The sequence below is a fragment of the Chlorocebus sabaeus genome, chromosome 22, assembly GCF_047675955.1.
Source record: "Chlorocebus sabaeus isolate Y175 chromosome 22, mChlSab1.0.hap1, whole genome shotgun sequence".
NCBI lineage: Eukaryota > Metazoa > Chordata > Mammalia > Primates > Cercopithecidae > Chlorocebus > Chlorocebus sabaeus.
Genome location: NC_132925.1, coordinates 67,514,843 through 67,630,670, shown reverse-complemented (window position 1 = coordinate 67,630,670; position 115,828 = coordinate 67,514,843). Strand labels below are relative to the sequence as shown.

Here is a 115,828-nt window from a genome sequence, read left to right as displayed (position 1 = left end):
TGTGGCAGAAGTAATGTGTCAGGGCTTCTGAGGTTAGGTCATAGAAGCCTTGCAGCTTTATTCTAGCCTTCTTAGAACTTCTTAGAACACTTGTTCTTGAAGCCGTGAGCTGCCACATAAGTGAGAGGGGGATCCAGCTGACTCCAGTCTTCTGGTCTTCTGTGCCAAAGTGCCAGATATTTGAGTAGAGCCATCGTGAAGCCATCAAACTAACCTATCAGTTTAACACTACCAAACAACCTTGGTTGATCCCTTATAGAGCACAAGAATCACCCTGCTGAGCTCTGCCTGAATTCCTGGCTCACAAAATCATGAGATAGAATAAAATGGTTGTTTTAGCCACTAACTTTTTGGATAGTTTGCTGTTTAGCAATAGATAACCAAAACACATGCAAGCCCTTAGCAAAATATCTGACTCACAATTGCTTTGGAAATCAATTGCTAATATCATTGGGTCTTGGGTAGACTCACAACTTACCTTCCCCCATTTAGTTTGGAATGCCCGTGACTTAAAACTGAAGAAAGGATGGTAAAGACAAAACTTTAGTCAAATGTTTCAGTCTCCTTGACATTTTCCTAAATGTCCAAAAGGGAAGCCATAAACATGTAAGACAATGAGCCTCGGACTTTCAGGAATCCCCTGACTTCCCTTGGGTTCATTGGATACACATGTGCCTAAATCTTTCAAGAAAGCTAAAATTCAATATTTTAAAATTGCTGAAAATTTCAGGTAAAATTGATGCAACTACAAGGTGTCTTATGTTCACCTGGCGGTTCTATGTATCCTTCAGCTTTGTACTCATTTTAAGAAGTAAGGACCTAGATTCTAGAGTTGGAAAACTGCCATATTCAAGAATAGATGAGCATGTATGTCTGGGCTGGTGCCATCTCTTTTGTTGTTGTTATTATTGTCATTGACTTATTTTCTCAGCATAGGGACTTGGCCTTTTTAGGTAGAGGTTGAAACAGAGAGATACTATATGTTCCCCAAATTTCACTCTTTTTCCACCTGGGGACACAGCTAGACCATATTTCCCAGGATCCCCTGCAGTTAGATGGGACCATGTGACTGAGGTGTGGCCAGTGGAATGTGGACAGCAATGATGGACACCAGTTCAGGGCCTGGTCCCTGGAAAAACTCCTGTGTGATACTTCACTTTTTCTTCCTTCATCTGGAAGACAATCCAGGGAGGGATTCTGTGGCCCTAAAAGATGGTAGAACCCTAACGCAAAGGAGCCTGGGTCCCTGAGTAGCTGAGTGGAGCAGATCTCCATTTCCATCCCCACCAGGCTGACCAGCACTGGGCTGTGACCTTAGTGAGAAATAAGCCCTGATTACAGTAAGCCCCTGAAATGAGGGGTTGTTTTGTTCTAGCAGTGAGGCTGTCTTAAGGAATACAAAGATATGGGGCGGGGAACATGTTGTGGCTTTCCCCCTTCTCCAACATGTGCAAGCCGAGGAGCCGCAGTGCCTTTGTTGGAGAGTTTACTGACAATAGTTACGCTGCCTGTCACAACTCCCAGAAGAAAGGAAACAGTGGCTGAGAGGGCTGCCCCTGCCCTCCCCAGTCTCCTAAGGGTATAAAGCATGAATCTTTTCTTCGCTCTTTCTCTCTGCAGGGGAACAGCGGGAAGATATCTAGCACATCATGTTCTGCTGGCTCCAGTGACAAGTCGATGAAATTCTATCACTCGTCCGACAGGAGACCTCAGAAGTGACTAATTTAATCCCTGAGGCCTCTTTAGAAGGAGAATCCTCAACTTTCTGGGCAACTCCTCCCTTTACTCTGCCTGGTTTCCACGAAGCAAGATAGTCAGTCACACTCAAATCAGCTCAGCAGGGAGCAGATATTCTTAGAGTGATTCTTCCCTAATTTGGCTGACTGAATTGAATAGCTATTTATTAGAGTTCTAAAATGGTGCCTTTTGCGTAACATGGCCTTCGCGCCATTCCCTGGAAATCACTCTGTTGAGAATGTAGGAAGGGGAAGATGCATCTGCCTTGAGTGAGGTGGTTAAACCAGTTTCTGGGGCCAGGCCACACTGGGAGGCAAAGAAAGCAGCATCTATTACAACCTTCTTCAGCCTCAGGACTTGGATGTCCTTGGCTGCTATTCCCCAAGACCAGATTAATGTAGTGGTGGGTGACTCAGAAAGGAGACAGCCCAGATCTGGAGGTCACACAGACCTAGGCAGACTAGCACCTGCTACCAGCTGTGTGACCTAGGGATGTAAGTCAACCTTTCTGAGCTCCTGTTTCTATACCTAGAATATGGAGGTACATAAAATCTAACTCATAGAGTTCTTAAAAAGGGGTAAATGAGGGCTGAGCATGGTGGCTGGTGCTTATAATCCCAGCACTTTGGGTGGCCAAGATGGATAGATCACTTGAGGTCAGGAGTTCAAGACCAGCCTTGCCAACATGGTAAAACCCCACCTCTACAAAAAATACAAAAATTAGCCAGGCATGGTAGCATGCACCTGTAGTCCACAGCTACTCAGGAGGCTGAAGTGGGAGGATCGCTTAAGCCAAGAAGGTTGAGAGGTTGAAGCTGCAGTGAGCTGTGATGGCACCACTGCACTCTGGGTGACACAGGGAGACCGTGTCTCAATCAATCAGTCAATCAATGAAATAATTAGTGAAATGCCTGACTTCGTTGTAACTCTCCCTCACTCACCTTCTGGAATCTTCATAGTCACTAAATTCAAGTCCAAATTCTTGCAATTGACCTTGTCATCTGTATTAGTCAGTGTTATCTAGAGGGGCAGAACTAATGGAAAATATATATATATGGGTTTATTAAGTGTTAACTCACATAATCACAAGGTCCACAATAGTCATCTGCAGGCTGAGGAGCAAGGAGAGCCAGTCTGAGTCCCCAAACCGAAGAACTTGGAGTCTGATGTTCAGGGACAGGAAGCATCCAGCACGGAGAAAGATGTGGGCTGAGAGGCTAGGCCAGTCTAACCTTTTCACGTTTTTCTGCCTGCTTTATATTCCCTGGCAGCTGATTAGATGGTGCCCATCCAGATTAAGGGTGTGTCTGCCTTCCTCAGCCCATTGACTCAAATGTTAATCTCCTTTGGCAACACCCTCACAGACATACCCAGGATTAAGACTTTGCATCCTTCAATCCGATCAAGTTGACACTCAGTATTAACCATCACACCATCTTACTGCTCCTCGGTGGCCATTAGTGTGAAATTTGCAGGGGAAACAAGCTAGAAAAACAAGCTTGAGATTTCAGAGCAGTAGCCATAGTGGACCTGGTAGCTGAATCTCCACAGAACCTTAGAGGAGAATAGGGAATAGCACCTCTATCTAACACTTAAGTGGGCTCCCGTATGACCCCAAGTCCCCTAACCACCTGTGTCAATCTCTACCCTGCAGTACTGAACAGGAAGAAATTGGAGGCTGGTTGGCAGACCACACCACACTCTCCCGTCATACTTGAAACACATCATCAGATCATCCAGAAGCCAGGGATTAGAAATACATGGCATGCATCTCACTACTCTCCAGTCCTATATCTGTGGCAGACAGCATTAATCAATCACAGCCTTCTTCCCCACTGAGTCCACACAAGGCAGCAGAAGTCTTTCCCACTTAGCACTCCAGGCAGAGACCACCAATCGATCAGAGATGTCATGTAAGTGCAAAACCCTTTATGAAGCCATAGACATTTGCCCTTTGGAGTGGCCTAACCCCAGAGAACGAACAGGCAGCCAGAGGGATCCAGTAAGGAGTAAACCAAGACAGATCATTGAGCTTTCAAGTGCTTACAAGAACTCATTGCATGAGTGCTAACAAAATCTGGATGTGGTGATGCAGTTAGCCATGGAATCCAAGTTTGGAGGGCTAGTCCTCAAATCATGATTTCTGCACTTTCTAGGTATTGCTTTCCTGGGCATTTTCTTCCCTATGGCAATGAGGTTTCCTCAGGAGCATGAGCAAAACACACAGAGAGGGAGGCCATTTCCACACAGTTCTGGGCATCGTTAGCCAATCCTCTAACTAAACACTGGTGTCAGCAAGACCCGTTAACCCGAGCTCATCCCACCCCCAGAACTGTTAACAAGACAATGACATATAGTGCAGCATGTTAAATCTTCTAAGGTGGAATCCTTGTCTTCAGCGAATGGCCATGAATCAACTAAACAGGATATGCCAGGATGTTTAAGATGGCCATATATTTATTTATGAGTGAATGACCAGTTCAGTATTTCTGCCAGTTACCTTTACGGTTTTTATGAGATTTGGATAACGTTTATTTATTGCCCATACTGTTTTCCATTCACAATGGAGCTTTGTTCGACATTTAGAGACATTTTAAATGTTTTTTACTGGTTTCTCTGGCATGAATAAAGGGAGCTTTTTTTCTTTGGATTTCTGCAAGGAACTCATGCAAAGCTAATTTGGATGATAAAATGATACCATTTCAAACATCTTCATGCTCGGATTATATTATTTGAACCTTTTCATAGGAAGAGATTTATTATGTGGTTTGCATCACTAACCTTAGAATTTTAATAACAAGGCTGGTCAGATGAAGGGCCAAAATATGTCTTTTACAGCAAAATATGTTACGTCATGAAAATATCTTCCTTTCCTACTGTTGGACTGTGCTTATGTGCTTGTTGGCAAGCCAAGAGGTAAATTTGTTTAATTGTTTCCAGAATAGGCAATATATACCCAAGACAAAGCTATACTATTTATTGTTGTTGTTAACTACAATATGCATAGCTCCCATTTATTGAAAGTTTATTATTATGCCCAGATTGGATGCATAATCTCATTGCAACCCAGGGAAGTGAGAACCAGTGTTCCCTGCTTTCTGGGTGAGGAAACTGAGGCTTAATATTGGTAAGTAGCATGCCTCTATTCCCCCAGCAGGTACATCATAGAGGCAGGACTCACGGGCAAATTTGTCTAATGCCAAGGTGAGTCTGTCTCCAACTCTATTCTGCTGTCCTTGCGACTCAGGCTTTTGAGATCCTCCTCCCAAATTATGTTATATGGTCAAATTCATGAAAAAAAAATCCAATTGGCTGCCAAATTTAATGTAGACATAACAAAGAGCTAATTAACTGAAACTCTTATTTTCCAGGCTACTCTTGGGGTTTTAAGGATAAGTAATCTGAGCCCTGGAGCTGGTGACCTATTGGTTTGAAGGACCCCAGGGGCTGTGTTGTACACTCAGAGGAGCCGGGATACAGAGCCTCACCTCTTCCCTCCTTTTTGCCAAGTGCTCTAATCTCCTGTCATGACATCTTCTGTCTGGCTCTCTACCAAACCGTCAGGAGAGCATCACTCCCACCATCACAGTAATTATCACAGGCATCACAAACCCCTCCAGCAGCCACAGCAACAGCTTGCTTTATGGTGCACCTACTGCCTGCCAGCCAGGCCCTGAGTGTCACCTCATAGATGTGCCTGCTCTCATTTTATTCTCCCAACATCCCTGGAAGGTGGGAGAAATACACTACCCATTTTACTGGGTAAGTGGGTAAATGCTGGGACACTGCAGCTTAACTTGGATCTGTCCAAAGTCACACAATGTATATGAGCTGGGGACTAGAATGCAGGGTGCTAACTCCAGGGCCTAGGCACTTCGCTTCTCATTGTGAGAGGCTAAGAGACCCTTCACCAAAGGGGCAAAGGAATACACCCAGGACAAACTCACAGGTGGTCCCAGAGCTGCAACAAAAACCAGGGCTCTCTCTTCACCTAGAACTTTCTGCACCACACCATACTGCTTCCATTCTTCCTCTCCAGTTGTTCCCCAGCAAACAGGCATGGAAGGTTGGCCACTATATACCAGTAACTGTGCAATATGCTGATGGGAACCAACAATAAAACAAAAATTGGAAATAAGTCATAGTTCCTGTTCTGAGGGAATCCAATGTCAGACTTTCCTGTGTTAGATTCCTGCCATCCATGCCATTAGCTTTGTAAACTTGGGCAACTTATTTCATCTATCTGAGCCTCAGTTTCCTCAACTGCAAAATGTGATAATATTACTATATGGCTTTTTTTTTTCTTTTTCTTTTTTTTTTTTTGAGACAGGGTCTCACTCTGCCACATAGGCTGGAGTGCAGTGGCATGATCACTCAACCTCCAAGGCTCAAGTTATCCTCTGGCCTCGTCTCCCAAGTAGCTGGTACTACAGCTGCATGCCACCATGCCCAGTTGACTTTTATTGTTGAGTTTTAGTAGAGATGAGGTCTTGCTATGTTGCCCAAGCTGGTCTCGAACTCCTAAGCTCCAGAGATCCTCCCATCTCAGCCTCCCAAAGTGCTGTGATTGTAGGTGTGAGCTACTGTGCCTAGTGTTACCTGCTTTAAAAGGTTATTCTGAGGATAAAAAGAAAGATACCAGGGCTTGTATAAATGGGTTAAGATATGTAAAATACCTGGTACCTTCCCTGGATATTTTTAAGCTCTCAAAAAATGAGGGCAGCTATTTGTTCATGTCCCTTGAGTGTGAACCTAGGGACTTGCTTCTAACAAATAGAATGCAGCAAACACTATGGGACATATAATTACACTCATGAGTTGGCATCCAAGTGCCAATCTAGATTTATAAAAGACAAATTCCAAAGGAGGGAGTTGAGATGTGAATTGGAATGCTCTGGGATGCTTTCACAGAGGAAACATGGGTTGATATGGTTCTTGAAAGTTGGGCACCTCGAATTTAGATAATGAGTAGTAATTTAAAAAATGTATAGCTATCATTTCCTACCTACTACACACTTGACAGATGGTACTCTATTGCTTATAACTCTATATGTTTATAGACTGTATTTAACAGCTATGAAGAAATTGAAGCTCAGAGAGGTGAAGTGACTTGAACAAGATCAGACGATCACAAAATAGTTGGATCAAGAGTCAATCCCCACCTGTCTGACTCTTTGGCCTGCTCTTCTCTCTTCTGTAAAGGTCTTTGAGGATAGCCCAAATAGTGGTCAAGTGGGAAAAGCTGCCCCTGTGTCTGGTGGTAAGTGGGGTGCAGTTCTTACTACTGTGGTTGGTGCTGAAAACAAGGTCTTCACCTGTTGCACATGGTCCATGCACAGAATTCAGGAGGTCTGTGAACTTTGGTGGAAATACAAATTATATCTTCCTTTTCCTTAACATTTACCTGACATTTAGCACTGCCTTCCATTTTGAATCTAGGCAATAAACCACAGTACTGTTAGCAGTGCCTGTGACTTCTTCAGCAATAGATTACTTGGCCAACGCCCCACAGCAACAAGGGGAATAACCTGGCTCCAAAGTCAGAGTCTGCTCTGCTTTACTCAGATGCACACATTAATTCACAACACTACCACCCTGTGTCTTAATTGCTTGCTCACTTGATCAGCTTCTCGTCTAGATTGGATTACTTCTGAGGCCAGAAACTGCCTCTCATTCGTCTTTAAATTAGTATTTCAGCAAGAGCCTGGCACAGAGTAGGGACTGATACAACATTTGTTGCCTGTGGTAGCCAACCTTCTACAATGGTCCCTTGTGAGCCCTGAATGTCTGAGATGGGTCTCAGTCAAGTTAGGAAGTTTATTTTGCCAAAGTTAAGAACAGGCTCCTGTGACACAGCCTCAGGAGGTCCTGATGACATGTGTCCAAGGTGGTCCAAGCACAGTTTGGGTTTATAAATTTTAGGGAGACATGAGATATCAATCAATATATGTAAGAGAATGGCGGGACAACTCAAAGCAAAGGTGGGACATCTCAAAGTGGAGAGGGGCTTCCAGGTCATGGGTAAATAAGAGACAAATGGTTGCATTCTTTTGAGTTTCTGCTTAGCCTTTCCAAAGGAGACAATCAGATATGCATTTATCTACTGATAGAAGGATGACTTTGAATAAAATGGGAGGCAGGTTTACCCTAAGCAGATCCCAGCTTGACTTTTCCCTTTAGCTTTGTGACTTTAGGGCCCCAAGATTTATTTTCCTTTCACACCCTAATGACCCTACCTCCTGTTATTCATGTCCTTGGCAATGTTATTCATGTCAAGGGTAATCTTTGACCCTTGAGTGTGGACCAAGAGACTTGCTTCTAGCAAATAGAATGAAGCAAACATGATGAAATGCCATTTCCAAAATCAGATTGCAAAAGCTGGGACTTCTCTCTGACATTCTCTTTCGGACTTTTCTTGCTTTTTTGCCCTGATGGAGAGGACTCCCTGGCAATGAACCAAGAGAAGCCTCTGACTAACAGCCAGTGAGGAACTAAGGTGCTTAGTCCAGTAACCCAGGAGGGATTCTATCAAAAATCACTGAGTGACTTGGAGGTGGATCCTACCCCAGCTGTGCCATCAGATGAGACCACAGACTCTAAGCCAGCATCTTGATTACAATGTATAAGACACCCTGGGCTGGAGGACTCAACCAAACCATGACCAGATTCCTAGCCCACAGCAACTTTTACATAGTAAATCTGTGTTGTTTTTAAGTTGCCAAATTTGGGGATAGCTTGGCATACAGGATTAGATAACCAATATCTTGCTTACCAGAAGAAAGGAGAAAGGGGAGAAAAGGTGGGAGAGAGAGAAAGTGCAACAGAGCTCTCTGCTGTGACTTCCCCTGTGGCCGTAGTCTGGGGGTCATTTCATACTTCTTAACACCATAACCCCACACTCCAATCTCTCCCTGGTTGCCCTTAACACTAGTAACTGTAGCACAACCTTGTCTGTGGTGGCACATGACTTAGGTCTCTAAGGTGTAGTGAATTTCCTGCCATGGGCCATACCATGCTCAGTGACTCAATCCAAAATTTTATTGTAACCAATATACCTTTCTTCATCAGGACAGAGGCCAAAATTGATTAGTTTTCTTTTTTAAACCAATTTTTTTCCTTTTTTTTTTTTGAGATGAAATCTCAGTATGTTGCCCAGGCTGGTTTCAAACTCCTGGCCTCAAGTGATTCTCCTGCCTTCCAAAGTGCTGGAATTATAGACATGAGCCACCACACCTGGCCAAAACATTTTTATTTTTATTTTAGAGCTGGAGTCTCACTCTGTGAGACAAGGCTGGAGTACAGTCGTGTTATCATAGTTCACTCCACTTTTGAACTCCTGGGCTCAAGCAATCCTTCTTCCTCAGCCTCCTCCATAGCTAGGACTACAAGTCTGCACCACCATGCCTTACTAACTTTTAAAAAATCTTTCGTAGAGAGGGGGTCTTGCTATGTTGCTCAGGCTGGTCTAGGACTCCTGGCCTCAAGCAATCCTCCCACTTGACCTCTGGGATTATAGGCATGAACCACAGTGCCTGGTTAGTGTTCTTTTAATACTTAGGTAATGACTCCAAATCCATCCTGTGACATGCACAAAACCAATTTTGTTACTGTTCACTGGATTCCCAGTAATTTCTAAAATTCAGCAGTGGGGACAATTGGTCCACAAAATCACGTGAACGTGGTCAGTTGCGTCAGCGCCATCCTCACTCAATCTCTCAGGATCCTACACCTTCAGGGAAGGTGGATTTGCACCCACTCACCTTCCATCCATGCCCAGCTACTTACACAGCTCCACTTTAAGCCCATGGACCCTAAAGCCACTGCCAGAGCCCAGCTTTCAATGGGGTTTTTTAATTGGAGTAGAAGTGCCAGCTAAGAGACCCCCCAAAGAACTCCCAAAGAGTTCACCCTTTTCAGCCCAGACAAGTCTTCTTCTCATTGACCACAACACTCATTCTATGGGCTGTAGTGGCTTTATTTGCATAGCTTCATTTTCTCTGTTCTAATGCACCAATCATGGGAATGCATGCTGCAAATTTAGTAGTAGAATTTTGTGGAGGAAAAAAATCTATCATGTTGAATATATACATTGATTTTTTATGATATCAAATTTATTGAGGTGTTTATATGTAGTTTATATATAGTTCATAAACTATAAAATGTGCCCATTCTAACTGTACATTTCAATTAGTTTGGTTAATTTATACCCCTGTATAACCATGACCACAATTAAGACATGCAACACTTCCGTTACCCCAAAAAGTTCCCTTGTGTCTCATTCCAGATAATTCCCTCCACCCTTGTCCCTGGGAAACTCTTGATCTGCTTTCTGTCATTTTAGATTCAATTTGTGTTTTCTAGAGTCTTCTATATAGAATGCCATAATATGTCTGCCTTTGTGTCTAGATTCTTTCACTCAGCATAAGGTTTGAGATTCATCTGCAGGGTCAAATAGAAGGTATCAAGCATAACCATAGTTCATTCTTTTTTGTTGCTGAATAGTATTCCTGTCTCTTTGTTTTGATGTGTTGCTCTTTTTGCATTTTCCAACTTTATTAAAGAATAATTAACATATACTAAATTGCATATAAAATGTGTATAATCTAACCAGCTTTAACATATGTGTACATCCATGATGTACACAGAGACTTTTATGAATCAGAATTACAACAAAACAGTGCAGCTTAGATCATTGAAATATAAGGTTGAATAACTCTTTTATTCAAGTCCTTTCCAGAACTCTGGGTTAGTATTTGCCTTGCATTTGACAAACCAAAGAATTATTGATTATTTTCCTCCAAAACTCATCTCCTCTAAGGAGACTTGCTACCTCTGAGGAAGAACATTTTGGTCCTTCTGCTGAAAAAACAAACAAACAAAAAACATAAAACAAAAAGCAATGCTTACAGTGCATCTCACTGCATTTGGTATTTCTATGAAAGGACTCTGAACTGCAGTGACATGAATGCAACTCAAACCAGCTCAAGAAGAAAAAAGCAGGGAGATGGGTAGGATTTATTGACTAACATAGATGAAAGCCTGAGGGCTTCAGGCATAGCTGTATCCAGGAGTTAAAACATCATCAGGACTTGGTCTCCCTTCCTCTTTTTCCCTCTCTCTAGAGGCTGCTTTCCTCCCTGTTAGCTTCATTTTCCCCCCATGTGGTGGACTGTGGCAAAAGCCACTTTGGGTGTTGACCTTGGTGAAATTGAATGCAAGGAATTGGTTACAGAGGTGATGGAGTTGCTGAGAGGACAGCATGGCCATGTTGAACAACCCAGGGATTAGCGACAGGAGGAAGACACTGCCTCCTTTATGTCAGAGAGACAAAGAGGGAAGGATGGTGTAACTGGAACCCAGGGGCTTGGGGACACCTGACAGAAGCTGGAACCAGAGTAGGGCAGCCTTGGGGGGCGTTGGAGCCACAGAGGAACTGCAGCTGCTGCCGGAGATGCCTCCCAAGGCCAGCAGGGAGAGGGAGAAATACCCTGTCTCTTCTCTCTACTTTCACCCTCACCCTCCCCCAGTGCCTTTCTTGGCCCAACCCAGCTGGAAGCCAGCTGGCAAGAATGCCCAGGAAATGCAGCCTGCAAGGGTTAGTGCCAAGGGATACCGACAAGACAGAGGAAGAGGAAGGAAGTGGGAGGCACAGTCTGAGGGCAGGAGGCCCACCCCAGCACAATCCCCGTGGAAAGTGAGCTTGCAAATGGTTCCCACAGAAGTCAGGGAACAGAGCCTGAGGTGTCCAGGTGCGGGTATCAAGCCCCCCCCAGAGGTAGGAGGCTGGCAGAGGAAGGGGAACCAGCAACACAGACACCAAGCAGAGCCGGAGAGACCCAAAGCAAAGTCAAGTCAAGGTGCTCTTTCCTGACATGGATGTGGGGCTGGCAAACACCAGTGTCCACCACATGCTGCTCCAAGCTGGACACGTGCTAGAGTCCACACAATTGCAAATGGCCCAGCCCAGCTCGGGCTGTTTCCACAGAGGAGAACTTCAGGTTTGCTGTGATTCCAAATCATGGCCAAGGTTAAGACCTTACTGATACAATCCTGGTCCCTAGGAAAGTGAGAAGGGGAAGAAAGTGATGAAGCAGCACTATTTCTGCCCCTTCCAATGAGGCACCCTGATTCCCAAGTCTGGTATTTGCAGCATGAGGCCCAGGGCCCGAGTGGGAACAGTGGCTTAGCATCCAGGACCTGGGAAATGCAAAAAGCAAATGACTCACCAGTCTTCAGTGGCACATTACCTTCTAAAGGAGACACTTTGCAACCCAAATGCCGAGGCCAGAGGATTTCCTATGAGTCTTTTACGATCTCTATAAATTTCAAGAGAGAGAATTGGTGAGCAACTGGGCTCTGTCACTGTCAGGCTCGCTGACTGAACATGCCTTTAATGGAGTCTCCGGCAGCCATAAAAATGTATGAAAACAGCCTCCTGGCCACAAGCAAGCCTGATAGATGGGACAGTGACACTCAGGAAAAGCCAGATGGGCTAGGCTTGTCCTCATGCCTGTTGAAGAGGACACATCTTGGTCCCTTAAGATAGAACTTGTGTTTGGAGACACATTAGGCATTCTACATACAATTTCTCCCCAGGGGAAGATACACTCACACACACACACACACACACACACAATCAAAACATTGCATGAGGATAGCTTTATACGACAGTGTGCCCCAGTAGTTAAAGGCTTGGGCACTGTCGTGGGTTAAATAGTGTTCCCGTCCCAAAAAAATTTCTGTCCACCCAGGACCTCAGAATGTGACCTTATTTGGAAATAGAGTCTCTGTGGATGTTGTTTTCCATGTCATTTTAAAGTCTTTGTTTGTTCCACTGCACACTGAGGATATAGATAATGATACCCACATATAAAATGAGCAGAGGATAAAGAGCATGTATGATCACCTAATAAATGCACAAGCTATATGTCGACTGTTTTTACTACGTATGAGAAAAAAGAGAAAGAGGGAAGGAAGGAGGGAGGAAAGGGGGGAAAGGAAGGAAGCTATTAAAAGTTGGCTAATTCACATTGTAACCCTGAAATAATACAAGAGCATCCTAAAGGAGATCTCGCTTAGCAGACAAGTTGCCTTCCTTCTCCATAACCCTCTAATTATAGCACTTCAGAGGCCTCTTAAATCTCCTAGAGAAGGGTGCACACGCTCATGACATTCTTTCCTGCCTTCTGGCGTGATGAAGCCGCGCCGCTAGCTTAGCCCTAGACACCCCCTGTCCTAGTCAGGTGGTCACCTGATGGTGCAAGCCGGCCAGAAAGTTTAGGAGTCCAATTCAACACTCAGATATGAAAATGCACAGAACCCCTTTATTCCTGACATGAGCATATGGTACAAATCATTTGGCATGCACTAAATCATTAGATACTCGTTTATTTTGGAACGTATGTGAAGTGAGCAGAATAAGGCATGTACTGTTTTCAAGAGAACTCATTCCCTCTGCTGGGGGCAAAAGACCGCTCATGGCAAGGTATTCTTTGAAAGTAAATCATCTTCAGAGGAAAGCACGTGCTGTTCTAAAGGAGAACATAGCTCCCTACACATTCTCAAGTTCAAGGGGTGTCTGTGTATGCGCATGCACACATACATGTGTTACATGCAACAACAATTAATATATGTATTACATGTAACAATTCATGGTTGGAAAACCATTAATCATATTTATTAAAAATTGAAAAGACATATATATCCAAAATAACAGTTTAATGAGTTCAAAAGTTTTGCTCACACATAAATGAGAGAAATCCAGAGACAGACAGTTCAGTGATAGTATACTGGCTCCATGGTGTCATCAGATAATGCAGGCTCATGTCTTTGTGCTTTGTTAAACTCAGAGTGAGTGTCTTCCTTCTTTAGAGCAACCCTCTGGCCCAAGATGGCTGCTGGAGCCTCAGCTACTACATGTGCATTCCAGGCCAGAAGTAGAGGGAGGGGAAAACAAGGAGTGTACCTTCCAGGGATATCAGCTTTTCCATATCATCTTCCCGAGGTCGTACGCATTTCCATAGTCACATGTACACCCATAACTGTAAGTAAAACTGGAATGTTCTCTTTTTATTGGATGCTTTTCTATCTCAAATAAAATTAAGATTCTGTTACTCAGGAAGTTTGTGGCCTCTGCCATGAAAAACTTAAAAAAGTAAACTTGACCAAGTCATTTGTGTATGGGATAAGGTCTAGAACAGAGATTGGCTATCATTTGGAGGATAAAATTAATCACATTTCTTTGCTTCTATTTGTAAACTGATTAGACATATTCAAGCGTTTCAATGCAAATTTGAAAACAATTACACATCTGGAGAAATACATGCCTTTGTGGACTTTACCTTATAATAGAGTTTCTCAACTTTTGAAATAATGCTCTAATTATACCCCTATTTATTGACATTTAATTATTGGAGGGCAATGGGAGAAGAGAACACCATTTCTGTTAAAATCATGTCATTGGTGCCACACCTGTCCCTAGACAGTTTGCATGAAATAGACATAAAGCCATTGAGTCAGTGACAACAAGAAGTACTGGGAATCTTTCACAAAGGATTCAGGGATGGGCCCCCCTAATCTTTTCCTGCAGATATGAAGCTATTGAGTCAGTGATAACCAGAAGCACTGGAAATCTTTCATAAGGAATTCAGGAATGGGCCCCCCTAATCTTTTCCTGCTACTCCTGTGAGGCCACAAGCCAGATTTATTAAAGCCAATAAAAGCAGACCTGTGCATCCTTCTAGAGCAGAGACTAGCTTTGTATTTCACAAAATGCTCCACAAAGGATTCCAGAGGCAAGTTTATTTGGAATACACTTAGTCCAGATAACATGGCTTCTTGATATGTTTCATGTTTTGACTGCAGGTCTTCTCAGGGCCTTAAATGTTTGGGTGTGTTGTGAATCCCCAAGACTGAGCCACATGATGCAGCATCTTCCTAATGACCTCAGGCCCTTTTTGAGTGGGCACTTTTGAGAATCAGTATTCTGCAAAGCACACCTTGGGAAGCCACAAAAAGCTTTTCCCTGAAGCAGGGTTTCTCAACCTGGACGTTGTTGGCATTTGGGGCAGGATAATTCTCAGTTGTGGGTGGCTGTCCTGTGCATTGGAGGGTATTTACCAGCATCCCTGGCCTCTGCTCACCAGATACCGGTAGCAATCCCTACCCCACGCAGTTGTGACAATCAAAAGTATCCCCAGATATTGCTAAATGTTCCCTTTGGGCAAAATGGCCCTCAGATGAGAACCTTTACTCTAGGGAAAGTTCTGGAATCAAGAAAACTTATTGCAATGATACAAGAGACCACTCTCTCAGGTATGAATATTCAGCTCACTGTTAGAGTCCTTGGCAATAAGATTGTTATTTGTTAAAAGAGACAGTATTACTGGTGAAGACTCATTTCAAAAATGGAAGTGACAATGAAAGTTGCTGTTTCTATGATAACTAATTCGAAAGCTTATGGAAATTTATGGAACAAGTGCGTAAATTAAACTTGCTTTTAAAATGTGGAGGCTGGATGCAGTGGCTCATGCCTGTAATCCCAGCACTTTGGGAGGCCAAGGAGGGCAGATCACCTGAGGTCAAGAGTTCGAGACCAGCCTGGCCAACATGGTGAACTCTCGCCTCTACTAAAAAATACAAAAATCATCCAGCTGTGGTAGTGGGCGCCTGTAATCCCAGCTACTCGGGAGGCTGAGGCACAAGAATCACTTGAACTGGGGAGGTAGAAGTTGCAGTGAGACAAGATCATGCCACTGTACTCCAGCCTGGGCGACGGAGTAAGATTCTGTCTCAAAATAATAAATAAATAAATAAATAAATAAATAAATAAATAAATAAATAAATGTTGTGGAGTTAGGTATAGACAAGGTACTGTGTTCTTTAAACAAAATTTAATCCCCCCCTCCACCCCTACCAAACTCCACTTTTTACATTGTTTCAGGAAAATGTCTATTGTCGAAAGTCAAACATAGCATTTTTTGATGCTCTTAAAAATCCAGTGGGTAACATCCTACCAATGCCGTTCACTAAAATTCTCCTGGTCCAGTTACGTAAGTGTTAAACTGTGAAAACCCTTCTAGGAGGTGCCATCCCCAGGGTATTTCAGTGGACTTCAGAAAAATCTGAGCCTGGAATATCTTATCGCCCCAGAAAGTAAGGAAGTGCTCAAAGATTGATGGACACATGTCCAAAGAACCAAGAGCCAGGCTGATGGGGCCCCTACTGTCCAAATACGGGATACCTTGAACATGAAAATAAATAGCAAGCGAGTAAACGCATTGAACAAACTAAAACTTCATGAATTCATGGAAATAAAGAAAGGGAGGGAAGGAGGGAAGAAGGAAGTAGGGGAGAAGGGGAGGAAGGGAGAGAGAGAGAAAAAGAGAAAGCTCTTCCTTACAGTAAAAAGCCAACAATACCGTTAAAGGTATGATGAGATTAGAAAATCACCATTTGACCCATCGTAATAATAAACAATTCTGTCAAGAATCATGAACACATACTAAAACCAGTGGGTAAAAGTTTGAGGAATAAAAGGATATTTACATAGGCCCAAACTCTCTTCTTATAATATAATTGATTGACCAGGGGAAGAAGGAACTTTACAGCGGACAAACCTAACACCTCAGTCACAGGATGGACCAACATCAAGGGCGGCTTGATAGGACACACTGGGAAGGCCACACTCTGCACCGTGGTATTCCTTCCAGAAGTGCAGAAACTGAGTCCATTCATGAGGAGACATCAGACAAACCCAAATTGAGAAATACTTTATGAAATAGCTGGCTTATACGCTTCAAAAATGTCAGTGTCACAAAACACAAAGAAAGCCAGAGAAACTGTTCCAGATGAAAGAAGATCAAGGAGACATGAGAACCAAAGGCAACACATGATTGGGAGTTTCTTTTATTATAAAAGAACAGTATTGAGATAAGTGACAAAATCTGAATGAGGTCCATGGATTAAATAGTAGTATTGCATCAGTGTTGATTGCCTGATGATGATGATTGTACCACTGTGATTATGTTAAGAGAATGTCCTTGTTTTTAGAAAACACCTACTAAAGTAAAGGTATGTGTTTGCTATTACTCCGAATGGTTTGGGAGACAGGGAAAATATATATGCATGTATGTGTGCATGCGTATTATTATGTATAATTAATATATTTAGGGGGAGAGAGAATGAGAGGGGATGGGAGTAACCTGGAGAAAGCACGTGTGATAAAATGTTACCATTTGCAAAGTTGCAAAGTCTGGTGAAAAGTATAAGGGGGCTCTTTGTACTTTTCTTGCAATTTTCCTGTAAATCTGAAATGATGTCAAAATTGAAGGACTAAAAAGAAAAAACTCTCGTATCCAGGATCCTTCCTCCCACTGAATTATCCTTTCTGCTTCATGCCCCCTTCTCCTTCCACTACACCAAAAGTCTTCCAAATCTCCTTCCTCTCTCAAGGGGGTTCTGAGCAATTACCCACTAGCCTTGGTCTCAGTGGCTTATTACAAGTGGATTCCCAGATGCCACCCCCAGAAACCCTGGCTTGGGGCATCTAGAGCCGGTGGTTGTCTACAGATGCCTGAATCTGGACACCCAGAGGTTCTCATTACATTGGATTGCAGTGCACTCTGGGCCTCAGAGTGTTAGTTCCCTAGGTGATTGTTATGGGTAGCCAAGGGTGAACGTTCACAGGAGTCATCTGAGTATCTTGTTAAAATACAAATTCTGGTTCACTAGGTCTAGGGAAGCAGGAACCTAAGATTCTGCATCTCTGATCGTCTCTCTGCGTGGATGATACGCAGTCCAAACCTTGAACAGCAACGGTGTCATCGAGAGTAGACTCCAAGTGTTCTCCGCCAACAGATCTTCACCATCTCAAGTTCTGAAAACTCTAAGGGGGCAGACACAGCATCTGTTTTATTCTCTGCTGAATAACCCGCACTCAGTGCTCCATAAATAGTTGTTGAATGCGTGCGTGAGTGAGTGAGTGAAAGGCTCCTAGTACCATGCTAATCTCCACTAGTACCTCCCAGCCGCTTAATATTTCAAAATGGTCATGTTTTGCATTAGAATCACTCCCATCAGATTTCAAACAAAAATCAATGGCTTTTGAAACTGAAAACCACTTTGGGGTGAGAAGAGTTGGCAAGATCCCACTCCCCTTCAGGAATGGCCTGGTGCAGGTGCAGATGACGAAAGCAGCCTCTGAGTCAGCTGCTACCCTTCTTCTGCACTTCTCAAATCATTTTCGTATTAGCATATCTCTAAGTGCATATAATTTTCACATCAAAGAGTGTAATTTTTTGCAGAAGTGGAGTAGAGAATAATTTATCCACTGAAGTATCTCAAGCAGCAGTCTTGATAGCATGACATAAAAATTACACAGAAGACAGACATTTAGAAAAATTTGGTGGCAGAATTTGTATTATTTAAGTAGATGTGGAGAATATTCACCCATGGAAACCGAAAAAATATACATTTTTGGAGCTAAAACAGTTTCCTAGTTGAGGGAGGAGAGGGCAGTTTGAGCCAGTATCTCACTTCCTAGCTCACTGAACGAGGAGATAACCCATGGTCTGGCTTTCCTTCCTAATGGAGTGGTTCCCTAGGACCACAGAATTTACCAGCCCTGCTTGTCCCCAGGCCCTGGAATTCCAGCTTCCCCGGGATGCAGGAACCTCAACTTCATCTGAGGGAACCCTCCATTTTGAGAAACAGTCTGGTGAGGTGAAAGGCACATAAAGAGAACCCGGGCCCTAACTTCAACTCCTCAGTGTCACCTCCCTCGTGCAGCCAGCTTGGCTGGGCACATGCACCCACTTTCTAATAAAACAGGTCTCTGCGGTCCCCTCCTTTTGTCCCAATTTCCATGTCTTTGGACACCAGTCTCTCTTCCTGGTCCCCTGTGCCTGAAACCCTCTCAGGGAAACCTGAGTAGACCCTGTACACAGAGCCCTTGACTACACACACACACACACACACACACACACAACTCTAACGCACACACCCCTCTAATACACACACACACCTAACACACACATACACACCTTTAACACACACACCCCTAACACACACACCCCTAACACACACACCCCTAACACACATACCTCTAACACACACATACTCCTAACACACACCCCTAACACACACCCACTTCTAACACACACACACCTCTAACACACACACACACCTCTTACCCACACACACCTCTAACACACAGATGCATCCCTAACACACATACACACCTCTAACACACACAGATCCTTAACACACACCTCTAACACACACATACTCCTAACACACACACCCCTAACACACACACCTCTTACACACACACACCTCTAACACACAGACGCATCCCTAACACACATACACACCTCTAACACACACTCATCCTTAACACACACCTCTAACACACACATACTCCTAACACACACACAACCTGAATACACACACGACTCTAACACATATCCCTAACACACACCTCTAACACACACATACTCCTAACACACACCCCTAACACACACACCTCTTACACACACACACCTCTAACACACAGACGCATCCCTAACACACATACACACCTCTAACACACACTCATCCTTAACACACACCTCTAACACACACATACTCCTAACACACACACAACCTGAATACACACACGACTCTAACACATATCCCTAACACACACCTCTAACACACACTCATACTCCTAACACACACATATCCCAACACACACACCTCTAACACACACACATATGCCTAACACACACACCTTTAACACACATACACACACACCCTAATGCATACACACCTAATACACACACACACCTACTACACACACACCTCCAACATACACATACCTGCGCACCTAACACACATACCTAATACACACATGTAACATACATACGCCTCTAACACACACACACAGTGCACACATACCTACCATATACACCTAATACACACACACCCCTAATACATATATACACATACATATACACTTCATATTGGAGAGAAGGAGATGATGTTTGTGTCCCCGCCCCTAGAAAATGTATCAGGCAAATCTCATAGCTATTTTGGTCATTTTTCGGTGTAAAACACTTTAATTCTGATGTATGTAAAAAGTCCAGTTGAGGACACTGCCATGCAGTCGGGAGGAACTATCTTTTCAATGAATGCTGGTAGGTCTGTTGGCTATTTCTAGGGGGAAAAAAATGTATCTTACCCTTCCTTAATTCCAGATGGATGACAGTGCTAAACACAAAAGGTAAAACAATAAAGCTCTTAGAAAAGAAAGTAGGAAAACATCTTTGGGATCTGGGGTAGGCAAAGACTTCTTAAGCAGTACTCAGATAGGGACTAACAATAAAAATGGCAAGTAACACTATTTATAATAGTCCCAATATCGAAACTACCCAAATATCCATCAATGGCAGAAAAGTAAATAATTGTGGTATGTTCACACAATGGAATTTGATACAAAGGTGAGAATGATTATAATTGCACACACACACAAACAATAGGTAATCTCATAAACATCAAGTTATGCGAAAGAAGCAAAACACAAGAGGAAATACCAGCCAGGCACAGTGGTTCATGCCTGTAATCCCAGCACTTTGGGAGGCCAAGGTGGGTGAATCACTTGAGGTCAGGAGTTTAAGACCAGCCTGGCCAACATGGCGAAACTCTGTCTCTACGAAAACACAAAAATTAGCTGGGCATAGTGGCGGGCACCTATAATCCCAGCTACTCAGGAGGCTGAGGCAGGAGCATCGCTTAAACTCAGGAGGGGGAGGTTGCAGTGAGATGAGATCGTGCCACGGCACTCCAGCCCCGGCAACAGAGTGATTGAGACTCCATCTCAAAACAAAACAAAAGAGGAAATAGTGTATGAACCCATTTATGTGAAGTACAAAAACAAGCAAAACTAATCTGTGCTATTGTGTTTGGAGACAGTGGTTACTCTTGGGTCCTCTTGGGTTGATGTGGAGGTAAAAGGGCTTCTCAGAGGCTGGCATGTCCTATGTGTCCCTTGGAGTGCTGGGTACACAGATGTGTTCATTTTATGAAAATCCCCCAGTTTGGATACTTCGAATATATGTGAGTTTCTGCACATCTATTAGACTTCAATAAAAAGCTTTCTTAACTACTATCCAAGTTAAATGAAGATTGACATTTGGCACAATGCTTGTGTCGCTTTTGAATAGGGGCTTTGTTAACGTTTTTATTACTTAATAGAAAAAAAGCGCACGTACGTGGTTCAGACACAAAGATTCCCACCGCACAAAAAGTGTACAATGAAACATAAGCCCTTCCTCCATCCCAGACCCACAGTCCCCTTCTTCAGAAGAGCAACTGAATTATTTCTTGTGTATCCTTCAAGAAATTGTATATGCATGTGTATAGGAACTGTGTGTGAATCTGTATTAAGCTACATGTGTTTTTTGTACAAATAAGAATAAGCACTGTTTCCTGTACCTTTCTTTCCCCTTAACAATACCTTGAAGATAGGTCCATATTATTAATCTCACTATATGAGATTTACAAAAAGAGGTGAGTCTTTATGTATTAGTAAATATGTATTAATATTATTTATTAAATATGTATGGATTAATAAACACATTCTCACCACTTTTTGTAAATATTATATAGTGTTTTGTTGTAGAGATCCTATATTCCAGGGTGTATGAGTCTATTCTTGCACTGCTATAAAGAACTACCTGAGACTGGGTAATTTATAAAGAAAAGAGGTTCAATTGGCTCATGGTTCCACAGGCTGTACACTGGGGAGGCCTCAGGAATCTTTCAATCATGGTGGAAGGGGAAGGGGAAGGGGAAGCAGGCACATCTTACATGACTGTAGCTGGAGGAAGAGAGGGAGGCAGGTGCTACATACACTTCCAAATTTAAACAACCAGATTTCTTACTATCATAAGAACAGCAAGGGGCAAGTCACTCCCATGACCCAACCACCCCCAACTAGGCCCCTCCTCCAACACTGGGGATTACAATTTCACATGAGATAGATTTGGGTGGGGACACATGTCCAAACCATATCACTGGGGTTGGCAAATTATCAACAACATGCCGAATTTGGCCTGCTGCCTGTTTTTGTAAATAAAGTTTTATTGGAACATGGCCATGCCCACTCATTTACATATGGCCTATTGCTGCCTTCTTGCTACTGCAGCAGAGTTGGGCTGCAACAGAAACCGTATGCCTTCGTTTCCAATGGCCGCTGTAACACATTGCCACAAACTTAGTGGCTAAAAACAATGCATGGTTATCTTATTTCTGGGGGTCAGAGCCAAAATGGGTCTCGCTGGGTTTAAAGGAAGGTGTCAGAGGGCTGCAAGCCTTTTTGGAGGCTTTTGAGGAGAATCTGTCTTGGCTGCCCATGTTCCAAGGCTTGTGGCCTCCTTCTATCTTTCAAGCCAGCGATGGCTAGTCATGCCTTCCCCACATCACATCGCCCTACCTGGAATTTCCTGCTTCGCTCTTTCATGTTTAAGGACCCTCACGACTAACTTGGAGCCACCCCAATCATGGAAAATAAAACTTCCTATTTTAAGGCCAGTTGATTAGCAACCTTATTTTCCTCTGCTAACTTCATTCCCTTTTGTCATGTAACATGACATATTCACAAGTTTTGGGGATTAGGACGTGGACCTCTTTGGAGGAGGCATTATTCTGCCTATCACATATATCACCAGCAACACCTACAATATTTACTTTTTGGTCTTTTCCAGAAAAAGTTTGCAGACCTCTGTTCTATGCTGTCCTTAACCAGTAGCTGCAATTAGCTAAATTCTAGCCACCAGCTGCTCTGCTCCCAGCATGGTAATCTACAGCCTCTTGGTCAGTGAGGACTTCATTCTTGGCTCATGTTTCTTTCCACCAATCCCTCTCCACCAGATGTCCTGCTATAGTTCTTGATGACTTCAGTATCCATGTAAATGATTCTTTCAATATTCTGGCCTCTCCTTTCCCAGACTATCTCATCTCTAACAATCACAGATCACAGCCTCCACTCCCCTCAACCACCCACTCCCAGGGCACTAGGCCCTGGACCTCGTCAATACCACTCAGTGCACCTGTCCATCATCTAATTTTCAACGTTTCGTCTAACAATCACTTCCTGTTTTCCCAACTCACTCCTCTAATGTGCAACAGCCATAATCTTTCAGCTCCTCTGGGACCTGCCATCCCTGTAGCACCTTTTCCCTGTGCCTTCCTCCATGTCCCCACTTCCCTCCTTACCCAGCTCAACTGTAATCCCTCCTCTGCACCCTCCACACCCTCTCCCCGTCTTTTGTCATTTATCCTTGCTGGTGAATGTCCAGACCTCATGAAATCCAGTTCTCCACTCCCTATGTGCTGGAGCCACTGAAGCAACATGGAAAAAAAAAAAAACAAAAAAAAACAAAAACCTGTACAGCCTCAAAACCACAAGCCTCAGTGGGCCTCCAGGACTGCGGAACCATTTTCCATCCACTTTTTCTTCATCCCCACAAACCTTCCACCCCCACAACCCTGTCATAAACCTTGCCTTTATTTTTACTTTGAAAACTGAAGCAACCAAAAAATACATTCAGAAGCTCCCATTGTCCAGGGTTGCCAGATAAAATCCAGGGTGGCCAGTTAGATTCGAACTTCAGATAAATAGTGAATTATTGTTTAGCATAAGTACATCCCATGTAATGTTCTGCAAGAAATTATTTGTTATTTGCCTGAAATTCAAATTTTGCTGACCATCTTGTATTTTTATTTGCTAAATCTGGCAACCATACTGCCCAGCTTTAACCAACCTACCTGAATCTGTCCCCAAGACTGTGTTGCTAACCTAAGCTCAGCCTTGGTGATGGCCCCAAGGACTCTTGTAGTTGTTCTCTCTCATATGTCTTCAAGTTTTCCTTGTAACTGTATCACTAGCATCAGAACACAAGTGTAGCATCAATATCTTTATCTTTAAAATAAACTTCCTTGACCCTCTCCACCCTTTCCAGTGATCACCCCATCTCACTGATCGCTTCTAAGAGAGCAAAGCTCTTGTAAGGCATCATCTACATCTACCTTCTCCCCTTTTCTCCTCCCATTTCTCCTTTTCTCCTCCCATTTCTCTCCAGAAAGGCTTTGTTGCCTCCACTCACCAAAACTGCTCTTAACAAGGGGCAGTGATTGTCATACGGCTAAATCCAGTATCAGTACTCAGTTCTCATCTTACTCAAGCTACCAGCAGCTCTCATCCCAGTAGACTGCTCACCTTATTAAATTTACAGACTTTATTTTTTAGGGCAGTTTTAGCCTCGCAGCAAATCGAGTGGAAAGCAATGCAGAAAACTCCTTCCTATACAGCCCTTATCCTCCCCCAACATGCACAGCTTCCCCCACAACCAACATCACACACCAGAGCAGGACATTGACTCCAGCCAATGAAACTATATTGACACATCATTATCCCTCAAAGTCTATAGTTCACATTAGGCTTCATTTTTGTTGCTGTGCATTCTATGGGTTTGGACATCTGTGTAATGACAGCTGTCTACCATGGTAGTCTCATACACATTCACTCATTCTTGAAACATTTTCTTCACATGGCCTCTGGAGTACATGTTGGTGTTTCTCTCTCTCTCTCTCTCTCTCTCTCTCACACACACACACACACACACACACACACCTCCCTGGCCACTCCTCCTCAGGTTCCTTTATGGGACCCCCTTTGGCCTCCTGACTGCGGTGCCAGTCCTCATACATTTCATTTTTATCCTCACTCATGTTCTTGGAGATAGATGACCTCATTGCTTTAAATCCCAACTATATTCTGATAATCTCCAAATTTCTATTTCTAACCCTGGCCTTTCTTCTAAACTCTAAACTTAGATATCCAAGTGGAGATGTTGTGTCATTATTTAGAGCTTGGTATATAATAGGCATATCAGAATTAACATGTACAAAAATGAGCAGCCGATTCTATCACCACTCCAGCTTGTTCCTCTTAAAATCTTTCCCCTTTAAGCAAATGTCACCTCCATTCTGTCAAGCATTGTGAAGGGTTTGAGATTTTTACCTTACTTGCAAACTAACAAGTTAGCCTCCCACAGTTTCACAGATGCTAGTAAAACACAAAATTCCTGGGACAGAGACAAAGGACCTTATTATTCACAGACATAGTGGTTTCCAGGGCTTCATCCTTTTATTATACCAAATCCCCAGTTCCCATAGGGTAATATAAAGGAGGCCAAGTGTCACCTGCAGATTCAGTGGGTAGCATTACAGGACAGGGGCCCTGCTTAGAGAACCCAAATATTTTCTGATTTGTAGTCAGCAAGACTGTCCTTTAATTTGAGGGTGTCTCTGTCCATTTTCTGCTGCTATAACAGAATGCCATAGACTGGGTAATTTATAAAAAACAGAAGTTCTGCATGCTGGGAAGTCCAAGAGCATGGCACCAGCATCTGGTGAGGGTCATTCCAGGTGGAAGCACAGAAGGTGGAGGCAGGCAGATGAGACAGACAGAGACAATCTGGCCAAACTCATCCTTTTTGTCAGGAACCCACTCCTGTGATAACCAACATGCTCCCACAGTATCAGCTTTAGTCAATTCATGAGCAAGCTGTCCTCGTGACCTAATTACCTCTTAAAGTCTCCACTTCCCAATACTGTTACATTGGGGATGAAGTCGCAACACATAAAATGTTGGGGACACATTCAAACCACAGCAGAGAGAGACATTCTTTATCTTCCAAAGCTGTTCCCTATACAAACATCATTTAAAAGATTGTCTGAAACTAAGGCCTTCCGTGCTTCTGCTCACCAGATGTGTGGGAACATGAGAGTCCCTGGAGAATTGTCTCCTAACACATTCAGTCTTCCCATTACCCGGGCCAAAACCTCCCAGTTCAATCTTGGCTGCTTTCTGCTTCCCACCCCAGCAACAAATTCTGCTGTCTCCTCACCACCATCTATGCCACTCTACTTCATGCCTCCATCAGCTTTCTCCTGGAGGATTGGCCAATGGCAATGATTACTGCTTCTCTCTCACAACGCTTCAGTCTTCCCTCAATACAGCCATCAGAGCAATCCTCTTACACTCCAAGTCCAAGCCTGTCCCTCCTCTGCTCAATACCTCCAGTGGCTGCTGTCTCACTGAGGATAAAGCCAAAGTCCTTCCCTTCCAGGCTTATGACCACACTTCCCCAGCCCTCCCACTCTCTGCTCTCATTTCCTTCCATTCCTCCTCACTCACTCCTCACTCACTTCCAACCGCAGACCCACACCTTTTAAAAAAATTATTTATTTTGAGACAGGGTCTGGCTCTGTCACCCAGACTGTAGTGCAGTGACAAGATCTCAGCTCACTGCAACCTCCACCTCCTGGGCTCAAGCGAGGTCCCACCGGTCTCCTTGCTGTTCCTGAAGCTCATTCTCAGCCCATGGCGCTTTTCGTTTGCTACTCCCTATCCCTGTAACAGCCTCCTCCCAAGCATCTGCCTGGCTCAGTCCCTCAACTCTGTCAGAGTCATTGCTCAAATGTCACCTGACTGGAGGAGCCTCTGGATTTGGTTTGGGTTCTCCCAAAAGCAGACCTACAGACAAAGGCCTGGGTCCGTTAGCTTATCTGGGAGGTAGCTCAGGCCACAAAATCAGGAGGTGCAGGAAGTGAGATGGGGGAGGGATAAAAACTCATAACGTTTATGGAAAAATGGGGGCCACTGGGCCTAATCCCACTGGGAACCCTCTGAGAGACCATTTAGAACATACTTCAAAATCAATCCCACAGAGAATGGGAGAAGCTGAGAAGCTGGGCCATTCATTCACTGAGTCGCTCCCTGTATTTGTTTGCTAGGGCTGTCATTTAAAAAATATACCACGGACTGGGTGGTTTAAACAACAGAAATGTATATCCTCACAGTTCTGGAGGCTGCAAGTCAAAGACTAAGGTGTGAGTGGGGTTGGTTTCTCCTGAGGTCTCTCTCCCTGGCTCGCAGATGGCTATCTTCTCACTGTCTTCTCGCTGTGTCCTCACGTGCCCTTTGCACAGGCATCCTGGTGTCTCTTCCTTCTCTTATAAAGACACCAGTTGTACTAATTAGGGCCCCACCCTCCTAGCCTCATTTTAACTCAATCCCCTCTCAAAAGCTCCTGTCTCCAAATACAGTGACATTCTGATGTACTGGGGGTTAGGGCTTCAACATATGAAATTGGGGTGGACACAGTTCCACCCATAACACTCCATCATTGCTTGGTTGTTGCTATTGTACCTGCTCATGCAGGGCAAGTTTCATGACAAGGAAGAAAGCCCTTGTACATCAAATTAGAGGGATGCTGGAGCCGGGGAAGGGGGAGCTGCCAGCAGGGCCAGAATGACCCGTGGGCAGAGGGAAAATGAGAAGTGAGTCTGCAACATCATCCGTGTTTCCCTGACTACTCTGTCTAACAGAGCACCTCTCTGTTACTGTCTGGTTCTTCACCTTGCTTTATTTGTTTCTCCTTATCTCTTATTACTACTTGATATATTCTATGATGATATTTTTATTGAGATCTAATTTGCATACCACATAATTCACCCATTTAAAGTGTGCCATTTAATAGTATATTCACAAAGTTAGACAACCATCACTGCTATCTAATTCCAGGGCCCTTTGATCACCCCAAAAAGGAAGGCTGCGTTCATGCCCAGTCACAAATGTATTATATTTTACTATATTTGCTTAGCAACTCTGACTCTTGCCACCAGAACATGCTTCTTAAGTGCAAAGACTTTGCCTAACTTGCTCACTGTTCCGTCTCCACTCCCTAAAAAAGAGCTGGGTATATGGCAGTAACTCAAAAAAGTATCTCTTGATTTAACATATGAACCAGAAGCCACCTCCCTGAAATTGACTCTGGATTTTGAGACAAGGGAAAAGACCAGGAATGGCAGGTAACTGGTTCACTTCACCTCAGATGAATCTTGTCCTAACAATGCAGCCAGATGCTCAGGGGCTGGTATTCAGGCTCCAGCCTAGAATGGAATGGGGCCCCTTTTGAGGTTGCTGGCTCCATAACTGGGCTAATTTAAAATGTATGGGACTAGGGCCAGGTGTGGTGGCTCACGCCTGTAATCCCAGCACTTTGGGAGGTAGAGGAGAGCAGATCACTTGAGGTCAGGAGTTTGAGACCAGCCTGGCCAACATGATGAAACCGCATCTCTACTAAAAATACAAAAATTAGCTGAGCATGGTGGCTCACGCCTGTAATCCCAGCTACTTGAGAGGCTGAGGCAGGAGAATCGCTTGAGCCTAGGAGGTGGAGGTTGCAGTGACCGAGATTGTGCCACTGCACTCCAGCCTGGGCGGCAGAGCTAGACCCTGTCTCAAAAAAAAAAGAAATAAAATAAAATGTATGGATCTGTGGTTGGAAAGATTTCTTTTGATGTGTGTTACATCGACTGTGTCATAATTCTTTTCTTATGGCTTGAATTTTAACACTTGTAAGCTTTAGAGTGAGTTGAAGAGGTAGCGGGCATTCAGCTTGATACCAGAAAGAATAGGCTTCCATCTCAGCTGCTCACTTAGGAGTGGTGTGACCTCAAAGCAAGTAAAGTAACCGTTCTCAGCCTCAGTTTCCTCATCTGTAAAATGGGGCAGGGAATGAGGAGAACAAGCCCTAACTCATAGAGTAGTTTTGAGGATCATATAAGCAAAAACACATAGTTCACCCTTGATGCATAGTAAGTGCTCCTCAACCATTAGCTGTGAGCCCTGAATGAGGTCATGCTCATAATGCCCAGGATATGACACAAAATAAAGTACATGCAACAAATGACTTGGATGAATTGGTCTCCTGTCTGCTAGACATTCCAAATGATCACTGAATTCTGTGTCTCTGCTCAGGAAAGTGAAACCCTATAATAGTAACTTATCTTTCATATATATTTGTGTGTGTATATATATATGTGTGTATATATGTGTGTGTGTATATATATATACACATGCACACACAAAGTCTGTAGCTTCTTCTCTAAAACCCTGGGGCCCAGAAGCATTTAGGAAATCAGAACTTTCCAGATTTTAGAAAGGGGCATATACATATACTATGTGATTCCCCCAGTGGGATGAGGGCAGCAGTCAGTAATCAAATGCATTGATATTTTTGCCACGAGACTTATGAATGGCCGCAGAAGTGAACCACGTGGACTGACAAGCAGCACTGCATCAGCACAGGTCAGGGTTAGCAGGCAATGATTGGAAGTCAGAACAGGTTTTAACACCAACAAGTAATTTTATAAACTTTCAGTTTTCAGAACTTTTCAGACTTGCATAGAAGGGATAGTAGATTTGTACTTCCATTTTAGAGACCAAAATATTTTGTTTTCTACTCTCCCCTAAGAAGAGGCAAGGGAAACAAACATCTTTATTTCCCCAAGCATGACACTTTTATATATTTGCAAAGAGAAAAAGATGATTACAATGTTCCAATAAGAATGATATATGCAAAAGAAGGGGGAAAAAAGATCCAAACTTGAGACTAATTTCAGCAACAGCAATGTAGTTTTTTCAAAATTCCTTGCTCACAAATTCAAAAACAAAAACTGTCACACTGATGTGTCTTCCCAAATTTGGTTGAAACATCTCTCCTGGTTTTGGAGAGGTCTTCTTTTGAGCACCAGCCAAGAACACATTCTCATGGCCAAGTTAGAGACATAAAAATGCAAATGCAAACACAGAGAGGCCCTTCCAATAACAGCCTGAGTGTGACTCCGGTGGTCCAGACACCTTCTGAGCTACATCATTAGCCCACTGAGTGAGGCCCCCCTCCCTGGTGAGGCCAGTGTCTGTCAGACTCAGAAAACATTTCAATTGTGTGTAAACTCTACCCATTTTATCGAAGCATTCTCAGTCCCTTGTCAAAATAATTAATGTGCATCAAAAATAAAAACAAACAGTTTTTCCTCCATTGGGAGTTGAACATTCCCGGAGAGGAAAGCAGCTGAACTGCAGACAGCGACCAACACGCAGGGCACCTCTACAATCCTGGGCAGATAACAGGTGTCTTGGAAGATGCTGTTCCTGCTTACAGTTCTGTACAGCTGAATTCTGCAATATAAATTATTAAAGAATGTGCAGAACATTACACAGTTCATGTACTTAATGATTATAGTTCACAGTCTAGGTCAGATATAATTAGATGTTACATTAAAATAGCTTCACAGAGCCATTTATTCTGATTTAATTACTTAAAATGATAGCATAATGAGCAATGCTTTCAAGGAAAAAAGTACTCCTTTAAATGGGCTCATTTTAAGTTAATACAAAGAAAATTAATCATTTAACTAAATGTAGGAGGACAAGTCCATGTCTTAAGTGACATCATTTCCATGTCACAAAGGTTACTTCCCTTTGACAACATGTTGCAAGTAATAGGAAAATAAATTCCACCCCCTCCCCCCATGAAAATAGATTCCTGTTTTCACCATTCTCTCCAAGTCTTATTCTCTTTTACTTAAGCCTTGGTGCAAGCGAAGATGACTTAAAACACCAGCATTGTGACGCACACATCCAAATGAGATCACCTCCATGGAGAGTAAGGAGGTACAAGGAATCCACACCAGTGAGATGGTGGCATTAGGAAATAGAAGCAGCATCGTGGCACAGCAATTAAGAGAGCAGACCCTGGAATCTGACAGGAACAGGGTCAGATAGCAGCTTTGTCCCTTTACCTGTGAGACTGTGGGCAAGTTGTCTGGCCTCGCAGTCCCCAAACTTTTTGGCACCAAGGACCAGTTTTGTGGAAGACAGTTTTTCCATGGACCGCAGAGGGTTGGTGGATGGTTTGGAGATGACTCCAGTGCATTACATTTATTGTGTACTTTATTTCTATTATTATTAAATTGTATAATGAAATAATTCTACAACTTGCTATAATGTAGAATCAGTGGGAATCCTGAGCTTGTTTTCCTGCAACTAGTTGGTCCCCTCTGGGGGTGATGGGAGACAGTGACAGATCATTAGGCATTAGATTCTCATAAGGAGAAGGCAACCTAGATCCCCTCGCACGCACAGTTCACAAAAGGGTTTGCGCTCCTATTAGCATCTAATACTGCTGTTGATCTGACAGGAGGCGGAGCTCAGGCAGTAATACGAGCAATGGGAGCAGCTGAAAATACAGAGGAAGCTTTGCTCACTCGCACCGCTCACCTCCTGCTTTGTGGTCTGGTTCTATTCCGGTCCATGGTATGGGAGTTGGGGACCCCTTGTTTAGCCTGTCTGGACCTCCACTTCCTCATCTTGAAGCTGGGGATAAAAAGCACCTACCTCATTGGGTAGTTTTGAAAATCAAATGAGATTCAGTATGCAAAGCATTTAGCACATGCCTAGCATGGAGTAGCTGAGAATAATTAGTAGCTCTTGTTAGTGTAAATGGAGATAACCGAGATTTTGCTGACACCTGACCCCTTCCCTGCATGCACTCCTCAGAGTCTCTAGGCCCCTGTTGCATTTTTCCAGGATAAATTATAAACGTCTTGAATGGAAAGAATGGGGCCTCCCCAGTGCAATTTCTTTCTTCTGTTTTCAATAACTATAAACGATAAGAGATCCTCATATGAAGCTTTGAGAGGAGTATCAGTTCACTCAAAGAAAATATTCTACAAGGTTTAAAAACATATGGCAATGTTTATCTGCTTTTTTTCTGTCCTGAGTCAGGCTTTGTAGTAAAAACATTTGATGCCGGGCTCAGGGGAATGGGAAAAAAATGTTCAATCAGGAACCTTCCTGTGAATACCTTCTTAAGACAGCTGTAATACTACTCAGGGGATGCTGTATTTATTTGGATCCTGGGACGCTTAGCAAAGGTGATGACAGAAAACACTGGCTTATGGATGCAGGGGGCTGTGGCAGCCAAAATAATGTGTCAAACTTGGCCTTGCTTGAGCAAACACCATCCAAGAGAGAGCTGACACAATCTCCAAACGTATAACATTCTGGATGAGAAAACCAAAGCCACAGGGTTTGGAGAGCATGGGCTGTCATGGGAATTGCTTTTGTTCAAAATGAGTTTTGCCCCCACTGGGGGCAGCACCGCATGCTGTGCTGAGTTAAGGAGGAGAGTGAGGTAAGAGGGCTATCTTAGTTAGGGTTCCTCCAAAAGCTGACTCTAAAGCACAAATCTAGGCACAAGTAATTTACTTGGGAGGTGTGGTGGTTGGTTTTATGTGTCAACCTTGGCTAGGCTATGGTTCCCAGTTGGTAAATTAAGAACTAATCTAGGTGTTGCTGGAAAGGTATTCTGCAGATGTGATTACCATCTACATCAGTTGACTTAAAGGAAATTAGCTTCCATAATCTTGGTGGGCCTGATCCAATCAGTTGAAAAGTAATAAAAGCAGAGTTTCGGGTTTCCCTGAGGAAGAAGAAATTCCACTTGTGGACTCCAGTGCCAGCTTCTGCCCAAGAGTAGTTTCCTGCCCGCTCTGTCTGATGGCCTGACTTACAGATTTTTGGACCAACCTAGACAGCCCCCATAACTGCGTAAGCCAATTCCTTTCAATAAACCACACACACACACACACACACACACACACACACACACAGAACATTTTCATTTCTTTAATGAAATTTCTTTTTTCACTACTTTTTTTTAGCTGTTTGCTTAGTGGGTTCTCTAGGGCTTACTATATACATTTTTAACTTACCATAATCAGCTTCAGATTCATATTAACTTAATTCCAGTGAGATATAGAAAAGTTATTTATATGGACCTCTACTTTTTCCCCTTTCTGGGTTATTTATTTTTGTACACATTATAGCCATAAATGTCATAGGCCCAACAGTGTATTGTTACAGTTATTACTTTTTATGACATTATGGCTTTTTTAAAAGGTGAGAAAGGAGAGCAAGTATGTATTTATAACTTTTGTTACTTTAGCCTTCTTTTTTATCATTTCTGGTTCCCTTCATTTGTCCCTGTGGATTTGAGTTATCATCTGTGATTCTTTCATTAGTCCAATGTAGTTTTGCTCCAACCCAAGTACCTTTAGTGCTGTTATTGGCAAATACTTTACATTTTTGTAGGTTATGGTCTCAACAGCACATCACATGCATATCTTATGCAGTTACTTTTTAAGAGAAGGAAAAGAAAGATGCATTTATATTGTCTTTTATAATTACATGATTACATTTGCTGGAGCTCTTTGTTTCTTGTTTGAATTCAAAGTATTATCTGGAGTTATGTGCTTTCAGCTGAGGAATTTTCTTTAGTATACCTTATAAAGTGGGTTTGCTAGCAACAAATTCTCTCAATTTTTGTCTATCTGGGAATATCCTTATTTTATCTTCATTTTTAAAAGATAGCATTTCTGGATAAAAAATTCTTGATTGACAGATTATTTTTCTTTGAGCACTTTGAATTTGCTATCCCACTGCCTCTGACCCCCCATTGCTTCTGGTGGAAAGTCAGCTGTTAATCTTATTGGTGATCTTTTGTAAGTGACGAATCATTTTTATCTTCCTGCTTTCAAGATTTTCTCCTTGTCTTTGGTTTTCATCATTTTTACCATAATGTGTCTGGTTTTGGATCTCTTTGCATTTATCCTATATGGAGTTAGCTGAGCTTGTTGAATGTGCAATTAAGTTTTCTTTACATTTGGAAAGTTCTGGCCATTATCTCTTCAAATACTTTTTTTCCTGATGTTTTGCCTCATCTACTTTTGGTACTCTCATTATGCATACCATATATTGGTGTACTTAGTAGTGTTGCACATTTCTCTCTGTTATTTTTCTATTCTTTTTCCTTTGTTTTTGGATGGCTTAATTTCTATTAATCTATCTTCAAGTTCACCAATTCTTTCTTCTGTTGGTTTAAATCTACTGGTGACTCTCTCTAGTTAAATTTTTACTTCAGTTGTACTTTTCAAAACCAGAATTTCTATTTTGTTCTTTTTAATAATTTCTATCTCTTTATTGATAGTCTATTTGATGTTACATTGTCCTCATACCATCCTTTACTACTTTAATCATAGTTTCCTTTAATTCTCTGAACACATATAATGCCTGATTTAAAATTCTTGTTAAATGTAACATCTGCTTACTCTCAAAGGCAGTTTTTGTTGCCATCACCATCCTGCCCTCTTATACACACACACACACACACACACACACAGAGAGAGAGAGAGAGAAAGAGATAGAGGAATCATACTTTGTTTCTTTGCATGTCTTATAATTTTTTTGTTGGAAACTGGCATTTTAGATCAGGTACTGTAGCAACTCTGTGTACTCTCCACCCTCCCTTGGAGGTTGTAATTGTTATTTGCTTGTGTATTTGTTTAGTGACTGTCTGGATTATTTTAGTGAAGTCTATTTTGCTCTGTAAGTAAAACTTCTGATATTGCTCCTCAGGGATTGCAGCGTGGGGTATGCCTACAGTCACCTTGGGATGACAATAGTGTTGACAGACTCTTTGACTTTCTCTTTCCTTGACTACTCCTAATGTTAAGCTACACTACTGGCTCTAGTGTTTTCAACATGCCCTAGGGTATAAATTGCTTCACAGGCTGATCCAATCAAATTCCATTTTCAAGAAATAGTTGCTTAGGTCAATGTTTGATATTTTTTCTGACTCCAGGAAGGTTCTTCTTATTTATTTCTTTTCCCCGTTTCTCTCTGGCAAATAAATTGGCCTATAGTCTAGCCCATGTCAACAATGAATCTGTCAGTCTCCAAATTGTCTTTGAACACAACCTCCACTGTTTTTGAGAGGACTGTTAGGCTTGAACTTCTTCACACTTTGTGGCTAATCAAGTCAGTTCCTTTGTGGAGATATTTGGAGCTCTCTGTTCTATGGTCTTCTCACACCAGGCAAAATCTCTAAGCCCAGGTTCTAGTACTGACGGCAGGATCAATGGCACATTTTTATCTAAGTAATAATCCCACTTTGGGAGCTAAAGATTTGGTGAAGGGAGGGGCAGCATCCCCAAGTCACCTTGTCTTATTTCTCTCCGCAGCATGGAACCCCCACTCATGAGCTGGATCAAGAGTGATTAAGGCCCTGGTGTTTTCAGTGGGACTGTGCTTGAGGTAGAGCCTCTGTCCCATGAGTGAGGGCTAGGCAGAGGAAGAGAGCCTCCACCTCTCAGCCTCACTTGCCACCACTTAGCCTCAGAGACGAGGAGCTAGGACAGAATGGGAAACACTGACATCCTGCCCTTCCTGGGAAGATCACTCTCTGACTGGGAGCTAGGAGAAAAAGAAACCTTGTTTTCTTGTCTGTATCACTCTGGAGTGGGGTTTCTGTTTTGCTGGGCTGAGAGGAGGAAAGGTTTGATTCAAATATCATAGACTCTTGCTGTTCTTACTGAATATCAGTAGATTTTCTTCAATAAGGGTTTCTTCGTTTGCTATGTGCCTTTAGGAGCATTTCCAGAGGTTAAAAGGAAAAGAAACAGTTCTCACCAGTTTCACTGAGAACAGGTCAGCAGAGGTCTTCACACCATTATGCCAGAAGTGGAAGCCACCTGAGTATTTAAATATGAATCTGATCCATAATCCCCCTGGAAGAGTGGCAAGAAAAGGGGATTTATTTTGAGGCTTCATTTGAAAGTATATTGCATATCCTGCTTCCATTGCATTGCTAATTCTATGACTTCAGGCAAATTATTTTACCTCTCTTTGTCTTTGATTCCTCATCTATAGAATGGGAATAGTAATCCCTACATTGCAGAGCCATTGTAAGGAATTGAAATTATGTATCAAAGCGCTTGCCAAATATTAGGTTTTCAGGAAAATGAGGTGGTTTTTATTATCATTTATTATCATGCAGGAGAGCTGAGAGAGGAAATTGGCTCTGGAAGAAACGGAACTCAGGCTCAGGAACACCTAATAGTGGATCCATCCACCTCACAATTTCTCTTTGATCATGAAATTGACTCTCTTGAGATGTTAGGCTATTCTCCCTGCCTCTGTGTGCCCACCTCCACACATACACACACAGTACAATTCATTCAAGGGGGAAAAGAAAAACAACAGCTGATTTTCCTCTTTTTTACAGAATCTAGTTTATCAGTTTAACATACCACAGGAAATCCTCCCACACTTGAAGAAAACTTACAAAACAGAGAATGGCAATGACATAGCTCACCAACAAAATGGGAAATTTGGAGGAAAGAGGTCTCCAAAAACAGTGCTAACATGAGCAGGACCTTCCAGCAGTGGTTTTCCAATTGCAGAGTATAGAATTACTTCTGAGGAATTTTGTTGAAAGGCTGATTCCTGATCTCCTCTTCTTCCTCCCTCCGAGACTCCGATTCTAGAACTGGGGCTCTGGAATTCGCATGATGAACAGCCCCCGGCGGATTCTGATGCAGGTGATCTTGCTACTTTGAGAACTCTTCATTGGAAGCTGACTCAAGCATCTGTAATGCCTTCCAGGTTCTTTCTGAACAAAGACATACAAAAGGTTCATACTCTGGGTCCTCGCTGAGAAGACTTTGGGGACTCTTAGATCACTTCAGTTCTTAATTCAAGCTCCCTCTTTCCAGAAAGTCTAAAGGCAGCCCAGGGTCCCTATGCACAACCTGAATTCCTTCACTTCTTCCTTCTAGCAAGAGAAGTAAGTAGGCCAGTCCTGGGCCTGTTGTCCTCACATTCATTTCCCACCCTCCCCTAGCTCTGCTTTGTATATCAAGGAAGCTAACTCTGGGGGCTGCATCTCCCATGTTCCTGGGTGAGCTCCCTTCTAGCTGCTTTTGTTCAACTGGAGGTATTGGTGGGAAATCAGAGGCAGGACGAAGAGAGAAGCCAGAGGATTTCTCCCTGCACATCCATCCATTCTGCAGCAACATTTTCTCCATGCTCCAGTTGCCACTGCACAGCCCACTGTGGACCCTGAGTTCTAGGTGACCCTGGCCACTGGAATCTGGTGACATAACTCCACTTCCTTCCCTAGTCTCTATAGCCTAAGCATAGCATGGTCTATTCCTTGCCTTCTTACCTCCCCCAATTCTCCATATTCAATTTCCTGTGTTGTAAATACCTGAAGGGGTATTTCTACCTAGACTCTAATTGAGACAGCAAGTTTGGCAAATAGAGGTGAAGTTTCTGGTGAGGAGGGAAAGGTACCCTTTGTAGAGAACAGGGAAGAAGGAGGGAACAACTAGGGGTCCTTGCCCTGAAGAACCTTCACTGGTCAAGATCCCATACCTCCTACCTCCAAAAAGCAGGGAAGGAATATGATGCAGAGGAGCTAGAACCAAAGGAGAGGGGTGTTATGGTGGGCATGCATCCCCCAAATTTCACATGTTGAAACTAAATAATCAAGGTGATGCTATTAACTGATCTTATCCATCATGATCTAATCACTTCCTAAAGGTGGTAATACTGTTAAATCACCACCTTTAGGAAGTGATTAGGTCATGATGGATAAGATCAGTGCCTTGTGAAATAGTTGGAGAGGGCAAATCTGTTTCTTGCATCTCTTCCACCATGTGAGGACACAGCATTCTTCCTTCTGGAGGAAGCAGTACGCAGGGTGCCATCTTGGAAGCAGAGAGCTATCACCAGACACCAAGCCTGTTGGTGCCTTAATTTATACTTCCAAGACTCCAGAAGTGTGAGCAATAAATTTCTATCAGTAAATTACCTATCCTATATTACTTTGTTATAGCAGCACAAACGGACTAAGACAGGGAGCAAGTACATCCTAAGCAGAACCATTACATCAATGGCTTCACTGTAGACCAGGATTTCTCAACCTCAGCATTATTAACATCTTTGCCAAATAATTCCTTGTTATGCAGAGCTGTCCTGTGCATTGTAGGATGTTGAGTAGCACGTCTGGACTCTACTCATGGGATGCTAGTAGCATACTACCCTGAGCTGTGACAACCAAAAATGTCTCCAGACATTGCCAATGTCTCCTGGGGGGCAAGGTCACCCTCTCTCCCCCTAGTTGAAAACCACTGCCATTTAGCTTCAGAGTTCTTGAGCCCCTAGTAATTCTTCTGCTGTGTTAGCCTTGTTGGAGTCCACAAAGTCAGCTGAGAAAGATAATTATTGCCACATGCTCTACAAAGAAGTTGCAACTAGGCCAAGTGCTCAGAGCTGTCCCCAGGAAGTATGGAGTCCCCCTACATTCTCCTCATCCTCTGCCTCTCTTTCCCCATTAATCTAGGTGAAATCACATAGAAGCCTGGCTTCAGAGGCAGAAGAATCAGGGCAGAAGCAGGGAGGGTCTTTCCTTTCTATCTAAATTTCATGAGGTGGCTGGGAGTTTTGGCTATTTGTATAAGAGTCTCAAGTCGTTTAGGTGCAATCCACTGCTTGAGGCTGCAGAGTCAAATACACCTGTCGCCCATTCCAAACCTAGTTCTGCACTTGAATGTTATTGGGTAAGTTCCTTAATCCCTCTGAGCCTTGGTTTCCATATCTGTCAAGTGGGGATAACTCTTTCTTTATTGATGTTTTCTGGGTACTAGGGGAATAGTTGTAAATTGCAAAACAAAAAACAAACAAACAAAAAAAAAACACAGACACTCACTAGATGAAAAGCTGGAAAACCATGACCCACAGTCAGATCAGGCTCACCGAAGGTTGCCAGATTTACCAAATAAAATATTGGATTTGGCAACCCTACATGTTGGCCACCTGCTTTCATAAATGAAGTTTTATTGGATATTGCTATACCTGTTTACTTCTATGTTGCCCACGGCTGTTCTTGGTACACAAGGCAGAGTGCAGTAGAGGGTACAGCCCTCAAGTCTCAACTCTTTAATATCTGGCCCTTTACAGGAAATATTTGCTAACCCCAGCACCACAGGGTCAGTGATGTTTATAACAGCGGTGTGATAGTGCCAGCTTTTAATGAGGCAGCGCCTCCTCTAAATGAGTAGGCAGCGTGGATATGATGGGACTCTGCACCCAGTCAGGTGTCCTCACTTCAAACCCTGGTTGTCCTGTGGAGCATTGGACAAGGCATTTAAACTTGTAACACCTCAGTTTTCTCCTCTCTAAAATGCTGCACTATTGGAGCTGTCATAGGAAGGCAGAGTGCACTCGGGTTCATGGTTGTTCCGGGTTTATTTGAAAAACCCAGAGAATCCTCTCATGGGGTCCTGGGAAAAACTCATCAATTAAATGCACATCAAAGGAACACCACAGTGCTAGGAACATGGTAAATACTTATCACATCCTAGCTTACTAAGGAAATATGATAGCTATTTCTATTACTACCATTACTTCTATTACTGCTATTATTTTACTACCTCTGCTAATCCTTCACAGCATTGTTGTGAAGCTTAAATGAGATATGAATATAAATGGTCTGGCCCTAGTAAATGCTCAGTAAATGCCACTTTTGCTCCCTTCTCCTCTATCCATTTTCCTGGGTCACTGCCCATCTGTCCACAGCAGGGTCTTGCGTGCCAGCCAGCCCTGGCAGCTTTGCATGAAGAGTGCAATCCGGCAGGCTCTCCCATTCAGAACATAGCTCTGGTGCCAACTCCTTGGGCCTTGTCTGCCCCAGGAGTTTCCCATTACCTCACTCCCTGCACAACAGCACCACTTCCTTCAGTAGCCCTGTCTCCTTCCTTCACTCTCGCAATCACATCTCAGTTCCCCAACTCACACACTCACAGAAATCAGGGGAAGGGAAGAACTCGTTCCTGCATCTTGGCCCCTTTCCTGGGATCTGGCTGAGAATCTTGTGCATATGAGGTGCTGGCAGAACCCCATAGAAGATTAGTGTGCTAATGGCCTCATAAAAATGAAACATTTATGGAGAGGGCTTTATTTCACTTTACCTCAGTTCCCCTCTTTTAATGAGGCTGGCTGAACTGTGGGAAGCCTTGGGAGTCAGACAGACAACACAATTTCCAGTTCCACACTCTGGTTGTGAGGAGTGAGAAAGAAGTTGTGTTCCCCATCAGAGGGGTTGCAGGGCAAGGGACAGGAGCTGAGGAGTACCAGGGGACAGAGGGTTGGGGTCTCTGGGAGGACTTCATCCTTCACCAAGGACCCTTTATCTCCTCCCCAGAGTAGAAGGAGTTCTTTCAAGAGGAGAACAGCTAGAAGCATTGGCCAGTCTGCCAGGCTCATGACTCGTGTGCCCCTCACTAACAATAGGTCCTTTGACCCACAGTGGATTCATCTCAGTCAGTGACCAACATGGCCCTCACTGGCCTTGGCTTCTAATCTTCACATGATATGAGCTCACAGCTTGGCCAGAAACACTGGACTAAGTTCTGGCAACACAAGGCTCTTGAGAGAAGCACCTTGTTGTTCCCCAGCCCCCGTCTCCTCTCTTCATCCCTTGGCCCCAAACTTCTTCCTCATCTCCTATCTGCTTCCTCTCCAAAATATAGCCTGGGTGGCTGGATCCCTGGCTTTGACATCAGGTAGATCTGGGTTCAAATCCCACCTCTGCTGTCCAACCTTGGACAAGCTCATCCTCCTCCCTGGGCGCCATTTCCTCATCTTTCAAATGGCAATGCGGCTGCTGAAGACATAGAGCAACAGCACTGAGAGACACCCACAGCAAGCATTTGATAAACACAGGCTGTTTCACAATGGCAGGATGACAGGGCTTCAGTGTTGCCTCACCTCTGGGCTAGGACACTTACCAGGAGCTTAGCTTAAGGGGCTGGATGAAGGCTTGGTAACCAGTGATGCTTGAAGGACATAGTCTGGTTCCTCCCTACTGTATGCCCGTCTTCCCTCCTCTTGCCTCTTCTTTAGAATTTAACAGCCGCAGAAACTGATTGAACACGTGCTGTATGTGAGGAGCTGAGGCAGACCAAATGCCTGTCCTCCAGGTTCTCCTGTTCTTTCATCTGCCTGCTGAAATGCTGACTGGGATCAGGGATCTATCAGATGCAAAGATCGAGCTGGATATGACGCATTCTTAAATCCTGCCGATGCTGCTGACCCTCCACTTCGTGAGGCTCTGAGAAAGATGCCTTCTCAACAACAGCAGGAAAATGTTGGCTAAAGCAGGCAGGGGCTCCACCCCTCAAAGCAAAGAATGCTGGTAAACTAGGTCATTGCACATGAAGAACTGCTTCTTCCTAAGCGACTAGACCTAACTATTGTCAGGTCTGCAGCAGGGCCCCACCCCAGAGGCCCCCAGAGGCAGAAGCCCTAAGAGGCTTCCCCATCTCTGCCTAAGGCCAACTCTGGAACAGGGAGCGAGGTGGAGTTGGTGGATCTGTGCCTCAGCTTCCTCACTGCTCAGTGCTGTGTCCTATGCGGTGTCCCAGAGGTCCCCCATGGGATTGAGCCCATTGCTGCCAGCAGTCACCTGCTCATTAACTCACTCTGTATTGATTCCCTCCCTTCCCTCTTCACTTCCTCACTCCCTCACTCCCTCACTGTGCCTGTTAGTGAAGTGGGAGAAATTCCCTTATCCCCCTGGCAGGGCGTGTGTGCCACAGGGCTGTGGCTCCCTTCTTCTGTGCTCCGCTGTCCAAACCCCTAGGAGGAGCATGCAGATGGGCAGGTCATGGGGAGTGTTTTTGAGCTCCAACCCAACAGCAGTGTCTAGGGTTGTTTACAGCTCCCCAAGCCTCAATGGGTGGGTGTCACAGTGCATTCTTTCAGCTTTGCCATCCGCAGGTGGCTCACGTTAATCAACTCAGTTAGACCCTCTGCCTTATCACAAGGACAGAGGGCTTTCTGTATCCCAGGTCTTGGCCAAATGTACCAGAAAAATCAGATCACATGTGGGCTTGGAGGATGGGTGCAAGGTTTTATTGAGTGGTGGGAGTAGCTCTCAGCGGATGGATGGGGAGCCAGAAAGAGGATGGAGTGGGAAGGTGGTCTCCTGGAGCTGGACCTCCCAGCAGTCAGACTTTCCTCCGACCGCCCCCAGCTGAAATCCATGTTGCCCCGCCGTGGATGGCCTGCCAGCATCTGCTGGTGTCTGCCGGTGTGCTCTTCCGCTCCTCTGCTCCTCTTGTCATCCAGACACTTGTGTGTGTGTCCACTTAAGGTCTCTTGGGTTTATATGGGCACAGTATTGGGGGTGTGGCAGGCCAGAGTGGTCTTGGAAAATGCAACATTTGGGCACAAAAACAGGAGTGCTTGTCCTCACTTATGGCCATGGGCACAGGCTCTTGGGTGGAGCCTTCACCAGCACCCCACCCTTCTCTACCCAGCACTTTCCTGCCCCCTCCTGTATCATTAGGATCACCTCCCAAGTAAGCTACTTCTACCCAAGCCCTTGCTGCAGGTTCTGTGGTACATGCAGAGGCCACTCTTTAGAGAAGGGCCTTGTGGGGATGTGGACAGCTGCAGCCTCAACTGTCAGCTCCTTCAGAGGCAGCCTCAGCTGCAGAAGTCCTGACCTGAGGTCTTGCTTCACCCAGGCAGCTCACGCCTAGTCATTGTGTAAGGCAGGGTATAAAGACCAGGCCATTTCAGCCCAGCATGGGGACAGTGACAGGCGATGCCCACTCCCTGTTCCCTGCCCCTGCTGGCTGACTGAGCCTGGGGCTTTGTCAGGCCTGTGCTACACTCGGACTTCTCCCCTTGCCTGATCCTATTGCCTTTCCTTTCCCTTCAGAAGACTTGATCCCTAATAAACATCTTGCACCCCAAACTCCATCTCAGGGTCTGCATTTGGAGAACCCTGCCCTCAAGATTCCCTGAAGCAAATCTGCATCTCAGATCTTACCTCACAATGTGGGTGAGCAAGAGAGGAGAACAGAAGCCAGTGCAACTCCTTAGCTGGTGAAGTGCAGCCAGAGACAGAGAGAGAGAGAGAGAGGGAGGGAGAGAGCCCAATTCCTAGGTGAAAAAAGGAAGAAAGGGGATTGAGGAGAGAGAAAGAGATGACTGGGCCTCTTCCCATGGAACAACACTCTGGGCCTATGGGTCCACAGGAAAGAGAGAAGCAGGAGAGAGAAAACCATCGACTTGCCTAGGATTTTGAATGCAATGACCCTGCCACCTAAGGAATGGTGGCCCATGGAAATTCTTCCCTCACAGGTCCCCAGTTCCTCTGCCTTCCTCCCTTTGTCCAGGGAATGGTGTTCCTTCAGCCTGTGAGCAGCAGTTCTGCCAAACCTCATTAACCAGGTCCAGGGAACGAAATTCCACTCTGGCCTGTGCAGTGCAACACTCGGCCAAACTCCCTCCAGAAGCAACTGCATGGCCAACAGAGGAACCTGACTCACTGGAATTTGCTTTGTCAACAATCGTTGCGTTATGAAGAGAATGACAGGCTTAGTGGGGTAGCTATGGGAAAGACAGAACTAGAGGGTGTCTGCCCTTGAGGGGCTCTAGAACCTAGCTGCAAACTGACACAGACCCAAAAAAAACTACAGAGCAAAGCAAGAGATGCAAAGTGAAAATAGTTTTTGAAAAAGAAATGCCTATGGGAAACATCTTCAGCTGGAGTAGTCAAGAAGCTTTCAGAAGGAGGAGGTATTTGAGCCAATCAACTATCAGCCCTGTAAGCCAGCGCTGTCCAATGGACACATTATGTGAACTATAATGCGAGCCGCATACGTAACTTCAAATTTTTTAGTAGCCACATCAAAAAGAATAAAAAGAAACAGGTGAAATTAGTTTTAATCACATATTTTACCTGACCCCTGCATAGTTCAAAATAGTATTAATGCAGTAATTTTAAAAAAGAATTAATTTGATATTTTATGATGTTTTTTATGCTAAGTCTTTGAAACCTGGTATGTATTTTACACTTACAACACATCTTAATTTAGACCAGCCATATTTCAAATGCTTAACAGTCACGTGTGCTTACTGACTACCACACTGCTCAGTGAGACTTTGTGTTCTTGTTACTGAAAGGGCTCACGGACTGGGAGTATCAGCTTATTAGAAAGGCAGAACTTCAAGCCCTGGCCCAGACCTCCTGAATTGCAATCTGCACTTTAACAAAAATCCCTGTCAATCTGTTCAAGCTGCTGGAACAAAGTACCTTACACTGGGTAATTTATTAACAACAGAAATGTGTTGCTCACAGTTCTAGAAGCTGAAATGCCCAACATCAAAGCACCAGCAATTCGGTGTCTGATGAGGACCTGGTCTCTGCTTCATAGACAGTGCTTTGTTGCTGCACCCTCACATGGTGGAAGGGGCACAGAGCACACTTGAGTCTTTTTTTTTTTTTTTTTTTTTGAGATAGAGTCTTGCTCTGTCACCCAGGCTGGAGTGCAGTGGTGCAATCTCAGCTCACTGCAACCTCCACCTCCTGGGTTTAAGCAATTCTTGTGCCTCAGCCTCCTGAGTAGCTGGGATTGCAGGCACCTGCCACCGTGCCAGGCTAATTTTTGTATTTTTAATAGAGATGGGGTTTCACCACATTGGCCAGGTGGGTCTTGAACTCCTGACCTCAAGTGATCTGCCCATCTCGGCCTCCCAAAGTGCTGGGATTCACAGGCTTGAGCCACTGTGCCTGGCACTTGAGCTTTTTTTTTTTTTTTTTTTTTTAATAAGAGCACCAATCCCATTCATGAGAGTGGATCCCTCATGACTCAGTCACTTCCCAAAGGCCCACCATCTTAACACTATCACATTGGGTATTAGGTTCCAAGATGTGAATTTTAGGGGGACACTAGCATTCAGACCATAGCAATCCCCAAGTGAGCTCACACTAAAGTTTGGGAAGCATAGCTCTAAGACTTTTCTCTCCTCTCCACACAACCAGCCAGTCACCCAGTCCTGTTAAGTTCAACTTTAAAATATCTTTTGGATCCATCTCATTTGTTGTCTTACCTCTGCCACTAACTCGATGTAAGTAACTACTTTCTCTCCCTGTTATGGGTCAAAGTGCATCCTCCAAAAAGGTGTTGAAGTTCCAATCCCTAGGAACTGTGAATGTGCTCTTCTTTGGAGATAGGATCTTTCGTTACAGGTGATCAAGTAAAAATGAGGTCATTAGAGTGGGCCCCTAATTCAGCATGGCTGTGTTCTTATATAAAGGAAAAATTTTGGACACTGAGAGAGACACACACAGGAAGAAATGCCATGTGAAGATGATGGCAGAGATCAGAGCAATGCAGCAGAAGCCAAAGAACACCAAAGATTGCCAGCAAGCCACTCAGAGCTGGGAGAGAGCCGTGGAACCGATTCTCCCCCATGGCCCTCAGAAGGTATCAATCCTTCAGTCACCTTGATCTCAGACTTCTAGCCTCCAGAACTGTAAGGCAGTAAATTTGTGCTACTTTGAGCCACCCAGTGTATGGTACTTTATTCATGGCATGGCAGTCCCAGCAGACTACTATACACCCAAGTCTGTATAATAGCTCCCAACACCTCTTCCCTCTTCCACTAGTGCCAACCCTTACCCTGAAACACTGACCCACAAGGGTGCTCTGATCACAACCAGAGGAACTTTCTCAAAATGAAAATGGGAGCAGATCACTCTCCCCTGCCGCCATGCCCTTCCATCGCTCTGCATTTCCTTCCTTCCTTCCCTTCCTTCCTTCCTTCCTTCCTTCCTTCCTTCCTTCCTTCCTTCCTTCCTTCCTTCCTTCCTTCCTTCTTCCCTCCCTCCCTCCCTCCCTCTCTCTCTCTCTCTCTCTCTTTCTTTCTTTCTTTCTTTCTTTCTTTCTTTCTTTCTTTCTTTTTTTTGTCTTGCTCTGTCACCCAGGCTAGAGTGCAGTGGTGTGATCTTGGCTCACTGCATGCTCTGTCTCCCGGGTTCATGCCATTCTCCTGCCTCAGCCTCCTAAGTAGCTAGGACTACAGGCACCCACCACCACTCCTGGCTCATTTTTTGTATTTTTTTTTTGGTAGAGACGAGATGGTCTCTATCTCCTGACCTCGTGATCCGCCCGCCTCGGCCTCCCAAAGTGCTGGGATCACAGGAGTGAGCCACCACGCCCGGACTTGCATTACATTTCTAACCAACTCTCAGTTTTAATACACATTCCCCCACCTCTGGTGATCTTTCCATTCCTCAACAGGCCAAGCTGTGGCATATACTGTTCCTTTCCCAGGAATGCAGATCCCTCTACATCCCACCTTGGTTGCCTCTACTCATCTTTCAGGTGTCAGTTCCTCAAGCATCCTTCGTTGGTTGCCAGCCCCCAGTATTCTCTCTCCTAACACACTCTCCTGTCGTTGATAAAGTGCCACTCAAAGTGTGGACCAGTTGCTGGGCCACCAACAGATTATTATGTGTTCTTGTCAAGATGCGGAATTTGAGTACTTAGAAACTTTTGTTGCAGCTTGACATCACTGTGACATCTAAGCAAGTGATCAGGGGACTTCTGTCCTGGAACAGGATTTAGACCAGCTCAAATATTGCCCAACTCACATGGTAAAAACTCCAGTTGTCCCTCGGTATCTGTGGAAGATTGGTTCCAGAACCTCCACGTATACCAAAATCCATGCATACTTAAGTCCTGCAGTCAGCCCTAAGGAATCCAAGGATATGAAAACTTTGCCCTCCATATATGTGGGTTTCACATCCTGAAAATTCTGTATTTTCAATCCATGTTTGGTTGCAAATGTGGAAACTGCCCATATAGAGGGCCAACTGTTGTTACAAAAAAAAAAAATCTGGGTGTAAGTGGACCCACACGGTTCAAACTTGTGTTGTCCATGAGTGAAATGTACACACAAATCATGCACAACAGGACCATGTATCTATCTGTGGTCAACGAGAAATGGAAAATAACAGGTCCACAGACATTAGAGAATCTCTGCTTCCTAGGAAACATCACTAGTAATTCTTTTAATTGGTAAGAGGATCTGTGTCTATTATCCACCCCTCCCACGGGGTGAGTTTCACTATGGTGGTAACTGTTCTGCTCACCACAGATCCGTCCCCAGAATGTCTCCCTGAGTCTGACACAGAGAAGTGTAATAAATCCTTGATATGTGAATGAGTGGGCTGAATCATAGAAGGTAGGAATGGGGAGGGCATCCTAGGTGGACCAAGGGCCTGAAGCCAACATTTGAAGGTGAGAAACTGTACTGGAAAACCAAACAAAGACTCTGCCTGCAATATTTTTAAAGCCCAATGACTTCACATTGAGGAATTCCTCAAATCTTAACATGGGGTCCAACAGGACAGATGGAGAATTCCAGAGGAATGGATAGATTCTTTCGATCTTGGGCTGCATTCTGTTTTCACAATTGTTTCTGGCAGAACCCTAAAGAAAAACACAAACCAGATGTACAGAGAAATATTTTCTTTGTCAAGAAAAGAAAAAGTGGCTTATCCTGCTCTCACACTGCTGCCCTCAGCACAGGCCAGATCCACAACCTTTACTTTGAACGGCTTAAAGAGGCTCCAGAATTCTTCTCCAACCTCCCATGTTTGGAGTAACCAGGAGGCCAGCCCTGGAGTGGCCACTGTCCCCATGCTTGGGGCTCTCCAAGCTGGAGAAGCAGATGGAAATGTGATTTCTGCTTCTCCCTGAGGAAGGGTGAGCACTGTGGCTGCATAATGAGCCTGGAGCTTAATTGAAGTAAAGAAGAAAGCTTATGCAAGCAGTTTGGGCAGGCTACAGAGAATTGTTCATCCTGCCCTTAGTCTCCTGGGAAGAGACTGTCTCCCACTAGGGTCTTGCTGGTTCACCCTGGGGCCTTGGCTCCCTGCCCCAGTTGCTAGTGACGCTGACCCAGAAGAGCCAGCTTCTGCCAAAAACAAGAAAGCAAGCCAAGTTTGCCTTTAGCAGCCCTGACAAACCTTGAAGCACCCCCAGCGCTCAAATACCCCATGACTGATTAGATGTCCCCACATCTGAGCTGTCACTCTCCTCTCCCATCACCATCAAAATGCATCCATCTTGTAGGCCATTCCCAGCTCATGGAGGAACCTTGTCTGCAAGCATGTGATTAGGGGTGCCAATGGGAGAACATGCCTCTTCAGAGCTTCTCAAAGTGTGGGTCCTAGACAGCAGTATCAGTGTCACCTGGGAACTTGTAAGGATCAAAGTTTCTCAGGCATAACCTCAGACCTCTTGAATCACAAGCCCAGCAGCTGTTTTAGGCAGCCCTCTGGTGATGCTGATGCACACTTAAGTTTAAGAACCACTGTGCTATTTATTACCAATCCTTAAGTTCTCCCACCCAAACCCCTAAGGGGCCAGGCTGGAGAGTTAAAGGAAGAAACTGGAGAGCACCTGTCCATCTAGGGAGGAGCTCCAGCCCTCTCCAAGCCACCAGAGTCAGGCAGAAGATGAGCCCAGTTGTACCAGATCTTTCCATTGTTCAAGAGCGGCTGTAAATGTGAATTAAAATAAAAAAGTAGAATCTTCCAATTTTTAAACATCGTCTTACTGTTTTTTGTTTTGTTTTGGTTTGGTTTTTTTAGACACAGTGCAGGCCTAGCCATCTCCATGAATGACAATTCCATCCATCCGGTTCTATGCGCCAAGAGTTATTCTTGATTCCAACTTTCTCTCACTCCTCACATCCTATCTGTCTGAACATCCTGTTGGTTTCACCTTCAAAATACATGCAGCATACATCTACTGCTCCCCACACTCATACAAGGCCCTGGGTCAAGCCGTCATCTCTTTCTTGGAAAATTGCAAAGCTTGCTGCGTGGTCTTCCAGCTCTCACCCTTGGCCATTGCACTTGCATCTCAAAGCAGCCAGAGCCATCCTTTAAAAATCTAAGTCAAGTCCTCTTGTGCCTCTACTCAAACCCCGCAATGGCTCTACACACTGCTCAGCATGAAAATCAAAGTCCTGTGAGGTTCTCTGGGACCTAGCCTCACAGTTACCTTGCTGAACATCACTTCCTCTCTCCCTTGATCACTGGGTCCAGATGCACTGAAATTCTTGCTGTCCCTCCACCAGGCAGGCACTCCTTTGCTCCCATCTCCCACCCTCAGTAGGGCTCTCACTCTGGCATTCCCTTGCCTAGAACATTTCTCCTCAGATGGCCTCATAGTGCCTAGAACATCCCTTCTCAGATGGCCTCATGGCTCCCTCCTCCAAGGATTTGTTCCAATATCTCTTTCTCCATGAAGCTCACCGTGGGAGCCCTACTTAACATCCTTTCTCTGGCACTCCCAATCTCCCTGGCCAGGGCTACTGATCTTAGCACTTAATCACAGAGCGTACTATCTACATGAATACGTACTTTCCTAACTGCCTCCATCTGCTAGAGTTGAAGCTCCACAGGGGCAGGAACTTCTGTCTGATTGACTGATGGATCCTTACCACCTAGACCAGTACCTGGCATATAGCAGGTACTCAATAATTCAACTCAGTAGGTGTTGAATGAATACATGAATGAATGCAGACTAGATATTGCCACCAAGCAAGCAGCTCTGTGTTTGTACTTCAACAGAAATTTCTGGAAGCTGTTGCTCCAAGCCCAGATCTAGACTCTACTCAGAGGAATTTGCCAGCTGACCAGAGGAAGATTGAAGGACAGGAAGTATTTCTGGGGCCCTTGAATCAAGAGCCACCTTCCTTTCCTGAATGTCACTTCAATCTTGCCCATAGTTCTAGATCACTGCTCATGCCTTTGGGGAGTTTTTCAGCCAGGAAAGCGGCTCCTTTGCAGCCTGAACAGTAACTACTCTTTAAGCCAAAGTTTCTCAAAGTATATTCTTTGCAATGCTGGTCCCAGGAGATGATCCAAGAAAAATAAGCTCTAGAAACGTACACATTCTCTTTCTCCTTCTCGGAGCTCACAATACATCTTAGCATTGTAAAGGCTTCAAAAGGTCTGGTAGCAAATGCTTTATAGCTTTGTTTGTTCCCATGTTCCTCAAATTTGTTGGACCACACCACCCCTTCCCCAACAAAACACCAATTAATGCTCCAAGACACTAAGCCTCTGGCCAAACAGCATCATACTCTTCATCCTTTTGTGGGGCAAGGCTTTTCCTGTCTTACTATATTCCAAGACAATGTATTCTATTCATTTTTTTCTCCAGCTGGATACACATGGTGGGCTAGATGAGATACGAGACTTCCTCATGCTCACACTTCCCTGGTAACCATGTGCTTTTCTCTGTACTGCTGTCCCCAACTTACAATGTGCTGCCATTTCTTCCTTGTCTGTATCAACCAGAGGTCTTACCATTAAAAGTGACAGAAAAACCAACTCAAGCAGACTTAAGCAAGCAAAAAGAGAATTTATGGATTCACATAGCTGAAAAATTTAAAGGTAAGTCCAGCTTCAGGCATGGCTGGATCAAGGATAAAACTGTGACATTAGGACTAATTTTTATCCATCTTCCTGCTTGGCCTTCCACTCCAGAGTCTTCTCTTATGTTGAAAATATGGCTACCAAACTGCCAACCTCACATCTTCCCAAGTTTAGTTCCAGCTGGATAGAAATAAAACATTTTCTGGCAACTCCCTCAAAAGTCTTGAGTTTTGCTCTGATTGAACCTGCTTGGGATCTATCCCCATCCTTGAACCAATCACTATGGCCAGAGGGATGGGATGCACCGATTGACTTAGGCTCAGGCCCTATATGCCACCTGTGGAGCTGGGCTTAGAGCCTTACCCAGACAAGAAGGACTGAAAATGGGTGAAGGGTGCATCTACCCTGCCACCAACCAAATTAGGCCTTAATGCTGGAAGCAGGAGAGATGGATGCTGAGAAGATAAATTTCAAATAGGCACTACACAGCCTTTACACACATGCAAACACTGCACCTCCTCCAGGAAGCAGTCCTAGATCCACCAAGCCACATCTATCTAAACATCTCTTTTTAGGAATTAACATATATACACAAATACCTGTAGAGCATGGTGGAAAGTTTTCAGGTGCACAAGAGGAAGTGCTAGGCAGCAAGAAATATTTGAGATTTGGAGTCTGACAGACTTGAGTTCACTCTTCTGGATGTATGACCTTGAACAAGTTAAATCTCTCTCAGTTTCCTTTTTCTTATCTCCACAGATTTGAGATTTTTAATAATTCCGACTCATGGTAGAAAATGTCACCAATAAAGAAAAGTATAAAGAGTAAACTTGGCCGGGCACAGTGGCTCATGCCTGTAATCCCAGCACTTTGGGAGGCCGAGGCACCATGGTCTAGGTGGTAAAATCCCAGCATTTTGGGATCACCTGAGGTCAGGAGTTCGAGACCAGCCTCGCCAACACGGTGAAACAGTGTCTCCATCAAAACTACAAAAATTAGCCAGGTGTGGTGGTACACTCCTGTAGTCCCAGCTACTCGGGAACTGAGGCAGGAGAATCGCTTGAACCCAGGAGGCAGAGGTTGCAGTGAGCCAGTTCGCACCACTGCACTCCAACTCCAGCCTGGGCGAGAGAGCAAGACTCCATCTCAAAAAAAAAAAAAAAAAAAAAAAAGAGTAAACTCAAGTCAGCCATTACCCCAGCTCTTCGTGCCTGGATCTTGTCCACTCCCTGCCTCCAGCCCCACACAGCAGGGTCATGTCTCTCCCAAACCTCTCCAGGAACAACTGCTCCCTGGCAGCCTGGGGGAGCATCGTGCTCTCTCACCACTCCATCAGCAAGGAGGCGCTTCTTGCAGTCTAGCCTGCACTCTCAGCTGGTACAGTAGAAGTCAGCTCCTGTGTTCTCAGCCTGCACATCCCCCACCAAGATGGGAGACCAGAAACAGAGTATTTCTTCTGGCAGCTGCCAGTACTCACATGAACAAGACAAACTCCGGGAATAAAACAAAAGTAAATACCAGTATTCAGCTCCATCCCATACAAAAACCCTACTGACTCACAATTAAAATGGGAGAAAGGATGTCCAGGCACCAAGGATGCATCTTTTTTTTTTTTTCCTTTTAGGAGGCAACCAATCAAACGGAGAAGAGAGCAGCAAAGACCATGCTCCTTGTGGCAGAGATAAACAATGGAGATGGGGAGGAGACACAAAAAAGGTGGAGGGAAATGTTAGGGGAAGCAGGGACCGATTTTGTCAACGACAGGGCTCCTATTTTATGAGAAGGATAAGCAGTCTAGGAGACAGATCAGAAGTGGTCCAGAGGGAGGCTCAGAGCATCAAGGAAAGAAGACAAACTCTGGAATTCTCCTCATGAGGGCTTAGATATACATTCATTCATTCATTCATTCCCTGGTCAACAAATTTGTATTAAGCACATGACACGTGCTGAATGTGTCAGGCATGGGTGGACATAAAATGCTGAGGCCCTGCCCTCGTTGAGCTTAATCCAAAGGGATAGACAGGCCATGGGCAAAGCCCTCAAATAAATACACAGCCACAAACTGTAATAAATGCCACAAAGGACACTAACCCGGAACACTAAGAAAGAGTATCAGGTGAACCATTCTCTCTCAGGGTGGTCAGAGAAGGCCCCTCTGATAAGGCAGTTCTTAACCCAAGTCCAGAGAATGAAGAGGAGGCCCCTGAGTCTGTCAAAGCAGGAAGGAGCCATGTTCATGGATGGAAGAAGCCACTGGGACTGGAGCTTTGTGTGTGATTAAAGGAAAAGAGCAAGGTGGGCTGGGAGGAGGAGGGAGGGTCCCGATTACACAGGGACACCTGGGTGCTCACAGAACTTAGATTTCAGCCAAAGGACAGAGCCTTTTTCCTAAACCACCCCCCACCAGTAGGGTCCTATTCGTGGCACCTGCATTCATTTGAAACAAAGAAATGCATACATGAGATCTCATTTGTTTGGGTAACAGACAGTGCTCATCAGGAGAACAGAGGCCTTTACAGTAACTCCCCCAGCACACCCAGCCCACAAACCAGGAACTCCTGACCTGGAACATAGTAAGAAACAACCAAGAGACCTCAAATAATCTACGCAAGGGGAGGAACGAGGGGACAGAGACAAAACAGTGTCAAAAGCCAGCTTTCACGGAAGCCACTGAACAGCCTTCTCCCACATCCAGGTCCTCACCTGGCCTAGGAGGAAGCCCCACCCTCAAGAAGCCTGAAGCTTTGTTACTCACAGTGTGTCCTGGAAGCACCACCAGGAAGCTCGGCAGAAATGTGGACTGTAGGAGTTTCTCATTGTTGCTGTCACAAATTACCACCAACTTAGTCGCTCCAAACGACATGAATGTGTTCTTTTAAAGTTCTGTAGTTCAGAAGGCTGAAATGGGTCTCGGCAAAAATCCAGGTGTTGGCAGGATCTCAAATTTGCAATCCTGGAGGCTCTGGGGGAGAATCCACCTCCTCGCTCTCCCCGGCGCCTAGAGGCTGCCTGCATCCCTTGGCTCGTGACTTCCTTCCTCCACTTTCAAGGCCAGCAAGAGCAGGTTGAGTCCTTCTCACTCTGACCTCTCTTCCTGCCTCCCTCTCCTCCACGTAAGCACCCAGTGATTCCACCTGGCCCACCTGCATAATCCAGGATAATCTCCCTATCTCAAAGTCAGCCACTCAGCTACCTCAATTCCATCTGCAACCTTAACTTCCCTTTACCGTGTAAGCTAGCATATTCACAGGTCCTGGGGATTAGGAAGTGAAATCCTTGAGGGGCTGTTATTCTGCCCACCACATAAGACACAAGGGCCCCACCTGCACCGACTGAATCGTCTGCCTTGGAATGAGATGCACAGGGAGCTCAGATGCACATTCAAGTTTGAGAAGCCCTGGCCTCCTGGCCTATCCAGGACTGACATCTCCTGGGCCGTACCCAGCACTACCAGACTGGTGTGTTCAATTAGGCCTCAGAAACCCCTCCCTGAAGTCTGATTGTCTCAGCCGGGTTGCCACAGCTGCAAGCATTTCCCCTCTCTCCACATGCACTCCCATCCTTCATGGAGAAGGGGGTCTTTTGTCCGGAAGCCTGGACTTGGAGGCAGCCTCTTGTAGGGGGTCTGAGGTTTCTGAAATGTTTCCTTGGGGGAGGAAATGGGATTCGCATCTAGATATGGGACTTGAACACATCAGGACAGAAGAGCAGTTTGCTCGTCCCCCACGGCAGGTCTGAGGATGGCTGGTTTTGGGAAAACGTCAGCAAAGCTTGGCAACAACTGTGATTCCCTACAACTCACTGCAACAAAGACTTCCAGATCTGGCGGGAGGGGCTCTGGACATTTTACAGATGAGGAAACTGAGGTTCAGAGAGGATGTGACTTGCTCAAGGTCACACAGGAGTGGAGAAGTTAGGAAAACAGGGAGCTGGGCCAGCGGGGCCATGCTGCACACCCCTGCTTCTAACTATCATTTGGGGAGTATTTCTCAACGGAGGGTCACCCCCTACAGGAAGGAGAAAGCAGGCATTAGGATCGCCAGACCTCTGGCTCCATGTGCTCTGAGGGAAAATGATCACAGCAAATGCCTGGACTCAGCCTGATCCGGTCAGCTCCTCCGGTTCCTCCAGACCAGAGCCGCCAGCCAAACCTGGAATTTTCCAAGCAGCCAGTTCAGTCATGGAAGCCCTCCAGGTGTCACCATCTGGGTCCAGAGACTCCAGGGCCGCAGTGGGAGGAAGAAGCATGTGCACTCGCTGGGAACGCTGACCCAGAGCATTTCCTCCCTGTGGCAGACTCATCCCAGCCCAGCACGAGCTCAGAACCAGCAGCCAGTTCCTGGCACACTGCTGGAGCCCCAGACAGGTGCCAGGAATGACACTTCTTGGAGGTGTCCACTTCCAGGCAAAGCACTTCTTTTGCCCATCCCAGAGACACTTCCCCTCAGCCCCCACCAAGGAGCTGACATTTGGAAGCATCCCTCCACACCCTAGCAATGCTCAACCTCCTTTCGCTGCTGAGAAACATCTGGCTGGCTTGGCACCTAAGCTGAGTAAAAATAGCATGCCATCTTGTGAGCAGGCACCATGCCATCACAGCAGATGGAGACCTGCACTGCCAGCCAAGAGACTGCCGAATGGCAACAGACGCATTTGCAAGGGGCAGGATTCGCAGCTGGAAGGGTCAGAGGGCGGAAGTCAGGACCCTAGTGAGAGAGGCAGGAGGTGAAACGAGAGGGCCAGAGATTGGGGCAGGTCCCTCTGCCCTTCACAGGTGGAACCAGGCAGGGATGCTAGAAGGCTGCAGAGCACACCAGTGAAGTCCTGGTTTTGAGGCCAGATGAACACACATTTAAATCTTACCTCTACCTTTACCAGCTGTGTGACCCTGGGCCACCTGTTTAACCTCTCTGAGCCTCAGTGTAAAATGTACCCCGTAGGGTTCTGAGAAGGATAGTCCATCATTATTTCTTTCAATATGCGTTTTAGTGAGTGTCTCCCATGTGCCAGGCAGGCGCTGTGTTAGATGTGGGATGTGGTGGTGAGCATGGGCATGAATCAAAAAACGACACAAATAAAAGTGAAATGTCAACAGAGATAGACAGGTACCACAAATAGAAGGTTCGTGGTGCAATCAGAGCACATAATAAGGGGATGGGGGCAGCAGGGGTGAAACGAGTCAAGGAAGATATCCCCCAAGGAAGGGACAATTAAGATCCGAAGGATGAGTAGGGAATTATGTAGGGGAAAATGAGAGAAGGTATGTTAAGTCCTTAGCACAGTGCCTGGGATCTGATAAGTGTTGGTAAGTGGAATAGATCATTCATGAACACTTACTGAAAATAAAATCATAACCATAGCAATCTCTACCACTGAGGGGTTACAGTGCAAGTCTTGGGCCTTTGGGACTGTGAACAGTCATGTCACAAGAGAGTCTGACCTATGTCAACTGGCAAGGGAGCCAGAGGCAAATGGATGTTAAAAATAAAAACTTATAAAAATATCTCAGGCCTCTAGTGAGGCCCGTTTGCAGGCCTCAGATACTGCAATTCAAGCAACAAACATCCTGAGACTCCTCTCCTGCAAGCTTTGGACAGGTTGGCCAAGGCCCAGCCAGGTTCGCTGGCAAGCTTTCTCCCCCTTTCTACAGGCAGCCTGCACAAAAGCCAGGACCTCGCCTGCTCAAGCCTCCATTGCCCTGGCCCAAGCACGGCACAGGCTCCCTTTCTGTCCCCACTGACTGCAAGCCCTTGGCTGCAGCACACTAAACCTCACCTTTGGGGCAGAGCCAGCTTGTAGCGTAAGCAGGAGGCAGATTTCCCCCTTGGAATACAGACTGCCTTTGGATGAATGTACAGACTCGAAGGGAGAGACGCTGGGAAGCAGGGTGAAATCCCTGATGAAATGTCGGTCCCCAAACTCTGAGAGATGCCATGCTGTGCGCAGTCAAAGGTGACCCCTTCCTCACTGGCTGGAATGCCCGCCAGCCAACAAGCAAACTGTGCAGAAGCCCCCTGCGACCTGAATATCAGGCACAATGTGCCTGTGTCCCTCAAAGACGGATAAGGCAGAGGAAAGTAGCCAAGGGGTTGCTGCACTGAACACCGCTGGTGCCCTGCCCTCCACCCTCCCCACCCACGCTTTGCCTCCAGCCGATGCTGCAGCCATCACGTGTGCCCACATCTCTCACTTTTCACCCTGGGGATTCCCGGCTGCCATTTCATGCAGGAGCGCACTCTGCTGTTCTGCTGCCTACCCAAACCCAACACACCATGGGCAATCTTTGACTCATGGAGGGCAGGAGCCACTATACAATTCCTTCCCTCTCTGTTCTTCAGCTAGACAATTCTTAGGACTCTTCTACGTGGCTTCTCAGAGGGTCCTGGCGGCCCTGAGCTCCATGGTCCACAGTGATGATGTATCCTGCATTGCTCAATAACGTACCCTGCATTGCTCTCTTTCCTGCCCTGTCCCCACTCTGTGGGGACAACATAACTACCTGCATGCAAGCCTTTGTTCTGTAGCTCTGCTTTCTTGGGGGAACCCAAGCCAAGACAGTGGTCTTCCTGCTATCTCCCCACCAGCTGTCAGGAGAAGTGGGGCTTACAGTGGCACGTGGGGCAGTTCTGTGGTCAAGAAGCCAGAGAGTTCCTGTCCCCTCCTCTCCTGGCTGGAGGCTGAACAGCTGAATGGGATGAATTTCTCTAGTCGTCATGTGGGAAGGGCCCTTAGCCTGGTGCCTTCCAAATGAATGTACAATAGAACTCTTCTGCCAATCAAATCATATGCAGAGAGTGAATATTTGTTATTTGGGACTGTTGGTCATCTACTCCTTTTTCTTAGAGAACCTGGTTTACTTCTTAGAAAAACACCTCATGTCTCTGTGTGAGGTCTTGGTTGGAAGGATTTTTGGGTGACCACTGCCCACTTTGGAAGTCCAAGAGGTAATGGCTTCTCTTCCTGCCCCAGAGGCAGGCTCAGCCCACTGAAAGCCTTCTCCCTAGATTCAGTCTTAACAAGAAAGCCAAGACTAATGGCCTGGCTGGAAGACAGCCTGCGTGATGGCAGCATGCCCACCTGCTGGGGTTCCCAATCCAGCCTTTCAGAACTTTCTTGGCATTGTTTCCTCCAACCCCACGCCTGGTCCTCCAGCATCTTATTGAATCTTTGAATAACTCTCTCTACCTCTACTGTCCTTTTAATTAGTTTCCTTTCTCTGGCTAGGGAAGTCTGATTCTATAGTTTGCAACCAATAGTGCTTACTGATACTCACAGAACCCTAATATTTAAAATGGATAAAAATAGAGATACTCTGTTGAAATGAGGAAGAGTGGGCAGGAGCTCCTCCCTTGAATCATACCCCTAACCATAGCCTCCCTGTTATCTCCAGAGTGCCACCAAGGCCTCAAAGAGCTTAGTGTGAAACCCTTGGTCTCATCCCATCCTCTTTGTAGAAGTGAGGAAAGTGAAGCAAGAGAAGCCTGCTGATTCGCCAAGATCTCAGCACTGCTTAGTGATGGTCTTCTATTCCCAGAGCAACGGCCTTTCTACCACACCACAGTAGCTGCCTCAACAGAATATGGGAGACAAGGAGACACCACAGTGAAACTCAGGGGCCATGCAGAGATCAAGGGCATAAAGTGGTCTCTCCTGTACTTCTCCCAGGTCACAATAAACAGCAGCAGCAGGACAGACAGCCTTGGAGGGCTCCTTCACGGCATCAGACCCATTCCTCATCTCTGGTCTTCCAGTCCGCTGGCCTATGTAGGCCCACTGGTACCATGACACCTTCAGGTCATAGTGACAGATACACATCTCAAAGTACTCTGCCAGCATTTCCCAAGGCATAGCTCCCAGCATCCTACACCGACAAGATGTTCTGTAAAAAAAATGAGTCCCATTGCTTCACAGCCTTTTGGCTAAGATCAAGGGTAATATCTGTTCTTATCAATGTGGCCAACAAGCATATGAGAAAAAGCTCAATATCGCTGATCATTAAAGAAATGCAAATCAAAACCATAATGAGGTACCACCTCACACCAGTCAGAATGGTTACTTTTAAAAAGTCAAAAATAACAGATACCGGTGAGGTTGCGGAGAAAAGGGAATGCTTATATACGGCTGGTGGGAGTATCAATTAGTTCAACCATTGTAGAAAGTAGTGTGGCAATTCCATGAAGACCTAAAAACAGGACTACCATTCAACGCATCAATCCCACTGCTGGGTATATACCCAAAGGAATATAAATCATTCCATCATAAAGATATGTGCATGCATATGTTCATGGCAGTACTCATCACAATAGCAAAGACATGGAATCAACCTAAATGCCCATCAATGATAGACTGGATAAAGAGAATGTGATATATATACACTATGGGATACAATGCAACCATAAAAAGGAATGAAATCATGTCCTTTGCAGGGACATAGATGGAGCTGGAAGTCACTATCCTTAGCAGTACTAACGCAGGAACAGAAAACCAAATACTGCATGTTCTCACTTACAAGTGGGAGCAAAATGATGAGAATCAATAAGCACAAAGAGGGGAACAACAGACTCTGGGGCCTACTTGAGGGTGGAAGGTGGGAAGAAGGAGAGAATCAGAAAAAGTAACTATTGGCTTAGTACCTGGGTGATGAAATAATCTGTACATCAAACCCCTGTGACATGAGTTTACCTGTATCACAAAGCCTGCGCATGTATACCTTAGCCTAAAATAAAAGTTTTAAAAACAATGAGTCACTTAATAAAATCTCTAATTTCCTAGATCCCAGGATGCACTTTCTTGCTTTTTCATGTATTAATAGTAAGTGCAAGGTTGTGTCATGAAGTGAATAACAAGTCCCCTGAAATCTGACTACCTTGGTTTGATGATCAGCTCTGCCACTTACTAGCCATCTGATCTTGGGCAAGGTACTTAACCATTCTGGTCCTCAACTTTCCATCTATAAACTGGAAATGAAAGAAAAGATCCAACTGTGTTAGTTCAAGATGAGATTAGACGTGCCAGACATTTGTTTGGGGAAACACCTGTGAAAGAGTATGGGGAGAAGTCAGAGGAGGCTGGAAAAGTTGTGAAACCTCAATGTAGACCTAATTCCTACAAAAAAAAAAAAAAAAAGAAAGAAAAGGGAAGGAAGAAGATTGGGTAGAAATAGCCTTCCATTGCCGTGCAGTTCTAGGAAAGTTTTGGCAAAGTTTTGAGGAATTTTTGAGTCAAAGTCAACCATCAAAGGAGCCCTGCGTCTCCCTGGAAGGGATCTACATCAGTATCCCTGATGTGCTCAGTCATTGGCTGAGAGCAGCCTGTGAAAGCAAGGCCCCTGCCCAATGTGGAGGTGGATTTAGAATGCAGCAACCAGGGCCCTTGGTCAATTATGCTCTTACAGTAAGAGATCTGAGAAGTGCATTCTCAGGCCCCACATCCACCTCAAAAGACAGGATTAAGTGAGTCATTTTATTTAAAAGCTCTTAAAGTAGTGTCTGGCACATAGTAAGTATTCTGCATATGTTGTCTTAAAACAAACAAACAAAGTTATGAAATCAGGTTGCTTCTTAAAATCAATTTGCACACCTGATGTGATAGTGTTCCCTTTTGGTTTGAACCCTGGAAGGCTATTATAAAACTCTGGATACATCTTACGATCAGCACATCTTGGAATTGAGGTAATAAATTTGGAAAACTTTGCAAAAGATATTTCCCTCTTGGAGATTTGTATTAGCAGACTAAAGATCCTGAGAAGTCCCCCAGTAGTTAGACCTATGGACTTTGCTCAACTCCCTGTTTCTCGAACTTCTTTGGCCATAGACCTCTGGTTTGCATAACACTTCCGATAGATTTCTTTTCTTTTTAGTTAAAGAAGTTGGTTTCTGTTGCTTGCACCGAAATCCCAGCTGATACACATATGTAATCTCAGTATACAAAAGAGGCAAAAGTGCAATTGCTCTGGTTGATGAGAAGGAGGAGAACAGAACTGGAATTCCATGGAACACATTTTGCCAAATGCCGTGCTTTGCAAAGGCTGGTTGCTGCTATTTCAGATGATTCTCAGGTATTAGGTTCAGAGTAAATGGAGCACAGGGAACAAAGGAAGGATGGGAGATGGGAAAGGAAGAAGAAATGTCTCCTGATCCACCCAGGTCACCCTACCCACCTTGCAGCTTTTTCCATAAGGTGCCTGGAGTATACAACTGAAAAAGCCCTCACCTAAGCCAACCCCCTCACTGAGGTCAGCCTGACCAATGTCATTCCATAAGCAGAGCAGCTTCTCCTTCCAGTCCCCGAAGAGACATGAACACCATAGAATAAGAAAAGGCAGAAGATAAACATCTCCCCACTGTAACCAGTGGCTGAGGGCCATGAACAAATACAACAGGAACTTTTCCCTCCATTCGACCTTTACCATGTGGATTAATGCCCGCTCCATGCTAGGCACGGTGCTTAGAGGTCGGGATTCAGGGATGACAAATGTCGACTTCAGCGTTAGGTCCGACGTCTTTTATGCACCATTTCACGCTCTTACAGCCCACCTTTTTGTTCCCTCCAGAGCTGTGGCAACCCAACGGTGCTTCACTTGTTTGGGGAAAAATATTTAGGTCTTCTGTGTCTTGAGTAGAGTATGCTGAGGTGCATACTCTACTGCTCCTCAGAGGGACCCAGGCCCACATTGGTATCGCACTCATTAATGCACCTAAATTGGACTGCAAACCCTGTTGCCCTCTCTCCCAGCCCCCAACACCCTTTCCCAAAAATCACTTCTTCAAAATAAATTATCTGCATATAAACCCTTGTCTTATCCTCTGCTTTTCAAGGAAACACAAGGTAGGACTTTAAAAAAAAAAAACAAACAAACAACTGTTGTTTTGCATTAGTAGCAATTACAATGGCACATACTTCTATTAATGCAGTAACTGGAAATGAAACATGAGTCTAACGTCATTTTCATTTTAGAGAAGAGAAAAACTGTAGCACAGAGAGGTCACTTGCCCTGCTAAATGTCACACAGCTAGGATAAAGCAAGAACCAGGGTTCCCACATCTCCTCCAGAGCTGCTGTTACTAGATGAGTCAATTCAGAGACTGAGAGTCTCAACACAGCCTCATAGGTGAACGTTTGGAGTTCCTTTGGCTGGATTTTGAAGGATGCTTATTAATTAGCTAGATGAAGAATGGAAAAAAGAGAGGGTTGGAATAGGAATTCTGCCTGAGGGAACAGCAGAAGCAGAGGCACCAAGTGAAAACTATTCAACAGGGTTTCTTCTGGAAACTAGTGAGCAGGGGCTTGCAGCGTCATAGGTCTGAGAAGACAAAAGGGGCATGGTAAGAAATAAAGAAGAAATAAAGCAAAACATCATACAGGGCCATGTGGACTAAACAGTTTGTTGACTTGTGGACACTAGGAATCATGGGGTGGAACAGTGGGAAGAGTGGGTGTATTAGTCTGCTCTCACGTTGCTGATGACAATACCGGAGACTGGGTAATTTATGAAGGAAAGAGATTTAATTGACTCACAGTTCCACATGGCTGGGGAGGCCTCACAATCATTGCGGTAAGCAAACAAGGAGCAAAGTCATATCTTACATGGTGGCGGGCAAGAGAGGTTGTGTAGGGGAACTCCCCCTTATAAAACCATCAGATCTCATGTGACTTATTCACTAACATGAGAACAGCTAAGAAAGACCCCCACTGTGATTCAATTACCTCTCACCAGGTCCCTCCCATGACACATGGGGATTATGGGAGCTACAATTCAAGATGAGACTTGGGTGGGAACACAGCCAAACCATATGAGTGGGTAAGGCACACAGGGATAACTTCAGATTTGTGGATTTTGCCCTCAGTCAACTGACCCGTAGACAGAGCCTCACCATCACACGACCAAGGTCAAACTGTTTCCCCAAGGGAAACAGTTTTGTTTTTTTTTTTTTTTTTAAAAAAGATAGTTCTTGTTCTCTTGGGAAGAGATGCATCTTGAATCTCTAACAAATAGCTATTTAAGACCAGTGAGGGGCTAGAAAGGAAAGTGGTGCCCATAGATGGACTCAGAACCAGCAGTCTACCAACAAGCCTCCTCCCCAGCAGTCTCTTCAAGCTGTAGCCATTTCTGTGAAGGAGGCTGAAGAGTAGCTCTTCACTCCGCAGAATTAATTACTGAGGACCACAGGCCTTGTCTACACTTGGGTTAAAGAAGAGTTTTTAACAAGTGATTGATCTCGCACACACACACACTTGCAGCAATCAGTCTCTCAACAGGCAGTCTCCTCCTTTGCTGGTGAGAACATAAACTAGTGTGGGCTCTCTGGAGAGAGATTTGGCAGAATGGATGGAGAACCTTAACAGAGCTCGTACCTTTTGTTGCTACAGTTTCCCTTCTAGGAATTCATGCACAAGAATGCTCATTCTAGCCTCATTCGTATTAGGAGAAAATTAAAATCAACCTCGATGTCCAGCCACCAGGACTGAATAAATTATAGCATGTTCATTCAATGGAAACTAATGCAGCCATTAAGCAAACATAAGGTATGTGGTAGACTGCAAAAATAGCCACAATTATTCCCCTCCCCTTATCCATGCCCCTTGTAATGTGACTTGCCACGATTCCCAAAAAGAGGTAGAGTCTATTTTGCATCTCCTGGCCATGTGAGTCAGTTTGGTCAACAGAATAGAGATAAATTGACAGTGCTCCTGTCCTTAGACCTCAAGAAGCCATGAGCACTCCTGCACTCTCTCTGTCTCTCTCTTCCCCCTCCCCACCCTCCTTGCCTTCTTGCTCTCGCTCTTGTTCCAGCTCTCAAAATCTTGACACTGACGTGTGCACAAGCCCAGGCTAGCCCACTGGAGGATGAGAGACCCCATGGAGGAGAGCTTAGCAGTCTCAGCTGCGGCCATCTTCCATCTGACGCTAACCAGCTAACCCTCAAATACATAAGGGAGTCACCAAGTTCAGCAGAGCCACCCACCTGCCACACTTGATTATAGACACACCAGTGAGCTCAGTCAAGATCAAAATAGCCCTCCAGCTGACCAGAGGTCTCATAAGCAATAGTAAATTCTAAATTTTTTAAAACCAGCAGTTCTCAAAGCATGGTGTGGGGTCTGGGAACTCCTGGGGAGTCCCTAAGGCCCTAGTAGAGGGTCTGCAAAGTCCAAACTCTTTTGATAATACTACTAGCATGTTATTTGCCTTGTTCACTCTTATGAGTGTACAGTGGACTTTCCCATAGGTTATAGGATGTGTAATACCATTATTGCTTTGAAAGTTAATAGAATACATGTGTGTGCATTCTTCGTTTTAAAATTGTCTCAGCTTTAATTTCCTATACAGTAAATATTGATAGATATAGCTGACCTAACAAAAGCTCTTTGAGGTCCTTAATAACTGTATAAGTGTAAAAGGGTCCTGAGACCAAAAATTTCTGAGAACCACTGTAAAACCATTGAATTTGGGGGTAAATTGTATAAGACTTTTATACAAATATAAGCATGTAATCAAAATGTTAAGAGTGATTATCTCTGGATGATGGGATTATGGGAAATGTGTATAGGGATTTTTCCCTTTTTTATACTTTATCTGTATTTTCTAAATTTTTATAAGAAATGTTTTGCTTATATGAGAAATACAGCTTTAAGATAAAGTTGACTGATCTGTATAATCTTTAGAAAGAAAAGAGAAACCTCTCTTGCTCTGTGGGAAGATCGCTCCTGTGGGAAGGTCTTGGCAGAAGGAAATAAACATGTTGAAGGCCATTCTCTGTAGCCCTGGTCACCACCATCCAGAGAAAGTAGCAAAGGGATCCTGAATTTCCACCTCCTCCACTTCTAGAGGGCAATTTGCTCAGGTTTCTCTCTCTGTCCTCTTTTCAAATAAGAAAACAAGGACTCTAGTTCCCAGTGTAAGGATCCCACTCAGAGAAGCCCCCAAACAAGAAGTGAGCAAGAGCCATTTTCTATTCCTGCCTGTGAAGAACCTCTAGAAGTTGACTGCATTCCAGCAGCGGTTGCCTAGGGAACACCAGTGACAAAAAGGAGCCGTGAGGACACACTAAATAACTTTAGCAACTATTTGCATTTGACAGATGTAGCCAGGGGCAGGGCCCTGCCTGGCTCCCTGCGGAAGCTGCAGGAGCCCCACAAGGAAGAGGGGAGCCACTGGAACAGTCATAGGGGAGCAGGGAGGTAGGTGAAGAAGTGGGGGACTTAACTCTTTCATTGCCCCTCCCCAAGCCTGCTGGGGCAAGGGTTTGTCCCAGAAGAGATCCCCAGGGCTTTGTGGAAACCCCAGAGAATGTGCAGCCTCTTCCCGGAACTGGGTCCTCCCACACACCCCCTGCCTACAGCCCCCCACCCACCTGTCATGCCCCCCAGTCTTGCTTCTGCTTCCACCACCAGGGAAGGCAGGTGACAGGATGGGCTGTGAGCTCCAGGCTCAGCCTTGCTGTGGCAGCTAATTGGGACGGTTTTTACCAGCCAGGTGAAAAGTCTGCATGGAGAGGGGCAGTCAGCTCTCTGTCAACCCTGCTCCATCTCTGTCTGCCAGCTCTCATTAGGACTAAGCCAGTCCCACGGAGCCCCAAGAGGAGAAGAGGCCAATGAACCAAACCATTCCTGCCTGTGGCCTGGAAATCAGAGCTGCTTCGAGCAAGCTCTGCGGGGGCTCTTTAAGGTGAGCCCCAGTGCCTGGGCTTCCCACTCTTTGGCTGGGATGGGGACAAGACCGAAAACAGAAAGCTGCAGAGGCCCAGACCAAGCCTGGCTTTTCTCACTGCCCCCTTCAAAGAGTTCTGGTCAGATCAGATGATATCAGAAATGATTGGCGCCTTTATTTCCCCCCTTTGCTTCTAGTCCCCCACCCCCTTTCCAGTTTGACCACATCTGTAGGCTCTGTTGAAACAGAGCCAACATAAACAAAAACAAACTGAAACCCAGCAGCCAGCGAGGGCGGGATGTGCCACCCATCTGGGCAGGCCACGTGCAGGGCTGAGGACTGCCAAGGCACACCTCCTGCTGGTAAAAGGCACCGTGTGGAGTAATTAACCTCCAGGCCTTGGTGAGTGAAAAGCACCACGTAGCCATGCTGGGTAATTGAAGAGGAAGAGAGGAGCGCTCTCCCAAGTGAACATTAAAATGTGTGCAGCTTGCTTGACCCTCTCAAGCAGGATGGCAGTCGGTTGGCCACGCCCCATAATGTGACTGACATCATTTGTCTTCCACATTGTTGCCCAATCAGAATGGCTTCAGGACCCTTTGGCTTCTACGTATGCATGCATAAAGAGACTTCTTAAAACCATGCAGGAGGTGCTGTTTTATTTTTTAGTGAGAATGTCCAGAGCTGGCAAAAGCAGAAGAGAAATAAACACTGGTAGACTGCTAGTGAAGATGACAACTGGTCGACATTTCTGGAGGCCAGTTCTGGCTCCAAGACTGTTTGTGTGCATCTGTGAAAGAGACCCAGGTGCCATGAGGCTAGGAAGGCTGGAATTTTGCAGCTCTTTGCACTGAAACTGTGCTGCTTCCTTACTGATGCTGCTGGAGCTGAAAATCCACCATCTTCCAGAGCTCCAAATCTCTCCTGGCACCAGCTCCTGGTGGCCAGCAAGTCCTATCATCAACTAGAAGAAATGAATGACATGCTCTCTGCATCACACTCACTTAGAGGGGTCATACAGCAAAGCTGCTTAAGCCCCTAAAGCATTCGAGTTTAGAGATGTCTCCCCTTCAATTGACAGCTATGACTTTCCAGAAAACACATATAAAAAAAAAGCCCTACTGTGAGGTAGGGTAGGTTCTAGTATTCAATATACAGTACCCAGAGCTCCTTCTCCCTGTGATGTTGATGCTGTCAGACATCTGGTTTACCATGCAAGACACCATCCCCCATCATGGGGGTCCCCAAAACTGGACCACCATCCAAGCTATCAAAATTCATTAGTCCCATTAGCATATGTCCAAACTCAAATGTGGATGAGTCAGGAGACTTCACTTCTTAGAACCTGCAAATAGACAACCAGAAAAAGGATTCTCATCTAATTCTGTTCATCTGGTCATTCAAATTCTGGTTCCTACTCTACCCAAAACACCATCACATGAGCCTGGGAAATGACTGGATTACGCAGACAAATATATTCTCAATGTGTTCCTTGGGATTGTGGGATTAAGCTGATTTTCCGCCCTTTGCATCTCTCTTTGCACTAAAGACTTTCTGCTCTTCCAAGTGATCTTGAGCCTGTTATTTCGTAAGTGTAGCAGACTGTTTGCAAAAATGGCCAGAACTATTCTACCATCTGTATCTGCAGTAAGCCTTTGCAATGTGACTTTGCTGCTTTTCCCATCAAAAGGTAAAATTTGTTTCTCCACTCCTTGAGTCTGGGCTGGCCTTGTAACTTGCTTTGACCTACAGAATGATGCAGCAGTGGCACCATGACAGGCCTAGGTCTAGGTCTGAAAAGGTTTTGTGTCCTTCTATCCTGGACTCCAGAAACTACCTGGGGTAGCCTGTTAAAAGATGAAAAGCTCATGGAACAGACACTGTCTCAGCTGAGTCAGCCTGGACCAGCCAGCCCTCAGCAGCCCCAGCAGTTAACCAGAGATGCATGAGTGAGCCTAGTCAATGCTGAAGAACCACCCAGCAGAACCCAGCTCAAACTGTGAGTCACACACAGCATCATGAGCTAAATAAATGGTGGTTGTTACAAGCCACTAAGTTTGGGTGGTTCTTTTTATGCAGCAAGAGCTGATACCATGAACTCCCAAACTAAGTGGAAGGGGTGTCCACTTAGCCAATTGAGGACCCAGAAAGTGCTGGCACAGAAGGACTGAGCATTTTATTTATTTATTCATTTATTTACTCAAGGCCTAGTCAGGTAGTAACATATTCAGAACTTGAACCCAAGTGCTCCACTGGCCTGTTCCTCATTTGCATCTTCTCCTGAATGGCAGGTACTTGGGAAGCTTCCAGACAGCAGCTCCTGGAAATCCCTCCTGAGAGAGCCTGCTACATTTTCTTGGGGATCTGTCCAATTTCACTGGCTGCCACCCCACCCCGGCACCCTGCCTGTCTCCAACCCTCAGTCCACAGCAAACCCACATCCCCACCATCAGCTCCCTCATAACAACTCAGCCAGCACTGCCAGCTCTTTCCATCTGCATGGTTCCAGCAGCTCCATCACCAGCCAGCATCGCTCCCTTCTGCAGGCAGCAAGAACAACGAGCCCCAAGAACATGAAAACACTTCTTTTTAGTCACACTGAAAGAGATCAGTGGGTGGGCCCGTCCACTTGTCGGCATCCATTGGAGATCAAAGCAAACACAAGAGGGAACAGACCCAAAGGAAGGAGGGAAAAGCCCCCCTCAACACCCTGCAAACCCAGCCAGTGGTTCTGAGGGGAGAAGTGGGAATAATCCTGACCGAAACCCCACCCCTCCCCAAGGAGCCCAGAGGAGAAAGGATGACAAAGAAATAGGAAGGTGGGGGGTGTGGGGTGGGAAGAGGAAGTAGCAGAAGGTACACAGGAAGGGAGGAGGGCTTGGAGGAAGCACCCCACCCTCTGGCAGCTCCCAAAGAGGGCCTTGCTCTATTGGGGCCCTCGGGGAAACAACAGGAGGGCAGGCAGCCCAAGGAGGGGGCAGCTGCACACAGGTCCTGGCTGTGCACGCGGGCACCGGCTGCCAGCTGGAGGCTGCCCTGGCTGCGGAAGGGAGGGGGTGGTGCTTTTCTCTTTTCTCTAAAGAGTTGGAGAAAACAGAGCCCGGCCCATGAACACGGCCAGGCCCAATTTCCTCCCACCAGGCAAATTCTTTCCTGTGCTTGGGAAACACACCTGGCTAGAATTCTCATCCCATGGGCCAGGAGCTCAGAGCTTTCTGCCCAGTGGATGGTCACTAGGGAAAATAAAATGTGTGGCTAAAGCAAAAGACTCTGATGTCAAAAGTCATCAGCAGGAGACACATGGCAAGCACCAAATTGGCTGCTCAGTGTGCCCTGAGTTGGTAGCAGTCACAGGAATGGTAATGGCAATAATAATAAGAGTAATCTAAGGGCCTGGTGTAGTGAGCACTTATGAGGTGCCAGGCATTATTTTATGGCCCCCTCACAACTCTATGGGGCAGGTATCCGAGACACTAGCAGCGCCTGGCTCCTTAAACATGGTGCATTCTGGCCTGACTTTCACCTGCCAACATGTGCACTCTGGCCCAACTTCACTTGCTAACACCTGCATTGCTTTGCCAAAGGCTTTCTTCTCGCTGGCTCTGCTGCCTCACCTAGCAGGCCAGCGGTCCCCAAAAATTAATATCACCCCAGAGCAGCCCTCAGCCAATGGGTGATGCAAGATCAATACCCCAGCTCCTCTGCTTTTTGAGTGGGATAACTCTCTGTGGGATCTTCAGGGGCCCCCAGTATACCCAAGGGCATTAAGCTCCCATCACCCATTGTGGTGACTTGCTTGATAATATGCCTAGTATTGGCTACCTTCTCCTCCCCAACTCACTTCCCCATGCCCCTTCTAGTGTTCCTGAGGTCATCTTCCAAATAAACTACTCGCACTGGAATCCTTGTCCCAGGATCAGCTTCTGAGGAAATCCAACCTGAGAGAGGTATGGCTCCATTTTAGAGGCAAGAATGTCAAGGCTCAAAGGGTGTTAAGAACTCAGCCTGGTCTGCCTGACCCCAAGTGCTCTTAACGACTATTCTCTACCACAGTTACGATGATTTTTGTTGAGTCTGTTGAGTGCAAAGTAAACTTTCATTCAGGCCAGAAAAAGCCCGAAGCTCACACCCCCATTGAGAGGGGCTTCTGGCATGCTATTCTGGGGTCTCCTGAGCAAACTGGAGCTAGACACAACTGGTTAAGAAGACAAGCTTTGACATCAGAAGACCTGGGTTTTTCTTCTGAAGATGCTACTTAGGAGTCTATGGCCTTGGGTGAGTCACTTAACCTCTCTGCACCTGAGTTTCCTTCCCAGTAAAGTGAGGATACAGAGGCTCCCTGGTGAGGTAGAAAATCCAAGGAGTAAGTTCCCAATGGCATGAGCGCCTGTGAGAGAGAGGGAAGTAGTGCAGGCAGGACAGGGCCAGCCAGGGAGGTGTCCTTGGAACCAGCTTCAGTTAGGTTTGGGCAAGCTGCTTTCCCTTTCCCCTTTCCCCACATGGGTGAAATGGGTGTGTGCTGTGTCACTGATGACATGAGACCATGAAAGTGAGACTCTCGTACATAGGACAGAACTGCTCCTTCCTTTCTGGTCTTGTATCAAGGATTTGTGTTTAACAGGCTTGATCTAAGTCCCCAGAGATATTTAAATAGAATCAGAATTTTAAAAATCAACCTGATTCCAGAGCACTCCACGCAGCTGCCGGGTGCCCAATTAGCATCCTGAACTGTGCCAGGCAGCCAGCTCAGTGGGTCTCCAGTCATGAACAGCTTCGGCAAAAGCCTCCCTAGCCGCAGGCCAGGCAGAGCTGGAGGCGCAGTCATGGGGCACTGGCCAGAGGGTGGAGGCCACTTCTTGGAGAGAAGACACAGAGCAAAGAGCACTCCAAGTTCAAGGCGAAGCTTTTGGAGCTGGAGCAGCGGTTCTGAACTGGTGGAGCACAGCTCCCTGGAATGCCTGAGCCCCTTCATGAGTGGGCCTCAGACCCTTCATGAGACAGGAGTCTCCAGCGTGCCCCTCCAGATTCACCTGCCATTTTTCTCTACCCTGCTCTGTGTCCTGGGAGGCCGCCCTGTACGGAGTCCTCTGGCTTCTTCTAGTACAGTGGTCACCTCTTATCCATGATTTTAGTTACCCACAGTCAACCATGGTCCCAAAATATTGAATGGAAAAAAATCCCAGAAATAAAAAATTCATATGTTTTCCACTGTGCACCATTCCAAGCAGAAGGATGAAATTTTGTGCTCTCCCACTCCTGCCTACCTGGGACATGAATCCTTCCTTTGTCTGTTGGATCCACGCCATCTACAATCCCCACCCTCTAGTCACTTAGTAGCCCTCTTGGTGATCAGATTGAGTCTCACGCTATCCCAGTGCTTGTGTTCAAGGAATCCTTATTTTAGTTAATGATGACCCCAAAGTGCATGATGCTGGCAATTCAGGTATGCCAAAGAGAAACTGTAAAGTGCTTCCTTCAAGTGAAAAGATGAAAGTTCACGATTTAATAAGGAGAGAAAAAAAATGTATGGTGAGGCTGCTAAGATCTATGGTAAGAATGAATCTTGCATCTGTGAAACTGTGACGAATGAAAAAGAAATCATGCATTTTATATATATATATGTATATAGATGTGTGTATATATGTGTGTATTTATGTACATATATGTGTGTACATGTATGTGTATATATGTGTGTACATATATGTGTGTATATGTGTGTGTGTGTATATATATGTAGGGTTCAGTACTATTCTATGGTTTTAGGCATGCACTAGAGATCTGGGAACATACTCCCCATGGAGAAGAGGGGACTACTGGCAGGAGACTGGTGGGTGGAAAGAGAGAGGCCAGGGTGCTTATTGCATTGCAAGTTGGCAGCATCCCTCCACCCCAGGGCACACTCCTGTCAGGCAGCCTTCTCTCACTCCTCTTTCTGGCTCCTTTCCTTGCCCTGTTAGCCTAAGGGTGAGAACAGCTCCCAGCTGGTAGCCCCAGGGCAGTAACCAATCTCTTGTGGTTTCCCTAAATCTTCCAATACCCTTCCACTGGTGCCTTCATTAAACTTTCTTTAATTACACTATTTGAGTATATCGTCAATTCCCTGCTGAGACCCAGATACAGTCACCAAACTTGGAACAAAATATAAAGTATATTTTTGCCACAACTAAGCTTATAAACCATGATGGGCATCTGTCTCTGTGCCAAACTGAGCGGGTCATGTGGTGCATCTGCCAAGACGCCATTTGGTTGCAAATAACAGAAACCCTGATTCATGCTGCTTTAAATAGAAAATGGGGTATTTTCTCACCTAACAGAAGGTCTGAAGGAAGACAGTCGCTGACACTGATTTCATTGATTTCAGGATCAACCTCTGTGATTCTCTAGGCCTTTCTCTTGTGGACACAAGACAACTGCTTCAGCTCCAGGCAACTCATCCATGCTCAAGTTGGGAATAAGTTGGCCTCACGAAAATATTAGGTTAAAAACCGCAATTACTTTTGCACCAGCATAAAAGCATCATCACTTCTGTGCAGGAAAAAGGAAGATTTCCCAAATGCTGCACCAAGAAGACTCACAGGCTATACCTGGGTAGCCCAGCCACTCTGGCTGCAAGGAAAACAGGAAGAGAATTATATAGCATTCAATCCTCTGGAGGGGGAGGTATAAAGGGAAAGAGAGTCTGGAAACCGTTTGAGGGTAAGGTAACTCTTCAGCAGGGTCTTCCATTGCACCAAAATATAACAGAGGTACACCTTGCAATCGGTACAAATTAAGAGGCACAGGTGAGGGGCAAGTCAGCCTCCCCATCTCCCATTTCCTGTGTTTACCGGTAAGCACGAGTGGGACTTTTGCTAGTCAAGGCAGTAAATGATCCTATTCTACCAGCAGCCCTGTCCCTTCAATTGTGTTGCCAAAAAAACTAGTTTTTTCAAAGTCTAATCGGCCCACAAAAAGTTACAGTAATTCCGGTTTTCCTGGTGCAGAGAGACAAATTCCTGACTCGCCCCAGAGTTGCAAGGCACAGTGGCTTAGGGCAAAGGGCAGAATCCTCCAAATTACCAACCTGAAAGGCTGCAAACAGAATCCAAATCAGGGAATGATGCCTCCCACCCCCCTAGTTCCTCATCTCCGCCCTAAGAATGCGCTTATGTCCTCTCAGTCTCCAAAGGTACTTTGCACTTTAAGCAAGATCATTCTTATTCCCCAATTTTTTCCCCAGCTCTGCTCAAATATGTAAGCATACAATGACTGTTTGGCTGCCTCATCACTGTCAAATGACACCAGACCGGTTGTTATTTTCTTCTTTCTGCTCATCTGTCTCTTCTCATTTTCTTGACAATAAACATGGACGGTGTGTAATCAATTTTTTAAATTTAGTTTTCTTCTTTTAAACAACACTAGGCATCTATCAGAAAGGAAAAGAGAATACCCCTCCAGCAAATTATACCGTTGCCCCCATTTTGCCCGTCCATGGCGGACTAAAAAAATGTAATCCCTAAAGGACACAAGTAGCTACCAATCATTCGTTGAGTCAGATTCAAGAAGCTTTGGAAGGAGTAGTTCAATCTAGTGGCCTTCTCCCCACTCCCTCTGAGCTTCCTGCATAGTCTGGGGAGAGAAAGGTTAATTCCACACTGTGATTGAGGTTTATCAAACATATCAGACTTTCCTCAAACAGTTTTGGAAATGGTCAAGTAATGGAATGACCTTGCCAAGCTCTTTCCCATTTAATTTCGGGGCCTGTGTGTATTTCAATGGAAATATAATCCATATGTTTGCTTCATTTATACATCCTCATCCACACAGCTCTAAGAGCTAGCTGATTGATGTCCAAGGGTTCTTAGAGACTTTTTGGATATTTTTTTTACTCAAAAAGGAGGAAGCTGACTTCACTGGCAGCAGTAGGAGCTTGCCTGTCAAACATCTGGGAGTGAGTCAAGATACAGAAGCCAAAAGTCTGGAGAAGAAGATGAAAGATCAGGTATCACCCTTCTCCAGGAAGAAGGCTCATGGCGTTTTTCTATATCCAGTACCGATTGCTACGGTTCAAATGTCCCCTCCGAAACTCATGTCAAAATTGAATTGCCATTCCAACAGTATTAAGAGTTAGGACCTTTAAGAGGTGATAGGTCTTGAGGCCTCTGCCCTCATGGATGGATTAATGCTGTTAACACAGGAGTGGGTTAGTTATCACAGAAGCATTCTCCCAATAAAAAGATGAGTTTTCTCTCTATCACATGTGCACCCTTCCTCACCATGTGAGCTTTCTGCCACATTATGATGCCACAAGAAGGCCCTCATCAGATGGCCAAGCAGGGGACAGCACCATGACCTTTTACTTCCAGCCTCTAGAACCATGAGCCAAATAAATCTCTTTTCTTTATAAATTACGCAGTCTGTGGTATTCTGTTACAGCAGCAGAAAATGGACTGTGATACTTATTAAGCGCCTACTATTTACAGGCTGCAGTGTTGCTGCAGGGAGCAGAAAAACTACAAAAACGATTCTCATCTGTGGATTCTCTCCTCAAGGAGCTATCTACCAGTTACACTGGGGGCAGCAACTTTTCTGTAAAAGGGCAGATAGTAAATAATGTGGCTTTACTGACCTGGAGGTCTCTGTGGCAACTCCCCAACTCTGCCAGCAAAGCATGAAAGCAGTCATAGACAATACATGAACAAAAGAGGATGCCTATGTTTCAATCAAACTTAATTCACAAACACAGGGCTGGGGCAGACTGGCCCACAGACCATAGTGTGCCAAGCCCTAGTCTAGCTGGAATCATGTGAAACTGTTGACATTTGATTTTTCCCTACCTCCATAAACAGCAATTTCTTATGGTTTCACCTAATGGTTGGGGAGAATAAATAAAGTCAGACAGCTGTAACAGGAAGAAGAAAGTAACAAGGCTATGACCATGGTGGAGATGATGTTGTTTGTCTGATGCTTCCGAAATGCAGAAAGCTCATATTTCTAGCCAGGTGGCCTCAAACTCATCTCTCTTTACTACCCTACCCTTAGTGCACCACAGGGGCCTTCATTTCCAATGTGAAAGTACAACCATTTGTTCTGCTAAAGTTGCATTAAAACCTAAAATACTTTGTAGGTTTTAATGGTATTCATGGCAGGGAAGAGTGACATGGCTGAAGATGTTTGAGAAGCACAGGAGTAACTGATATCAACCAGGTTGGTTTCTTGCAGGTCTTACCAAAACCTTTGACAGGATCATCTTCAGAATCTAGGACATCTAAAGAAGGAGATGGAACAGAAGCATTTCCCCAACTGATTTGTTCATGAAGACCTTTGTTTATGAAAAGCATCCCTCCAGATTGTGGTTCTGTGAACTCTACCATAGGAAATTCTGAACTTCATGTTTCTAAAGAGGCCAGTCTTCTCTCATGGCAGATCCTGTCTCTAGGAACCACGTGATTCTCCCATGACTCTATTAACAAAGTCGGATTGGGAAAGGTGGTAAGACAAAGATTCTGCCATCAGCCTGACATCTGCCTTGGGCCTAGGGGAGGAAGGTTTGACCGAGGATGATCCCAGAAGCAGCACTGATTAGATAGCTGCCACTTTCCATTTTCTGCTTTAAGGGATGTAACTTGACACCCAGACTTGAACCTTTCTGGGAGAATTCATGTAATGACATTATGACATCTTGTGGCCACTTAGAGGAACCCACAATATTCCCGCTAGGTTTCAATCCTGAAGGACAAAATCCCCCATTAAAAGACCACCAGCCAATGGAGTCCCAGGAGGACATCTCCCCTTTTCCTGCTCCTTCTTGGCCAACTGGATAAGTTTCTACCAGTTAGTCCCTTGCTACTCGTAGTGTGGTCTGTGTACCAGCAGGACCAGAAGCATCAGTACCAGAAGCATCAGCCACCCCAAAGCAACAGAGTCAGAATCAGCATTTTAATAACACCCTGAGTGATTGGAATACACAGCAAAGTTTGAAGAGTGTTGCTTTGGTCTACCTTTTTTCGTGGGTAAATGCCAAGTTTTGCTTCTTTTTTTAGTATTGGGGGAAAGACAAGCATCAGAAGTGGGCAAGCAGAATGTTAAGCTAGAAGCTTTGCTCTGTGGTTTGAGCTATGTCACTGTTTCTGGGAATTTCCAAGGACCCAAGAGTAAGGCCAATAATTGTGTTTGGTTGTTTTTTCTAGTATTTATTGGATTTTTTTTTTTTTTTTTTTTTTTTTTTTTTTTTTTTTTTTTTTTGCCAGATCCCATGCTAAGCATTCTCCATGCACTCTCTCATTTAACTTCCACAGACTTTGAGGTGAAAATTATTACTAGCTCCATTTTCTAGAGGAGGAGACTAAGGCTAAGAGAGGAAGTGAACTTCCAGCTAACCACGTAGATGGTGATCTCTGCTCAGTCCTCAAAACTCACTAGAGTCAGGGGGAAGGAATAAAAAAGCTATAAACAAATAAGACATAAACAGGAGAGGGAACAACAGCAAATAGGAAATGTCAAGAAGTTTAGGGGGATGGAGAATGGACAGACAAGGACAGCCAATTTGGAGCTTCTCCTCTCTGATAAGTGCCTGCAAAGACAGGAGCAAATAAGCAGAGATCATGCACTACTGAATCTTGGAAGCTTCTGGAACTGGAGGTACCAGGTACCTCGGGAGGCAGGCTGGGGAGGGTGGTTGAAAGTCACTACAAGCTTAACCACTCCCTTTCCCTATCTTCTCCCCAGGCCCACATTACCAGGCAAGTGCCCCAGCTCTGCAGCTGCAAGTGGGTAGCTGACTCTCAGCAGATACTATGCCAAGGATGCTGGTTTAGGGGACACCAGACCCTACTAAGGGTAGGAATGAGGAACTGTACTGAAAACAGGGGAGTAAGTGAGTGTCTGTCCATTGAAGAGTGAGGCTCAGACCCTTGTCTCTATCTCAGCTCCAGAGTGCCATCATCTAGTTCCTCAGCATCCTGCAAATATGGCCCCCAATCCACAAACACACACACTCAACCCCCAAGAAGACCCTTAGGTGCTTCTTCCCCAGGGAGGCTGGCTTTCTTATGCTGCTGATAAAGGCATACCTGAGGCTGGGTAATTTATTAAGAAAAAAGAGGTTTCATGGACTCAGTTCCACATGGCTGGAGAGGCTTCACAATCATGGCGGAAGGTGAAAGCCACATCTTACATAGTGGCAGACAAAGAGGGAATGAGAATCAAGCAAAAGGGGTTTCCCCTTATAAAACCATCAGATCTTGTGAGACTTACTCACTACCATGAGAACACTATGGGGGAAACCGCCCCCACGATTCAATTACCTCCCACTAGGTTCCTCCCACAACACGTGGGAATTATGGGAGCTACGACTGAAGATGAGACTTGGGTAGGAAAATAGCCAAACCATATCAGGGACGCTTTGGAAAAAATGCCCACCCACAGGATTTTCAATTAGACAACTGCATCCCCCTAGACATATGAACAGTATTTCCAGTTTCACAGAACCCGAAACAGACTGAAAGGGAGAAACAGAGAAGCAGAAGAAGGTTTTCAAAAACATCCTCAGGCCAGGCAGGCATGGTGGCTCATGCCTGTAGTCCCAGCACTTTGGAAGGCTGAGGTAGGTGGATCATAAAGTCAAGAGATCGAGACCAGCCTGGCCAACATGGTGAAACCCCGTTTCTACTAAAAATACAAAACTTAGCCGGGCATGGTGGTGGGCACCTGTAGTCCCAGCTACTCAGGAGGCTGAGGCAGGAGAATCACTTGGACCCAGGAGGTGGAGGTTGCAGTGAGCCGAGATAGTGCCACTGCACTCCAACTTGATGTTAGAGCGAGACTCCATCCTAAAAAAAAAAAAAAAAAAAAAATCCTCAGAAAGAAAAGATAACATATCCTTTAAACAAGAGTAGGATACTCTTAGAGACTAATAGAACTGAGCAGGAGAGTCTAGAAATTAAAAACAAGTAGGTGCTGGGTGCGGTGGCTCATACCTGTAATCCCAGCACTTTGGGAGGCTAAGGCGGGCAGATCACCTGAGATCAGGAGTTCGAGATCAACCTGACCAACATGGTGAAATCCATCTCTACTAAAAATACAAAAATTAGCCAGGCATGGTGGCACAATCGTGTAATCCTAGCTACTCAGGAGACTGAGGCAAGAGAATCACTTGAACCTGGGAAGCGGAGGTTGTGGTGAGCCAAGATTGTGCCACTGCACTCCAGCCTGGGCAACAGAGCAAGACTCTATCGCAAAAAAAAAATAACAAAAATAAATAAACAAATAAAAACAAGTAGGTAACCAAAGCAAGACAGTGATGGGGTTGTGCATTCCAGCCCCCGTTTCTTTCTTTCTTCCCTGCTCCTGTTTAACAACTGCTCCTCCCAGGCTCCCTCTCAACGTTGCCATCAGTCACCCACTTACAAAGCCCTAGGAAAATGCTATGGGCCGAATTTTTCTCCAAAAATTCACATGGTGAAGTCCTAACTACCAGCACTTCAGAATGTTCCTGTATTTAGACATAGGGTCTTTAAAGAGGTCGTAAGATTAAATGAGGTCAAATAAGTAGGCCCTAAAGCACGTGACTGTCCACACTTGGAGACAGGGCGTTCAAAGTAGGGCAGGTCCTAATCCACCTAATCCAATCTGACCAGTGTCCTTATAAGAAAAGGAAAAATTGAATGCAGGATGAGAAGGCAGGGGTGCATGCGCACAGAGGGAAGACGATGTGAGGACACAGTGAGAAGGTGGCTGAATGCAAGCCAAGGTGAAAGGCCTCAAAATGAAACCAAACCTGCAGGCACCTTGCTTGGGCTTCCGGCCACCAGAATCATGAGAAATACATTTCTGTTGTGTCAGCCACCCAGTCGATGGCATTTTGTGATGGTAGCCCTAGAAAACTAATACAGAGGACTGTATTGTTTAATTGAGGGTGAATTTTCTTGTTGCAGTAGTTGAGAAACAAACCAACCAATCAGGGAACTGACCCTGAAAGAGTAAATCTTTTCCCGGAGAACAGGACTCTCTAGGCATGAGTGAGATACAAATAGTCTTTTCTGCCTCGTCTTCTTCCCAAGAACTGATAAGGTTGAAAGAAAAGAACCCATTCAGGGAGAGAGGGCGTAAAGGATTCTGCTACAACAGCCACATACCAGCGTCATCCTGGGAGACCACCTGCTGATGGCCCAGGCCCAGATGTGAGCTCTTCCCAGGCCTGGACCCCCCTACTCCCACCTGCTCACCCTCACTAAGCCTCTCAGGCTCTTTCCCATCTTAGAGTCTGCTCCCTGGAACATTCGGCAGCCAGAGTTAGCTAATCCAATCAGTATAAAGGCGTTTTGTATACGCCTGATCATAACCCTCACCTGAGCAGCGTTAAAATAAGTAAGCTCCCTGGATCCTCCCCTGGAGATTCTGATTCAGTGGGTTATTTTGAACACATTGTCCAGAAAATTCTAGTGGAAGTGTATTGGGAAGACACTAGACTAATGCCACTTAGTGGGATGGCCTCTTTTCTGGATCCAGGGCATTTGAATGGTGGGGCTCTTTGAAACCCAAGAGGCTGCCTCTGCAGCCCTGCTCTCTGAGTGACCCTGAGGTTTGACTCCTGACACAGCCATTCAGATGAGGGACAGTGCAGATATATGGTGACCTCCCTGGGCCAGCCTAAGCCACCCTCAGCATGAACCAAGGAATGGAAATTCCAGGATGCTGGCTGTAACCACGTGGAAAGCAGAACTTTCTGACCATCAGAGCCACTGTCCAACAACAGAATGTGGCCCTTGGGAGGAAGGGAGTTCCCCATCCTTGGAGAAATCCAATGACCAAAGGGTGAGTTTGTAAAAGGAAACTATACATTTTACTTGACTCAGATGTCTGATAGATGCTTCCTGGAAGGACAAAAGGGTTGTTTAGAGCCTCACTACTCGAAGTGTGGACCACAGGCCAGCAGCATGAGTCTCACTAGGAGCTTTTAAAGACCTCTGACATCAACGTCATGTCCTAAAATTCCAGCCATCTTGATTCAAGGTTGGGCCCTGGCATAAACACCCTTAAAATCTCCCCAGTTTATTCTAATGTAAAGCCAGGATTGAAAGCCGGTGAGAGCCAGAGACCCCAAGGGTTCCATCTAACTGAGATAACAAGAATCTCTGGCTAGGCTGGTGGGGAATAAACTTGTGAGAGAAGGGAAGAAACATTTGTGAAAAGCTTCAGTCTCTTTTTCACTTTCTTTTCTGCTTGCTTCAGCAGGAATTTGTCTCCCAGCTGCCAAAAGCAAAATGACTCAGAGAAGTGACATGACCAGCTCAAGGTCACTCCGTGGATGATGCGAGACTAGCAGGCAAGAATATCTTTGGATTCCTGCTCCAGGGCATGACGACATCCTGGGCCACGGGGGTGGGGCTGCAAAGAAGAGAAGTTTCCCACCCCTAGATATAGCCTGGCAGTTAAAGCAAGTCAAAATCAAAGTACAGCAGACACAGACGTCGTAATAAACTTGTCTCAAGTGCTTACGTGTGTATTCTAACCACTGCATTTTTTTTACGTGTGTCACATCATTTCATCTCTGGAACAGTCTCAAGAGAGATTGTTAGGTCCTATTATTAGCACCTATTTTACTCATAAGGACACTGAGGCTCAGAGTGGTGCAGTCATTTGCCCAAGGCAGCACGGCGTGTATGTATGATAGCAGAGCTGAGACACAAACTCAAATTCAAGAGCCCAAACACCTAAGCACTGTGCTCCACTGCTCTTGCCTAGAAACAGGAAGCACAGAGTGAGGGGGACCTCTGTGAAGGCCGACAGACTTAGGAAAGGCTTCCTGGGGGAAGATGCCTTTCTTTGAGCTTGGCCAGAATGGGTCAAAGAAGAGTAGATGTGCGGGGCAGAGGTGAGGCTGGGGATGGGGAGCAACAAGTATCAAAACTGAGGGCAATCTAGGATTTAAAATCCAGGTATTCGTAGCTGGGCATGGTGGCAGGTGCCTGTAATCTCAGCTACTCGGGAGGCTGAGACATGAGACCCACTTGAACCCAGAGGTTGCGGTGAGCCGAGATTACACCACTGCCCTCCAGCATGGGCAAAAAAAAAAAAAAAAAAAGTAAAAATTAAATAAAATCCAGCTATTGGAGGAAAGGGTGGGCTGGTGAGCCTTTTGGCAGAAAGAAGAGGAAGTTTTTGCTCTGAAGTCCTAGAGAAAATGAATTGCTGAAAGCAGGGATGGAATAAAGTGTGGCCCCTTTGGGACTGCTGGATGGGCTCTGAGGTCCTGTGAGAGAGGGAGGCAGGGAGACAAGGAGCTGAGGAAGTTGTAGAAGACCCTGGGAGATGCAGACTTGAGGGGCTTCTTCAAAGAGCCTAACCCCAGCCACCCATGTCTGGCCCAAGCTTGGCGCTGCCCACGAGTTCTGTGGTCTATTATCATTATCATCCCACTTTACTCTTCACTTTACTCTTCTTACTTTGAAGGGAGGCCAGGCTAGAAAGGAAACCAGGCTTAGATGGGGTCAATGTGCTTGTCCAAGGCCACTTAGCTGACAGGAGCCGAGCCAAGATGGGAACCCACGTCTGCCTGACCCAACTCCCATCTCACACGTTGAGGAAATGAGACTTCCTGCAAGGCATGGCAGAGAAAACATGTGCTGTTCTCTGCTCCTTCCTGACAATCACTCACATGCCAGCAAATAAATTTCTAAAAAGTCATCAATAAGCCTGCAAGGTAAAAAAGAGAAGGGAGAAATGCAAGAAGAGATGTCCAAATACATACGTGTGTGTGTATGTATGTATGTATGTATGTATTTGGAAACTGCAAAGCAGGTTGGATGAACTAATGTATCAGAGCTGAAAGCTGAACCAAGACAAAGGGGAAACAATGGGAAGCAAAGTGCACTGGGTCCCAGAACCCCAGGAAACATCAAGAATTCATCAGCTCTGAATAAAAAGTGTTGGGAGGGGCTGGAAGCAAGAGGATTGCTTCAAAAATCTTTAAAAATAGAATCTACATCTCCAAGTTCCTTCCTCAACCCCAGGCAGCAAGGTGACTACCCCTCCTCCAATCCCACAGAAGAAAAGAAGTTTAACTTCTAGCCAGCATCAGGAAAACAAGCTCTGGATTCGGGGCTTAGGGGCACAACAGAAGGTAAGGCTCAGCCATCTAATTCAAAGAAGGGGGATTAAGTGAACTCAACACATTGAATGATGAGATATCATCCCCCCTCCCAAAAAAGCAGGCTCTTATCTTGGATGACCAACTGTCCTGATTTTCCTGAGACTGATGCATTCCCAGGGTGATGGATTTTCAGTGCTAAAGCCAGGGACGTCCTAGGTAAATCAGAATGAATTGTCACCCTTCTTCTATCCCTCTGAGACTAGAAGACGTCTTTTTGGGGAACATGACCAGCCAAAGTGAAAAGATCTGCAGAGTAAGAGGCAAGAAGCAAAAGCCCTCATAAGACGACAAGGTCTTCATCCTATAACAAAACCACCCACGACCAGGTCCTGCCCCACACACAGGCCTTCCACTCAGTAGATCACAGCATGAGCCTGGTGGGTTGGGGCACAGGGCCCCTGGCAATGCCAGCTGGGTGTGGCAGAGCTGTCTGCCCACAGAGGGCATCAGCAGCAGAGGCTGCCTCCAGGCACCTGAGACAGAGCATCCATTGTGTGAAACATCCCCACGGATGCCCAGAAATAGAGGAGACTCTTTGGTGGGGGTGTCACTGTGTGAGTGCTCAGTGACAAGGCTGGCAAGAGAGCAAGGGCTTATGCGGGACAAGAACAAGCCGGCAGCACTCCTCACAGTAGCCGACATTTGGAATCAACCCAAATGCCCATCAACAAGGGAATGAATGAACAGGTTGCAGTCTATCCATGCAATGAAATATTATTCAGCCATGAAATGGAATGAAGTACTGATTCTGCTGCAACAAGGATGGATCTCAAAAACATGATGCTGAGGCATAAAAGGTTACATACTGTAGGGTTCAATTTACATGAAATATCCAGAATAGGAAAATCCATAGACCTGGAAAGCAGATTAGTTGCCAGGGTCCACGAGTAGAGGGATGGAGGAAGGGGGGTGACTGCTTCATAGAGACTGACTTTTAGGGTGATTGGAAATGTTCTGGAACTAGACAGAGGTGATGGTTTCTCAACAAGGTGAATGCACTCAATGCCACTGACCTATATGCTTTACAACAGTTAATTTTCTGTTATGTGAAACTAACATATATCAATTAAAAAGAAAAAAAGATCAATCTGTCAAGAATGGAGACGCCTATACCACAGACCCACCTAACCCAAGCAAATACCAGCAAGTGTGTCTCAGAATCTGAGAGCTGCTCCCCTGTCTCCCATCCATCCAGGCCCTGCTCTCAGGAGACCCCAGAGACCCAGGGGGTAGACAGGCTTGCTCCCAGCAAGGCAATAGCCAAACTGAGCCCTAAGACTCCCCACCACCAGAGTGCAACAGGTAGATCTCATGGTAAGTGTTCTCACCACAATAAAACAAAATCTTAAATAAATGGATAAGCCCAAAATTAAAGAGGGACACTCACACACACAGAGCTCTGAGTAGTTTCCTCTCTTCCTACTTCCACCTGACCTGCAGCAGACCCTCAGGGTCCCAGGCACCCTCCCAGCACCTGGTGAGTCCTGCAGTTCTCTGGCATGCATGAAGACCTGCCGGTTTCCGGAATGTTCTCATGAGAAATTGTCAACACTCGGATGCCACAGACCATGCTTCGTGCAACTGCACTCAGATTTGTTTAAGAAACACAATTAGGAAGGAAAAGCACACTTTTTTTTCCCTGTTAAGACCTGAGGGAATTGTTGGTATTCAAGCCGGCTCTCTGGAGGCCTCTTCCTCCTCTGAAGGAACATAAATATACTGCATTCCAGCCGGCCACAGACAGACCAGGGCCCTGTTACAGACCCGGCTCGGGAATGCACAGCCCCCAACAGCCAACAGAGCCGAGCACAGCCCTGCTGGCTCCACACGCAGTTCTCAGAAACTCCAAAACCTCCCGAGCACCTTGTCTGGTGGTGCAACATATTTTTCTTTGCAGCAAAATGCTTTTTCTTTTTTTTTTCAAGGAATTTTAAGTTTAAAACCACAAAATAGAAGGCAGGTTTGTAAGTGGAGCTTTTCTCGTTGATGGAGAAGTAAGGGACCCTAACTTCTCCTCTCCCTATCTCCTTATAGTTCACCTAAGGGACTTCGGGTTTCCCCAAGACACTCAGGGTTCCCCAGGGCACAGTTTGCTAACCCCTGATCTGCTCCCACGTCTTCATGTCAATGTATAATTCTCAAAAAAGTAAAAACGTGACTCTTACACAAATAGTAAATGAGCACATGTCAAGGATTTCTTTAACCTATGAGTGGGGGGACCAGCAGGACAAGAAAGCCAGTTCAAAGCCTTACAGGAAAGACCAAAGTAACTGCGTCAGAGGACAGAAAGACCACTGGACTAAGACGGCAAAGTCAGATTTAGAAATGATGAATGTCCTGCGGGTCAATAAAATCGTATTCTTCGAGGGTATCCTTCACACTGGACAGAAATCATTTTCATGACTACTGGACTGAAATCATTTGCAAGTTATCAATCTTCCAGAAATTAGCATCACACTTTCCAGAGTCTGGGCCCGAACCGGTAGTAAAGAGTAAATCACACAAAAGTACATTCCCCTCCCTTGAGCAGGGTCAGCAAAAGTGCTCGATAAAGGGGCAGACAGTAAATAATCTTCAGCTTTGTGGGCCATATGGTCTCTGTTGCAACCACTCAAATGCAGCCGTGGTTGCAAAATGAAAGCAGCACAGACAATCTGTACGCAAAGGGGTGTGGCTGTGTTCCAATAGAACTTTATTTACAAAAACAGGCAGCAGCCAGATTTGGCCTGTGCCCTGAAGAATTAGATTGCCATTGGGCAGGGCCTGTTTGACAGTGCTTTAATGTGGCGTTCAAAGGACACGCAGTCATCTTCTCCCTTATTTCAAAGTTTCAGATGCTTTTTCTTAACACACAGATATGGAAACCACAGAGGGGAAGCAACTTGGCCCAGGGGACATGACCATGCTGGGCTTCTGGCCACAAATTCCCTCTGTCTCCTGTTTCTTTGGAAGCCAAGGCACTGCTGGTCTCTCCTACCAGGAGGGCAGGTTAGGCTAAGGTTGAAGCAGCAGAGTTCTCACTTCCCCAAAGAACCAGCCTTTGGGAATTTCCAAAGGAAATTTCCTTCTCAGCATCTCCAAAGGGGGCCTTTGATTGAATGAAGAATCTTTGCTCTCTTCACCCACAACAGATGCACGAAGACAGAAACGCACAAACCCTCGGCAGATCAATGAGCTTCCTCTTGACGTGCTCCACGGTTTAAAATCAAGTCAAACAGGAGACGTCTCCACTAGAACAATTAGTCGGAGACAGCGGTTCATTGTCAGGGTTTCTGGCACATTGCTGCGGGAGAAAGTGAGGAAACGATTTGACATCAGAGCCTTGGAAGTATTTTTGCATTCAACGGGGAATAAAAGCACTTTGTTCCCTTTTCCTTTCAAAATCAGGGCTTCCCTGTCCAACCTACCACAAATGTCTCTCACTGCATTAGAGCTATGCAAAGAGATTTTTAATGGAATGCCGTCACGTGTGTGTGCACTCGGCAAGGCTCTTTCTGTAAGCAATTCATTGTCTTTGGGAGGAAAAAGAAATGAGTGGGTAAAGGAACACGGGGCTGCTTTGAAAAGGTGCTTACATAGGGTGTGAGGAGGAGACTATGTTGCTCCATTTTACCCAGCCCCTACTATGGGCAGGACGTGCTTCACACAGAACGTCATCTAATCCTTGCCACCATCTATGAGCTCAGAACCCAGGCACAGAAGCTTATATGAGGTCCCAGAATCTAACGTATGGCGTTCTAAGACCTGATATTTATTAGCTAACTTCATTCTCACAGCCACATTGTGAGACAGGCACTTTGATTACTATCCCCATTTTACAGAAGAGGGAATGAAGACACAAGCAGGTTGAGCAAACTGCCCAGGGGCCCACAGCTAGCAAGTGACAAGACCAGAATTTGAACCCAAGCAATTAGGCTCCAGGGACCATGTGTTTGACTGTTACACTCACCTGCCTCCAAGAGCTGAAGTCTAGCTTTGTCTCCAAACTAACAGGTGCTAGTGAGAAGAGTAAAACTGAAAGTTCCAATGCTTCTGAGGCCCAGGAAAGAATTCCTAAGTCAAACACCTCAAGCAGCAGGTTTTATTTTTATTTTTGGTTGATTTCCTCTTAGGAAAATCAACAGGTTCTATTTTTACTTTTGGTTGATTTGCTCTTAGAAAAATCTGTGACTTGCTATGGCACAAGGAGGGGCAGGAGATAAGGTGAAGTTTCTAGTCCAGGCCTCTGGCCCCTGACAAATGGACTTAAAAAGACATTCAGTCATCTCTTATTTATTGAGAAGTTGTGAAAGAGTCAGGAGGCTTCCAAGATGGCCGAATAGGAACAGCTTTGGTCTACAGCTCCCAGCGAGACTGATGCAGAAGACGGGTATTTCTGTATTTCCAACTGAGCCTCCACTGGTGATACCCAGACAAACAAGGTCTGGAGTAGACCTCCAGCAAACTCCAACAGACCTGCAGTTGAGGGGCCTGTCGGTTAGAAGGAAAACTAACAAACAGAAAAGAATAGCATCAACATCAACAAAAAGGACATCCACTCCAAAATCCCATCTGTAAGTCACCAACATCACCAACATCAAAGGCCAAAGGTTGACAAAACTACAAACATGGGGAGAAAACAGAGGAGAAAGGCTGAAAATTCCAAAAACCAGAACGCTTCTTCTCCTCCAAAGGAACACAACTCCTCGCCAGCAAGAGAGAAGTTGTTGTAGGGTCTGGCCAGGCTTCCAGGCCATCTTCACAAATCACAGTTTCTCATAATGAAGCTGTGTGACATTAGACTCAGGCTTTCCCTGTCAGGGTCGGGGCCCATGACTCAAGTTGGGCCAGTCAGAGCCTTCCCCGAAATCTTTGCTGGCCCTTTAAGGAAATAAGCACACTCTTTTGGCTAATGGGGTACTCTGACTGGCAATTCTGGGTCATTTCTGAGACTCTGTCACTGACAGCCCTGCCAAGTGGGAGAAGGACAGTTTCCAAAAGGGAGAGATGCAAAGCTGTTGGGCAAACAGAAATAACAGATGTGCTCTTGGCTCATCAACTCAACATCATTTAACATAAGAACATCCCCGTGCCGCCTTCAAAATGAGACAGTCAACCTGGCAAAGGCAATAAGATGCTTCTTCCAATTGCCTACAACATCCCTAGTGGAGAAGCCCTTCCTTTTCCTGTTCATGGAGCCCTGATGTTCTGGTGTCTACTTTCCTTCCAGAAGGCAGCTGCTCCCTAAGATTCATCCGGAACCCCAGCACCAGAGTGCACCATGATTTGTCTCGGCTACTCATGGTTGTTCCATCCGCTTGCTGGGGATCAGTCTAAGCATGGGCCTGTGACTCCATTCAGGCTGATGACATGTGACAGGGGATGTCTGCTGATGGGCAGCAGAAATGCACAGGAAGAATCCCTCTCTCTCCTTCCACTGGCTGTTATCATGTCTACATACGTTTCCTGGAGCTATGGCAGCCACACTGTGGCCGTGAGGAGGAGGCAGTCAACTCACTGAGGTTGGCGAAGTAGAAAGATGGCAAAACCATGGGTCTTGCTGTGTAGTAAGCTGCTAAATTAACCAATGCTGAAGCCCACCCTACCTCTAGACTTCTACTTCAGTGAAATAATGAATTCCTTATTGTTCATGGCACTTGACTCTAGTCAGGCTTTCTGCTTCTTGCAGCTCAAAACATTCTAAGAGAGTGCCATCCCATAGAAAACTAGCAAAAGCCACAAATGCAAGCCATGCATATAATGTTCAATTTTCTTTCTTTCTTTCTTTTTCTTTCTTTCTTTTTTTTTTTTTTTTTTTTTTTTTTTTTTTTTTTATGGGTTTCTCTCCTATCACCCCAGGCTGGAATGTAGTGGTGTGCTCTCGGCTCACTGCAACCTCCACCTCCCTGGCTCAAGCAATCCTCCTGTTTCAGCCTCCTGAGTAGCTGGAACTACAGGTACGTGCCACCGTACCTGGCTGATTTTTGTATTTTTAGTAGAGATGCGGTTTCACCAAGTTGGCCAGGCTGATCTCGAACTCCTGATCTCAAGTGATCTGCCCGCCTCAGCCTCCCAAAGTGCTGGGATCACAGGCATGAGCCACTGTGCCTGGCCTAATGTTCAATTTTCTAGCAGCCATAGAGGAAAAGAGTAGAATTCATTTTAATGTATTTTATTTAACCCAATGTATCCTATTATTATTATTTCAACATAAAATCAATACAAAAAGTATTAATGAGTTAGAATTTTTTACAGCATTCTTTTCTTTCCAACCAAGTCTTTGAAATCAGTGCATAGTTTATACTCACGGCACATCTCAGTTCCAACGGGCAACATTTCAAGAGCTTAATAGCCACGTGTGGTTCTTAGCTACCAGCCCAAACTGACATCCTGCACCATCTTTCTCCTGTCTTTTACTCCTCTCTTTAATCCCTCCATGGAGTGTCCCAGGATTTGAGACACTGACCTGAAAGCCATGGCAAGTACTCTTCACTGCAGCCTGAGTTCCCCTGTCTTCTTTCTATTTCCACATATGAGCCATGTGCTTTGCTCAGCCCACAGAGCTCATGCAGACAATTATGGCTTCTCTTGGCCCATAAGGGGCACCCAGTAAGACAGGGCAAAAAGGAGGTGAGGTCAGAAATCATTATACATGCAGATGCCCCAGGGAGACAACAAAGGGAAGGGGACAAGGAGTAGGAGAAAGCTAGAGGGCATACCCTGCCCTGGGATCATGGAGAAAAGGCAGCCATGAGGGCAGGGAGCAAAGTGACTTAAGTTCTGGTGCCTCAGTTTTCTCATCCATATGATGGGCATATTGATAGTATCCACATAATAGGATTCTGAAGAGGATTAGGTGTGTTAATGCATTCAAGGTGCTTAGCGCAGTGCATGTTACATAATGTTTGCTAGTATTTTGTTATTTTTTAAAAGAAGGGGAAGAAAGAAAGCTAAAAGGTAAACAAGTTGATATGCTGGGACACAGCAAGAAGAGAAAGGGAGGAGAGTGGAAAGGAGAGAAAAGGAAGGAGGAGGGAAGGAAGGAAGGAAGGAAGGAAGGAAGGAAGGAAGGAAGGAAGGAAGGAAGGAAGGAAGGAAGGAAAGAAGGAAGGAGGGAGGGAGGGAGGCAGGGAGGGAGGCAGGGAGGGAGGCAGGGAGGGAGGGAGGGAGGGAAAGTGAGGGGAGGGAGGGAGAAAGGATCTTCCCATTGAAACAGCTTCAACTTTGTCCAAAGAGGCAAAGCAAAATCCAAACAGGGTTTACAATGTTTACTCACTCAAAGAACATAAAGAAGATCCAGGATGGAGCCAAACCAGCTCTGTATTAAATTCCCCAGCTTTCCAGCATCCTGGATTCCCCTGCACAGAGCTTCTCATCTCCTGTAGTAACAGAAAGCATTTTCACCACCTCTATTTTCCCCCTTACTCACCAGAGGGCTTCTAAGAGAGAGGTGAAGGGTGGGCAGGGGTTAAAAAAAAAAAAGTGGGAGGGATCTGGGAGGGTGCTGAGGAATAGGAGGGGAAGGTGTGCAGAGAAGGGACCCATCAGAAACCTGCAGCCTGAGCCCTGTCAGTGGCCAGCAGGGCCTCCTTCCAGGATGCTGGGTAGGAGAGGCCGCCAGTGTTTGTCTACTTGCCAAAACTCCAAACGCTCCAAGAGCTGGGGCATAGGATTTATGGGGATCTTTTCACTCAAGGTGCTACACCTGAGGCTTTCCATCATGAGCCGTAGATAGAGGGAGGGACAGAAGGGCACATGGGGGAAGGGAAGGAGGAGCTAGCGGGAAGGAGGAGGCAGTAGTGGGGAAGGAAGAGGAGGAGGGAGAGGGTAGCAGGAGAGAAGGGTGGAGAGTGGGGAGGAAGGAGGAGAAGGGAAGGAGCAGGAGGGCGAGAAAGAAGGAAGGAGCAGGAGGGCAAGAAAGAAGAAAGGAGCAGGGAAGAAGGAGGCGAGGTACAACAGGGAGAGGGTGTGGAGGGGAGGGGAGGAAGAGCTACCTCTGAATGTAGCTGGAGCCCAGAAGTTTCCAAGTCTCTCTCCTGGCTCCTCCCTAGTCTGTCCCCATCCACCCACTCATTTCCCACATGAATCCTGAGCACCCTGTCCTTCAAGAAGGAGCTGCTGTAGAACAGGCATTCAGGAAAGTAGGTTTCCCATGGAACTGGGGCTCCAGTTTCCCCCATTCACTGTGTAATCTTGGGAAGCTCTGCTCCACTCTGAGGCCCAATTTCCTCGCGCTTCTTTCCTTCCTTCCCTCCCTCCCTTCTTTCCTTCCTTCCTTCCTTCCTTCCTTCCTTCCTTCCTCCCTCCCTCCCTCCCTCCCTTTCCTTCTGGGATGGAGTCTCACTCTGTTGCCCAGGCTTCAGTGCAGTGGCACAATCATAGCTCACTGAAGCCTCGACCTCCTGGGCTCAAGTGATCCTCCCACCCCAGCCTCTCCAGTAGCTGGGACCACCATCCCCAATTGCCTCATTTTTAAAGTGAGGGGTAGGGGCTGGGCTAGATGAGTTCCTAGCTTTCTCTCAGCTTGTGCTTCTGGAATTTGTTTGACATTTAATAACCAGAATCAACTTTTCCTAGTATGGTATGTAATAAGTTCTATGGCCATCCCCATTTTACAGATGAAGAGAGGAGGTTTGCAGCTAAATTAACTTGTCCGAGACTATTTGTCCAGGAGCTGGCAGAACTGAGGTTTGAATCCAATCTGTGCAGCCTTAAGGCTCACCTGTCTCCCTAACCACCTCTGGAAAGCCTCTCTAATACAGAAGCGTGGGCAGACCTATCTGTTTCTCCTTCTACCCTTCCAGAAGCCCAAACGTTAGCCAGGCACATGGCTGCCCAGAATCAAAACGACGTTTGCAACTCTCTGGCAGCTACATATGGCCGTTGACTGTTCTGGCCAATGGGATGTGTAGGGAAGTGAAATGTACAACCACGGGTCATGCCCCAAAAAGGAAGGTACACTCTTCCCCTACCCGCTCTCCCCTTCCTGCCCGCACAATGTGAGTCTGGTGATAAACTATCTTCGTAGGGCCAGGACCAGAGGGAGGTCAGGGAGGCACCTAAAGTACAGAATTTACGGAGGCGCTCACTCTTTGGGTTGCACAATGCAGACCAAGAAGGAAGGTCTGGGTGAATGTTGTTCCCTGTACCTTACTCACTTCATCCTCTTCCTGGCCTTGTATTTTGGAGCATATGGAAAGAGCAAGATGCTCAGAATGTGGGAGCCCCTGCATTGTGGAGCAGAGCCCCATCTCAACCACTAACAACTCAGTGGGGCAGAAGATGGGGTGGGTGGGCAGGAAGCATTATGGAGAGTGGAGAAGAGACTACTTTGGTCAGCATGTTTTGCACAATCTCCAGTTGCTTCCTCAGCAGGGACTGAGGGGCCCATGCTCCCCAAATGCATTTTTGTCCCTCCAATCCATTCTCCAAGCTACAGCTGGGAGAATCTTTCCAAAACAAGATGTTTTCCATTGTTCTCAAAATAACACACAAGAATAACAAGCAGAAGAGTGTCCCTCACTGGCCCACCAGGTCCTGCCCCATCTGGTCCCTTCCTTCCTCCACGGACCTCTTTCAACACTCTCTGTGATTAGCCACTAAACACACTGGAGCTCCCTGAAATCCCCACCAGGGCATATGGCGCCTCTCAGCCTGGAACATCCTCCCCAACCTCTCTCGCTTCACCTCCTTGTTTGTTCCCTGGCCTTCAGATCTTAGCTGAAGTGTCACTTCCTCGGGGACACCTCCCCCCACCCCTGACAGGCCAGCTCCCACAATATGCATGCCTGCAGCCCCCGTGTTCTCTCTCCTTATGGCTCTCCTCACAGATGTCGCTTCTCCCTGGTTTGTGCCATCAAGTCATTATTGTCTCCCTTCAAGACTATGGGGACATCAAAGCCATTTCCTTCTCATTCACCTCGCAATACCCCAGGTCTGACACAGTGTCTGGCACCTGATGGTACTTGATAAATATTTGGCAAATGAGTAAATGAAAGCGGCGGCTATGGTTTGAATGTTTGTCCCCTCCGAAATGCACGTTGAAATTTAATCTCCAGTGTGGCAGGATTGGGAGGTGGAGCCTTTAAGAGGTCATGCGAGCTCTGCCCTCAGGAATAGACGAATGGGTTAATGGATTACCATGGGAGTGGGACCAGTGGGTTTATAGGAAGAGGAAGAGAGATTTGGACTGGCAAGCTCAGTCCCCTCGCCCTGTGATGCTGAGCCATCCCAGGACTCTACAGAGTCCCCAACAGCAAGAAGATCCTCACCAGATGTGGCCCGCGGATCTTGGACTTCTCAGCCTACATATATATGAGAAATATTTTTTTCTTTACATACTACCCAGTTTCAGATAGTCTGTTAAAAGCAACAAAAGACAGACTAAAACAAAGACCCTGGGACTGTGGGGGGACCCGGGCACAGTTGATGAGGCTAAGGCAGCCAAGAGCAATGTCAGGGTTGAGCTACCAAGAAACAGATCCTCATACAAGTTACACCCTCTGTCTCTGTCTGACTTGGTCTGCACTACACTGGTTCTAAGGAAATCAGAAGAACGCCTCAGAGCCTGCCATGGCTCTCCCTTCCATTCCAAATTCATGGCCTATTAACTACCTATCTGCTGTAGGCAAGTCACACCTCAGAGACTCAGTTTTACTACCTATAAAGTGGGAGAATCCAAGGGATCTGCCAGTCTAGTTTTTTTGAGATTATCATGATTCTCAAAATGAGATAATATAAAGAAACATGAAACAAATTAAAATCATTTCTATCCCCCCACTGAGAAGTGGGGTCTATTTTCTTCATCCTCTGAACCTGGGCTACCCCTGTGACTGCTTTCACAAATGGAATATGGAAGAAATGACTACATGCCAGCTCCAGGCCTCACTTTTAAGAGAACAGCAGCTCCCACTTCCTCTTTGAAACCTAGCCACCTTGCTGTGAGGAAGCCCAAGCAGCCTTGTGGAGGAGCCCACATGAAGGAAAACTGAAGCAGCCCCCGCTGAGCTCACAGCTGGCAACCAGCACCAGTTTGCCTGCTATGTGAGTGAGCTCTCTTGGAAAAGCCTCTAGTGCCAGTTGAGCTGCCCATCAAGCCCTGCCAAAGTTGCAAAACTGTGAGCAGATAGATTAAAAAAAATTGTTGTTTTAAATCACCAAATTCTTTGGAGAGGAGGGAGAAAATGGGGTTTATTGTGCAGCAGTAGATAACCAAAGCAACATTCTTTGGACTTGTATAGTTCTTATTACTTGCCTTTATTTCCTACCCAGGGCAGTACTGTTCTCCTGGGGGTGTTTTGAAAATGAGAATAGGACAGGGTGGACATATTTTTGTTTTCTGTTTGTCAGAAAGACCACGTTTGGGGAATGGGAGAGATTGTGCTACTGGCATTTAGTGCCAACAGGACCAGGGATAGTGAATGTTCTACAATGCTTCAGATAGTCACCCACAATGAATTGCCCCACATAAAATGACAATAATCGTCCCATAGAAAAAAGTAAGGCCCTGAATGGAAAAAGGGTTTAAAGATAAAGATGAAATAAAACTATAATAATTCAAGCCAGGTGCAATGTCTCATGCATGTAATCTCGGTGCTTTGGGAGGCCAAGGTGGGATAATTGCTTAAGGGCATGAGTTCGAGACCATCCTGGGCAATATGCAAGACCCATTATTACAAAATTAAACATTAAAAAAGTATCCAGGTCTGATGGCACACAGCTGTAGTCCTAGCTACTCAGGAGGCTGAGGCAGGAGGATCTCTTGAGTCCAAGAATTCGAGGTTGCAGTGAGCTGTAACTGTGCCACTGCACTCCAGCCTGGGCAACAGAGTACAAACCTTGTGGCTAAATTTTTTTTAATTAAAAAAAATGGTGTAAACTGCTTTCTAAGGAAAGAAAAATGTGATTCATCTCAAAGCCAACTTTGATTGCTCAGAGTGACTGCCTAGAGCGTTGTATAGAGAATGTGTTGTGGGGCTGCACGTGGACAGAGCACAGAAATGGTGCTGTGATCAACTAGTGATGTCTGCCACTGGCAAGGAAAGAGAGAGTGATGGCCTTTAAGTAGTGTGACCATATGCTTTACCATTCAAACTGGAAGACTTTTAAGAGGAAAGGGGCACTATTAATAAGTACGCTGGGACAACAGGCATAAACTGGGACTGTCCCAATAAAATCAGGACACCTGCTCATCCTATGCCATGGATGTGGTCCCTGGTGCACCCTGATATGTAGCTTAGAGGCAACCCAAATAGGGGCTGTCTAGACCTACAAGCCCCTGAGATCTTAAACGTTAATTTTTCTTTTAAGTATTCTGTTTCGGTGTGTGGTTAGGTATGAAGAATTGTTCTAAAGAACACATTAAAAATTAATTAAAAGAGTTTCCTCTAATATTTAATCTTACCAGCCATGTACTCTGAGTGATGTATTCCCAGTCAGCGTGTCAGGTCCTGAATAATTAAAAGAGAAGGGGAGTGTGATTCAGCCCCTTGAGGAGGCTTTCCAGGGTTTTAGAATCAGCACAGACCCAGGATTGCATCAGCTAAGGAAAAGTTCTGCACTGACCAGCAGGGTCCAGGTCAGTCTCTACTCTAAGGCTGGCTTCACCACCAGGACAGGTACAGTCCAGGCTAATGGAAGCCTCAGAGAGAGATGGAGATGAATTCGGTTCTGCTGAGCCGTCAGTCCCCAAGACATCTCATCCTTACCTCCCTTCCCTCCCTGATAAGAAGGAGGGAGAGGCGGTGGTAAATTATGGAAGCCTTCCCAGGGCTCCCCCATGAGTTTAGAGCCTCCATATTTCCTCACCTCCAAGACACACACCCCTTCATTTTGTAACATTTCAGAAATCAAGACGTGAGTTAAAATCAATAGGTGGATTTAAGGCAGTACTTTTTGGGAGGTGTCACAGAACGATGGCTAAGAGACTTGCACCCAGCTGGACCCTGGCTCTGCCATTTCCCAACTGGGTGGCCCCAGGCAAACTGCACCTTCTCTGTAAATTGAGGCTATTAATAATAGCACCCAATCAATAACAAATAAAAGAAGGTTTGAGTGCAGTGTCTGACAGGTAGTAAGATCCCAACATACGTTAGCTATTGTTTCTTCTTGTTTATCTTCTGCACGCTGTTATTAAATTGCTGGTGGGTCTAAAACTCCTCTTCAGTGCGTCTGCAGTACTGTCAGCCTCAGAAAGAGCTCAAAAGCAATGACTATGGAACTCAATCTTTGGTGACCACCAGTGTGGATTATGGCCTATTTTTGGAGTAGTGGGTAGGAGCGATTCCTATTTGATAGCAGGACTTGACTTGATATCGTTACTACTCAGCTAAATGTGGGAAAGATAAAGATTCTCTTCCCAACTTCCAACCCTCCTTTTTACCGTAGTTTGATGCATTAAGCCTAAGACGTGAGCTTTCTTTTCTTTTAGCAATGGGCGTTCATCATTAGGGCAGTGGAACGGGATTAAAAGGAAGGAGGAGAATTTTTATCTGGGCACCAGTACACAGAAAAAGGCCGTCAGCCATCATGGCAAGTGAAGAAAGTTGTAGGCCCAATGGTTCCAAGAGATGGTGAAAAAAACAAGCTTTGGATCTATACAGCCCTGAGCCTGCCATTCAGTTCCCCACACAGGCTCCCCACTCTGTCATATGTGGTTGTTGGGATAATCTATTGAAATAATGCATGCGAGCTATGTAAAACACAGCCAGCCTCGTACTAAACCCTCAGTAAATGTTGACTGTTATTTTTGAGATCTAGAAGTCACTCAGACCCATATTGGGCAGGATTGTTAAGGACAAATAACAGAATCTACTCAGGCTTGCTTAACCAGGAAAAAAACAATGTATTAGAGGAGATAAGCTCACTCTCTGCACAGCACCCCGAGGAGGACTATGTATGGAAGGCCACTCTGAAGCTTCACAGCCAGGAGCCATGTTTGGCCACACCATGGGGACTTCTGAGAAAACACTAGTCTTCTGTCATTGCAGAAAGCTCCTCGGGCACACAGAACCACTATCCGGGGCCCCTCTCGACTGCCCCTGAAGGGCAGAATTCCTGGGCCGCTGTTCTTGCCAGATGATGGGGTTCCCTTTGTGTGGCCATGTCCTCGGAGTGCTTACTTCTGACCACTGGGCTCCTGTGGGGGCCTCCAATGTGCAGGCCCTTGCAGGTCATGTTGTGAAATGCCAGGGAGTCCAGCAATGTGTGTCTGCTTCCTTCCATCCTGTTAAGGCTGGACTCAAAACAAGGGAAATTGCCTAAAATAGAGGAAGAGGGTTTCTGAGTGATGGGCAGCCACAAATGACCAATGTCTGCTCCATGCTACTCTGTCCCTTGGGATTCAGGTAAACTCGGCTCAGACCCCTGCACCCCACCTGCGTGATGCGTGATCCCACAATTGCAACAGGTTGCCCACCTTACTTCTCCACCCTTGTGTCTGCTGTGCCTGCTCATTTTGGACTGTACCCTGGCCCTGTCACTTGCTTTACGAGAATCCCACCACCTGCATGAATTGCACAGCTTAGTAACTTTCCAGAAGGCTTGAGGAGTCACCAGGAGAGATTATCCTGCCCACATCTTCTCCCCTTGAATCTCCCATCATCTGTCCCCTGGCCTCTGCTCCATTCTAAAAGCCCAGGCTCCCCACCGGTGACCCTCTGCCTCAAATGGCCCCTAAGAAGGAACAACTTAGCCTTCCCTGTGATTCTGTGGGGAGTAGTCCCACCAAACAGCAGCCTCCCAAGGGCTGTGCCCAAGAATTCTGATTGTCATTTCCCCCACTCCTGTAAATTGCTGTCTCCATCATCGTTGATGTCATCTTCATCTCCCTAAGATGTTACAGCTGTTTGGCAGGGGGCCTTTATGGTCTTCAAAGTTTCCCAGTTGGTCAAAGACTAGCTACTGGTCCATTTAGCTCAAGGATGCCAGCCTCTGGCTTTAAATTGTAATCAGGAAGAGAAAGCAGGGGCTGTTTGACTGAGTATCATCCCATACCTGTCTTTCTCTTGGTTCTCCCCCAAAGCAGACCCCGAGACAAGGGTTGGAGTACAAACAGTTCGTTGGGAGGTGATATTAGGAAGCATCAGTAGGAGAGAAGGGAAGGGAAATAAGGATGGAAGGTGGCATTAATAAATGAGTTACCACTGTGAGCAACTGGGCAATCCCCCGGACACTCTCTGAGAGGCTGCAGAGATTATAACTCAGAATCATCCTGTCCAGAGATAGGGAGGCTGGGGATCCAACCACAGCTCCCAGTCCTCACTGACTGAGGGCTCTTCACAGGGCGTTCATTCTTGGCACCTGCAGCCTCCTCTGTGCCCTGCTGGGCTTGCTCTGCATTCAGAGAGAACCTTCGGGCAGGGAGACACCGGTGCTTGAGGTAAGAGCCATGGTGTGCACACCAAGCTTCCGGTGACTCCAGGGTGGCCTGGAGAAGAAGTGCAGGCATTGATGGCCTCTATGATCATCAGGCACCGTCTTTGTTTGCTCAGGCTGCCATAGCGAAGTACAGTCAGTCCTCTGCATCTGTGGGTTCCACATCCACGGAACCAAGAATATTCGGGAGGAAAAAATTATATCTGTACTGAACAGGCACAGACATTTTTTCCCCCGTCATTATTCCCTAAACAATATGATATAACAAGTACTTACATAGCATTTATATTGCATATATAGTTTATATGCAAATACTATGCCATTGTATATCAGGGACTTGAGTATCCTTGGATTTTGGGTGCACAGAGGTCCTGAAACCAATCTCCCGTGGATACCAAGTGATGACTGTACCAAAAACTGGGTGGCTTCAAACAACAGTGCACTCTCTCCCAGTCCTGGAGGCTAGCCCAAAATCAAGGCTTCAGCTGGGCCACGCTCCCTCTGAAGGCTCTGGGGAAGAATCCACCTTGCTGAAGCAGTTCTTGATAATCGTCACTGTTCCTTGGCTTATGGCCGCATAACTTACCTCTGCCCTCACAGGCCCATCTTCTGTGAGTCTTAGCTCTGTGTGTATCTGGCTCTGTGTCCCAGTTTCCCCCTTTAAGAAGAACACCAACCACACTGGAAAGGACCCACCTCACCCAGTGACCTCAACCAATTACATCTGCAACAACCCTGTTTCCAAATAAGGTCCCATTCTCAGGAACTGGGGATTAAGGCTTCAACATATCTTTTTGGAGGGATGCAATTCGATGCCCACCAGGCACCTTATCCATGTTATATTCTTCAGTCCTGACAGCAGCCTGTGAGACAGGTGTGCTTCTCCAAGTATCGCACGGAGGAAATTGAGGCCCTGAGAGGTGAAGGAACCCTCTCGAGGGCCCCCAGCTAGGAAGCTGCAGAGCTGGAAGCTGACACTGTTCTGTGTCAGGCTGAAGTCCCCCATGTGCTCTTCCAAACAGTACTGTCTACTATAGCTCATGCTGACTTTAAGGAGGAGCAAACCAATGCACAGGCTCTGAAGTCAGGCACCTCGAGTTCATGTCCCACCTCCACTGCTGACTACCATGAGACCCCCACACTGACCTCCTTTAAGGCTCCCTCTGAAAAATGAGAATCAGATCTGTGCCTGCACCACAGACTTATGATGAAGATCAATTTAAGTCATATATGAAAAATATTTAGTAAGTATACAGTGAATGTCAGTTGCTGTCATTACCATCACAGTTACATTTAATATTCTGAACGTCAAACACCACGAGCCTCTACACAAAGCTCATATTTCCAGGCCACAATCCAGGATCATTTTTGTCTTTCACTCCTTACCACAGCTGCCCACGAGTGATTCCAGGCAGGGCCATGACGGCTGCTGGGCTGGGCAGTGCCAGCCCTTCTCCCCCATCCCTGCGCGCCCCCCTGCTTGCCCCAGCTTGCTAATGCCCATGTGACATGAGACTCTGAAAACAGCGATAAAAACAGCAGCTCTTAATCTCCTGCCTGCTGCATGTGGCTTTATCTCAACCCCTCCTTTCTGGGCTGCTGGGGGCTCAAGAGGAGATGGGCAGATTAAGAGCAACGTTTCCGACATGCCCTCCCACCTCCTGCAAACTGGGGCCGCCGCCAGCAGATTTCCTCAAAGCCCAGTGAGGCGGCCGCCAGAGGAATGTGCGGCCTCCTTGGCATGGCAGACATTCAAGGGAGCCCACAAAGGCGCTGTTATGAAAACCCTCTGGAGCACGGGGTAGGATGGGAGTGTTTCATTTGCAATTGGGATTGCACATTTCAAGAACGGGAGCTCAGCAACAGAATGCATGCATGTGAACACACACGGCTCATAATTAATTCATTTCACTTCCTCCTGTTGAAAAAACATTGCAGGAGATGTGGGGTGGAACCACCAGTCTGAGCAGGTAGTTATTTCTGTGCCTGGGGCTCAGCCTGGCTGAGAACCAACCTGTCTAACGTGGAAGCTGAAGGGCAAGTAACTGTTGTGCAGGCTCCTGCCCCAGCCCAGGTACAGCCAGCTAGGCATTCCTGGGGGCCTGGAAGTGGCTTTCCCAAGCTGGTCTCCTCCACCTGCATTTTATGTGGTCTTCTCATTATTGAACGAGATTGTCTTTTAACTGCTAAAAACTAGAGAGAGAGCTAGGAGCTATCACTTAGCCACTGGCACTTCCTAGACATTCCCCAGGAGTTACGATGCTCAGGACGTATTGGCAAACTTGTAGGAACTACAAGGCCCATGCTAGGTCCTAGATAAGGTGAGGACGGTCCCACTCCCTTCCTTCAAGAAGCCTACAGTCCAGAGGGAGGGGGCAAGTCAGCGGATGAGAATCAAGTATGTGTGTGTATGGCCTACTGTGGAAGAACAGAAGGAGAAAACCAAATCCAGCCTGGCAGTCAGGGAAGCTCCCAGGAGAATGGGATATCCACGAGGAAATGGAAAGAATAAACAGGGGTTAGCAGGGAGAATCAAAAGTGCAAAGACCCTACAACTAAGAACAGCCTGGCACATTTTGGAATATTCTGAAATGGGAGGTTTGAGAGGCGGTGATGGCACCAGGAGGATTAAAGAAGCAAATAAAGTTTAAAAACTGACTTTGATTTCTCTATCTGGGGGGCACTCACTTAAAATGATAAAGAGAGACTGGGCTTGGTGGCTTACACCTGCAATTCCAACACTTTGGGAGGCCAAGGAGGGAAGATCTCCTGAGCCCCGGGGGTTTGAGATCAACCTCACCAATATGGCGAAACCCTGTCTCTAAAAACTTTTAATGATTAGTGGGCATAGTGGCATGCACCTGTGGTCCCAGCTACTTGGGAGGCTGAGGTAGGAGGATCACTTGAACCCTGAAGGTCGAGGTTGCAGTGAGCCATGATCATGTACTCTAGCAACAGAGCAAGACCCTATCTCAAAAAAAAAAGGTACCAATAGCCCAAAATGGTCATGAGTAAATTTTACTTGATAGAAAAAAATGTGTAAGTGCTTTTTTTCATTCTATCACTTACTCATGTAAATAAATGTTTACCGAACATCAGCAGCACACCAGGCCCTGTGCTAGTTATTGGTGATTCAAAGGTAATTCAGATGTGCTCTTGTCTTCAAGGAGTTCACAGTCTAACAGAAACAGAAGTCGTCGCTAAGGTTGTTCGTACACTCAGATGTCCCAGGAGCTCATGTGCCCTGTCCCATTTGTTCCTCTGCAGGCTCTGCCTTCTAAGTGGGAGTGGAGGGAAACTTCGGGACACATTTGTCTTCCACAGTCACTCAGTGCCCTGTGTCAAATGCATGGTGGAGAGGGGACAGGGAGATGGAGAAAGGAAGAGACCGAAACAGACAGACATTGAGACAGAGAGAAGCAAAGATATGAACAGAAACAGATAGAAAGACAGTCAGACAGTGGGGAGAAACTGACCAAATAAAGAGAGGACCGGGAAAGTGAGGATGGGAGAGAAAAACAGATAAATGCAGAGAGAGAGAGAGAGAGAGAGAGAGAGAGAGAGAGTCAGAGGCAGACAGGGAGAGAGACTGAGAGAGAGAAACAGAAGCAAGGCACAGCCTCATTCACAGAAAGAGAAAGAAACAGAGGGAAAATGAGACTCCAGACTGAAAGGGGCAGAGCCTGGGAGGGTGACACCCCAGCTGAGTTCTTTTTTTAAAAACATCCAGGGCTCCAGTGCCTGCTAGCTGGGGTCTGGGTTGGCTGGTCTCCAGGTGTCCCTACAGGCACGGCTGAGTCAGAGCCAACACAGTGGGAGAGGCTGGGGCTCTAGGCACAGAGTCCTGAGACACCCAGCCCAGGGGAGTGGGAGCCAGCAACAGCAGCTCACCACCCTTCCCCAGGTGTATTCCTCCCCACCTGACCCCACATACCTGGCCAGGGCCCTCACTGCAGGGACAGGCTGGTGCACCTGAGGAGTTAAGGTAACTGAGAACCCTCCAGGACTGGCCCCTGCAACTAGTCACCTGCACAGTCTGGCCAAGGAAGCAGTCTCCAAAGCTGCTGTGTGTGGAGTCCTGTGGGCTGCCTGGGACCCTCAGCTGTCCAGCCACTGTGTATGGGGCTGTCTCTTGGTGCCAGGCACTGCATCCTCACAATAAGGCAGGTACTTGTAGCCTATTTTACAGATGAGGAAACCAAATCCGGGAGAAGTCAAGGGCTTATGCAAGATTACACAGACGGCACACCTAACTAGTAAGTTCACTGCTACTGTGCTAAGTATTTGTCATTCATTATTACAGAAACCCTTGAAGCAGGCTTTAGGAGTCCCATTTTATAGTAAGAAACTGAAGTCTGAAGAGGTTAGGCAGCAAGCTTGGGTTACAGAACCAGTGTCAGAGAGCTAGGATGAGAACCTTGGCATGCTCCTCGCAGAAGCTCTGAATCCCTTCCCTACACGCCACTAACCCCAGGACACACATCTCTTCCCCCCTTGAAACCTCAGCATCCAGGACCTAGGAGAAAAACGGATTGGATCTTCTGATGGAGACACGCTGTGCCCGGTGGCACTCGCCTTCCACAGCACAGCTGCAGCCTACGATTTGCCCTCAGCTCTATTTCTCTACCCCAGGGGTTCTTAGCCTGGGACCACGAAATTCAAGGATCTGTGGATAGAATTCAGAGGGTCAATAGACTTGGGTGAAATCATTATTTTCACTAACTTCTAACCAAATTTCAGCATTCGTCTCCATTGTAAATGTAAGTGACAAACTACAGTCAGATTAGCAGCGCCTGTGACTGTCACCAGTAGAAATCACAGATAGTTGCCTGTGGAAGGACAGTTGCTGCAGACATCTCAGCACACTATGCACAGTCAGCACCACTTTCAAGCTTCTGGTAGCTGTGAGACACACAGCCAGACCTTCTCATTTAATCCATTCATAAAGAAGCACATATGTATACTTCTTTTAAATATCTTGATAATTGCATTTCTTTCTTTCTTTTTCTTTTTTTTTTTTTTTTTTTTTTGAGACAGAATTTCCCTCTATCACCTAGGCTGGAGTGCAAGGTGTAATCTCATCTCACTGCAACCTCCACCTCCCAGGCTCAAGCGATTCTTGTGCCTCAGTCCCCCGAGTAGCTGGGATTACAGACATGTGCCACCACACCGGCTATTTTTTGTATTTTTAGTAGAGACAGGGTTTCACCATGTTGGCAAGGTTGGTCTTGAACTTCTGGCCTCAAGCGATCTGCCCACTTCAGCTTTCCAAAGTGCTGGGATTACAGGTTGTGAGCAACCATGCCCAGCTGATAATTGTATTTCAAAACTATTTCTTTCCTTAGCGTATATACATATACTGTATTTCTTGTACAGTATTGAAGCTCTCTTTGACACTGGTTCTGTAACCCAAGCATGCTGCCCAACCTCTTCAGTCTTCAGTTTCTTAATCTATAAAATGGGACTCCTAAAGCCTGCTTCAAGGGTTTCTGTAATAATCAATGACAAATACTATATATATATATATATATATAGAGAGAGAGAGAGAGAGAGAGAGAGAGAGAGAGAGAGAGAGAGAGAGAGGACAGAGACAGAGCCTTGTTCTGTCACCCAGGCTGGAGTGCAGTGGCATGATCATGGCTCACTGCAGCTTTGACCTCCTGGGCTCAAGTGATCCTCCCAGCTCAGTCTCCCAAGTAGCTGGGACTACAGGTGTGCACCACCACACCTGGCTAATTTTATTTTTAATTTTTAATAGAGACGATGTCTCACTCTGTTGCCCAGGCTGGTCTCCAACTGTGATCAAGCCATCCTCCTGCCTCAGCCTTCCAAAGTGCTGGGATTACAGGTGTGAGCCACCATGCCTAGTCTCCTTAGTCTTATTATGTAAAACAAAAACTTTTTTTTTTCTGAGAAGAGTCCAGAGGTTTCACCAGATGCCCAGAGGTCCAGGACTTCTGAGTATGCATCTGGGGACCTGGGGGTACAGAACTGCAGAGGTGATCGTTGCTCTCCACCTGCCCTGCCGAATCCCTGGAGTCTGGGCTATGGGTCCATGCCTGTTGGTTCCCTGGCTCAGAAGCTGAATCTCTACCAGCTATCTGAGAAGTGCAAGCTGGAGCCAGTCAGCACAGATTCTTCTGTGTTACCAGACACTCCTCTGTGTTACCAGGCACAGCCATGTCAGAGCACATGCTCAGTGTTTGAAGACAGGAACCATCACCCTTGGGTTTGTAACCAGCCACCCAAAAGTGTTCAAAGCAGAGCCTTCTTACAGTTTAATTAATTCAGAAGGCAGCAAAGTGTGAGGCACTGGTTCTCCACCTTGGCTGCTCATAGAAATTGACTGAGGAACTTTTAAAAGTACTGATGCTTGGATCTCCCCTGGGAGATACTGACTGACTTGATTTGGGGTGATGCCTGGCCGTCAAGATTTTTAAAAATTCACTAGAGGATTCTAATGTGCAGCCTGGGTTTAGTACCTCTGATGTATGAGAAAAGTCAAGCCCCAGGCTAGCCCTGAGGGTATCAGAGTCCATGTCTATGTTTCAGGCAAGCAGAAATCCTGCTGGGTCAATGCTGCGATTTAAATGTGTTTCCCAAAAGTTGATAGGTTGAAAACTTGATCCCCAATGCAACAGCATGGAGAAGTGCAACATCTGGGAGGTGACTGGGTCATGAGAGCCGTGCTGTCATGAACAGATTAATCCATTCGTGGAGTAATGGATTAATGGGTTATTGAGGGAATGGGTTAGTTATCCCGAGAATGGGTCTGTAATAAAAATGAGTTTGGCCATATCTCCTGAGCCCCTCATCTCTCATGAGCCATCTGATGCCCTGCGCCACCTCAGGATTCTGCAGAGTCCCATCAGCAAGAAGGCCCTTACCAGATGTGACCTTGGACGTTCAGCTTCCAGAACTGTAAGAAACAAATTTCTTTTCTTCATAAATTACCCAGTCTCAAGTATTGTTATTGGGACAGAAAACGGACTAAGACAGTCAGTTTCCCCATTTGCAAATCTTTGGGATGGGAAGAAGGGAATTATGTTTATCAAGCACCCACATGCCAGGCCCTTTATCATGTACTTATCATGCTCCATCACTCTGCTAAATCGGCACTGCTCAAACTTTGCTAGATCTTGTTAAAGATTTAGAGATCTTGTTCAAGTACAGATTCTGATTCAGTGTGTTAGAAGTGGGTCCAGAGACCCTGCATTTCCAGCAGGCTCCCAAATGATCTGATGCTTCTGTCCAAGGAACCCACTTTGAATAGCAAATGGCTAATCAGTCTTTGTAGCCAGCATCTGTTCTAATTGGTCAGTGCCTGTGCCAGGCCAGTTGGTTAACTATTTAAGCCATCCCCTCTGCCAATTCATTCCCCTATTCTGATGACAGCACCCAGGTTTGCTCTAGGATCTCTGTCCTTCCCCCTGCTCAGGCTTGAGGCTCTTGAGAGACAGATGACCACCTCAGCTCCAGAGAGGGGCCTGATCATCCTAAACCAACCAGCACGTCATATCCCTAAGCCAGGTGCTATGGCTCAAGGATGGGTACCTAATTTAACCCAAGCAAATGGAATGCCAAGAGTTTGAAAGTAGAAGCTCCTCTCTCTTCCATGGATACTACCAGAGGGGACATTCTTCTTCAGACTGATGAGGCTTAAGAATTTAAAGGATGTAGCCGCTGTCATTATTTCCTTTCCTGAAGGAAGAGCTCAGAGATGTGGGCTATAGGAGCCAATGGAGAGGAGCCTAAGGATGAAGGCAGGCAGAGCAGAGAGAAGCCAGGTCCTTGAAGACATCATTAGAGTGGCCGGATTAAGCCTTGCCTGAAGTCCACATCTGGGCTATCAACTCAAAGGCCATTGAATCCCCTTATTGTTTAAAGCCAGGTTGAGTTAGATTCTATGTCTTTTAACATCAATAGTCCTAACACAAGCTCAAGCATTAGAAAGAGCAGAGTTTTAACCTCAGCTCAGTCACTCACTAGCTGTGTGGCCTTGTACCAATCATTTGACCTCTCTGAGCCTCAGTTTCCTCACCTATCAAATGAAACTAGTAATACATATCCCAGGATTGTTGTGAGGATCAGGAGAAACCATGAGTGTGAAATGCCTGGCATCTATGCCATAAATGGTAGCTATTATTATAAAAACTCATTATTAGTCCTATCTTGGCAGGCCCTCATTCTACAAACTGTGTATGTCAAAAGTTGTTTCTAGCTGTTGACCAAAAAAAAAAAAAAAGGTAAATTAACCTAAAAGATTGGGAAGGAGGTGCCTCATGGTTATTAATACCATTGAGAAGGAAAGGGGAAAGAAGTCAGAACTCCCTCGGTAACGAGAAGAGATGAGGAAGCTTGTCCTGGAGGGGAATGTAAGGCTTGCCCGGGCCGTAATTGGTTTGGTCATAACACATCCAGACCTTGGCTCCATCTAGCAAAGTGTATGGAAGCCACGTTCTGCTTCTCTGGATATTTGATGGTCTGATTGGCTCAGCCTTCCTAATTGTGTTGTATTGACAAATATATTTGTTTGGAACAAGCAAATGTATTGCAGGCAGGAAACAGACCAACTCCAAGAATTTATTTTGCTTTTTGGCACTGCTGCACTGAGTTTAGCATTCATTATGCGCCCATGTAAAACAGTCTCTGGGAACGCTGGCCTGAGTTATCTTTTTAATTATATTTATTTTTTCAGCTGCATTTCGGATCATGAGCAGACTTGCTGGTACTAAACAGGCCTCATTGGGTGAAACCTCCTGCCTCCCTCAAAATCACGTTGCGTGGATTAAATGTTCAAAGACATCAGACAAACCTGTGATGCTGCCATGGGCCATTATCGCTAATGGAAGAGAGATGGGGTTAAGTCAGTCAAATCCCTGCTCTGAGCCCAGAAAAGTCCACAGAAACTAAACCCTGGTCAGCAGATTGAAATTGAAATCAGGTTTAAGGAGACGGATGAGAAGATGAATAAAAGGCAATTTAGAATGGATCATTTGGCCATCACCAGGCCACATTTTGCTTGTACTCCCCCCACTACCACCACAGGGGCACCTGGCAGCCATATTTGAATATGGCCCTCCTCCTTGATTGGATAAGGGGTTAGCACTAACCCCAGAAGGGCCGCAGTCCTTGATGGAGTTACCAGGAGAGAGACTAAGGGGCAGACAGACAGACAGACTGACCACATGGCAGGTGCTGTAACAAGAGATCTGGGAGATGTAAGCAGCTATCTTGGATGTCATATGGACAGAAAAGTCACAAAAAGGGAAAGAAGCTATCACAGGGAGATGCAGATGGGAGGCAACAGGAAAGATCCTTCTGTTGGTTCTCAGCTTCCTGGTTCCAGTCGCTGAGGCACCCTGCCTACTTAGACTGAATGCTTCCTTTTTGTTCCAGCAAGCTCAAGTTGTTCTCTCACTTACATCCATACAAGGGAAAACTATGCAACCAACCAAACAATGTTGTGGGAGAATATTTATTAACATGAAAAATGTACACAAGAACATTGTTGAGTGCAAAAAGCTTGCTGCTTTCCTCCTTTCAGCCGATATGTATCGGGCATCTACAGCATGTCAGATGCTGTGTATTCGATGGCGAGTAAGGTCACGGCCCCCGCCCTTGTCAAGTTTACAGTCTGGTTACAAAATGTCAGAGAAGATTATACTTCAGTGAAAAGAAGAAATAAAATAGATTTATAACAATATTCAAAACTGGTGCTGCTCCAGGTGTGATCTGTGGACCGCAGTGCATGGGTATCATCTGGGAGCCTGTGAGAAATATAGATGCTCAGTCACACCCAGACCAACTGGGGGTGAGGCCAAGAAATCTGTGCTTTAACAAGCAGCCTACCAGATGATGCTGATGCATCCTCAAATTTAAGAACCACTCCTGGGCCGGGCCCAGTGATTCACACCTGTAATCCTAGCACTTTGGGAGGCCGAGGTGGGCAGACTACTTCAGGCCAGGGGTTCAAGACCAGCCTAGCCAACATGGTGAAACCCCATCTCTACTAAAAATTCAGAAATTAGCTAGGTGTGGTGGTGCACGCCTGTAATCCCAGTTACTCAGGAGGCTGAGGCATGAGAAGCGCTTGAACCCAGGAGGTGGAGGTTGCAGTGAGCCAAAATCCCACCATTGCACTCCAGCTGACTCTGTCTCAAACAAACAAACAAACAAACAAAAAACCACTTCAAATCCTCACCTTCCAAATTAACAAGAATGTCCAGCTTTTCCAGTGTTCCCATTCCTAAATGCTGCAACTTCAAGACCACGTAAGGGTGTATGTGTGTGTCAGCAAACATAACCACCAGCTAGATCTAATTTTACATATATTAATTTAATCCTCATAACAACTCTCTAAGATAGGCACTATGTGTCCTCCCACTTTACAAATGAGAACACTGAGGCACAGAGAGGTGAAGCCACTTGCCCAAAGTCACAAAGAAAATCAGTGGTAGAGATGGGATTCAAACCCAAGCAGTCTGGCTCCAGAATCTGTGCTCTTAATCACTTGTCAAATAAGCCCTGAGCTCTTTGCTGCCTGGCAGAGAGAGAGAAGTTCAGTCAAATCTCTCAGACTGGGCCATATAGCTGCAACTGGTTCTACACCATTCTCTGCCCCTCCCAGATCTGATCAGATTATATAAGATCTACAGTTGCTGGCTGGACTCCTAAACTGGGGATACCTCTTTGTCCCTTCAGAACTGTGTACTCTTGCAGTTGAGAAGGGCCCTATAGCTCGAGCTCCAAAGTGTTAGAACTATTAAATTTTTATTCATGATCTTCCCCATGGGGTACCCACTCCTCTAGGGTGGCTGGATCAGGAAGGTTCTAGTGCCAGCCTCAAACCATGCTCAGAAGGGACCCTTACCTCCAGCCACCAGGGCCTGGGTGCTGAGTCCTGGCACCTGTCCAGGCTGTGTTTTCTCTTGTAGTATCTGTTCTAGAATCCTGTGATCCTTTCTGTGTGCTCTAGATTGAGGCCAGCCTAGCCCAGAAGGTGAAGTTGTTTCTACCCTCAACTCCTAAAGTAAAAACAAGGATCACAGATTCTTTTTCTTCCAGGAAACCTCTCAGTCCCTGTTGTGGGGAGAGGGTGATGAGGGAAATATGGATTTATAAAAAGAGAAAGGGATATGTGTGGCTCAACTCACCCTCCAGGAGCAACAGTTTCAAATGCAAATAGGGATGTTGACTAGGAAGTGACCCCTCCTAACGCCAACCAGCAGTAGTATTTCTAAGCCCAGGCCTGCATCCAGCCAATATGTCAAATTATACCCTCGGCGAAGTAGGGATAGACACCACTGAGAATTATCCATAAAGTGCCAGCTCAGCTTGTTAACAAACTAGTCCCTGTCTCATTGGAAAGAGCTGTCGCTTGAGCCCCATGCAGGCCACCCCATTTGCCCTGGCTCCACCCAGGAACCTTAGACCTTCCCACCAGCCAGCAACTACAGGGTTAATGCCTGGCTTAGCTGGGAGGCCTCCACTCACCCCAGGGATACAGCCATCGTCCATTCTCGGGGGCTGGTGCCTAGAGCTGCTGAAGTCTGGAAAGATACACACCAACTTGTTGAAATAATGCTTTTCTCTAGGTGTCGGAACATAGATGTCTTTTATTTTCTACTTTTTGCTTATCCATGTTTTTCAGCTTTTCTGCAATAAACATGATTTATTTATGTCATGAAGATTACTTTTTTAAAATATTAAAGAGAATGACAGGTTTTTAATTTCCTGAGTAGCAGAGTGCCCTTTCTCCCTCCTGCCTCCACCCCATAGCATTGGCAGTCCTTCAAAGATGCAGCAAGTGGGATCCCAGTGGTGGCAAGAGCCTCCTGAACATGGCCTTGGATACCTTTGGGAAACAAGGCCCATGCCCTGGGGGCTCAGCAAAGAAGCATTGTGCTTTCCTGGCCTTGAGCCCACCTACTGCCCCTGGTCAGCATGACTAACCATCTAATTCTAGAGAAATGGGAACTCATTGAGTGATCTGGCTTCCTCCAGAGAGCAGCCCATTCGTTTCCTGAAGTGACCGGTCCACTGGGAAGAGGGCCAGGGTAGACCTTTGAAGTACTCAACAACAAAAGGAGGAGAAAGAAGAGATCGCACAATAGAGCAGCCTGGGGCTATGATGAGAATGAGAGTTCATGTCCCTGTTAAACAGCAAAGATTAGATCAAAGCTAGCAGATTCATGGCACACACACCATTACCACCCATTTGCTGTCCAGAGAAGACATTGCTAATCAATCACAGCACTTTATCCTCACCGAGTTCTCTTCAGTGCAGCCCCAGGCAATGTTACCATCCACTGCCAGAGCTGAATCTTATTTGTCACCCCTGGAGTACTTGGGTTGGAGATGCTAACCCTTCAGACCAGTCCACTTAGACCCCTGGGTGCAGGGTCATGAGTTTTCCTTGAATCTAGAGTCTGCACCCAACAGTGCCGTAAGGTCTATAGTTGATAATTCCCTCTGACTCACGGAGATGTCACTCTTCCTAGCATCAGGGAAACTCCCAACTGGGTGTGGCTCTACCTTCTGCCAGATGGAACATGAGAGGTCATCCCTCATCAAACTCTTTTGAATCACGGAACCCCTTCTTCAAATCAAAGCTGAGTCAGAAGGCCAAATTACAAAACAAATTGAAGCGGAACTACTGGGCTTAAAGAGGAGGTGACAGTCCCAAGCCACAGTCACCAAATGCCACCTCAGCACCTGCTGCTGAAGGACTGACTTCCCAAGGACTCCTAGGGCTCCATGGGACAGTGAGGATCGTTGATCCTATTCAAGTCATAGCATCTTACAAATGGGGAGAATGAACCCAGAGAGGAGACGTGAACATCCCAAACTCACACAGCTGGCGAGGGAGGGACAAAGGCAAGAACCCAGGAATCTCCCAGCTTTTGATCCAAACACAGAACCCAGCATCAAACGTTTGGTCCCTTATTTCTTGGCATGATGCAGTCTCCCTGAGGGGCTGCCGCTGCTTCCTGATTCGGGTCTTGTCTGTCCACCTGTGACTCCCATTTCTAGAGCTGCAGCTGCAGCCTCAACCTTTCACACTGATCTTTTTTTTTTTTTTGAGACGGAGTCTTGCTCTGTCGCCCAGGCTGGAGTGCAGTGGCTCGATCTCGGCTCACTGCAAGCTCTGCCTCCAGTGTTCACTGCCCTTCTCCTGCCTCAGCCTCCTGAATAGCTGGGACTACAGGTGCCCGCCACCATGCCCGGCTAATTTTTTGTATTTTTTTTTTAGTAGAGATGGAGTTTCACCGTGGTCTCGATCTCCTGACCTTGTGATCTGCCCGCCTCAGCCTCCCAAAGTGCTGGGATTACAGGCGTGAGCCACCATGCCCGGTTCACATTGATCTTGACCTTGACCTCCATCCATTTTTCTCCATCCCCATGGCCATTTCCTTATTTCAAGCCCGTATCAGTTTTCCCCTGGATGTTTGGCAACAGCCTCTTAACTGGCCCAGTTTCCCCACTCCATTATTCAGAATGTGTCCAACATGATCTTTCTAAAACACAAATTTGAAACAACCATTCCTTAGCTTGTAATTCTTCAAAGGCTTCCCATTGATCTTCAAATGATGTCCAACCTCCTTGCATAACTTACCAGACCCTTGGTAATCCGACACATTTACCTCTCCACCCCCATCTTTCATGATTCCCTGACTCAGACTCCTGCGAAATGGAGGAGACTCTGTGTCTGCTGTGTGTGTGTGTGTGTGTGTGTGTGTGTGTGTGTGTGTGTGTGTGTGTATGTCAGGGTCTAAATTCTTCTGTCTCTAGACTTTTGCACAAACAGTTCCTTTTGCCTAGAATATTTTCCCCTCCCCTTGGCACCTAGCTAACTACTCCCCATGCTTGAGGACTCCCCTTAACTGTCACTCTTCCCACTATCCCTTCCTGCTCCCAAGAGTCTGCACAGCGTGACCCTCTTTGAAGCTCCCCACACCTATCCCGCCCCTTCCCATAAACTACCCTGAAAAGCCTTTGCTTAGTGTCCGCACTGTCACCCACACTGGACTCAAGATCCTTGGGTCAGGGACTCTCTCTAGTTCAAGGCTGGAGCTTGGGTGGATTGCTCCCATGACACCTTTGTTCTTGTTTGACTTCATGTCATAATCATTGAGTCAGGAAGTTGGGGCCCGGATCTACCAACAGGACACAATCATTTTATGTAGAACAGACGGTGCATTTAAAAAAAAAAAAGAAGAGAGTGAAAAAAATAAGAGCAAGCCCCGCTATGAAGGGAATGGTGATCTGTGCCAGGCCCTGACGGTGAACTCGAGACATAGATGTGGGCTCCTTCTGCATCCCTGAGCGTGCGAGTATTTCTCCAGCCTATCATTTGCCTTTGAACTTTATCTATAGTGTCCTTCCATGTACAAAGAGTAATTAATTCCCCCAATTCATCTCACTGTTATTCTCAAAGAGCACATACATCTTTTCTCAGCAGATATTACAGATTCATCTGTGGGTCCTTCCAAATGGACTGCAACATTCCTCGAGGACAGGAACATTTTATTCACCACAGTGTCCCTAGGGCTTGACACCATGTCTGGCACATAGTAGGGCTTCAATAAACACTGGGTAGGTAGGTGGATGGGAGGAAAGGAGTGAGGGAGGAAAGAGGGAAGAAAGGGCAAGGGGTAAGGCTAGGAACGATGGGCTGAAAAAGGGAAAGAAGAAAGGAGAGAAAATAAATGCTCAGTAAACACTGGAGGGCAGCTGCTTCTGTTGACTACAGTCCCTGGCACAAGCCTGGCTCTGCCTGGCAGCTGTTGACCATGGCTCCCAGCCCACATGTCTCACCTGCCTGGCAGATCTGGCTGTGCTTGGCAGTTCAGATGTCCAGCTCCTCTTCAATGTGGGGCACACCTTCACAGACCCTGGCCCATCACGCACTGCCTGGGGCCTCCAAGACCCTTTAAAAGTCTGGCACATGGTAGGCCCTTGATAGAGGTGCAAAGGATGTTAGGGATGGTCTGTGTAGCCAGGAGGAAAGGGAGCCTCTTTCCCCTCTATCTAAAATAGCAGCCCCCCACACACACACACTTTTCTGCCTTGCTGCTTTTCTCAGCAGCCATCACTGCCACTCTACATTCATTAGAGAGATGAGTATCTCATATCCGAAGTGTTTGGGACCAGAGTGTTTCAGATTTTGGATTTTTTCAGATTTTGGAATATTTGCATATACATAATGAGATATTTTGGGGATTGGGACCCAAGTCAGCAGCACTTTGGAATCATGTCTAGTCCCGGGAGTACACAAAGTCTAAAATGCATGAACCCCCCGGCGCCTCGGAAGCAGCAAACTAGCCAAGATGCCAGATGCTTACAGAGCTTGGAGTGGAAGGGACGGGTTGTGAGTACAAAAACAGTAAAGGAAATTCACTTATGTTTCATATATACTTTATACACATAGGCTGAAGGAGTAATTTTATGAAATATTTTCGATAATTTTGCACATGAAACAAAGCTTGTGTTGAGTACTTATGTGTGGAATTTTCCATTTGTGGCTTCATGTCAGTGCCCCAAAAGTTTCAGATTTTGGACTGCTTCAGATATTGGAATTTTGAAGTAGGAATGTTCAACCTGCAGTAGAAGTAGGTGATGAAAGCGCTCACACTATAGCCAATCTGACTGGGTTCAAATCCCACCACAGCCCCATTTAAGCTGGGTGACCTTGGTCAAGTTTCTTAACTGCTCTGTGTGGCTCAGTTTTCCCATGAGAAACAATGATGCCAGCATCTTCCCCATGAAGCTACTGTGATGGTAAAAAGAGTTGGCTCATGTCAAAGGCTTCCAACAGTGCCTGGCATATAGAAAGGGTTCCATAAATGTAATCACAGTTCTGATGACCATTTCCCAGCCCAGAATGAAGCTCTGTGAGAAGGGGTACTGCGTGCTCTTTGCTGTACACTCCCAGAGCCTAGAACAAGGTGTTGTGAGTCATAGGCACTCACTTTCTTTAAATGGAAGGATTTGAGAGCTGGGAAAAGAAAGGCCTAGAGAGGCAGAGACACTCACCCAAAGTCACACAGCAAATTGGAGGCAGAGTTCCCACCTCCAGTGCACCACACATTTTCCTGGAGAGGCCTGCCATGGAGCAGCTGTGGGAAATTTGGTGAAGGCCAGAGCTGCACCACCCAATATGGTAGCCACCAGCTACACATGGCCACTGAGGCCTTGACATGTGGCTAATGTGATTGATGAGCTGAATTGTTTGTGTTATTTAATTGTATTTTTTTTTTACATTTAAACTTAAAAACTCATACTTGATTCGGTGATTGGAAAACTTTTATGAGGGTCTGGATCAACTTAGGTAGGTGAATCTTTTTCAGCTCCAAGTTTTGTGAAGTCTAAATGCAGATCAAATATTCCCATGAAAATTTTAGTATCCAAATTGAGATGTGCCATAAAAGCATAAGACACACACCGAATTGGGGAGCCTGGGTATGCAAAGAAAGAACATAAAATATCTTGTTAAAAATTGTGCACATTGGTTATATGTTAAAAAGATCATATTTGGGATATATTGGGTTAAAGTGTGTTATTAAAATTTCATCTATTACCCTTTGGGTTGTTTTAATGTGGCTACCAGAAAATTGTAAATAACTTATGTGGCTCTATTGTATTTCTATTATTTCTATAGGACATTGTATTTCTATAGGACAGTGTTGGGCTTAGAGGGACAAGAACAGGGTGAAGAGGAAGGTGGCTCACTGGCTGGGAGGGCTGTCCCCCACTGCTCCAGGACAAAGAAGCAGAGACTCTGGGGTGGGCATGTTTGGGGAGCCCCTGAGCACTGGAGCTGGGCTGTACTACTTGGGAGGCCTGAGCTGAGCTGGCTCCCAGGCCCTGCACTCTGACACTTCCATCGACATACAGGGAAGCAGCTCAGGGATTAGCGTTAATTCTTTCCCTCGAGGGCAGATGGGGAGAAGGTTAAGTGCAAACTGACGGCAGCTGCCCAATTAAGCCCTGGGAGAAGGATGAGGGCAAAGGAGGAGGCTGGGGAATGTTCTTAGGGATTCCCAGGGAGACAGGAAGCAGCAAGGGCTTGACCGTCTTTATCTCATTTCCCCCTTACCAGTAACGGTTTTCCTACAGGCTCTGCGGGTTGAGTTCACTGTTCCCAAACCACATGGCAAGTACGCGGCTGACCTGGGCTCCATTCTCCCAGTCTTTGCTCCAGCTCTTGAAGCAAAACTACTTGCCTGCTTTTGCTACTGCTCTGGGAGAACACTAGAGGCAAGGAGACTTTGAGGTGAGAGAGGGATTCCGCCAAGGCTGAGGGCTGACACTGATCTGATACTCCCCACGTGCCAAGTGCTCGCTGGGCGTTACATCACTGAATTCTCACCCTGTGCTGTTGGCACTGTTCTCATCACCCCCACTTATAGGCAAGGACATGCAGGCCCAGAGAGGTTTAGCACATGGCCCAGGGGCACACAGTTAGTCAGTCAGGAAGCCAGAGATATTTGAACACCAGGTTACCCCATCTGACCTGAACTCTGAGCTTAAGCACTATGTCAAGTTGCCTCTTGTCCTATGAGCCTTCTCGCCAAATATCGGACTCGTCAGCAGGGAGGCAGAGGTGGTGGAATGACTTCCTAGAGTCCTCCTCTGATATATTGGAGCCTGAACTGGAGGTGGAGAAAGAGAAGGGATGTCATGTTCCCCGGGACCACGTCCTATTGGTCCCAGCTTAGATGCTACCTCCCCCAGGAAGCCAGCACGGATTCCTGCCACCTTCCCTTCCAGGCTAGTTACCTGCCCATCCTCCTTGCTGTCTCTGCTTCACTGATGCCTACATCCATCCACACAAAAATAGCCAACACATGTGTTCAACATTTTACCCACATTATTTCAATTTGCCCTCATAAACATCTAGTAAAGAAGGTACTATTATTACTTCCCTTTGACAGTTGAGAATATCAAGGCCCAGAAAATAAAATGGATTGGTTCATGGTCACCAAGCTCAGAAGTAGCTAATAACAACCCAGATGTCTCCTGCAAAAGTGCCTACTCTCAGCAGCCACATTGTCCTTGCTTCCTGTAGCAGCATCCTATTGGTTTATTGGTTTGCTCTTCTCTCTCCCCTACACTCTTGCAGGGAAATTAGAAAGACTAAGTTGAGACCTTGCAGATATAGCAATCCTGGGAGCACCCTGGTTACCATTTGGAGTCACTGGGTATGTCTCGCTCACTACTTAGAAGCCTTGTGCTGCCTTGGAGCAAGTCATCCATGCTCCATTTCATTGCTTGATTCACACGTTGTCTACTGATTGAGCACCTTCTATGTGCCAGGCACTGAGACCAAGGAGGTCCCCATCCTCATGGAGCTTCCACATTAGGTAGAGAAACAGAGAGAATCCCAGTACTCAAATAAGTATATAAAGTAATTTCCTGTAGTGGCAAGGCCAAGAAAGAGAACTAAAGCAGAAGATGGGGGAGAGAATGACAAACAGAGGGGGTGGTCTGGAGGACCCATATGAGGAAGTGGTGTGAGGACAGGGATATGAAGTGAGGGGCCAGCCACAGGAAGACCTGGAGGAAGACAGCAGCGGGGGGAGGAAATGGCAAGGGCAACAGCACTGCAAGGGGAGCATGTTTAGCATGTCTAAAGAACCAGAGGTCCAGGCAAAATACACACGTGTTCACAGCAGCATTATTTATAAGAGCCAAAAAGTAGAAATGACCCCAATGCCCACCAACTAATGGATGGATAAAGTGCAAACCAATACAACACAATATGGTTTGGCCTCTAAAAGGGATAAAGTATTGATTCATGAGACAATGTGGATGGATCTTGAAACATTAAGCCAAGTAAAAGAAGCCAGTCACAAAAAAAACACATATTGTATGGTTCCATATGTATGAAATGCCAGGAATAGGCAAATCTGTAGAGACAGAAAGCAGATTCATGGTTACCAGGGGCTAGAGGGGAGGGAGAATGGGAATGACCGCTGATGGGGAATTTGGGGATAATGAAAATATTCTAAAATTTGATTGTGATGATCATTGCACAACTCTGTGAATAGATGATACTAAAACCATTGAGCTGTACATTTTAAATGGGTGAGTTTTATGAGATTTTTTTTTTTTTTTTTTTTTTTTTTTTTTGGAGACAGGGTCTTGTTGTGTCACCCAGGCTGGAGTACAGTGGCACAATCATAGCTTACTGCATCCTTGACCTCCTGGACTCAAGAGATCCTCCTGCCTCAGCCTCCTGAGTAGCTGGGACTATAGGTGTGCACTATCACGCCTGGCTAATTTTTTGTAGAAGTGGTATCTTGCTGTGTTGCCCAGGCTGGCCTCAAACTCCTGGGCTCAAGTGACCTCCACACCTCAGCCTCCCAAAGTGCTGGATAAAGGCTTGAGCCACTATGCCCAGCCTTATGTTATTTATAGCTCAATAGAGCTGTTTTTTTTCTTTTTTTAAAAAAAAAAAAAGAAAAGAAATGAACAAAAGGAAGCAAGAACAGGCTAGGTGGCTGGAGGGGAACGGGCAAGGAGAAGACAGAGAACAGAAGACCAGAGGTTCTTACAGTTTGAGAACTTTGGGTTTCACTCCGTCATTAGAAGCCACTCGGGGTTCTGAGCTGGGAATCTAGTGGTCCAATTTACATGTTTTAAAGATTATTCATTTGCAGAGCAGCGTAACAGTTGAGAGGATGAATTCCGGGGCCTAGATTCAAATCCAGCGGAGTCTATGTGCCTAGCTACGTGACTGCAGCAAGCCGTATAATCTTTGGGGGCCTCAGTTTCTCAGCCATAAAATGGGATGATCATAGCATCTCCCTCCTAGGGAGGCTTAACTGAGTGAATATTCATGAAGCACTTAGAAGAGTGCCTGGTACATAGGCAATGATCCATGAAAGTTAGGTA

The 115,828-nt window shown here is 45.8% G+C and overlaps 1 long non-coding RNA gene and 1 pseudogene across 1 annotated transcript; one reads left to right on the top strand and one right to left on the bottom strand.

The window, feature by feature from the left end:
* Positions 1 to 29,044: 29,044 nt before the first annotated feature.
* Positions 29,045 to 107,675, bottom strand: LOC140709777 (uncharacterized). The gene is made up of 4 exons (XR_012090500.1): positions 107,423 to 107,675; positions 35,847 to 36,143; positions 35,162 to 35,259; positions 29,045 to 29,809 (listed from the first exon to the last, which is right to left on the bottom strand). It is a non-coding gene; the product is annotated as an uncharacterized lncRNA (long non-coding RNA).
* On the top strand, positions 57,690 to 57,811 carry LOC119626124 (U2 spliceosomal RNA; annotated as a pseudogene).
* Positions 107,676 to 115,828: the final 8,153 nt, after the last annotated feature.